At 40.8% G+C, this 131,309-nt stretch overlaps 2 protein-coding genes across 2 annotated transcripts; both read right to left on the bottom strand.

Annotated features, from left to right (window-relative positions):
• Positions 1 to 1,197: 1,197 nt before the first annotated feature.
• On the bottom strand, positions 1,198 to 5,216 carry LOC133931463 (muscarinic acetylcholine receptor M4-like). The gene is made up of 5 exons (XM_062378353.1): positions 5,114 to 5,216; positions 4,734 to 4,903; positions 3,230 to 3,525; positions 2,075 to 2,784; positions 1,198 to 1,794 (listed from the first exon to the last, which is right to left on the bottom strand). Exons 1-5 carry the CDS (start codon positions 5,214 to 5,216, stop codon positions 1,274 to 1,276), a joined length of 1,800 nt encoding a protein of 599 aa, XP_062234337.1. The 3' UTR covers positions 1,198 to 1,273.
• Positions 5,217 to 13,929: 8,713 nt separating this feature from the next.
• LOC133931767 (ryanodine receptor 2-like) lies at positions 13,930 to 123,853 on the bottom strand. The gene is made up of 115 exons (XM_062378721.1): positions 123,839 to 123,853; positions 122,916 to 123,035; positions 121,959 to 122,063; positions 118,508 to 118,522; positions 111,446 to 111,520; positions 111,056 to 111,134; positions 110,129 to 110,241; positions 108,840 to 108,939; positions 107,929 to 108,025; positions 106,059 to 106,133; positions 103,993 to 104,149; positions 103,570 to 103,734; positions 103,027 to 103,148; positions 100,051 to 100,234; positions 99,057 to 99,192; positions 98,731 to 98,826; positions 97,831 to 97,949; positions 97,220 to 97,353; positions 96,368 to 96,609; positions 95,933 to 96,125; positions 94,788 to 94,992; positions 94,425 to 94,529; positions 92,090 to 92,193; positions 91,846 to 91,929; positions 91,495 to 91,654; positions 91,031 to 91,178; positions 90,793 to 90,896; positions 89,857 to 89,961; positions 88,896 to 89,070; positions 87,265 to 87,473; positions 86,665 to 86,841; positions 86,105 to 86,250; positions 85,904 to 86,018; positions 85,530 to 85,690; positions 84,952 to 85,111; positions 83,717 to 83,803; positions 83,013 to 83,144; positions 82,127 to 82,221; positions 81,487 to 81,662; positions 78,696 to 79,339; positions 77,115 to 77,315; positions 76,724 to 76,829; positions 76,448 to 76,591; positions 75,834 to 75,961; positions 75,327 to 75,472; positions 74,803 to 74,917; positions 74,376 to 74,508; positions 73,400 to 73,503; positions 72,841 to 72,976; positions 72,501 to 72,687; positions 71,508 to 71,616; positions 71,294 to 71,414; positions 71,015 to 71,184; positions 70,302 to 70,522; positions 69,281 to 69,371; positions 68,825 to 68,965; positions 67,808 to 67,971; positions 67,614 to 67,692; positions 67,420 to 67,509; positions 66,483 to 66,620; positions 66,264 to 66,341; positions 66,004 to 66,079; positions 65,616 to 65,739; positions 64,507 to 64,622; positions 63,920 to 63,984; positions 62,902 to 63,023; positions 62,585 to 62,634; positions 60,398 to 60,458; positions 58,885 to 59,123; positions 58,568 to 58,649; positions 58,100 to 58,245; positions 57,252 to 57,364; positions 56,899 to 57,091; positions 56,147 to 56,229; positions 55,580 to 55,737; positions 55,390 to 55,477; positions 53,873 to 53,965; positions 52,944 to 53,114; positions 52,356 to 52,415; positions 51,943 to 52,077; positions 51,672 to 51,784; positions 51,437 to 51,533; positions 51,216 to 51,322; positions 50,647 to 50,698; positions 50,460 to 50,510; positions 50,263 to 50,362; positions 47,524 to 47,603; positions 47,188 to 47,264; positions 43,357 to 43,430; positions 35,969 to 36,049; positions 35,382 to 35,470; positions 34,859 to 34,987; positions 34,079 to 34,183; positions 32,836 to 32,917; positions 31,999 to 32,157; positions 31,407 to 31,561; positions 30,538 to 30,753; positions 30,153 to 30,425; positions 29,472 to 29,678; positions 29,101 to 29,394; positions 28,592 to 28,662; positions 28,232 to 28,382; positions 27,880 to 27,966; positions 27,083 to 27,352; positions 26,864 to 26,994; positions 26,586 to 26,628; positions 25,683 to 25,816; positions 25,102 to 25,162; positions 24,541 to 24,687; positions 23,781 to 23,915; positions 20,947 to 21,103; positions 20,678 to 20,742; positions 20,455 to 20,555; positions 19,773 to 19,824; positions 13,930 to 18,319 (listed from the first exon to the last, which is right to left on the bottom strand). Exons 1-115 carry the CDS (start codon positions 123,851 to 123,853, stop codon positions 18,224 to 18,226), a joined length of 14,853 nt encoding a protein of 4,950 aa, XP_062234705.1. The 3' UTR covers positions 13,930 to 18,223.
• Between the last annotated feature and the right edge of the window lie 7,456 nt (positions 123,854 to 131,309).

The raw sequence follows: 131,309 nt of genomic DNA, 5'->3' as shown, positions 1-131,309 counted from the left end.
TAACTACCACCTATTCAGTTCCATTTACATCAGTACTGGTTGGTTGAATAACACATTGCAGTTCAACAGAAGCATAAACTACTGCCTGCAACACAACTATAAAGATGCATCAACACATCTTGAAAATAGTTTCCACTAATTAGTTAGGTGTACCTAATAAACTGGCAACTCAGTCAATGCTATAGCCAACATCCTGGTTATGGTTTTTTCAGGGCTATATTTTGATATGAAATAAACCATAAGCCACAAATGATTGATTCTCTGTGTATTTTCTGTCCATGTTTTATAAGTAATCTTGAAAAACATTTGAGATAAACTGAGCTATTCTCTTTCATGTAGTTTTATAGAAATTTAAAACTATTTAATATATACAATGAAAACCAAACATATTAAGCTGAGCTCTAAATTGCCCTGGTAACATCGGTATTAAAAACAAATAACAGCCGGGCTGCTTTCATTTTGACAAATAATTCCACAAAGCTGTTAATCCAAAAGAGGAAGAAGACGAAATCCACTTCCTAAAACACATCAAACTTTCATTCCATTGTTCACAGCAGAGCAGGGAAAGAATTAAATACAACATTGTCGCAAAGCTAAAAACCCTGTTAAAATAAACAGCACAGGCCCAAGGTTACAAGTCCACCCTGTGTAGGGCTCAAGTCTGGAACATCTTTATCCTCCACATTTCAAGCTGAATATTAAGATTAAATATGGTGAAATCATGGGCCTAATGCTGACCCTTGCATTGAGCTCACCCAAGTGCCCTAAAATATAAATGTGTTATCCTTTGGGATGATGAAAATTCTCAGTAAATTTTTGAACCTGTCAGTCATATTTGATAGATTGGATAGCTGCTACACATTTTCAGATTTGATGTATACCCAATGTTACTTTTGGTCTTACTGCTCTACCAAAAATAAGGTGGGGGCCACCATGAGCCCTCTGGTTCACACTCTGAGGACCATGTATATTCACAACTTTAAAATCTACTGATTTGTTTTTGAAATGTGAAATTGTTTGTTGTCAGTGTCATAATTTTGAAGTGACGATGTTCTACCTTAAGATCAGCTGGTCACCAATATATTAGGAATGATCCTCTGAGGACATTAATATCCATTTCAAATTTGACCAGAAGCTGTCAAGATACAGTATCATGGACAGGACCTAACCATAACAAATTCAGCATCTTTTCCCTGAAAGACGAGACTGTATGCTGCTTGCAGCTCTGGAAATGATTCAAATACAGATCCAACTCATAATTTGCCAATGCACTTTACATTGGGTCTTTCTTTCGGAAAGCAACAGCATTCTTTTGTTGAAAATGAGACTTATTTTTCCTTTGATCCCACTTGCACATCAAAATATCCCTAAATGTTGTACGGAAAGTCTTGTTACAGAGGGCATAACACATGGGGTTGATGGTGCTGTTCACATAACACAACCAGTAGCCCAATGCCCAAAGAGTCCCAGGGATGCAGTCCTGACAGAAAGTGTTGACCAACACCATGATGTTATATGGTAGCCATGTCGTAATGAAGACAAACAGAATCGCACTGAGTGTCCGTGCTGCTTTTCTCTCGTTAGCCTTTTTTTCATTCTTACGCTTATTGATCTCCGTCTTGGCCTTAGAGGCAAAGCGTTTGGCCATGGCTGCATCTTTCATGGTGATGGCTGCAGGTGACTGGTCAGAAGCCGACGAGGTAACAGAGTTTGATTGGGACTTATTTTGACTTTTGATGGATGACGATGACTGTTTATCCTTGTTCATCTTCACCTTCCCAGCTTTCTTGCCATCTAGATAGATAGATAGATAGATAGATAGATAGATCATTGTATCACATGTCACTTTTATCCAAAGTGACAATTAGTGCATTAAACATCTATGAGGGGCCATTTAGGGGTTCAGTATCTTGCCCAAGGACACTTCGGCATGCAGATGAGGAAGACTGAGGATCGAATAGTCGACTTTCTGGTTGGAGGACGACCATTCTACACCTCAGCCACAGCCGTCCCTTCATATACTTGCGGTATTTACGTATCATGCAAATAATGTCTCAACAGGGATTAGTCAAACCTGATTGTTGTGCACCATCAGCTTCCTCCTCTGAACCTGACTGGTCACCTGCGACACCGACTTCATTGTTGTTAATACTATCACAGCTGCTATGCTCTGCCCCAGCCTCTGTATTTGCCTTGGTGTTGATGGACCTCTTGGATGCATGGCGACCTGGCAACAGTGATATTAACTGAAAAAAAAGCGCGCCACATCTCCCTCTGTGTCCGGTTACGCTGGCATTGTCCTTGTTGTTCTTCTCTGAAGCCAGCTGATTTAACTCATAGCTGCTAGAGCTTTGGGAGCTCATCTGGCGCAGCATGGCTGAGGAGATCTTCTTCTGGCTGTTAGTTGCACTTTCACCTCCACTTCCGCTCCCCTGATTCTGAGCCTGGCCTGGTTTGTTGCTTGGCCCAGACGCCTTGAGACCTTGCATATCTTTCTGTCGCTTTTCTGTCGTCTGATAGATCTTCCAAAACAGGAATGCCATAATAGTCACCGGCAAGTAGAATGCAGCAATAGCAGTGCAGAAAGTAATGATCGGCTCTGACAGGAACTGGATGTAACACTCGTTAGGCTGGACTGTCCGTTCACCCACAATGTACTGCCAGAACAAGATGGCTGGGGCCCACAGAATAAAAGAGACGGACCAGGCTAATGAAATCATGGTCATTGCCCGCTTAGTTGTGCGCTTGGCCCGGTAGGTCAAAGGTCTGGTCACAGAGAAATACCTGAGAAGACAGAAATGAAGTATGCAACTGAATACTTAGACAGTAATTGTCACAGTAGTGTGGATTACTTTCTACTAATGTCCACTGTCTAAAGGAGTGGAGATGTGTTACTCACATTACTGCAATTGTGATCTGATTGATTGATTACTTTAACAAAGTTATTATGTATGTAGATACTTTTTAGAATAAACATACTCTAACTTCATTTAAGCTCTAAACACATTTCCTTTGTGAGACCACACGGAAAAGCTTCTTTGAAGAAGATTTGGGTACTGTGATCTACTCAATAACCAATAACCCTTTGTTGGTAACTAATCCTCGAATAGATACCAGTGTCCATTGGTCGTGTTTTTTTGTATCATTATATCACTTTTTCACGAAGCTTTCCAGAAACAGGTTTATATGTAATAATTTAAAAAAAAATAAAGACATCACATCTTACTACCTGTCAAAGCTGATGACAAGCAGGTTCATGACTGAGGCGTTACTTGCCACGTAGTCAATTGCGAGCCACAAGTCACAAACCACTGGCCCCAGAGCCCACTGGTCCATAATGATGTAGGTGGTATACAGGTTCATTGACAGTGTACCAATGGTCAGGTCAGCAAATGCCAGGCTCAGGAGGTAGTAGTTGTTCACTGTCTTCAGTGCCTTATTGATCTTGAATGACACCATTACTAGGATGTTGCCAACCACAGTCATAAGAGAAAGTGATCCAGTGAGGAAGACAATTATGATGACCTACAGAAGAAGAGGTGAGAGGAAAGAGAACAAAGAAGGTAGTAGTTAAGTACATTGCAATGTGTAAAACTGTGGGGGATTTTGGTGGTTTCCATAATAGGAGCACCGTGTTATATTAACTGGAAATGCTATTGAGCAGTAAACACTGTTTTATTGGGATGGTGACAAATTTAATAACCTTAGACAAATCAAACTGAAATAATGAGGATTACAAGACAGCACTGAGATGAATTATACAAACATGCATTTCTACCCAATTAAGCAAAAGAATATGTACTGCAGACCTTTATTGAAGCAAAAAGAAAACCCCTTTATTATGAGAAACCCTCTAGTGAATGACAATAACCATGGACGTTTGTATTTCCTTTTTTTGTAAAGAGCAACACTGCAGCATTTTTTAAAACATCTTTGATATCTGAGCTTATCTTAAATAGCAGTAGTCTGAGGACAAGTATTCCATCTCCACCAGTGATCATTTAGACCTTACAAAGCCCCCTTTAGTTGTAAGGAATATTAATGTCTTAACTGCCCTTTTAAGTTCATGACGAATTCAAAGACTTTATAGGTACCTTTCAGGACAAGCAATAAGTCATTTTAAAAAAAAGTGCTGTTTAAGTCACTTTAGAGGTCCAACAAGGGTCAGTTGTGGGTCCTCTTCTGTTCACTGTTCATATGAATCATATAAAGCTGGGCATTTCTTCACAATTTTATGCAGATGATTCTTTCTTTTAATGCCATTGACTAATCTATGAAGATATCATAAATATATTACTTTACAAGCTTTCCATCGCTAAACATATTTTGTTTTAAATTCTAATTGATAGCAAAAGAAAGTATTATGGGAAAAGATTTTGATGAATGAGAAGCTTATCCTAGAGAGCCAACGATAAACAACTGTTTCAAATGAGCCATACATTCCTGCAGATTAGAGCAGCCATGTGAGGAGCCCAGATGAATGTTTGTGTAGTAGCAGGAATTCCCTGAAACTAAAGCCAGATCTTCACACATGAGACACAAAACTACCCTGTGCATGTTGTTATCGTGAAAAAATGTGAAAGTGAGCAATATGAGGAATAATTTAGACATTGTCATGTCTAATGCTAGTAATGGCTTGTTGATGTCTTCGTCATTAAAAAACTATTAGCTAAGTATTGATTTAAATTGATGCCGTAAGAAAAGCTTTACCAATAACTGTAGCTGATTGTTACCTCCAAGATCGTATGTCCTCCCAAAGGTTCAAATCTCTCTGCTGGTGGCATTAATGTCATGTTAAGTGACGAATCTGTGAAGTTTCCTCCTTGTATTGCACCATGACTGACATTATGCTGCCACTCTCCAACACTGTCAGATAACATGGTCAACTCCTGATAAGAGCCACCTGCAGAAGAGGAGAAACATACATTAAATACAAATTAATTTAATACTCAGAAATACCTTGTATAGGTTATTTTGGCTCATTTTTGCCCTAGCACATCAATTTGGATCTGTATTGACTGCTTTTAGAAAGATATTTAAGAGATATGCACACATCTGTATGATATCTGAATTACTCAGTTGTAATAGAGGTGCTAAGTGATGAAGACCATACCCAGGATGCCAGGCTTGAATATGTTGGTAACAGACTGGTCTCTCATACCAGGGGAACTGTTGGTAAGGAACTGGGCAGGGGTAGAGCTAGAGATCAGGTTCATGACGACCTTTGGACAACTGGAAGAAAGGGGGAAAAGTGATTATCAAATATAAAAAGAAAAATAATCGACTCATTAATGTGTTGTTTCATTTGGCATTTTCACAAAACATTTGAACCAAAAGCAGTAGAGTTATCAGAGTTTAAAACTATTTTTAACAGAGAAAACGAAGAACAGAGCACATGTTACCATTTCTTGCAAATTGTGTTAAATTAGAACACAGTAGCCACATACACATACACTGCACGAGTTGAATTACTAACTACCAGCAGCGTAAGGTTTGATACATTTATTATAGATTTATTATTAGCACCAAATTAAAATCCTCGGCGCAACAAATTTCATTACAAAATATGACACACAATTAAGTTGTCCAGTGATGTTTTTAAAATGCATTCCATCAGAGGGCCGTCACATGCCACCCTATTGGATCCTCACAAGAAATGTTGGTCCACCAAAGATTTAGAACTAGGAAATGAAAAATCAACTAAAAACACAAACACACACACTAAAAATGGTACTGCAATCTTAACCTTCTACCAATCTCTGCCATATAAATCCCACAGAGGCCCTTTCTACACCACAGATGTCTCCTTGTTATAACCTCATACATCTGCAACTTAGGGACAGAGAAAACATATTTCAGAACTAATGAGATGGAGAAAACCTGAGGCTTGACAAAGACAGACTCAGGAATAAAAAAATGAAGTGAAGAAAAATAAACAAATTAATTATTTAAATAGAGAGGACACAGATTCTGAGTATATATTAAGGGTTATGATGTAACGTCAGAGCAATAGTTTTACTTTCACTAACACCTTGCAGACCTTTACCAAGATGTACAAAACACCAATTGGATATACACTTGCCAGGGTTCAAGTTTTCAGTGTTCTGTGGGCTGTCCAATAGATGACTTTGGGACCCAGACATTGCGTGATTGTGTTATCCAAATTATTGTTTCCCGTCAACTTCAAAAACAAATGTGAACTTTGTGAACTCCCACAATCAGATTTAAGAGGTTAACACAGTACAAAGTGTATAATATGGACTATATAGGTCAATAATTCAGGTTTTGCTAACTTTCATTTTACTTGATGTCTGGGCTGCCCTTGATACTCTCTGCCACAGCTAACCACCCATGTGAATGGGTACCTTGGCCTCACTGGTACATTTCCAAGTTCCAAGCGTATCTTGCTGAGAGTAAGCAGTTTAGTAAACTGGGAAATCTAAATCGGAATAAGCCCCTGTAAACCAAGTGGTACCCCAAGGCTCAGTGCTCAGACCACTTTCCATCAACAACATTTTCCCTTAAAGTTAATTAATAAGACACAATAATCCTTGTTTTTACTGCTATGTTGATAGGACACAACTGTGCCTTCACACCAAACTGTCACTCACTTCCCTCTTCTGCCACATTACACATAAACTGGGTGACATTGAACATGGTAAAACTCATCACCGTCAAAAGACAACTCATACTTCAGGGGGTTGGTAGTTTGGTACCTCCCATCCATCTACCTGCAGTCATGTTCCATGGTTTAGAGTTTGAAGTTGTGTATACTGTAGCCATTGAACATTTTCGATATATTATCCAGCAAAACAGGTTCTGGTTGACTGATATTACATACAGTACATGCAACAGTATAGCTACAGTTAGTTTGTGTAGTTCAATAGAGATTGGTAATGTACGTTGATTTGATTGGAAACAGCATCACTTAATAAACTTAAGTTCTCTTAGAATCACTTAATGCACAAACCATTTCTGTCAATATAAAACTTTCCACAAACTTGACAGTTCTTCATAGGAACGTTTTTCTGTTCTAAGAATCATCACCCTTTCCGTATGACCAACGGGTACAAATCTATCCAACAAGCCAAACCTACAAGAACAAACATGTATGTATTCCTCCTTTCATTGATAAATGGACTCCATTTATATTGTACTTTTGTATATTAAACTATTTATATAGTCCTTTTTTACCAGCACTTTACTACAGTATCATTCAGGACATTTGGACAGACTGGAGGAGCCTGGGATCAAACCAACAACCATCTTATTAGTGGACGACCTGCTCCTGTATTGAAAAGCATACGTTTACTGTCCCAACAGCAGCACTGTCAGTAATACAATATTCTTGTGGAAAATTAGAAATACTGTCATCCTGTAACTTGGCTGCTAACTGTGAAATTGCACAATATAACATGCAAATTATGAATGTCATAATTTTTTGAAAGGATAGAAAAATATCCGGATGAGAATACAGCATAAAAGTAGCATCTCAGGATTTATTCTTTTGTCCACTAAAGACAACCGCCTTGTGCATCGCCTTTGCTTTTGAACAACTACAGGCAACTTAACACAAAAGCTGATGTCTTATGATGATTCAAAGTATTAGTCCGTCACTCTTCTGTTACATCAAGGCTTTTTTTTTTTTCTATTCCCGCTTCAGCAGAACAACCATTATTGTGTTTTCTTTCATAATGGTAATGAACCAAACAACATTGGCCCACGACAATCATCACTGACTCCAGACTATCTAGGGACTAGATAGTCTGGAGTCAGTGATGATTTTTGTCTGTCTGTACATGGTTTCATGCGCAGTCCAACCAAGACATCATGTCTAGATTGTAGAAATCAATCCTCAGCTCCCACTGCATTGCTGATTCTGGCATAGATTAGCATAGCCTGTAAAGAATTGATGACATTACTAATACAGGCTGTACTAATTAAAGCCAGAACCATCATATCTTCTCAGAAATGTCTTCTCTCTGGGGCAAGATGTTGGGGAACAAAAGGGTTTGACAGGTTAGTCTGTTATCTGAAGGGCTGCACTCCTACACATATCAGCAACACACTTTAAAATGCACTTTCAGTAAATTCAGTCAATCTCCTGAATATTCCAGCTATGCTAGCAGGTTAAATATTTGTTTTACTAATCCATATATTGGGAAAAATAAAAAAAACATTAGAACATTTTGAAATCAATGGATAAAGGAGTGAAAGAACAGAAAGGTGGAATAACCAATCACAACAAGTCGGAAGAATTCATTAGTCTTTACACAAACTAATAAAACTGACAGGAAACTACTGGTCCATTATTTAGCGTCACTTTTTTTTGTTTTAGAAGCTGTTCAAACAGCCTGTGAAGCTATTTCTTTGTAAGTAACAGGGGACAAAACAGGAATCCTTCAGAGTAAAGTCTTGTAAACTTCAGCCACAGTTAATATGAGGCTTTAACAATCTATGTTTGCAGGTGAGCAAGATAACAATCCACTGAAAAACTTAATCTAGGAGAAGTTCACAGTAATCTGTTCAACTGAAGGATATTCCCTCTGGGGGGAAGAAATGACCCCAAGGCCAGTGTGGAATGGAAAGGCAGGAGAATACAGCCAGCAATAAGACATTTGTATCCATCTGGGCAAGCAAGTATTATTTTAAGAAAATCTAGACCTTTCCAAATAAGGACATATCACTTTTCTGCTGTCAAATAGTTTGTAATTGTGTTTCTTTTGAGATGCATCAACCATTTCTGCATACATGTAAAATATATGAATACTAGCCTTTACTTATTATTATTATTATTATTATTATTTCATTCCAAGCTGCAAGATAAATGTTTAAACCTAGTATGATCTCCATAATGTCCGATCCGATGCCTTCAGTTGGTGGTTGTCAATAATTTGGCAGTTGGTTTTGACCAAAAAATAGGAACAACACAAGAAAAAAACTATACACAGGCCTCAATCAAATTATATTTAGAGAAATCTAAAATTGAACTTCAGGAGGTTAATGAATATAAAGTCTTTTCTTAATTGATCATGGATGGTAAAAACGTGAATATATTTTCTGAATCATGAAATATACTTACAGCTCTACCCTGGTTCCCAGTGTTGAGTATGATATCCTAATAGGAGGCTCGGCTCTGCTCAGGCAGCATGCTTCTCTCTGCTGTGGCTCACACTGCTCAGCTGATGAGTGACTGGAACCTCCAGCTCCGCCTTTGAGCACTGATTTGCTGGAGTCTGCAGTGAAGCTCTCTGATATATCTATGACAGAAGTGACTGTACGAGTTCATATGGGGGGAGAGGGGGTGGAGCATTAGGGTCAATGTCTCTATTTGGTTGAGTTCAAGATTAAATAAATTTCATTTGTGTACTGCTAAATCACAACATGCATTATTATTCAATATTTTAGAAACCTATTGAACCAGAGTGAACGTGGGCGGCTACCTGCCTCGACCAGTTGGGGTGAGCAGAGAAAAATGGGAAGAAAGGGAAGATGTGGGCCAGTGCCTGTCTAATAAAATGCTATTTAAAACGTTATAACATTTAATGTATATACTTGAAATATTGAGTAAATATGTAATTAAAGGGGATATATTATGAAAATTCCACCTTTGTAGTGGTTCTACACGTTAATTTTGGTATCTGGCATGTCTACCGTCAAAAAAACTCTGGGAATAAACAACTCCTGCGATTCATTGTGGTTCCTCTATTTCAGAAACGATACGCTAGAGTGGGTCGAATTGGATTACGACCGAAATAAACGTCATAGTCATCATCTCCCGACTCTCCTAGCTCCCTAGGGGCTCCCCGGCTAGCGTTAGCTCGCGAGCTAACCGGGCCGGTGGAGCCCGGCTAGCGTTAGCTCGCTGCTGCTACCCGTCAGACATTTAAGTGGCCGCATAAACAAGGGTAGCAGCTCTCTTTTATCTTGGATCAGGCCATCAACTAGTAATACAAGTAACCCTACCTGGTCAAGGGGAGCCATTATTTATTTATTCAGTACTATTATTTTTAATTTCACAAATAATTTTGCAGATGGGTGCCCTTTTTTTTGGTTTGAGCACCCGCCCCCCAAAATGTCTGTGCACGTGCCTGGTGAACACAGTGTACTTTGGAAACACAGGACCAGGTTTGCCACATGGATTATACAAAAGACTGAACCTAGCTGCTCTCGCCTCTCATGAGGGTCTGTGGACTGCTGATGGTGAATGTTTTTTACACAGTAAGTCTTATTTGTGTTTAGGACATGAAGCTTTTTTTAAACGCCCTGTACAGATGCTGTCTTTGAAGATAAAACACAACTACCTGTGACTTTCAAGAGCTGAGTGGTTCAGCCAGCGCAGCATAACACTGTTAATCTGAGCGTCCAGATACATACAGTATAATAGATGATGCGGCAGCTGTAGCTGAGGGAGCAGAGCAGTCACCCTCCAACCAGATGGTCAGCAGCTCAAATCCCAGCCCTTGTTGGAGTGTCTTTGGGCAAGATGCTGAACCCTCATAGATGTTGAATGCACTAATTAGAAGTCTTTTTGAATAAGTGTCAGCTAAAAGACATGTACTAGATCTTGTCACTGCCTTTGGCTTTGGTTGTGGCTAAGACTGTGAACAGATCACCTGAGATGCATCTTTATAACAGGTCTGTTGCTTTGTTTATATACACTACTCAATCAACTGAAGGGAACAGCATAACACCATGTCAGTTAAATTTCAGGGATATCAATCTGTCCATTTAGGAAGGACAAGTGACCGGGCGGCTGTGGATGAGGGGTAGAGTGGTCGACCTCCAACCTGAAGGTTGGAAGTTCAATCCTCATTCTGACCCATCTGCATGCCTTGGGCAAGATGCTGAACTCCGAATGCCCCCCCCCCCCCATAGAATAACTAATTGCTGTGAATAGATGCACTGTATGAATGTGTGTGTGTTTGGGTGAATGTAAAAACTGTACTGTAAGCGCTTTGAGTGGTCATCAAGACTAGAAAAGCGCTATATAAATAAAAAACCATTTACCATTTACTGTGAATCAGTTTCACCTGCTTTGGGGCAAATAAAAGTGCAATAGAGGCAAAAGCAGGACAGCCCCCCAAAAAGGGAACGGTTTTACATGTGGTGGCCACAGACAGTTGCTCCCTCCTCATCCTTCCTGACCGAACTCGGAAACAAGGCAAGATAAAACAAATTCAACAAGTGTAAAACAGTCTCATAAAAGTATGCTCCAATATATGTTTTTATTTGAAGGTTAGCTTCTCAAATATCGTTAATTCAGTGACTTGAACTATTCCTTTTGGAAATTTGAACGCATGATGATAAAAACTAGAGTTTTTACATGATATGATCAGTAGTGAGTCTTCTCCTTACCCACAAGCCTGTTTGCTTTTTAGGATGTGGATCGTAAGATCTCCCCTCAGCACTGACCTATTGTGTATGACTTCTCAGCTATAGAACTCTGCCTGAGCCTCATGTAAACTCACAGAATTCATTTACGATCCCTTTTCAAAGACTAACTGATGACTTTAAATTGACTAATGGTCATTTGTTGCAATCATTCTGATAGTAAATTCATCATTTGTATAGAGGACTTTGTAGTTTAAAAGTAGCAACACTTTTAAATTCATTTATCAGCTGCAGTTTCTCTGTGGACCATCGACTTCTGTCCCATTTTTCACCTTTCAACAGTACAGTCAAGTAATTTCACTACTGCACTAATGACCATGATTGGTGAAACCCACATTACCAGGATTGTGTGTTTTTATAATGCCCCCACTACATATTCCATTAATCATCTTAACTGTTTATTGGAGCTTCACTCTATTATACACAGCAAATAATTATCTAATAGTCAGCCCTGCCATTTGACCTTTTCTGTCATAATACATACTTCATCCGATTTGATAGCATACTGCACTGTACCGAGTTCTAATAAACACAAGAGGAAATGAACATGTAAAATTCTGGTGTCATATGTTCAAATGGGATCCAGCTCCTGTGTGGCTGTTTGCCATGCTCCTACCAGCCGTATTCATTGTGTGTCAGTTACACTGTTAGAAATAAGGATGCTTTATCTATTTTTTGGTTACTTCCTAGAATTCCTGCCTGTCCTACAGCTGCGTCCCAGTTCAGGGGCCACCTCCTTTGGCGGTCTTTGTGGGCTGCGTAGCCCATGAAGACAGAACCGAAATGAGATGGTCTGGTCTACAGTTTTTCTGTGATCAGCGTCAACACTAGGAAATACAAATGTAGTAACCTCAGATAGATCGCTCTCCAAGTGCAATAGATGATGTTTGTAGCTGACTTACAAAGTAAAAGTATATACAACAGCATGCAGACTGGAGCAGCTCAAATTAAACCGCTGACATTCTGGTTAGTGGTTCCATCACCTTGTCCAGAGCTTGCCCACTCTGACTGGCTCTGTCTTTTTGTTTGTTTGAAAAGTTCTTGTTAGCTGCCTGCCCCCCTGAAATCCAACAATTGTGTTATTTCTGTGTTCAGACGCATCAGTAAAACTCTCTGTGTGCCTCTAAGTCATCCACTGATTGTTCTGCTTTTGCATTTGGGTCATATTTTATCTTTGATAAAATTGATTCTTTGATGTAAAAAAGAGATTAAACAAAAAATCTCTCTGTTATCGAGTTTGTACAATCATTATTTTGCATTATTAATACTGATTAATAACATTATCAAATTTCAACAGATTTTGTTGTGCATCTGATGTTTCATACTTTTTTACCACATTTTTTTAATTTGAAACCCAGTGGTTCTTTGAATACTTTGCAGGAAATAATATGTTCATGTCAAGGACCATGTTCATAATGAATTGTCATCTTTTAAATCCCAGATATTATAGACAGGCTTCAAGTTAATCAGCTGCTCTGAACTCACCATGCCATGAACACCGCCTCGACCACCAGATCTCATGTTTTTGACCTCGTACTGACACTGACTGATTCAATATTGAAATTTGAAAAAATTTGATATATTAGAAGCATTTATATTGTTTTTATCTATTTCTTTGATTTTTGCTTTGATGTTTTCAAACTGCTCATGATTAAATATTTGACATATTCAACTTGCTCATTATTAATCGCTCATAAAACTAAAGAATAGAGGCGGTGGTCTAGTGGCAGAAACTTGGACTATGGACAGAGAAGGTTTCTGGTTCGTCTCTGGTTCCAATCCAAGAGTCTCCCTACCCTGTCTAGTGCCCCTGAGCAAGGCACCTTACTCCCCCAACATCTGCTCCCGGTGTGGAGCAGATGTTGGGGGACATCGTACATGGTCGCTCACTGCTCTGTGTGTCCTGCACCAGATGGGTCAAAAGCAGAGGTTAAATTTCCCTACCTGCATGAGTGTGCCTTTGCATGTCTGTGCATGTATTTGGGACTAATAAATGCATCTGCATCTTAATCAGAATATGATACTGAGACAGTTTCCACACCGGACGTTGACCTTCCATTGTAAAATGTGATTATCCAGATATTGTGATATATTAAAAAAATGAACTTTACAGATTTTCACTCAATGAAATATGCAATTTACTTTTAATAGAATTTTCCAGCCCATTGAATAACCAAAATAAGTCGATTTGCTAGCTTACAGTTTCCAATGTTTCCACTGATAAAAAGTAGGGGAATTTGATCATTTCTAAATCATGCAATTTAGTAAACAACCATTGGCTAAAATGTTGTGCGTTTGTAACAAACGTTAGATTTTTCACCCAAATTCTTATTAAAATAAACAGATAATTTCTCACATCTTTCAATAAAAGCTTATAGTGATGAGACCTAAATAATTGCATCATAAAGCTTTTAATGTGTTGAGACTGTGTCAGAGGTGAGTTATAGGTATATTGGTATATGTCACTGTCCACTATAGACAGCATGTTGTCTGTTCTCAATTAAAAGAGACCACAGTACAGAAATGTTGAAGTAACAATATTCTCCTCTTCACAAGTTAATAAAGTTTTATTTCAAAATCATGCAAATCCATTCATTTCTCATAGACTCTGTCCCTCTATACACATTAAGTCTCAAAAGGTCAACATGATGGCCAACTGTGTGGCAAACTAAACATGCCCCCTCTGTGGTAAATCTGGAAAATATTTATTTGTTTTTACATGAGCAAAATACCACTGATGGTATTATTCAGTCTGGTGAAGGCCAGCAATTAAAAAAGCATAGGTATGACATTGGCATTGTATAACGAGCGCAATGCTATATACATAACACCCATAGTTGAATATGACGAACATCCACTTTGTTATTATACGTATACGGTCATAGGTGCGACATGTAAAACACACGTGCATCCTCACCAAATGATAAAGGTGCAATCAGCTCAACCCCCTGTCTCTTTGAGTTCATTCGACTGTATAACGGGATTTCATTTACAATACGGACATAATGTCATGTAGGAACAGAGTGAGGTGAGATTTTACGTCACAGCGCCTCACAAATGATCCTTGTTAAGTTATTATTATGAGCCCAAATGTCCAGTGTTTAATAAAGACATTATGAAATACAGGTAAGACATAGATACAGACTTAATATATAAACAGGAAATTGTAAAATAATAATAAAAAAAAACTCAGCTCATTACAATGACAATCATTTATTGTGTCCCAGCATTTTGTACTTCAATCTATTTAATTTCACGAAGCCACAATGTCAAAGAGCAGAGCCACTTTTGCGATTGGCTGTAGCTACAGTCTGAAAGAGTGGGCAGCAGAACAGTGGCTTTGCCCCTGGCTGAAAAAACATTTCAAAAATAATAAGCTGAGTTTTTCCAAATGTAGTTATTATTACATATGATCAATTTTGTCTGCATTTATTCATTTAAATACTTAATTCACAATGTGTTACTGACTTTAACATTCAACACTTTGGGTTACTGTTTAAAGAAAAAGGACCTTACTGTGTACTATATGATTTTTCTCAGATTCTGAAGCTCAATTCCCCTTGTACACGCTTCACTGACGATCTCTTTAGAGAGTGAGAGTGTATGTTGAGGCCGAGAAGTGTCAACCGCTCTGCCTGTTTAAACGCTGACAGAAACGTGACGTACATGTAACGTTCAGGCAAAGCTGCATCTTGGTCGGGTTGGTTCTGTGCAAAGAGCCAGGAAAACCTGACCTAAGTACTGCACCTTTAAGATTAAGTGGTGGACTGACTTAACAGGACAACCTCAGTTTTATGTCCTTACCATTACATATGTAAATAAACGAAAAAATAATTGCTAATAAAAGAAAAAATACCTCTTTTTATTTCAAGCTTGTTTGCCTTTGTTTGCAGTCTTGTCCCGTACACTCCAAGGCAGCTTCAAACCAAAAGATACTTAAACCAAATATAGTATATTTAACCAGAGATGTTAACTGAGAGAAAAGCAAGAGCCACTCTCTTTTTTTTTTTTGTCAGAGGGATGCAGCAAATGGGTTGAAGAGTTACAGTAAAGCCCACAACACTTAAATACAACATCACAGAAATCTTAATTCATCTTAAATAATCCTATTAAACAATTTTTGGGTGACATCGATTTAGTGTCATTGTTATACTTGTTCATTAAACCCGCATAATAAACATGCAATGGCATTTTTTTTTCTGAGATAGTTTTTGGAGAATGTTCATACAAAAAGAGTAACTCTGTTTGCTGTATTGCATATGATCCTTAAAAAGAACAGAACAGGGAAGAAAACCAAAAAGAAAAGAACAGAATCGTCATTATAAAAAGTTCCTTGCACATCATTTGCCAGCTCTGCACATACATTCAATCCACAAACTTCCTCTATCTGAAATAGTTAAAACAAGAAGAAAGGAAATAAATCATTCCAATAATGATTTGGCTTTAAATAAATCATTTTCTGATATGATCCTCCATTTGTTCTTTATTTGTGCATTCTGACCCAAATCCTAGAAGGTCCAAACTTTGTAAGTTGTGAAATTTCTTCTGAAAGATTCGTGCCTTTCCTTCACTTTGATCAGTGCCCGTCGTTTTGCTGCTTTACAGTGAGGGTCTGACAGTTACAGTACAAAATAGAATTACGTGACCGTGCCATCTCATGTACTGAAATGGATGAAGGGATTTCTGTACCTTAATGTTGTCTGTCCTGCACTGCATGAGACAGAATGTATGGGTGTCCTTCAACAAAGCTAACAAGAAGGATTCGTCTAGAAAATGGAGGCATGGCAGCATCATGAACGATGAATACTGGACTCATGAAAACCAGATATGCTGTTGGAACAGTCACGTCACATACACGTAGCCTGTTCTTAGTCTGATCCTACAGCTCTGTAATATATATATATCCCCTTTGGTTGTTTATGGCCTATTTATCTATTTATTATTATTTCTAATATGGTCCACCACAGTCATATCACTGAAGGCAGACCCAACGTTAGAAATACCAGTAGCCAAAGCCAGTACTGAAGTTGTAACCGATTATAAACTAGTGGCACATGCCAATCGCCTGATAATCAATGACCCCATGTGTAGCTGAAATGGGACTTCAGTACAGTACAGTATAATCAAACATGAATTGAGTTATATAGAGTTGTACACGATTGTAACACTCCATTTGCAATTCATAAAGCTCTAAAGCACACACAACTGAAATATGAAATCACTTCAATTGTGGATATTTCGACTCGAGTTTGCACATGCCAACCATTTTCCTTTAGTCTTCTATAAGAGAGTCACGAGGACCTTTCTCTCTCCATCCTCCTTCCCTCTCTTGGGCTCCCACACGGCATCGCTCAACTTCCCGGCTTTATTCTGTATTTCTGTGAAGCTAGCCAGCATTACTCTCTCCTCCTCCAGCGTGCATAGCTCATTCCTGGCTTAGTAAGGCACTGTATCCCCCTGGCTCAACCTTCCCTCTTCTTCCCCCTGTTCACCTATCATCCATCTTCGGCTTGCCTTTGCTGTGCAGGAGTAAGTACAAACGTCATAATTCAGCTCTTAACAGATAAATCCCTTTTTTGCAGCTTTGGTATTGCTTTTCAGAAAACTACATCATTTGATTAACAAATATACTGAGCTAGCCCTAGTTAAGTAGCATTCATTAAAAAAGAGACAGTCTTCCACCAGTGGCACCAGGAGACCGTGGTGCCTTCTACACACCAAAACTCTAGCACTGAAGCGTTGGACAGAACAAAGCCAAGTTTGTCTGGACGGTGGTTTTAGTGCGTTGGACTGGGATGGACTGCGGTTCCCCAAGATGTTAATAATGGATTCAACCAATTTACAAGCAGAGTTTGGGGGACCTTTATTAATTTCTCTGACCTGTGAAACAGAAGGTGGAGGTAAATAGCGAGCTGATGGAGAAGAGTGATGCTGAGGTCCCAGGTCCCTCAGCTGGAACAAAATGGACTTGCTGATCATGTCGCGATCACTTACTTAAGAAGCCCTTCACACACAGTGTTGGCATGTACAGGCTGTGGACTCAGTATTAACATCTGTAATCTATTCCTCAACTCAGTCCAGTACAACAGCCCAATTTGTGAAGATGAGAGTGCTGATCAAACTCTGTGGTACCTGTGAATTCGAGTCCTATGAGAAGGAACTCTCAAATGTTCCAAAACCTCAACACTTTCCATAGAGTTGAATCAAACCATCATTTCATTGTCATAATCTCTGGCCATGGGAGCTTCTAAAAGGTCCTGTTTGTCGGAGAGCTGTTGTGTTGGATCACAGCAGGTTGTAGAGACGTGTGTCCAACGCCTGAGCCTACATGCAATGTGCATTGTACACATGAAACTTCGAAAACATCAACCTTCTTATGTCTGCTCTTTGTGTATCCATCACTGTCCTGGAAGTCTTTCAGGAAGTCGATATCTTTATCCTGCTTCGACTCTCCTCTGTCCATTTACGGGTCCCTCCTTTTTCCCTTGCGCCATGATTCCTCTGTATTTTTTTTCTTGTTACTGTGAAATAAGAACAGGATAAAGCAACAATGTCAAAAACTATTGTACAGCATACACTCGTATATTTTCTCTGTACAAAGTCCTTGAAGCATTCCAAACAAAGTGGTGGCAGAGCTGGCAGAGTTGACTGTCTGGATGAGGAGTCCCTCCTGTACTGGGAAATGGAGCAGAGCGCAGAACCTGTCCTCTGGTAGAACGTTGACTCCTCAGAGAGCAGTGTTAATGGTTTGAGGGTAATTAGAGGGAGGATAGAGAACCTCCAACAGGTGACAGTGTGAAAGGGAAGAGTCTGTTGCTCAAGCAACAGATCAGTTGAGCTGATCCTCATACTGTTTCCGGAAGCAGTCCCCAGCAGGGAAAAACTCCCAGCAACGCTCCTGGTACATCTTCCATACGTAAGACTCCTTGAAGACAGAAAGAAGAGGAAGGGTTCACATGTGGCAGTGGCTAGAGTGTAATCTTATGGGGCAACTGTGACAATCAATGAAATGTAAACGAAAACTAAATTTCTTTCACAATCTAGAGGTGTGATTCCAAATGTTTTTGGAAGTGCCATTCGTTAAGACACTCATATATTAAAATACAGGAATTTCTCTTCAAAGTGCTGACCCACAAATGACTTCAGTATACTTCAAACAATGACATTTTACAACATGTTGGTACTAAACCTGAAGGCAGGGCTAAACGCCTGCTGTTATGAGGTGAACGCAAGGCAGGGGATCAAATCGGGATTAGAGCTTAGACTCTTGGAACTGTCCACCCTTGAAGATCATAATTTCATACATCTTTTAAAGCGATGATACAACAGGTATGAGATCCAGTTGACCAACTGATCGGATCAAATTACTTTTAAATGAAGATGGATGATGTGTGTCCACTTCCTCTCACTGCACAAAACTGAAGCCCAAACATCTCTGATAGGAATGTTGCCATCTTGTACTGGTGACGTCATTTAGAGCAGAGGTCTGTGGAGTAGTGATCATAGTCACGCCGATATCCCTGCTAGATCAATTGTGAGTCTGTTTTTGTTGAGGTTGTGAATCAAAATGTGTCAGCATGTTATTGTAGCATCAAGTAACTAATTACAAATAGATTTAAGACATAAACTGCAGCCATTCACCAGGGGGCGATTTATACTTTTTGGCTTCTTATTTGGCAGCTTGCATATCGTCCATCTTTATATAGAGTTCAGTCATTTGTCAGATCTGATTACAATCTGTCTTTATTTTTTCTCAGCTATTTTTTAAATCAGCATCAGTTCTCATCTCATCCTCCTGTAGCTAGAAGAAAAATAACTTCTGCATGTCTGCACTTTTGCAAAATTAGCATGCAAGTTCTTCATATTTAGGAATTTTAACCTTAATACAATGCATGCTTGGAAGTACATGTAAAGAAGCTAAACAATCGATTGCATTTTCCTTCAACTGAATTTGTGATTTTCAGTTTTGAAATGGAAAATTCCGCAACCTTACATTGTAAGTGATACATTTATTAATTAGATTTAATTACACTAATAGTTAATTTACATGATTTTACATCACAAACGATAAAAAAAAAATTCTCACTTTCATTGAAAGACTAGCTTCATTTGTTAAAAGGAATTTCAATTTTTATTTGAAATGCCGTTGATACCTAACAGTCTATATTTGTGATTTACACATAAAAACTGTACATTTCAGTTTTTACAGGTCAGTGTCTGACACTTTCTGAAGCATTCTGAGGCTTTAACAACGTCCGCCACTGACAGCAAAGATAAGAAACTGAAAGAGGTTTAAAGTGGAGATGTACTTAACACATGACAAAATCACAGTGTTCACTGTTTATCTACTGAGGCTGAAGGGAAATGAGCTGCTTTACCTGGCCTGTGTGCTCTGTTTCATCTTTGTTGATGAGATACATCACAAAAAATCTGAAACACACAAACACACACACACACACACAAACGCATCAGAATAACATATCCCAAATTAGCACACAAACAGCAACATGCACAAACAGCATCTGGTGTTAAAATGAGCACTTCAATGCTATTATATTGACAAAGCAACTCAAAGATCTGAGCAAGAATTATACAAACTACCACTTAAAACCTTACTATAATTCTAAAAGGCAAAGCTCAAATGCTGAAGTACTTTAAATTAACTACTCACTTTCTTCTAAAATAGAGACATCAGGTGAATATGTGGCAAATATTTCGTGCTAAGAGAAGTTGTCAACTCTTGGGAGGTCACCGAAGGTCACTGAACGTCATTGAAGTTCACCCAACTCACTTGAATGTTCATGAACCAATATAAGTTGACTCAAGTGCAGCAATATCATACACTGGAAGATGTTAAACATTTGCCATTGAAAGAAGCACTAACAATCATGGTACTGAGATGATAGATGACCATCATTCTGATGTTTGATATTACGGCAGCTCCTGACCTTATATCTGCAGGTTTAATATATTAGTAATCAGAACTATGAATGTACAGTATAAAGGTGTGTGTACAGTATAAAGGTGTGTGTACAAAAACTCATGTACAGATGTACTCACAAGTAGTTGGCTAAGTTGTGCTCCTGTAACGTGTGCGTTTCAAAGCCGTGCGGCACTGTGTCAAAGTAGTCGTTACCTATTCCACAGATAAAACATTTGGTCTGGAAGAGAAACATGGAAATGTTGAGTTGCTTCATCAAACAAAACATTAAATGGGTTAACATTTTTTTTAGAATAAGTGATCCCCACTGAGCAATAATAGTGTGTGTGTGTGTGTGTTCACCTCCATGTCTTCTTTCACTTGTTCCTGCTGGTCCCTCAGCTCTCCAAATGCATCAATGATCAACCCTAGAATATCACAGAGCACAAATGTTGTTTGATTCAACATTCACCAACTAAGAAACAACTGGAGAAGCATTAGGTAAAATAGATGATCATTCGGTCTGTTGTATCACTAACTCTTGTACTATATGTTCATATTCTCCCTTCTTATATGTCTATCAGGTTCTTACAGGTAAGTGTGTGTGTATCAGTGTGTGTGGGAACTCTCACCCTGGATGATGGCCAGCAGGATTACAATGACAAAGAAGAAGAAGGTGATGTCAAAGATGATGCGATAGATCTCGTACTCATCACCTGCGGGGTCTTCAATCTGGTCACCGATCCCGCCACCTGCTCTCACACCGACGTACATGTGAAACATGTAGCACTGGGGAGGATACACACACAGATTTAAAAATGTAGGTCACATATGCAACTATTTTAAGAAAGGTATATGCTGCAGCGTGAGCACATTGTTTAGATTTGTGATGTTGAGTTACAAACTTATTAAGCAATACATACAAACATATGAAGAAAATAAATCAGGGACAAGAACTGTAAGCGTTAAAGAGCATACTGTGTGTAGAGGGACCAGGATGCAGAGAGGAGCCGAGTAAGAGACTGAAACGTGTGGGGGGCTGGGAAAAACCCCAGAAGAGGGAAATGCTAAGAGAGGAACATGTGAGATCAGCTCAGATCCTCTCATCGTTAGAATAAAAGCGAGGAGGAAAGAGCACATCTTCCACAATTAAAGTCAGGAATACTAGTCAGTATATAACTGGTGATAGTCCAAAAAGTACATATAAAATCTCAAGACAACAATTAAATTCTGCATAGTGTCCTCCGGGGGGGGGGGGGGGGTCATGTCAGATCATGATCAGAGTGAAGTAAACACATGTATGTGTCAGCGCTCACAGTGATGGTGGTCTCAGTGATGAAAGAGGCCCAGAGAATGCGGACATCTGGAAACATGCAGCTTAACTGGATGAGTTTAAGGAAAAATGCTCCTGGAGTTAACACTCCTCAGTTGAGTTTTCTGGATTGCCTCCCTGTAAAATTCAGAATAGAATCCCAAATCCTGCTTCTCACATACAAAGTCCTTAGGAACAGGATGTAGAGCCTTCAGCTACCAGGACTAAGCTTCCTTGCTTGATAAAGCTTATCTCTCTATAAATGTCATTTTTGTTATTTTGATTATAACAACCAGTCTGATAGAGCTTAAATACGATAAATACACAACTGTTTCTGGTCTCTGTCTCCATTTCTCTTCCCCCTCCACCTCCCTCTCTCTCTCTTCTCTCCCCTCTTTTACACCAACCTTTCCTCTTTTCCCCATTATTCTTCGCTCACCCCAGCCGGTCGAGCCTGATGGCCGCCCACTAACGTCTGTTTCTGCCAGAAGTTTCTTGTAGTTAATGAGGTAGTTGTTTCCTCTCCACAGTCGCCAAATTGCTTTTTAATTGCTGGACCTATTGGGTTTCTCCGCCTTACTATGTAAAGTACCTTGACATAATGTATGTTATGATTTTGTGCTAGGCTAATAACGTTGAATTTAATTGAATATGGGTCCAACAATTAACTTTCACAAGACCACATTCACATCAATAATACAGATGAAGGTTTTGTAATGAGCTGATCATTCACAATTATAACCTTGGACTTTATAAAGTCAGTAACCCCGTTGCTGCAGCGAAGCTTTTAAAGCCAGACAAGGTCAAACTGTTCCAAAGTGTCAGATTGTCTGGAAGGACTGTAGCAGGGCCGAGTAATCATCATCATCACCATCTTTACTATCTGACATCAGGCACCTCACCAAAGAGAGGCAGGTCCAGCCATCTAATCAGAAGTGTGATGTATTTGTTCAATAATTGATGGCATGGTGTGTGAAGGATGTAATAAAAAATGTAATGGTCCTTGAAAGGAACATGGTTCCCCACCGCTGCTGTAGACCAGGCAGAGCTGCCACCTCTGGCCCCTTAATAGGAAACAGAAGAACTCTACGGAATGCTATGGGTGGCTGACTATAGAGGATTAGAGTGTGTGTGTCCTGAAATTTCCGGGTGACAGAAGCCCCCCCTCCTCCCAGCCCCAGAAAACACAACATGGAGCCCTTATATAGTATTTGTTTCAGATGGCTTGGCAGCAGAGAACAGAATCATCACAGCTGCAATTCATTCTGTCCTTACCTGAGTCCTCACTCCATCACTGACAACATGTCCACTTATATGACACATGGTTACACTGCCTACCTGATCATACCTGTTGATGCAATACAACCCCTGTGCAATCGTAAAGGGATATAGCACCAAATTAAAAAAACTGCACTTTAAACCAGCATGAATCCCAACAGTATCTCATTCTATAGTTAACCTGTTGACCTCCCATTATCCCCTCATGAGGCCAGATACTTTACCTCAAAGAGAGCCATGTCACTACAAAAGGTTTGAAAGCATAAAAATCATCTTTGCTGTCATGTGGACTGTTGATATTCCTTTAAAGATAACAAATGCCTGAAAAAGACACAGACAAAAAAAAAGACCAAGTAATCTTAGAGCAGCTCAGCTGGACCGTAGACAAAGCCTGAGGGTGAACACTGTCAGACTCAAAGCTCTGACCCACGACTTTCGGTCCATAAATGGAGCTGGACCCTGTTTACTGACAGGCTCCACAGGATACCTCCTACTTTGACTGAGGCAGGGTTTACCAACATTATCAGCCAGAATAGAGCAATGAGACTGATTCGCTGAAAAGTTCTGCTCATGATCTTAATGTTAAATGGTCTAAGATGCTAAAGACAAAAATATATGTATTAAAATAAAATAAGGTACTCATTTAATGTTTAAAATCAGTTTCTTAAAGAGTTCATCGGACATGAAGATTTCTGAGGACAGGTCCCCATCACACCTGTGCCACGTCCACAGGACTGCTGATCGAGCTCCATACATCTCACAGAAGAAACATCCACCACCCTGGTGCTTCTCCTGCCTTTACCATAACATTATGCCCCACATACGACGAGAGTGTTTACATGCACAGTGCAGACCCAACACGCTTGTCATACTCACTGTCAGCATGTCGTCACACTTCATGTCTGGCAGTTCTCCGTCTTCGCTCTTGTTATAGAACTTCCTGAAGAAGTTGAAGGCCACTACTGTGTAAAGGTACACGACCACTGCTAACAGGCCAACTGTTAACACCAGCTGGAAGACAGGAGCAGAGGCAAAGTGGCCATGATACACAGCAAAATCAAATTATAATAGTAATCTAAAAAATTCTATCATTCTACTACTGCTTCTATCTTTAACTGCTATTTACTACATCCTGGGGACGTACCTTACATTAATTCCCATTAAGTGTTTTTGCGTGATTCCGGTGGCACGATTCCGGTTTGCGCCACTCTCATCCTATCCACTATGATTGGAGTACTTAATATGTTGCGTATTTATATGCTCTGTTTCTGTGTACTATCTACTCATATGTTTTCACCGGGAGAGAAACAGCATTTCAATCCAGTCTATGTCCTGTACATATGGCAGAATTTACAAGAGCCTTGACTTTGACTGTATTTTCTATTAGCACAATATTCGTTACTTTGATGGGAAAATCATATTAGATTTTTTTTCTATATAAAGCCTCTTTGCCCACTTTAAATTACACCGTGTGTCTTTCTAAACTATGCCCAGTTTGCTACACGTGAAGTTCTAGACTCTTCTGAAGGATATTTAAAGCAGGACGGAGTTTTTTTATCATAATTTAAAAATGTATTTAATTAAAAAGCTACAGCACAATAAAGTGACAGAGTCAGAATACTGTATAGTTGTTTACCTGTTTGCCATTGTGTGTGACTGAGGACAGGATGGTGCGCAGTGTCTTAAATCCCATGGCGATGTCGAGCAGATGGGCAGCAAAGAAGAAGTTGTTATAGTGACCCAGGATGGACATGGTCATATACCAGGCCAGGTACAGGGAGGACTGCAGGGAAGTTGGAAATTGCATATGTAATCCATTATATGTAATACTTGATTTTCAAATAAAACAATGAAAATATAATAATATATCAACTTTCTCAGTTTTCTTTGACCTCATGTGATCCCTGAGGTGATTTTGACAGACCAGTTCAATGTACAGAACCAAACGGTACACTTTGACAGAAATGTCAGTCTTTCAGTTGGTTTAAACATCACAGTTATTTATGAATAGGTGGAAAAGGATGATACGATTTAGCAATTGTAACTCTGCTATATGGAAAACTAATGGTGGAATTGGACGTTCAGAGTGTGACAAAAATACATCCATCATAGTATTGAAATTAAAATATATCAGTCAGCATTCTGCAGTGAATCCACAAATAGGAGTCAGACATGAGGTGTGTTACTGAATGCTTACATTGTCTGTGAACACAACCCCCAGCTTCCAGATCTGGTACTTGACATCAATAGAGTTCAGCCTGTGAACAGGGGCGAGAAAGAGAGGGAGAGGGCGAGGGAGAGGGAGAGGGAGAGGGAGAGGGAGAGGGAGAGGGAGAGGGAGAGGGAGAGGGTGGTATACAGAGGATGATCACGTGTGAGCAGGATTTCTTTCGTCTGAGTTTAGTATTTAATCAACTCTTAAATAGCTATATGACAGATTTGGACTTCCTGCATATGTACAATAGTTAATGTAGCATTTCCATGTGTCTGGATGACAACCAGTGACTGGCTGCTATCTGCTGATATGTACAGTAATAGTCAGAACAGCATTTCACAGGTCTGCATTGTTAGGTGAATCAAGTACATTTCAAAAACAGATGTGGATGTACTTTGACCTAAAACTGTAATCAGCCCATAACAGAAATTATACAAAAAGTTAAACATTTGATACATTGACACAATACAAATTAGGTATATTAATGACAGGAAATGTAACATGTGCACACAAACATACACACACACACACACACACACACACACACACACACATAGACTCACACAGCAGCCAGGGAGCTGTCTCTCCTTGGTTTCCTTTTTTTGTGAGCGTCACTGAAGTCCAGCGCAGCCTTGTCCATTCCCAGCAGCTCACTGATGCGGTCATGGCCGTAAAACTCCCCATATTTATCCATCACCTGAGAAAAAGAAGCATTATTTCACGAAACACTTTAAAGTGGAGAAACATTAAAAAAAGCTTTTCTAATTTTATTTATAATTTATATATATATATATAATTTCACTCGAGCTAACCAGGAACAGGTAACGACATTTTGCAATCCCACTGACATAATTTGATACAAGACGCTCACCAGCACATCCGTCTTACTCTCTCTCTCTTTCTCATCGAAGCCATCCCGAATTAACAGAGGCTGATTTGGCTGATTTATTTTCATCTAAATCCTCCTATAACTGAGTAAATGTAGCTCGGTTCACTACAACATAGAAAGGTTTAATAGATTCACAGATCACATTGGAATTTGATCCTGGATGGTTGTTTTCTAACATCATATTCTAACAGCTACTGAGAGTCACATCGCCAAATAGCACTCATTCATGAAGACAAGACAGAGACACAAGCTGGAAAGAGAGAGCGAGAGAGAGAGAGAGAGAGAGAGAGAGAGAAAGAGAGAGAGAGAGAGAGAGAGAGATTAAATACTGGGAGATGATATTAATGTGTTGGACAGCGCCCTCTGTCTGGAGTCTGAACGCCACACACAGCACACCAGGAAACTGTACAGCCACGTGTGACCGGACAGTTATTATGAAGTTGAATGTTACTGATTAGACCATTAGAGAACATTAATAACCTTATGATGCCTTAGTCGGTCTAGGATACATTTATTTTTTATATTATCATGAACAAATATAAGATGAATCTCCAGAAACAAAAACATTGACACCTACCTTCCTCTTCACAAACTTATCCCAGTAGTTGTTTGGGAAAGATCTGAAATCGCAGGACAAGAACTTCATGAGTTACATCCTCTCTAAAGGTGTATTACAACACAGAACACAATCAGCACCAACAGAGAGGGACAGCTTGTTTCACTGGAATGAGAGCGGAACCTCCACCAGGAGGCAAACACCCGTGCACCTCTGGCTCTGCACACATCTCTAAGTCAGTGCCACAAGTATGAGCTCATGCACAGACACTCTCCCAGAGACACAGAGGCTGCACTCACTGTGTGTTAATGACTAGTCGGTCCCACTGCCCCTTGATGTCATCTTCAGACGGTTGTTCCGTGATATAAAGGCCGTCAAATTCCAGCTTCCTGGCCACCTCCTTCTCTCGCTTAAAGATCACCAGTGGCACCTACATCACACACAAATGATGAATACTGGAAACAGACTCCAATATTGTTTACATTGTCCCTGCTATGTAGAAATTATAAATAGCCTGCCTTCAGACAGTAGTATCCAATAATACAGAAGAAAGAGATGACGGTGTGCAGGACGGCCAGGATCCGTAGCATGGGCTCCATGTACCCGCTGCTCTCCTCCAGGACAAAGTGGACTGCAACTGGCTTTCGGGGGTCACCAGTCGCATCCACCACCTCCTCCTTCACCTCCACTGTGTCTCCGCCCTGTGGATTCCAATGAACGCTACTGTCTGGTTGGCTGTTGGTGTATGTTACCTCTCTTTCCTCAACCACAGATGATGATGTGGACACCTAGTAGCAAGGAAAAAGCATTAGTACTAAAGTTAAGTTTGAAAGAAGAAAAAACAGGACAGTCAGCATGTTGGCAGGTTGTGATACAAGTAACACATGATCATAACTGTTGTTATGCAACCCCTGTAAAAACCTTGAATGTTGTGTCCCAAGCTTTAAAAAGTAATTATAAGAAGCCCCTTCTCCATATTTTTGTCCATATTTTTTTGTTTTATTTTGTATGTTTTGTGTATCAAAGTGCATTGTTTTAGACACCCATTTTTTGAAGGGCAACAAATTGTAGCTGTATGTTATTTATTATTATTACATTACATTTCATTTAGCTGCCGCTTTTATCCAAAACGAATTACAATAAGTGCATTCAACCATGAGGGTACAAACTCAGAACAATAAGAATCAAGCAAGTACAATCTTCTATAAGAAAGCCAAAGTTCAAGATGCTCTAGGTAGGTGCCATATAAGTGCTACCAAATATATATATTTTTTTTTTCATTCAAGGTGTAGTCGGGGGGGCTGTATACCATTACCTTATAGAATAGGAGGATAAAGTTGATTGCAAAGGCAACAAACAGAGCCAACATCCTCATGTTGTAGAAGTTCCGGGCAAAGTAGTTCTGCAGGGAGACAGAAAGAGGAGCTATTAATGTGGTTCTCAGGTAAGACAGAGGAATTTACTGTTACACTTCCAGCTCCTAATATAATGTGCTGTTCACATCAAATGCATCAACATCATAGCTCTCCTTTTCTCTTCCACTGCCTATGCCGTGGGTAACCAGTGCTTGATTAAATGCTTCAAGCCAAAGACTGGAAAATACTGAGTAGACAGAAGGTGCACTGCAGTGGAAAAAAGGACAGAGGAAGAAGAAGAGTATGGTTTACCAGCAGCTTCCTCTGGTAGGCGATGATCTTCTTCAAGAACGCAGACTCCTGCAGATCCGGCTCATCAGACCTTGACGTGTGATGCCTTCTTACTTTTGGCTTTATCTTCTCTTTTTTCTGTTGCTTCTCCTGCTCCTCTATATGTGCAGCCCTGAGGTCACAACACAACAGAGCTAACAGTACTGATACACTGCATCTTTACTCATATATTCCCACAAAAATTCACATGAACATATTTCTGACATATAGAAATATATCTAAAAAAATTATAAATCAACTTCAGCAAATGTTGTATTTATCTGTACTTTAAGGTTTACACATTGGCTTATAACTATCAGATTATATAACCATTGTACATACTCTGCCGTTTTATCAGGTTCGCATTCAGTGTCCGGTGTTGCCTCATTCTCGTCTGAAGAAGAGCCCTGCGACTGAAACAAAAAACTCCATTAACGACACTCTCTACTTCCTCAACTACAACCATATACCGCAGCTCCACTCCCGTATCATCACTCCACAGAGATTCTGTCTCGCTTCATTTTGTACAGTAGAAGGAAGTAAAGATGTGTCGTCCATCTTTATATACAATTTATGTGCTTGATCCTGAACTGTGATATGACCTCCTGACTTTTCCTATGGCACCATCATGTCGACATGAACAGCCGGATTTCTCAGAGCACAAACTGTAGACCATTAGCCGAGTTAATTTTTTTTTGTCCTCGATGACATGAAGCAAAATATTTGGGATCCTGAATTTTGAGATTTGTCAATTTTTTTAACAGAGTAGGTAAAAAGCCTGGCAAGAGAGGTGGCAAAAACGAAAAGAAAGAAAAATGTGATGTTTGCATATTTAAGTTTTTTCTTCTTACCGGATGCCTCCGTCTGAGCTCAGGTGGAGGTGGTGTGGGTGGGTTAGGAGAGGGAACCGGGGAGTTGAGCAGTTCAGTCAGACTGGCGTTGGGGTTATGGGGGGTGATCTTGTATTGGCCACCTTCCCTTCTTAAGTCCAGACCAAAAATGTCCGACAGCAGCTCGGTCTCACTGGTGTTGACTGCCAGATCAGCCAGGTCCTCTTTCGGGGAGGGTCTCTTCTCTCGGTCCTCCCCTTCGCCCCGCACTTCGTCCTGGGTGGGATCAGGCATGTTGGCCAGCAGCTCTGACACCTGTGGATGAAGGCAGTTTAGGAACAGCTCTTTTACTATTCAGTATGTTTAATGACTCTGCTCATAGGATCACGCACCTTTATGGTCTTGGCCCCTTCTACCAGATTGCCGCCCATGAAGGTGTTATGGAAGATTCTGAAAAATCCTCGGGCCACGCTGAACGCCACATGGAGAAGGCCCAGCAAAACTGACCAATACAAGGAGACCAGGGTGGTTACCATGTCCTTCAGAGTCATGTTCTTTATCCTCTTCATCTGCTTCTTCAAGCTCTTCATGGACAGCACCTGAAAACAGGATAAAAGTTGGAATGGAACATCAACAACCATGTTTCCTCCAACAGGCAGAAATCAAACAACAACACAGTGGATTCTTGGTACACCTCTTTGTGCAATGAACCCAACACAGAAAATCTTCCTCCACAACAACATGTAATGTAGACATTGGCCGCAAGGGATGTGTAATATGTCACCTCTTTGGGTATAGTTAATATAAAAAGGTTGTGCAATATGTCGTCATTGTCAGCAGATGTGTATGTGTAGATGTGAACTGTGGCATTTGTACAGGAAGTATTATAGAAACATTTTTAAGATATTTTATTTTATTTAATTTGAAACTGCAGGCTGGACGGTGCCCAAAGAATTTTCCCCTTGGAGACAAGCCATATATGTCCAAGCCATCCACCCAGCACTTATTGTTGTGTCTCAGACCAGATAATGAACACATACAAACACACACACACACAAAGCGCAGACTCTCACCTTTAACAGCAGCATGACGTTGTATCGCAGAGCCAACAGAGCCATGTACACTGTGGTAACAGAGAAGAAGCCCATCTCAGAATTCTCCTCATCCGGTTTCTCCCGCTCACTCTCCTCCTTCACCGCTGAGCGCTCACCAGCGTCAGACATCTGAGCAGCCAGCTGCATCTCAAAGATGGTGTCTTCGCAGAAATTCACAAACAGCTCCATCTTCTCCTTCTCCCCTCCCTCGTTCACCACATCAAAGATGAACTGACGCTTGGATTCTTTGACCTGGGCACAGGGTAAGTTAGTGAAGTTGGACCTGCGAGGAAATCTGTTGTAACCAATTCCTAACAAATCAAATGTTGTCTATTTGAAGTGACTAAAACCTCTAAATCTTTACCTGAGGTTTCTCCCACTGTGTTCGACTGGACTCGCTGATCTCAAAGTAGACCCGCTCGATGCGCTTGGCGCTGCCCATGATCTCGATCCGGCCCAGGTAGGGCTGGAAGTAGTTGAGGACGCTCTCTGCCAGCTCCAAGAAGGTCTGCAGCCGGGTGTCATGAGGCATGTGCTCCGACAGGTTGGTCAGCAAAACCGCCACATTGAAGCCAATGTCCTTTTGAATCACAGTTTAAAGTAATTTAAGTCACTACATAAATTTGAGACCAGGCAACCTCCATCCTGTGATGAAAGAGTAGGACACTTAATTTATCACAGGACGGATAAGTTAGGGAGTCTGGACCAATCATAAGGCTTTAGCACTTAAAATTACTTTCAGACACAATGCAAAACAGTTTCCAAGCATTGAGATGTGATTCAAATGAATTATAAAGCATGAAATCAAGTGCAGAATATGTTGCCTGTGGTTTTAGCTTATTCTTTTGCTTAGACTAATCTCAACTTAACCTAACTCAACAAAGCAGGGTCGCCTTAAAGCTCCTCCAAAGCAATAACACAAATTTATGAATGAATGTCTTGACTGATCTGGATGAGCCACACAGATCAGTCATAATTCCAACAAATGAGCTGTTCTACATTATTTATTACTCCTTTATCCAGCCGGACAAATGGAGAGGCAGAAGAACAAAAAAAAAAAGACACAATAACAACAAGAGGAATTTCCTATTAAACCCCTTATGAGATTGTAAAACAATTCTCTAAAAATATACTTTAATAACAGAATCTAATCATTCTGATGGGCTTACATTGGGACTTAACTTAAGACCCTTTTTAGACTTCTTAAAAATCTGAAAACATTTAGCCATTTACCTTGGCTGGCTCATGAAAGCGCTCCACAAATTCTTCATAGTCCAAGAGTTCGTTCTCATCAGTCTCAGCGCAGGAGAGCAGGAACTCTGTCTCAGACTGGGTGTAGTGTTTGTGGCTCTCCATGGCCTTATGGAAGTCCCTCTTGGAGATGACACCTGGAAAAGAATTTGTACGTCATAATTGTCTCTGGGCTCTCTTGTTGTGTCCTCCAGACATGCCGATACCTCCTGACCTGTCATTGACTACAATGTCATTGTGGCTTTTATTTCCTACGTTAGATTACCTGCATGCAAGCTTGCCATAGTATTAGACTAAACTGCCTACATGTTGTCACTGCTCTTATGATTTAACCACTTGTGCGCCAATCCTCCATGACTTCACATGTCATAACCATGAGCTCACAAGTTCAATATAGGGCAGCATGTAGCTACCTGCTCCCAGTCATTTTCTGTGTGTCCCAATGCTGTTCTTGTGGCTTTCTGCACTTTTGGCTCAGTTCCCTTTTGTTTGGCTCCTTTTACTGCCCAATGATCCACTCCGATTGTTCTTCAAAGACAAATGTGAAGAAAGAAAATGTTTTGGAGAGCCTTGCCTTTTCCGTCAGGGTCATACTCCTTGAAGGCATCCGAGGAGGTCAGGTCTTTCAGCTTGAGGAACATGTCAAAGAACTTGAGGATCATCTCCACATTGTTGGAGGACTCCACCAGCATGTCCACCATCTGCTTCCCAATAGTCCCATTCACCACATTACCTGGCGAAATAAAGAATCACGACTAACAGATTTTAGTTGTCATGCTCCAAGCCAGTGGAACTCTCCGCCAAAGGATATGAGAGCAGCCAAAATTTTTGATATTTTTAAACATAAACAAAAGCTACCTCTTCAGTCATGCTTTGGACTAAGAATGGTCTTTTAGCCATTTTCGTTATATTCATTTTTCATGAACAGTTCACTCTCTTTTATCAATATTAACTATATTAACTTATTCTCACTGTTTTTATATCTCTGGGTCAAATACCAGCCTGTTTGCTTATGACATGACTCAGTTTGTCTTAGTCACTAACAGCTGACTCAGCGAGTGGTGTGCTGTCACATTAATTGCTAGCTTTAGACAAAAGTTTTGGTTTGACATGTTTGCTAACGCTTCCGATGCTACTGTACATCTTGGGTAGTAAGCTACCAACTGAAAATCTCCAGATACACCCTGACATCTTCAGCTGCATAAATCCTCTTATAAATAAAGCTAAAGCAATTTCTCTCAAGCCAGTGTGGGGGTTGAGCAATGTTAAGATCTGCGCTACACTGATGATTCAAACATTTGGATTACATTTAGCAAAAAGTGCTAACTATTTCGATTCAATCAACACATTTCAGTAAAATTGTCGGAATAAGGTTTAACAGATGATTTAATGGTCATGAACATAAACTTACCCTCCAGCATAGACAGCAGCATGACCACCATGTCTTTCTGCAAGTCCATCAGTTCCTTAAGTAACTCAATCTGACTGGAGTCCTGAAGAAAATAATACTCAGACTTTAACCATACAGCAAACACTAGTTCATCATTGGAAGAGGGATCCCTCACTAGTGGCTCCCTGATGTTTTCAACCCTGCTAAAATGGATTTTTGTGGTAGTTTTATATTTTCTATACAGATAAATTTGATTGATGGCTTGATTTTCTTTGACCAGTGATCACAATAAAAGCTGGTTACCATCAATTCAAGGAGAATGTTTTTCATATCTAGACCGTGGAGTGGTTTCCGTGTCTAGTGGTTACAGGAGCTGAACAATACTCCCAGCTGATGCCTTGTTCACATAATTGACTGTATATAAAGATGGAAGACATGTCTCCACTGTCTACCATTGTACAACAATGAAACTTAGCTATCCTAGATATAGGTCCTGCCAACGTCTGCACAGTATCAAGGTCCGTACTCATGCTGTTTCTCAATGTTTTTATAGCATCAAATAACAAATTAAAACCAAATTTACTGGAGAATGGTCATCAGTTTGATAAGATCAACCTAAAACGACCGCATTCATCCTTCAGAAAGTTATATATAACGTCTACTTTTTAGTTTCGACTATATCCTATCCACTGACATGGATGAAGCAGTGCTTATGACCTATACTTCAGCCATCCAGCAGGTGGCGGTAAATATTGTTTTGCTTGACTTTATATACAGTTACATTACATTACATGTCATTTAGCTGACGCTTTTGTCCAAAGCGACTTACCTTACAAATACTTAGCATTTATGAGTGGCCATTTTAGGGGTTCAGTATCTTGCCAAGGAAACTTAGGCATGCAGATGGGAAAGAGTGGGATTCAAACTGGCAACCTTCTTGTTGCAGAACACCCGCTCTATCCCCTAGGACACGCTGTCCCCAGTTCATATGAACAAGGACAGTATCAGAGGAAGGAGCACAGGCAGCAAGATAAAGAACTTCAGGATTCTGACATTGCTGCTTCACAAGAGCCAGTATCTCTGCTGCTGTTCACTAGAAGCATTTCAGTCATGAATTTCTATGAAAGTATTTTAAGCAATTGATGTCTCCAGTTCAGGGAATTACAACTTGCAACAAAAAATGCCTGGTCAGCTGCAAACCAGACATTACCCTAACAGAACTTTCGTCATCCATATACCCCCCCCACATTCATTCTTAGCTCACCTGAGACAGTTTCATCTGCATATGAGCGAAGACGTGGAGAAAACCAACCACAGCATCCCACAAACGGCTATGGGCCAAACTCTGCTGGTTGCCAGTGCACGGACCCTTAAACGTCACAAGTGAAGAGTCACAATCGCAACAAGCACACTGATGTCCATTTTACTTAGCAGGAGTTTTAAATATATTAGAATACTACAGAGAATATTGCAGAACATCATGGAAATGTTGCTTTAAAGTTTTAATTTTCCCCGCTGTTTAAACTTCTTTTCAGAAATAAGGAATATCTTCACCCGGTTTCATTGAAACAATCATCTACTGACAAAATGTGGCTATTGTACACTGCTTTCACTTTTCAACCATTTCATTCATAATTAGAAATTTGTGATCTGGTATTTATTTAGTTGTATGCTCTACTGTTTCTGAAAACACGTCAATTCCCGCTCCATTGCTAAAGATCCTTCTGTCAGCCTCTGTCTTAAATGCTTGTTTTTAGCGACACCTCTGCTCTAGATTGGCCTGGTTTTGTTTAGAGGGCGTGGCAGATTAGCTGAATGTCCTGTGACATCACACCTGATGCTGGTGACATCACAAAGTATCGGCCAGACTACTGCCGAGGACTTTCATGACTTCGGGATTTTTGACTTGACAGAATTTTACACACAAAAAAACGATATATCGCCCTCTAGGAAAAAGCATATTCTGTCTCCTCTAAGCCATTTTAAAGGTAATATAAAGAAGGTGCTATAAGGTTCTACATAAAATTACAATAGTAATACCGACCTGGATGTACTCAGTGAGCGTATTGAAAACCTGCTTGGCCACATTAATTGCCTTTGAGAAATTCCTCTGGCCCTGCTCGTCAATAACATCTTTGCCGGAATAATACCAGTAGAAATCACTGATAGATTCCTGGAGGAGGGGAGAGGGGGATAAAGAAGGGGCCAGAGGCGGACATGAAAAGAAGAAGAGAATGAAACAGATTCACCATGAGGTAATAAACTGAAGAAGATTATTAGCAGAAGTAGTAAACACAGTCAAGAGGCAGTAGAATTCAAATAAATAATCAAGAAAAAGGAAACATCTGAGTAACACAACAACAAGCATAACAACTAAAGAGGAATGTGACTAAATGTCTGTTAAAACACTTGTATTATCTGGATTTTATTTGAATTCATTTTTTTAATCTGCATGCATGAAATATTTCAGAGCTTTCAGAACAGATGTATGATTTCTGATCTATTTAGGTTCAGTTTTGTACAATTCATCCTTCATGAGGCAGCAGCTGTTAATGACAGGAACTGACCTGGACTCTGAGGAGGTAGTCGACAGTAGAGATGATGATGTTGACAGTCGTGTTGTTCCCTGTTTGTGTCCTCAAGTAGTTCTGGAAGTCTGAAACAGGATATCACAAAAATCTGGCAATGTTCTGATTGTAAAAATGTGTGCAAATGAAAATGATTACATGGCTCTGACTCAGAAATATGAATGAAAATCGTAGGAAAAGCTTCTATCCATATAAAGGGGTAATATTCCTCACAATCTCCTCAGATAAACCAGCAGTGCAAATTTTCTGTAGTTGTATCAGCACATCATCATTCGTAAATGGGGGGAGCGTGGCCTAGGGGATAGAGCGGGTGCTCTGCAACAAGAAGGTTGCCGGTTCGAATCCCACTCTATCCCATCTGCATGCCTAAGTGTCCTTGGCAAGATACTGAACCCCTAGATGGCCCCTCATAAAATGATGAGTGTTCTAAAAATGTAAGTCGCTTTGGATAAAAGCGTCAGCTAAATGACATGTAATGTAATGTAAATATACATAAAACTTTAGATTCTCAGTCATATTCCTTGATTGAACCGTCACTAAACAACAACACACACAAGCTCACACACCTGAGTTGTGTCCTTCACAGAGCAGCTGCAGGAAGCGGAAAAGGTCACAGGTGAACTCATCATCCTGCATGACCTTCTCACCTGGCCAGAGAAGAAGAGACACACACGCACACACACGTGCACACAGCAAGACATACATGCAGACACACATGGGCACACACAAGAACATGAGCATGTGCAAACACAAACGCCAAAGCACACACACGCCAACGCACACACACGTTCATATGAAGAGACACACACATACACATAAAAAACAAGTCAGAAACAGAGAAGACAAAAGCAAACAACAAACAGGAACGAGGCAGAAAGACAAGAAGATGGAGAGTGAAGAACTGTTCAAAGATGGAGCTAATGTGATAAAATCCCCAGTATTTCTCTGTCAGTCAGTGAAACCAGTCTTATTTTACACAATCTCACACAAATACACACACTTGGATGAGCAGTGGACAGCCACGGCACTCTTTGGTGGACTGAAGGTCACTGGTCTTTAAACTGCAGCATTTTATAGTCAGGACTGGATTTGGGCTCCATTCATTGGAAATAAGATGCATTGGTTTGGGGATCTGCTTTGATTCTGCACAGATTACAAATACCTGGAGGAAGTCGAGGGCAGCTGCTCTGACTGTGTTAAAATGCTGCTTTGAACCATGAAAAAGTTCAGAGGAAGGCTGATGAGACACTACACAATAACTCAGTACAAGAACAACATGAACATTAACAGAACACATCCATAAAATATGATGACAACGTGGACAGGGCTAAAGGAGGAAAATCTGTCGATCTGAAACAAGACAGAGAGTGCACTTTTTCATCTTCAAGCTTTTCTTATCTTATCTTATCTTATCTACAGCTCACTCCACCACATGTGCCATGTTGAGATTCACTCATCCTGGCCCATAATGTGTGATCACTTTTGCTGATGTCAACCAAAAACTAATCTAACTGCATCTGCTGAAAGACTTCTGAATTTATTTGTTGTTATACACTGCTCAAAAATTGAAGGGAACAGTTAGACTGGAGAGGTAAAAGCAAGGCAAACCCCAAAAAGGGAACGGTTTTGCAGGTGGTTTCCACCGATAATTTCTCTCTCTAGATCTTCCTCAGTGAGTTTTCTCTTTTTGTATTTTGTTACTGCCATACTTACAATTGGTAGTTTAAGGCAAGACCTGAGGCCCATTTAGGTTGCACAGACAGTCCAGCTCCTGCAGGATGGCACATCTGTGCATGCCATCGCAAGAAGGTGTACTGTGTGTCCCAGTAGTCTCAATAGCATGGAGGAGATACCAGGAGACAGGCCATTAATAAGGAGAGCTGGGCACGGCCGTAAAAGGGCAACAACTCAGCAGCAGTACTGGTATCTGCTCATTTGTGCGAGGAAGAACATGGGAAGCCCTGCCAGAGCCCTACAAAATGACCTCCAGGAGGATACAAGTGTGCATGTGTCTCACCAAACGGTCAGAAACAAACTCCATGAGGGCCCGACAACCTCTAGTGGGACCTGTGCTCACAGCCCAGCACCGTGCAGCTCGTTTGGCATTCGCCAGATAACCCCAGAATTGGCAGGTCCACCACTGGCACCCTGCTCTCTTCAGAGATGAGAGCAGGTTCACACCCAGCACATATGACAGGTGTCAAAGAGTCTGGAGACACTTTGGTGAACGTTATGCTGCCTGTAACATCATCCAGCATTACCAGTTTTGGCGTTGGATCAGTGGTGGTCTGGGGAGGCATATCCTTGTAGGGTCGCACAGACCTCCATGTCACAGCCAATAGTACCCTGACTGCAATTCGGTGCCGGGATGAAATCCTAAGAGTGATTTCCAGACATTAAATTGGTGCAGTGGACCCTGGGTTCCTCTTGTTGCAGGACAACGCATGCCTTGACTAGACATTGTTGGGATTGCATACAGGCACATGGTGACCATACACACGACTGAGCAACCTTATGAGTTGTCGTGATAAAAATTAAAGTTGGATCAGCATGTAATTTCTAATTTTCAATAATCTGATAAGATTTTGAATCCAGCCCTCAAGGGTTTAATGATTTTGGTTGCCATTGAACATTCTTATGATATTTGGTTCTCAATTAATATTTTGTTCATTGAGCTCCTAAGTTTTCCTTTCATTTTTGGAGCAATGTACATTACTTTGTAGTAACAAATAGAGAATTATCGCTGTGTTATATATCAGCCCCTACAAAGACAGTAAATGACACAAGCATTGATAACAGTGGCCCAGCAGTGCAGTGTTAAGTAGTTATGCATTAAGGCCAGAACCTCGTGAGTTTCAATCCAGAAGCTGTGCAGGGAGCACCGAGCCTCTCACCCAGGGAGAGCTGGGAAGGTCTCCAGAGTAATTTAGAGTTTCATTCGGCATCAATAGATGAAGACTGGTCCCATTTCAGGCAGTAAAATAATTCATGATTATTTATTTTTTTCGCAAACGCCACAGGGGCCTGGTAAAACTGGGCTGTGATCTTAGCTGGCTAAATAAAGTAGCTCCCGCAATGTGTATTAGCAGCACATTTCTATGTTTTGGTTGCGTGATTTTTTATATTTTCTGGCTTTTCAATGACTAAGTTGAAAATACATGATTAAAGTAAATGCACTTTCAGGCGAGATAGCAGCAGGGTGATATACTGTTGATACACAATTTATCTCTTTATTAAAAACTAAGAAGGGAATCTGTATTATGTCTCTACAGGTTTCTTAAATTATTAAAAACTTGAAGGTCTGTAGGATGTGAGACATTAAAGTATAGAAAACTCCCTCTAGTCCCTCTAAAAACGTTTTTCTGGACAGATATACAGGATATATCACTTAATCTAAATCAATAATTTAAATGCTGTGCTAGGGGGAAAAGAGGCAAAAATACTAACTCATAGCCAAGGACAGGTTTTTCAAATAATGTTTTGTCATGAAGGACAAGTACACTGTGTACAGTACGCAGCTCAGGGAGGAGGGAGGGAGAAAAGAGGAACAAGCAGGGCTTGAATATCTTTCCAAGAGTTTCTTTTCTAATAAAACTCCACTACACTAACACTACATTATCCTTCAATCGATGTATTCATAAATACTGCATGTCCTAGTGTGTTATTTTGTCTTTTTGTTTATAATGTGAGATAAGTTGATTTAAAGGGACAGTATGGAGGTATAGTCTTTTTTTCGGTTGCTTTAATACAGCTGAAGACTTCACTTGTATTAAACTTGGCTGCAGCTCTGTTTACCCCTGAGACTCCAGAAGTGTTTTCTGGACTCATACACCTCACCCACCCTTACTCATAGTGGTGAATAGATAATGAGTGCATTTTCATATTTCTGTGAACTATCCCTTTAACTGATGTAATTAGTGACTTGTATGTGTGATAACTGAAGTTTAATTGATGTGATTAATAACTTATGTCAGTGTTTCGGTGAACTAATCCTTTGAGCATCATAAATACTTTTCTTGTTACTTCCTGCGAGTCATCTTAGTGTGTTCGGTCCTTACAAAGAAGCATGGTCTTCAACAATCCGTAAGTTAGCTAAGTTATTAGCTAACTAACATGCATTAACAAAATTGCACAAGTATGTTTGTTTACTGTCAAATGGATTATTGGTCATTTGTGTTACAAAACCTACAAATCCTCAGATTATATGCAATCAAAACTGAACTGTGTTTCTGACTATACTATCGATAATTTTAGTTTAGTTAAATTATTGTTGTCTGTCTGTCTGCTTTTTGCTGCTGAGCAGTTCGAGGATACTGGCTTTTTACAGGTGGCGCTTCTGCTGCTCCAGGTCGATGAGAAACTGAAACAAAGCGGTGACGCTGCTAAAACACTGCTGTGGGATCATTTGACATTTGACCCATTGTTATTCTGTAAACGATGACGATGCAGCCTTACTGGAGGCCAGTCTTCAGCTTGATCTACTTTTTGTTTGGTTTTCAGGCTTTGTATTCATTCAAGCCCTGAGATGGTGAGTCAGAAACAAGGCAGAGGTAGTGGCTGAGAACACAGATGAGACTGTACACTACACAACAGAAACATCCAACACACAATAACCATTTCCATTACTGAGACAAAACAACCACCTGAATTCAGGTGGACCACATGAATGAGAGGGTGTGGATGGAGGATGAGGATGGGGGAATGTAAATACTCATATTAGTAGTATTTAGAATGTGCCAGATACTGTGCAAATCCTGAGAGGGAGGCATAGATCTGTAAACAGCTCACAGCTACACTTGTACTTCTGTCGGTTCAGTGGTGTGTTCCAGAAAAAGTCATCATAATATCATCATCACTTTACTACTGTGACAAAGAATGGCATGAGAAATTTTATACCAAAACTCAGAAATGGGCTAAGACTTTAAACGTTGTTAAAAGACCAACTACAAATCCAACCAGGGAGGGACTTGTAACTGGTCTCCACTCAAAAAGAAAGCAACCAAGGAAGGAAAGACAAAAGAAAAAAGGGATTAGAATGGTGAGGGCAGAAAAGTAGCTACAAGCACAGTGGTGGTAAGACGAGGCTTGAAGGTCTACACTCAGGACCTGGACAGAACTGACACGACAACTAACCAGCCGTAGTGTAAGAGCAAGAGAGAGAGAGAGAGACCAACCAACACACAAGAAGATGGCAGAAGGCATAATTACCACGCTCATGAGTGATGACTGAGGGAGGGAGGAAAGTGCAGTAAACCAAAATGAGAAAGGAAAACAGGGGGAGGAAAAGAAGAAAGAAAGAAAAGAAGGAAGAAAGTAAGAAAGAAAGAGAGAAAGAAATTAAGAAACAAAGAAAACAATTACATATAGGGAAAAGAGACATCCGAATTAAGTTGTTTGGTCAACATGAAAAAAAAAAGGCCAAATAACAGAAAACCTGTCGAGCTTGTTTAAGGTCAGAGTAAAGAAGTGCCTGAAAATTGTTGGGGAAATTTCTTCTTTTGATTGTGGATGTGCATCTAACGTGAAACCTGTTTTGTTAATGGGGCTCATTCATACAATGAGGAAAGTATAAAAAAGAACAGCTGTTGATGACTGGTTGAGTTATCTCTATAATGGGTACAGCATGAGTAATACCCCATTGTGAGATTTAGTAATTAGTGGTTTATGAAGAATTGTTAGTTATTCAGTGTGGATGTAGGAGCCCGAAAAACTCAATGATAGAACTTGGCGACGCACACATATTTGAAAGCAGAGGATGCACCATGTTTGGAGCGGAGTGTATTTTGCTGTATTAAGCACTGAAACAGTTGATTTGTGTTTACTTAATGTAGTTGGGGTAGGTTAAATTTATAATGAGTTTTGCAGTGATTTATATTTGGATATTTAGGTTAAGTTTACTATTAACTGTTAACAGTTAATATGCTCAACTTTTGCTTCCAATTTGAAATATAAAAGCTGCTGTTATCTTCGACCGTTGTTTTGTGCATTTTGAACGAAAAAAATAATTATTTCTGGCTCCCTTAATGCAACGGTTCTAAAAGTAAAGATTTGATAACAGTATTGGCAGAAATCAAAACAATACTCAACCCTAATCATATGCATTTAAACATTACCAGTTACCTATAGTCTATAAACCAAGAAATAAAGTAACATTAAAGTAGTAATGTCACTACTGTTGGCAATATTCATGAAAGCAGTGCCCTTTCTGATGTGACGTCTCCATAACCAGTTTGTTTAAACACATCTATATTTTTCTAAGAAATTAATTTTTACATGGTTATCTATGATTCTTAATAAGTATCTAGGTTCATATCTTATGTGATAGTTCAATCATTTGGGTAAGATAATAATTAATTGAGTGTTTTACTTAATCCTCAAAGCCACAAAATGAAAAAAGTCTTTCCAAAACAGCTAATGTGACTGAAACATGAATGATCTCATGAGTGTTTGGGGATGTTTCACCTCAGCAATCAAACGTATTGGTTCAAGTTAAGAAGAGATAGTTGTTGTGGTTATGGTTTGGAAAAGATCATCCTCATGGTTAGAGGAAATTAACTTTAAGTCTTTGAAGGAGAACCACAGTCTTCTGGTATAACTTTCTACCCCCAAAGATTCACTGTGAGCTTGACTGATGACCTAACTCCACACCCACCTCTGCTCAGCCACATATATATTTATATTAATGTGTAAATGACATTGAAGTATGAGAGAATATACTGCGCCAGAATAAATTGCTATAAACCAGAAATTACTGAAATCAAATTGCTGCACCCAGTATAACTTGATAACAATTTAAGTACCAACAATAAGCTGTTTATAAAGTTAGACAATACAACAGCTTCTTAATGTGAAGCCAACACCTCTGGTTCGCCCCCTTGTGGCTGGCTAAAGTATAGATACACAATGCCCCTCCATGTTAAAGGAAGGGAAACGGACCAATTTAAGGACATGGATACTTTCTGTCATTTTAAGCAGCTCTTATCACACTGACGTATGCTCTATTGTTTCTGATGACTTTGGTTTTAATCAGTTTTGGATTCCTAAATAAACAGGCTGACCCATCATGATTGACAGCTGGGACTGACTGGTGATGGTTAAGTCTACACAGTAGTGATGGTGGCTCCACACTTTGACCACTCAGGCTCCATATGAGGTCACTTGCATAAGAAGGCAGCATTCATATCTCTGGGATATTTTGGCTTCAGTTTTCCACAATGAGAGGAGAGAGACATTTCGTCCATCTCTAAAAACAGTCTGAGGTACCAACTGTCATCTCATTGATGCATCCTAAAATCAACTTATAACTTTAAATTAATGTAGTGGTAATGTTGTAGGCTTTCTGCATGCAGGTAACTGGATCTAAAACATGACTGTGAACACTTTTGACAAATTCATACACAGAGAAGATGTAACAGGCAAATCATGGGCACATACACTTGTACAGCAGGAATCATACTTGATAGACAAAAAGGTAGTTGTCCATTGGTACCTGATTCAAATGAAAAAAAATCTGAACCAAAGGGATGACAGGGTAAACGGGACAAAGCAAAATAAAAAATGATAACCTTCATGTATTAAGAAAAATAACTACCGAGTATTTCTTCTATAATGGTCCCTTACAAAAGGATTGTCCATCCTGAAAAACACCCCCTGATGTTTTCTTGGGATACCATGAGTTCTTTACAATCTACCCCTCAGTGTTTCACTGTGAAATCAATGATCCCACCACCAATGGCCTTTGATTTTTATACAAAAGTTTAAAATGCACCTTCCTGAGATCAATTATAGACATTTAATAAATATACCTGCATCTGTTGTAGAAAAGCTGGCCTACCCTTCTTCTTGTTTAGTGATGTTTCAGAGCAACAACACTCCAACTCAGAAAAACAAATGTTTCAAAGATTCCTTCTGTTGGTATGAAACAAATCTACAATGTAAAAGTAATGAAGCTTACCTGAGCCCTCCTCTGTCACCATCCCCAGTCCTTCTGCTTTGTTCTGCCTCTCAAAAGCATTTAAATCGAGAACACTGAAACGCAGATGAGTGAAGAGTGATGGCAATCAGTACTTGACCTGTTATGGCTAAAAAACAATCAGACAACAGTAATTGGAAGTATCTCTCCTGAGATCAGTGGTTTACCTTGGCAGTACATTACATTTCATTTAGCTGACGCTTTTATCCAAAGCAACTTACAATAAGTGCATTCAACCCCGAGGGTACATACCAGGGATGACAAGAATCAAGAAAGTACAATTTCTTCAAAATAAAGCAAAACTACAAAGTGCTATAAGTAAGTGCCATTTAAGTGCTACTAAAGTGTTAGTTTCCAAAAGTTATTTTTTTTTTTTATTCAATGTATAGTCGGAAGAGGTATGTTTTTAGTTTTCGGCGGAAGATGTGTAAACTATCTCATGTCCGGATGTCAATGGGGAGCTCATTCCACCATTTAGGAGCCAGGACGGCAAACAGTCGTGTTTTTGATGAGTGCTTAGCTCGCAGTGAAGGAGCAATGAGCCGATTAGCCGAAGCAGAGCGGAGTGAACGTGCTGGGGTGTAACGTTTGACCATGTCCTGGATGTAGACTGGACCGGATCCGTTCAAAGCATGTTACACAACTACTAGGGTTTTGAACCGGATGCGAGCAGCCACTGGTAACCAGTGAAGGGAGCGGAGGAGAGGAGTAGTTTGAGTGAATTTAGGTTGGTTAAAAACCAGTCGAGCTGCTGCATTCTGGATGAGCTGCAAAGGGCGGATGGCAGTAGCAGGTAGACCTGCCAAGAGGGAGTTACAGTAATCTAGGCGTGAGATGACCAGAGCTTGGATCAGAACCTGCACCGCCTTCTGAGTGAGAAGGGGGCGTATTCTCCTGATGTTGTACAGCATAAATCTACAGGACCGTGCTGTTGCAGTAATGTTTGCAGTAAGGGAGAGTTGGCTATTGAGTGTCACGCCCAGGTTCCTAGCCGTCTGAGTGGGGGTTAACACGGAGTTGTCAAAGTTAATAGTCAGGTCGTGGATGGGAGAGTCTTTCCCTGGAAGGAAAAGTAGTTCAGTCTTGTCAAGGTTAATCTTCAGGTGGTGTTGAGTCATCCACTGAGAGATGTCGGTCAGACAGGCAGAGATTTGTGCTGCTAACTGTGTTTCCGATCGGGGAAAAGACAGGATTAGTTGGGTGTCATCGGCATAGCTATGGTAGGAAAAGCCATGTGAGTGAATGACAGAGCCGAGGGAGTTGGTGTACAAAGAGAAGAGGAGAGGACCAAGGACAGAACCTTGAGGGACCCCAGTAGTGAGAGGACAAGGTTCAGACAGAGATCCTCTCCAAGTTACCCTATAAGTGCGTTCATTGAGGTAGGAAGAGAGCAGGGAGAGAGCAGAGCCTGAGACACTGAGGTCCTGAAGGGAGGAAATGAGGATCTGGTGGTTCACTGTGTCAAATGCAGCAGAGAGGTCTAGAAGGATAAGGACAGAGGAGAGAGAGGCTGCTCTAGCAGCATGAAGCTGCTCAAAGACTGCAAGGAGGGCAGTCTCAGTTGAGTGACCTGCCTTGAAAGCAGACTGGTGAGAGTCAGGTAGCACTCTCAAGAGTTTTGGAAACAAAGGGAAGGAGAGAGACAGGTCTGTAGTTATTTACTTCAGACGGGTCGGGTTTCTTCAGGAGAGGATTTACTCTTGCCTCCTTCAGAGAATTAGGGAAACAGCCAGTTGACAGGGAAGTGTTGATTAGATGGATAAGAAAAGGAAGAAGGTCAGGAGCAATAGACTGGAGAATGTGAGAAGGGATGGGGTCAAGGGGGCAGGTGGTCGGGCGGGTGGAGGTTATCAAGGTCAGAACTTGATTGGGAGACAGGGGGGTGAAAAAGGAGAGCGAAGGGGATGAAGATGAAGTTGATGGAAGTGTGGTTATAGAAGTAGGATCAGAAAATGAAGAGCGTATGTCATCTATCTTTTTTGTAAAGTAGTTGACAAAGTGGCTTGGTAGAAGAGAGGAAGGAGGAGGGGGACTTGGAGGGTTGAGGAGGTTGGAAAAGATGGAGAAGAGTTTTTTGGGGTTAGAAAATGAGGCTTGAATTGCAGTTTGGTAATAAGTGCTTTTGGCTGTGGAAATAAAGGCAGATAAAGAGGAGAGAAGAGACTGATAAGCTAACAGGTCGTCCAGGTGTTTGGATTTCTGCCATTTCCTTTCTGATGCTCGCATAGTGGCTCTGTCGGCACGCACCGAGTCAGACAACCACGGAGCTGGGGAGGACTTGCGGACCCGTCGTGACGTAAGAGGACAGAGAGAGTCAAGAGAGGAGGACAGAGTAGAGAGGAGAATGTCTGTGGCAGAGTTAGGATGCATGAGTGAGAAAGAGTCAATGGAAGGGAGGGCTGATAATACAGAGGAGGCTAGAGAGGCAGGAGAGACGGAACGAATGTTGCGACGGACAGGTACAGACTCTGTGGATGTGGTACGGTTGTCGGTTTGAGATAGTGGGAGAGAGTAAGAGATAAAGAGGTGGTCGGAGACATGAAGTGGGGTTACAGTGAGGTTAGATGTTGAGCAGTTTCTGGTGAAAATATAGTCCAGGTGGTTACCGGCTTTGTGAGTAGGAGGGGAAGGACTGAGTGAGAGAGCAAAAGAAGAGAGTAAAAGTAAAAGATCAGAATATTGTAAGACAGTCCACTTACATGAATGTGGGGGTGAAGATTCTGTAGGACTTATGTCCTATGTGTTTTAAGAGGCAACATCTAAAGCAGACATGGGTAAAGTACAGCCCGTTGGGCTCTTTAATCCGGCCCGCCAAACTTTTTTTTTTTTTTTAAACTAACAATTTAGTAGCACTTGAATGGCACTTACTTGTAGCTCTTTGTAGTTTTGCTTTATTTTTTGAGAGAAATTGTACTTTTTTGCTTCTTGTGGTTCTGGGTTTGTACCCTCGGGGTTGAATGCACTTATTGTAAGACGCTTTAGATAAAAGCGTCCGCTAAATTAAAATTGACCAGGAGTATGGTGTATAGGGCTCGAAAGGGCACATGATCTCCCCTTTTCTTTTTCGCATTGCCCTGTAAGCCCATCTGTAAAATGAGCGGATCAAGGAAACGAAAAGTGGACATTAAGTGCAGAGTGTTTAACACGGAGTTGACAACAAAATACTTTGTCACTGAAATCCAATCGAAAGCTGTATGCCTGATATGCCGAGGTACTGTCGCAGTTTTCAAGGAGTACAACATCAGCCGTCACTTTGCTACGAAGCATGCTCACTACGATTTTTTCATGTCATTTATATTAGTTCACAAAAATACTCCATCCATCTGGTCCTGGCCAGGCCCCTCTGTCAAATTTTAGAACCCATTGTGGCCCGCGAGTCAAAAAGTTTGCCAACCCCTGATCTAAAGTATGCTCACAGACAACTTAAAGATGTGATGATTGTCAAGCAACTCATAAAAAAAAAAACTTGACCAATGATTTCTCGCTTCATGGATGTTTATACACAATGCACATCAAAGATGAATCTTCAGGGAATTATGTTGAATCCAAAATGAGAGGTCATTCTTCAGAGTTTGGATGAAACTGTGTGCCTAGGTGTTTTAGTCAGCTCCACCCTTGCTGCTGTAACTGTGTTGCTGAGCTGCTGCCTGCATCTGTCAGTCTCACCTGAAGCAGTATTGGTCTTCCCTCCACACCCTCACTGCAACTCTCTCACAGAATGATGTGAGTGTGTGTTCTGAAGTTATGTGGAAAATCACCAGATGACAAGACAGAGTTTCAGTAAAGTTTCTGTCGCTTGGCGTGTGGAGTTACCTGCACGACTGCATGAGACCAGCCAGACTCTGAAAAAAGCCCACATCCTTCTTATCTTTCAGGTAATCCAACATTTTCTGTCCGAGAGACAAAATGAGAGCTGAGTTATAGTTTACACTTTTACATGGACACAATGAACAAACATGCACATTTCACGTACTGGATTAGACTAAATATAATCCATGCAAATTCCTTTTGTTTTGTATCTTGTATGTGTTAGAATCTAGATTCATACAGACAAAATGCACTTGGAAATACTTACATCTATATTCAAAGTAAACACTTAACAATGAAAGTTTTTGCAACAGAAACCGAAGTGAGCGAACACTCTTATACCTGCTGCACTGTAGAGTTTCCTCCGTTGAGAATAGCAATGCCCAGCTTCAGAGTAGAGGCCACCATGAGACCCATCTCACCTGGTGCAGAGGAACGAGAGAGAGAAAAGAGCTGTGAATAGGTACAGTATAACAAACTAAGACTTGTTGAATGTCTCCAATTATCTGTAGAGCTCGCCTCACTGTTTTGCACAACCTGAAGAAAAAAAAATTCTATTGCACGTTGTTTCCAAAATGCTAAAAAACTATAAAAACACAAAAGTTCATAGTTATTTACAAACGGAGGATCAATATGCGTCATAACGTCTGCAACGTAAAGTAATGCAGAAAAACTGCAGCATCACCATCTCGATTGACAAAATAAAAAGAAGAAATTAGCGCATTCAACCAGGAGTCATTTGACTCTGTATGAATTAATTCCTATCGCAGACAAAGTCAGATGTAAGTGTTAGTGGAGTTTTTGACCAGTCAGTTGAAAGGGGGTTTTAGTGATGAGAATGACTATCTGGAGACACTTTCCTCCCTGTAGAGGAGAGCGGGGTAATTCGAGAAATCGGGTAACGTGAGACTGTATCTAGGCAACGGTACACATTTGTGGTCATGTGACCATTATTATATTTTCAAGCACCTCCCATTCCCTCCTTGCCATGAAGGAGAAGTTGGGGATGGTGCTGTGGTAAGTATGTTTTTTCACAAAAAATTGTTTTTAGCATGTCAAAGTAAATTTTCTTGCTTTGAACTTAATCAACTGTTGTTTCAAAACAAATTGAGTCATGTAGAAAAACTTACAACATATAAAACCATGTGATTGATGCTAGCTGAAGATTAGCCTGAAATGCTAAGAGATGTTTTTTCTAAAATGTTGGCTGTGAGGTAAAGTGAGACATGAAGCCCAAGTTAAGATTAGGGTTAAATATATTTTAGTCTTATATTACATTACATATGTTTTATTTTAATGTCATAAACATTGTAGAAAAAAAGCCATCATGCCAAGTAACTACACCAGGAAGACAACCTGGGGCCAAACACCCCTCGCAGAGATGGAGAGTGCAGCCGCTGAGGTCATGCAACGAAAGATGTCCTTAAGAAAAGCTGGAAGGGATAGAAATATTGATAAGACAACCCTCAAAAGATTCATAAAGAAAAAAGGGAAAGGGGAAGTAAAATCAGTAGCCCGGGTTGCTGTAGCTGAGGTAAAGAGTATATTCACAGATGAGATTGAGGAGGAGCTTGCCAAACACTTGAAACAACTAGCTGACCAGTTTCATGGCCTTGCTCCAGTTAAGTGCCGTGAACTGGCATTTGAATACGCAGAGAAAAGCAATATCCCTGTCCCTGCCAATTGGACAGAGAAACAATGTGCAGGTAAGCTAGGGTGTGCAAGAGATCACATGAATCATAATAATCATAAATATGCTTAATTGACCAATCCCAATGATTCTGTTACTAGACCGATATTAGTTTTGGAATGTGTGGTTGTCAATCCAGCTGTCAGGATTATAACTATTACAACATGTTGTTTTGCTAGTTTTAAAGTGGAAAAAGTAAGTGGATCACTTTACCCCAGGGGTGTCCAAACTACGGCCCGCAGGCGATCTGCTGCCCACCATCCATTTTAAATTGGCCCGCCTCAAAACAAGATTTATAAAAAAATATATATATTACAAATATATTATACTAACAATTTAGTAGCACTTAAATGACACTTTGTAGTTTTGAATTAATAGTTGAATGCACTGATTGTAAATCGCTTTGAATAAAAGCGTCAGCTAAATGAATTTTGATGTAATAGGCTATGGCCCACTGTATTGTACTCCTCAGTTTAAACACTAGGTGGCACCCAACTCACCCCTGACCTGCCAGCTGTCCCTCAGAACCCCGCCACGCCCCCGCCCTGAGCCGCGATTGAGCGGAACTGTCAACTGTCCACTTCAGGGCATGGGGGCATGGTGGCATGAGTAGCCCAGACCTTTGAATTTTTTTCTTTATGTGGCCCTCTGGATAAAAAGTTTGGACACCCCTGCTTTACCCCCTTGATTTCTCTGGTCTGTCTCACTTTACCCCTTAGCTGGGGTAAAGTGAGACACAAGACCACTTTTTAAAAAACAATCATATTTTCACTGCCCTTTGTCCTGAAGACATTCTGATAATTTCGATTGCTAGGAAACATCCTGAATTAATGGGAAATTTGTAAATTTTACTGATATATAATTTTTACTCGCCTAGAGGGGAGCAAATCTAAAAAATGTCTCACATTACCCCGCTCTCCCCTATTCCTCGTCAACACCTTCACAGGTCAAAGGAAAGTAAACAATCCAAACACTTCTCGAGTCATCATTCTCACCCGAAGAACCTCAGACATGCAATTCATCATGGTTGTAGCATTTAAATGAATGTGTTAAAATGGAGAAATAATATTCTGACTATTGACCTTATTTTGATTGAGACATTATTTTGGTTATGATATTAACATGAGTTGCTTATTATTATATGATTAGATCGTGTACATGGTCAGAATACTCCACACTAAATTTGAGCATTGCTTATTCTGAGTTTGATAGGGTAAACATAGTCCCTGTTGCAGGTGTAGTAACATCAGATTCCTATGAGCTTCAATTCACTGCTCTCTACAGAGTCATTGTCAAACTTTCTGAATGGTGCACCTGATTTTGGTTGTTTTGTAAAAATTGTCACTGTGGCCAAAACTATCTGAGAAGAATCACTGAGGAGTTGAACCAACCTTTGCTTGCACTGATGGTTTGCAGGACCATCTCAGCAGCTCCTCGGTCATGTAGACGAGCCTGCTGATACAACAGCTTTTGCTTCTCCATCTCCTTCTCCTATTCATAAAAGAAAAATCACTTTCCAGTCTGACAAACTGTCGCAAAAACAGTTGTGGCAGGAGACGACCACGAAGGCTGACGGACAAACACCTACCTCAAAACTCTTCACTTCCTCTCCATCCTCATCCTCTTCATCGTGGCAACTCTGAGGGCAGAAGAGAGATGGAAAGAAATGGGCAACAAGGGCTTTGTCACTATTATCACAGTCATTAGCATCTGGTCACTAAAATAAGTTACAGTTTCTGGCATAATGAGTTACAACAGCTTTGTTAGTCTGGTACCTTAGCCATGATGTCAGCGTAGGCCATGTAAAGAATATCCTCATCCAGTTTACTGCAGTAGGAAACACACACACACACACACACCAATTAGCAGAACTTGACAAACCCCACTATTGGCTGAATATGAAGCTTATTATTCTAGCATTTGTTTAAATGGTTACTGTGGAGCTTTGTCTTTGTCCCGATAACAATGAACCCAACTTTCAGCCACAAGTAGCTCATTGTTTGGATTCAAACATGTTGATGAATGGTGAACGGAGCTGATAAGTGAGTCTGATACATCCAGATAAACAGCAGATAGGTGACTACCCTTTTTTGCCATCAAGGCCAATCAGCTTTAGAGTGACCCGCCTGAGGAGAGAAGGCTTGGACATGCTCTGACTTCTTTTAAATCACTTCTTAAAACATAGTTTACAGACTTGCCTTCAAGTGAATTTACATTTTTTTTAATTATTTTTATTTGTATTTGCTGCTTTTAGGTGATGCCTGTCTTCAATGTTCTTACTATGATATTATCAAAACAGATCCTATAACTGAGACTTGTGTCAGTGTAACATGTGAGAACCTACCACTTCTCTGTGAGGGCTGTTCTGCTGAACAGCTGAATGAGTTGATGCAGAGGATCAATGTGCTTCACCCCTTCCTCCTCTTCAGAGGGCTCTTGTTCACCTGGTTTCTGACATGAGCACACATTCACAATCAGAGGAGACTCAGCGGTACACACTGTAAAAGAGTCACAAAGTTCTGCCGAGGGCGAATAACATATTCATAGTTCATAAAATGAACTAACAGCGAGGTCCTCGATGAGTTTATCTTCAAAGTAGTGTTCCTCTGCCTCGATCCAGGACTTCTCATAACCCTGCAGGAACAAGTTCACAGCCCGGTGCCTAGTTTGGGGAGATACAGGAAGAAGAAATCCCTTCATAATCATATATTCACTGCTTTATAAGATATAACAGATGTGCAGATCTAAATAATAATGTACGGTATGGGTGTGGTAATGTGTGTGTGCCTGTATAAGTTACCTGGGCAGGTTATAGAGCGGTGCCATCCTGAAGCAAGCGACCACTGCTCTCTTCCTCTGTTTGGACAGTAGTTTGTGCCACACTGCCTTCTTACTGCGCTGAGGGTGCTCCACCTAAACACACACACACTAAACTCAGTGGGTAGTGGGGTCACTGTCTCAAGACCATATCTACTACACTGGCTTCAAACGATAGCTTTTCCTTGAGAAGCAGTTCTTCTCCGGGAGGATCACAGATACACATCAAATCGATACAAATATGAGACACTCACCTGATCTAGGTGGAAGAGGACTTGAGCGATGTCCAGGACTCTCTCCACGGTCTTCTCGGGGTCAGACGTGTCCTCATAGTGATTAGGGAGGTCCCTGTACAGAGCCATCTGCCATCGGATTGCTGGGTCCTCCAGCTGTAAAAGACAAACATATACAATCAAAATCAAAAAATAAACAGATCTAAATATATATATATATATATATATATACGTGTTTTTTCTATAGGTTGTGAGACAAAGACTCAAACCGCCCTTTACAAAAACACAAGATTAAATTAATCATTATTCAGAACAACCGCTTTCAAATGTATCTTTACTACAACGCAAATATACAGTCTTAATTTTTACCACATATACTTACCTTACCTTGATCTTTTTATATTCCCAAACAAGGGACTTGACTGTGTTCTTACCTTTCCTTGTAGATGGAGATTGTTCCTGATGATCTCTCTGACTTCATCCTCTGTATCTTTCTGTTGACAGAGCAATAGTACAGTTTATGAGGAGATCAAGCTAAACCTGCAGATGGGGCTTACCACTTGGCTTTGGGGTTAAGAACAACAGTGTCTCTCTGTCGGCCAGTGTTGCATCTCTCTTTTCATCATTGCTGTCCACTATCTCTATCTAATAAAGGCATAAAATGGCATAGTAGTATTGAGAAGTTAACCCTTTAGATTGCAGGTCATGAATGATAATTTGTATTTCTAGTGACACCTGTTTCTGAAGAAACCAGTTAGACTACTGTCTCAACTTCCTGCATTTGATGCGAAAGTCTGAACTATCAGGCTACATTTTTGTGGAGATGAATTGTTTGCAATATGAGCAACACAACTTAAAATGTCAGTCAGTCAGCTGAGGTGTTCCTGTTCACACAGATCATTCAAATCCCAGACCTGTAACTTAAATTTGAACATGTTAGCATCTTGTTATACAGAAGGAATGGATCTGCCACATATTAAAGCAGACATCAAAGCTTAAAATATAAATATTATATTTGATACCTGGGTGAAGCGGTTCTTAGCCAGTGTGATGAGCTCTTGTTCTCCGGGGGCACAGATATTGAGCCCAACAGGCAGCAGACGCTTCAGAGTAGCAACGATCAGACTCGTCTGCATCGAGTATCGATCTCCCTTCCTCTTCATTTTCTTCCTCTCCTGGTCTGAAACTATCCCCTGTGGAGAATCCACCATCACAAGAAAAGGGATGAACACAGCCAGGTGTTTCATTCACATGACACAAATGTGAGGTCACTGTTGGTTATTGATTGTAATGTGCATAAATGTTCCTGCTGCATCATTTCGATGTTTGCTCAGGTGACATCATTTCATTACAAGATTAATAAACATGAATACTGCCAAGGACCAAGCCAGACTGCAGCACATCATTCGCTCCGCCGATAAGGTGATGTTCGGAACCTGCCCTCTCTCCAAGGACCTGCTCTATCTCCAGGACTCTGAATCGTGCAGGTAACATTGTGGCTGACCCCTCCCACCCTGGACATGGACTCTTAGAGCTACTTCCCTCTGGCAGGAGGCTGTAGGCCATCAGGCCACAAAAACAGTCTTTCTCCCCAGCTGCTGCTGGCCTCATCAACAAGGCCTGGGTCTCTATCACTGCACTCATGTCCGTGCCTGTGACTCTGACACTTCAACTTCCCGTGGCAAACAACAGACTAACTGTACTTTGCACAATCAAGTCTCTAGTGTTTACTTACTACATATTGCACAATCCCTCCCCTGGTGTTTAGAGAATTTTTTTTATATTTAATTTTGTTTCCCATTTTAACATTTTTTATATTTTCAAATTTTTTACAAATACACCACAGCAAATTCCTTGTATGTGTAAACCTGCTTGGCAATAAAACCGGATTCTGATAAATCCTGTGTTGATACAAACACACACATATTCACCAGCCTCCATGTGCCCTTACCTTTGACATCTTACACTTGGTGTCAGTGATCAGGAAGGACATGTTGTTGATTTCATTCTGGACCACAAAGTTCTGCTCCTCTCTCTTGAAGTTCTGCAGAAAAATTATATAAGGACCCCATTCATCATTCAGGTATATACTGTACCACTCATTACACATTAACAGAGACAAATGCATACAAATATATGGTAAAAATGGGAATGTTTGATTTGTATTGATGATGTAAAGTTGAACCAGGCATGTGATGGACTGGTAATGACTCTCACAGCAGACAGCCTCTAGTGTAACCTTCACAGCCTCTCATGGTCACTATACACCAGGACTTGATATATCAACTCTAAATCTTGGGGCTAGAGTTTTAAATACAAAAATTCCAGAGATCACAATCATGAGACACAGAGTAACATGGACATCTCATCACCATAAGCATGACCTTCAGCAATCCATCGTCTACCACAGGGCATAGCGATTATTCACACTCAGATTGATGGATTCAGCCTATGGATAATTAACGCTCGCCCAATCTACCTCCCCAATCATGTATTTGGACTGTGGAGGAACCCAGAGCACCTACTGAGAACCCATGCTGACATGGGGCCAACATGCAAACTCTACAGGTCCAAGCCGAGCTGGAATTCGAACTGGGAACCTTCTTGCTGTATGGACGGAAATGCTAAACACTGTGGAGACCTATTACAGGACCAATTCATTCAAATATTTTTCTGGTATGGTATTTTCCAACCATACGAGTCACGGGGGGGGGGGGGGGGGGGGGGACCGTCTTTGTACTCTGTCCAAAGTGCTTGTCAAAGTGCTCCTACCATCGGATTATGTGTGTCAGTGTCCAACCATCTTTAACACTTTCTCAAACCAGTGATGAGACATCCACACCCACTTCATGCTGTGGTTGGCCAGCTATGAGGCCGTTTAGATCAAGTATAAGCACATTGGATTTCTCCTGGGGTTTGGGTTACAAGCTTGTTCAGAGAGACTATAAAAACTGAGAGGACTACACTCTAGGGACAAGTTAACAAACACGTAGGGCTCAAGGCTGCTGAAAGTTCCATGAAGTGTGATCAGTGTGATGGAGTAATTCAATCAGGTACTAACGATCAAAATCATTAGTCCGTGGAGTTCTAAGAAAATGAATGTAAACAGTGTTCTCTTTATACACTCAGACAGTCCCACCATCAGAGCTGGATTGTGATTGTGATTGTATATCATGACTGTGATGGCAGATTGCCCTGACTGATTCCTTCATCTCATTTCACATGTTATTTTGTATAAATCTTGTTCATTTTGTTGATGTGCTCTGTTTGCTGCAATATCCATTGCACTTCTTTTCATCCTTACCCACGACTGAGGTTTCTACACTTTTTCTCCCTCGTTTTTGTTGTGCAGTTTTTTAAACTCTAGAATGTCAAATCTTGCTAAGCCCTATGAGACAAATTTTGATTAGTGAATATGGGCTATTCAAATACAATTTGAGTGATGATTGATTTTCAGTGATCTCTTACATGAGACTTTGCCCAGAAGATGAAAACCTCGGCTACCATGCGGAACAGCTCCTCTGCCTCTGGGTTGGACTCTTTCAGCCATCTGGCCCTGTCAGTGGTGAATAAAGGGAGTCAGTGAATCATTGCACTTCTGCAAAGATGGTTGTTGGAAACAGGAAAGTACAGGAAGTTGTCATTCGGAGCAGTATACCTGTTGTAGTCAACAAATCGGATGAGGAGCGGGTAGAAGGCATACAGGTCTCTGACCAGTATGGTAAACTGGTCCATGATGAGGAGCTCTGTCTCTGACATCTCACCCCTCCCCTCTGCTTTGCTGTGTTCCTCATCCATCAACACAACTGCTGCTTTCTGCAGATACAGGAAAGGATTGACATCTGTTTAATTACTGTAAATGCTGTTCCTAAATGCTGTGTTAAATTAACTTCTTGATGTGTCCTCTTACTCTTGTAGTTCCCGGTATTTGTGTGACATTGGCAGGTAAATGTACATTCATGTTAAACAGCAGTTCAATATCACATCATTATGCCTGAAGCTGCAGGAATATAAATGAGACATTTCAAATTTGAGTTGTCAGTACAACGTGGTAGATTTATCCAGTTTTCAGCCCAGATCCATTTCCTGCACACCGAGTCACATTTGTATTCTTGCTGTCAAGTCATTTAACCTGCTGCAGTTTTTAACCAGACACTGTTTTATGTAATTGTGTTGTAACACTAAAATAGGAATGTACAACTTATTATAAAATGACAAGACTCACCTTTTTGAGTTTCTCCATCAGAGGCAGGAAATGGGTCTTGAGCAGCTGAGCTTTGGCTTTACTGATGATCGGCTGAGAGAAAACTTAGGGGGCAGGGACAGAGATGAGGGAAGAGAGTTAAAAATACATACATAGGTGTGTGTTCGTGTTTTCGTTGCGTGTGTGTGGTCCAGGTATTACTGATTTTGTTGGGACCTAAAGTTGGTGAAACAGTCACATTATGGGGACTTGGGGACAAAAAAACATGTCCCATTACGATATTCATTAAATTCTAAGGTAAGGACATGTTTTAAGGTTAGGTTAAGGATAAAGTTAGATTTAGGTTAAGGTTAGGGTAAGAGTTAAGATTCAGCAAGTAGTTAGTATGGTTAAAGTTGGAGTAATCCTCCAGAAAATGTATTTAAGTCAGTGTAATGGCCGATGAAGTCACGGAGACAGTTTGCAGTTTGTTGTCTAATCTGACAATCCTGTTTGTGTTCAATTTCAAAGGTGTTGATCTGAAGGATGTAGCTTGTGCTGCGGTAGAACTGTTAATATAATTTCGCCTACACTCATTAATATACAATTATCCGCACTTCAGCAACAATCAGCACTTCTGAAACAATTTGAATAAAATCTGAACTTTAAAACATTCATTGAGGAGGATAAAATGCAGGACTCTTTCAGTTTTAGTAATATGTTCCTACTAAAACATATTATATTAAACATATATTAGTGTGTCTGTTACACACAAACTTATTGGTCATGTTTACCGGCCAGTCTCTTCATCCAGGCCCCCTCATCTATTCCCAGGTTATTGTAGATGATCTTGAGAATGTTTCCCAGCAGAGTGTTCATGTGGTCCGAGGTCACGGAGGTGCAGCAGCTGTTGCCTTTGTCCGAGTGGCTCTCTGGTCCATGTTCCCACCAGTGAGACATGTAGCTGCACAACATGGGCAACACCACCTGCAGAAAAAGAAAGAAAACATAGGGTTAAAGGTTTGAGGCCCCTTCCCCGTCCTGACACAGGGATTTGAGGATTGTTTCGTCGACAGATTGAATGCAAACCACACACATAGTTCTGCAATTCTGTTACATGCTTTTTTCATTTCTCTTTATTTCCTACCTCCATGACATGGGGCATCTGAGTGTATCTCATGCCAGACTCTGCCAACTCCATAATCTCTTCCAGGGACTTGTCCAAGTTAGGAATCACAGCACAAACCTCCCCGACATGACCTGCGTGACCTTGAACGGGGAGGAAGAAAGAGAAATGCACTTAGAATCTTTCTTACAATTACACCATGTTTTGGTAATATCAACCAGTGATTCCTGTTGTCCTTTCACCAAAATCCCCTTTGCTCAACCCAATAGAAGAGTTGTTCTTTGCATGCAATGTGGAAGGCCTGTGGTGAAATGGTGTGGAGCCGTGGCAAGGCTGGATCTAACAAATCCAAGACTTTTCTCCTGTTAGCTGTGGGGAGGTCCTCTGGCCTGACCCAACATGGAGATGTGATGCTGAGGCCTAATAATCACTATTCACTAGTCTTTGGACTTTCGTAGTATCTTCCGAACAATTGTGGAAAATGGAACCTGAATACAAAGCTTCATAACTACTTTGATACATTAATGCTACTAAGTTTGTCTTAGATAGCTGATACTTGTTATATACTGTATATTATATATCCGATGTGTCATCAGCAGCTCGTGCACACTGCTTGTGCCGACAGCTGTCTTTCTTTAGCGTCCCAGCTGTAGTGATTACAAATAACAGAAAGAGCTCGGCCCTCGGCACCATACTCCTATTTTAATCTCTCAGTACCGTATGGAGGACTGAGTTGTATATAAAACGAGAGTAAATCTCTGGCAATAGAATTACATCAATAATCGCATGTCTTGTACGTCTAAAATTATCCTTCCCCTAATCTATGTAGAAGACAAGCTCAGAGTGCAGCTAAACAGCCAAATGAAAACCACATTCTTCCGTACCGCCTCTGCCTTTAGTTCCTTTGCTGTTGTAGATGGAGAAACTGTTGAACTTGTTGATGTGTGGCTCAAGAAAAGCAACGGGGAAGGCTGCTGAGAAGGCAGCGAGACACTTTCCTAATGCTGGACGCTGTCTGGAGAGGAGAGGAGAGAGGACAGGACAGGAAAAGGACAAAAGAGGAGAGGGCAGAGGAAAGGACAGAAGAGTAGAGGAGAGGAGAGGACAGAGGAAAGGACAGAAAAGTAGAAAACAGGAGAGGAGAGGAGGGGACATGAGAGGACAGAAGAAGAGAGGAAAAAAGAGAAAAGTGTAGAAGAGGAGAGGTTAAAGATTTTCATTATTTTCATGATCTTTAATTTATTAAAATTATAAGCAAGGTGAAACAAGTTGAGACATTTAATAGTTAGGTAATAAGTTTTTCTGAAAGATATTTGTAAGGTATTCTCATACTGCACCTCTCTACATAGATGCTTTTGTTGGTTCCCAGAAAGTAGAGGCTGTTTAGGATTCTGTAGCATGAGACCTGGACATCATCCACTGGAGGAAGAGAGGCAAACAAAAACACTTTTTCAGTTTACATTTTAAAATAAAATAGAAATTCCTCTGTATTCGAATAAAACTAAATGACTTCTATATTGGAAATCTCACAATTCTGCATTGAAAAGGTTTTAACTGATATAAAATAAAAAAAATGTCAACTCTTCACTAGGAAATACATATTAACAAGCAGGATTTCACCCTGGATGCCTGAATAAAGTAAGTGGGTACTCACATATGAGGTCCTCTCCGAACATGTTCTGTCCGATGTGCTCGAACAGGGAGGACAGGACAGGCAGCAGGGCGAAGGTGGTGTAGTTGATGATCTGAGTGACACCTCGTGGCTGCTCTCTGCTGTGGGTGAACTGACCCAGCTTGAGGTTCTCTTGTGTCTTCTCCAGATCCTCTGCGGCGCTGTCAAAGTACGACCGCAGGGCCACCTTCACTGACTCCAGACCAGTCTTCATCACTGTCCTGATGTATGGGGAGAGTTAAGTTTTCAGCAATTATCTACACAAGGGATGGTTTATTCCACCAACTGATAGGACTGTAGAATCAGTCATGAAAATAATCAATTCAGTGAAACTTTCAGTGGTTTAACAGAGCTCCAAATGCCCAACTAAATTAAGACTGCGGGGTATATTTGCCTCATTATATCCAGCTTCTGGAACTGTAAGCTTGTAAGATTTCCTCACTGAAATCTGAGAGTAACCCTGGTCCTTTATGACTCCTTAGTCATGTGAAAGATCTTGATGACAGTGATTTTTTATTACACATCTCATGCTGTATGCCAACGCTGATGTGAAATGTAATATTGGTGGTTTCAGTGAAGCTTGAGAAAGAGCACAGACTTCTACAGATTCCGCGATGCTAATGGTGAAACATTCACTCCGTCTATCTTGGCAAAAGCCACATTTGGTACAGATGAATTCTATGATGGCCATGTGCAGCAGTTATAGGCTTAATGTCATCTACATGGGTTGTACAGTCAGGGCCGGTCTATCCTACAGGCGACATAGGCGGTTGCCTAGTGCGCCACTCAGAGGGGGGCGCCAAAAACTGCGCCGAGGAAAAAAATAAAAAATAAAATAAGACATAATATATATTTATTTTTTTTGCTGGGCAGAGTTTTTTGCGCCCCCTGGCCCAAGTAATTTAAGTAGTTTCATTAGAGAAATCAGTGAATGACCGCAGCACTCAAGTGGAACGTTTGGCACGGCATTCAGTTCCTCATCCAGACTGCACTGTCAGGTGCAGTCTGGATGAGGAACTGAATGCTCCATGTCTTTACTGCTGCTGCATTCACCCAGTTAGTAGTGGGTGAGAGTCACCTACGTTAGCTCCTAAAGCTTCGGTTGATCACCACGGGTGTAATTGAGACGTGTTGATGTTGTTTTGATTTTCTACTTAGACTGGTAATAACTTAGAAACTCGCGCATTAGGTGGGCGGGGCTACATTCGCCTGTATAGGTGTTTATTTTACCTGCGCCTTGCAGGCGGGTCGCGATAGTATATTGTTTACTTAACAGTGTGTCGTTCAGCTCCGACACACACAGACTCTGTAATTAAGTCATGTATTGTTATTGTGCCTTATAAAGACCAGGAGTGAAGCTTGCCTAGAGCGCCAAATTTGCTAGGGCCGGCCCTGTGTACAGTTGAGATTTAGTGGGCTAAACATACATATTGCACCTTTAAATGCAATCCCTGCTGTGATGACAAAACACGTGTCACAGTGATTCTGTCATTACCTGGCATCCAGGCTTTGTCCCAGTATCTGCAGACAGTTGACGATGGATGTGGCATTGTTACCTGGAGACCAGAGAGGATAACACGATACACAAACTGGTCAGAATTTGCGGCCCTTATCATTCAGGCCCAAAAGACACACAGACACACACATGCACGTCTCTCTATAGTTGTGAAGACACTGATTGACATAATGCATTACCTAGCCCAAAACCAAATGTTCGCCCTCAAACAGCCCGTTGAAGTGGTTAGGACCCGTCACACACAGACACAGACACACACAAACAAGACTGACGCTGCTTGTTGAAAAACCAACTTGAACTGCCTGAAAAAAAAAATCTGAGGAACCCCTTTATGATGATTGTCTTTTTAATGAAAAACACAGAGGAGCATCATTTTCAAAGAAAAGGATGTTCCATTTACATTGTTTAAATGTAATGCATAAGTGATTTTAAACTATACAATATATTTATTATTTACTTAAATTGTATACTACCATATGAGGTGGCGGAATTAACATATACAGTTTCACCATTGATCATATTTAAATAGCCTAATTAAACCAATAATCTATATTTAAATGTTAGATTTTAATAGTCCAAAGTATGTCTTTGTCTCCACTTGTATCAAGGTTGAATCTGCATTAGAAAACCTTTTAACATTGAAGAAAATGACAAATAGGAAGTGCAACAATTTACTTTATACAACAAGTTCCATCACCGACCACACAACACACAGGTGCTGTGCAGAGTATAGTGTGAACACACCCACAATATCATGCGTGCATGCACACACACACACACACACACACACACACACACACACACACACGCATGCACACACGACTATTAAGAGCCACATACTGTCAGATCATTTCTCAGGCTGTGCAGTTTGATGATTAAGGTATAAATCATATAGTCCCTGTTCAAATATGTGGCAGAAGTTGTGTAAACCCTCACAGGGCCTGTTCTTGACCTACTCAAACATATTAACATGGAGATGTTTTGAGGCAGCTTTGCTCTTCTAGACTTTGGCCAAAACCAAACATGTAAGTAACATTCATGTACTTCCTGTGCATCTTGCCTGTTTGTATATTGCCCTGGGAACCTCAGGGTGACTTTGAGCCTCCATCCTGATTTTTTCCCAAATTGAATAAATCCATGCCCACCAGTGGACCCTACAGTGTTCTGTGGAGAAGCAGCTGTTGCATATGGTGTGCCCAGTTTGCACTTTGCATGTGAATGTAGAGAATACCACAAGTGATTTATATCATGGGTTTGGCAGACTCTTGTCCTCTGTTTAGGGGATATCTACTCTATCAGAGCATCTAAATGGTCTGTCTCACATGTAGGCTTTTAAAAGGTGGATCTTCAATCATAGCTCATGCTCATAATGGACATGTGTCATTCACACACACATTAGTGTGAGAGGGGTTTGGTTGTTGTCAAGATAAGCTTGTCTGGCAAAATGGGAGTCTCCATATCCTGCAGTAAGACCGATATCCAATTAATAGGCAGAGGTTGATGACACAGACATCATGTTTGCAATGTTTCTTTAAATATGAAAAAAGGGTGTAATGGGTCAACTAAATAATATGCTTGGCCTTTATTTAGATTTGCAATAAAAATTATATATTTTATGGTCACCAGATATAAAAAGTGATATTTACCACATTTAGAAGAACCACCTGAAAGCAACAACAGAGAAATTGTCTGATCCAAATGGATTATGGGATACCGAGTGCTGAAGGATCACAATAGTTGAGTTCTTCATTTTTTCCTAAAATCAGGCATAAATGCAGGAAGCTTTAAAATGAGACTTTTAAAGGCTGTGTGAACCCACATTGAAAGTGTCACTCTGAGATTAGGACATGTAATATCTACATGAAGAGCTGCCATCACGTTAATGGGGGCGTTATGAGGATGGTGGGGGGAATGAATTTGGTTGGATATTATATTGACACCTAATTTTAATTCCTAATTGTGATGGCTTGTGTTCACTCATTAAAAAAAAAAAAAGTTTACTTTAGATTCAAAACAGTGAGTTTCCCTGAAAGGTGACAGGTTTTAACCCCGGCTTCGGTTGGCATGCCATGAGTCATGGGTCCACTCATACTGCACAATATCTAACACTCAGCACTTGTGTAATGTCTCACCAACCAAAAAGCATGACATACAAACCATCCTTACCAAACAAGGATATCCTATGTCTGACAAGAACTCCCAGTTTGCAGAAAAGACTGAAAAGATTCAATGGAAGGAGAGAGGAGGAGGTGGAGAGGGAAGCAGAGAAATAGATAAGAAATAATCAAATGAGACAGACCCAGGGGAAAAGTGCAGGAGGTATTGTATATAAAGTCTCATAACCTGGTTTTAAGAATTCCAACAGCTTGTTGACTGTCATAAACGTTTTGTGATTTCAAAATATTAGTTTTTTAAGAAAAATACAAAAGTTAAAGTGCTATACCCAACGAAACTGCCATCACTGGCTCCTTTGCCACACTCACCTGGTCACCATCTCCTTCTCCTTGTTGGAGGCATGGCCACCACTGCTGATTGGGTGAATGGCTGTGGACAGGAAGTACAGCCTATGGTTTTTAAAGTACTGATCCACCAATGGCAAGACAACCTGTGGGTTAAATAGCAGAAACACACAGTGTAATTAACACTGTCCTTTGAAACAGACAAAGTAAACAGTCCAACCCATGTCCTTAGAAATTATAAAAAAATTCTGCCTTCATCAAGGACAGAATGTTTAACAGCATGTAGAGGTGAAACCAAAACATCTAAATCACCCCCTGGTGGCTGGATGCAGTACAGGTCATAAACCCTGCCTCTTCCATGTTAGCAGATGGGACATGGACCAAGTTATTAAGTCAAAGTACATGCTGAATAAACTTTTGCAAAGATGGTTTCTGTCATTTAGGTATTTCCTATCCCACTGACAAACGGGCAACTGTTCAAGTTTCTGATAAGTTTGGTTTTAATGTTTTGAGATGTCATGATTGACAGCTGAGACTGACTTGTGACTGGTTGAGTGTGTGTCTTGGTGGGACCACTCCACAATCTGAGGAATGAACTGTGATGTGATTCCCTGACTTTTCCTCTGGCACCATAATCAGGTCACATTTGAATTTGTCCAATACTTGTTTGTTGCTAAGTAGCAAGTTAGTCAAAGGTTTGGACCAATATTTCTGATATATTAAGGATAATTTTTAAGAAGACATTTAATTTACTTGAATCTTCAGATCTAAATACTGCTGACACACTTATTCATCAAAAACAATGTTGTAAAGCACACTGTCAGTTTCAGTCGTTGCCTCAGGCTCTGCAACCCCACTTGAATGTTGAATACAGTGTTACATTTTAATTAGACAACATTTTGTACACAGGGAGAATTGTCAAGCACCAAACAGCCAGATGTACTTGAATGTTTTTCTTCTATAAGATTGAAAATACATGAAAAGACATACCCAATTTCCCAACTAACACTCATGAGATGAAAAACAGATGATGAGTTCTGACCTTTCCAAAGAACTTAATCTGCTGCTCATGGGGAATCGTCTCTCCCTTCACTCTTGTTCCCAGATCTAAATGAACAGGAGAGCAGAATCGCATGATAAAACCTGGATAGCACAACCTGGTGACATTCACATCAAGAGCACCGAGGGAAGCACACTTACTACTCAAAATAAACTGTTTATTTTCTAAGGCACCTGGGTACATTGTATTTGCTTTAGCAATTTATCGCATAAAACTCTTTACCATGAATATGGATTATAACAGATAAACAGCTATTGTGTGTGGCTACTATAAATCATAGAGGGATCTAAAATACTATTCCTGTGCAAGAGCTTATGATAGAAAACCCTTTATTCTTCTGAACTCGGGTCAATTGAAACAATTAGATTTTCACACAGACAGATAAATTGTGCTAATGATCAGGTAACCACCCACACATTTCACTCTGCACCAGCCATTGTGAATCTAATTTAAATAATATCAAGATTTAATATTCACCTACATAAATAAAACCTTGCATGCACATTCCATCGTATTAATGGATGAACTGTCATATGTTTATCTTTCATTCGACAGGAGATGATTCTCACCAAACTCCATCATGTGTTGATGGGCCTGGTCCACGTATGTGATGAGCTGCTGGAGGAAGGTGTAGGCAAATCGTTTCTCTATAGCTGGAGTGTCCAGCTCCTGGGACTTTACACCTCTGGGAACAAGACACATTACATCAAAATGATAGACTGATATTGTTTTGGAAAGACACTTATTTTTCAATTTTGCTACGTTAATTTAATCCAATTTGTATAGGGAAACGATATACATTATCAAAATACACTTTACATAGAAGGTAAATACCTTAACAATTATAGAGAAACCAACAGTTCCCGCAATGAACAAGCACTTTACATGAGAGAGTATATTTTCTCTCTGGACAAAGATAGGTCTGGAGGGTTTAGGTGTGGCACGGGTGTCATTCTCTCATTTAACAGTTTGAATATAAAAATGGACTATTATACATCATTATATATCACTCTGAGGGAATTTGTTACTTATGCTCACTCTAATACCTTTAAAATGATGTTATGCCTGACCTGAATTATGTTTCACAATTGTCGGACCTGAGAGGTCTAAAGCCTCTGCAGTCATTCTTTGGATTAAATGTTGTCTGTTTTGTGTTAGGAGTTGCCATCCTTTCCCTGTCGAACCTTGACAGTCTGTATCCCATGAGGATAATGTACATCTTGTCGGAACTTATAGTGACACAGACTCCTATCTGTTCCCTCCCTTTTGGTATTATACTGAAATGCTTTATTGTCCCTTAAGCTTTCTGGATTGACTTTCAGCAAATAATTGTCTCTGTATACAGATCCATATTGTAATAAACTCATATATTCAAGTACAGACAACCAAGGCTTACAAGTTACAAGTTCATGCTTTTATTCAGTACTGTGAACGTTATATATGAATTCAGCGTTTTTCCTCAGACATCTGTGCAGATGATCTGTCTTCATCAATCACTATATCTCTGTTAGTTTAGGTTCAACATGTCCTATGACTTTTGGAGCAAACACGCACTGATGAAGTTTATATTATGTGACATTGGGTCAGACTGCCATGCACATACAGCGGCACACCAGCATCATGAAAAGGATGTTGCACTTTTTCCATTTCTTGTGACGAGTGTTTTCCTATTTCCCACCTGGACACAGTGTAGCCGTTGATCTGAAGGAACTTGAGGATGTCTTGGGCTCTTTCTCTGTCTTTAGATTTCTCTTTGGCAGTCAGTGTATCATAAGGAACCAGAAGGGGATGGTTTCCTCCACCTGGACAGAACAACACCCCACGAGGATAAAAGACAAAAGAAAAACTGCTAATGTAAAGAGAACCCTTATATTTAAGTTTGTAAAACTAGCTTAAACCCAACTTTGTATATTCATATCCTGATTCAGACAAACTCCTGGAATTCTGACCCTTGCCTTTGTTCCAAGCTAAAGACATCAACATTAATAACTGACAAAAATGGCAGCAAAAGAAAAAAAAAAATATGGGGATTTAGGAAACACAGTGTGAGGATGTGTTAGATTTACCTTTGGCTTCCAGCTCCGTCTTCTTTTCCCTGGCCCAGATATTATGATAATTCTCTGCCAGCAGCTCTGCCATAGACTGGACAAACACAATATAAAACATATGTGACTCTGTTGCACTGCACATCTCCATTCATATCTTCATCCTCCATAGCTTATGGTCTAAGTGCCACAACAGCTCAGGGATCAAACACAGTGAATTTCCATTATTTTGATCATATGCAGTTTATCATTTTATTCTTCAGATGTATACAGTGGCCTACCTGCATGTCTCTGGACAGTGTTACATTACTCATATCAATGGGTCTCGGGCTGAAAGCTGCATTTCCCTCAAAAGATAGCTGTGGAAGAGAAACACACTGAATGCTACTGTCACCTTCTCATGAGGTTTTCTGTATGACTATAATTTCCAGCCAAATGTTTAACTCCTTTGCATGTGAGTGTAATTGTGTGTATGCTGGTGTGAATGTATCAGTGTGTACCTGGCTGGCTTGTGATATCCTCCGGGACTTGTTGTGGAGGCTGGCAGGGTCTCCCTCCCTGATCCTCTCGATGCTCCAGCCCCAAGACAGCATGGTCATCAGAGACTCTTTGACTGACCAGCAGTAGGATTCTTTATCCTACAAGAACACAACCTTATTGATCCATTACAAAGGGTCCGGTGTTCGCTTTGCAAAAGATAACTTCTCAGGATATTTCCAGTGTCATACAGCTGCTTACAGTGAATAATGACAGCATGCAAGTTGCTGCAAAGTAAGTCTATAAAAAGACTTCTACCAATCTATGCCATTAAAATTGTGAGGAAAACAGAATCATCACCTTGCAGCTTTACACAAATTGTGTGAAAAATCACAATCTGTCCTTCTGTTCTACTATGTGCCAAAAAACAGCCAGAAAAGTATATTTGCAGAACATTATGATGTTACAGTGAAGCTGACCTTAGAACATCTCCACTCTTTCATTGTGTCCAATCAGACATTTGTGCTAAATTTAGTCAGAAAAAGTCTATGAACTCTTGGGTTATGACTAATAATGTGATTTATGAGGTCAGAGCCAACTTGACCTTTAGCTTCTGACCACCAAATTTAAATCAGTTAATCCTTGAATCCAAATTAATGTCTGTGCCACAGAAGTGAGACTGACGGCAACCCAATGCATAATGTCTCCAATTCCAGCCGTTGCCAGTGCAGAGAAATAAAAAGAACCACGCAGCTCTTCTGAATCAAGGCTTCAGTTTTTAAACTTCCGGCAATCAATATGAAAATCAATTGACCAAATCAACTCAATCAAATTGGTTCAAACACGAAATCTGTATATTTGTAAAAGAGTGACAAAATGAGCCCTGCTGCACAGGTCCAGTGTTGACCTCAGATACACTTTAACACCTTTAGGTCTTCTTGCCTGTTGCATGCACACTACCTTCTCAGAGAGGCCTTTGTATGGTTTCAGTAAAGTGTGGCTCTTGCTGATTTCACAGAGCTGATCCCCGTACGACCAGCCGTTGGAAAACTGTGCAATACACAGGAAAGATTTGTCAAAAATTCCACTCGCGTGACGTCTTTAAAAAAAATCAGTAACAGGATGACCCCAGCGTTGGACTTGTCACTCCTTACCTTTTCTATACACCACTTTTCATGGCTGTGCTCTGCATATCTGCTGATGAAATAGTCCAGTTTCTCTGGGACAGTCACACTGATGATAACAGAAAAATTCACAGTCACATATGAGGTGTCTCTTGTTGCAGTTTATCAATTTTGCAGTTTATCAATTTTTTTAAGGAATCATTCATAAACGTCTGTTTGTTTACTTGGAAGTGTCTGCAGGCTGAGGAGTGAAGTTTCCCTCTGAGTCCATGGACGATTGTTTCTCCATCATGACCATGTAGTTAGACTCCATGTAATCTGGAGGGAGGGCGCCCGCCACAGCACTGAGACATGGCAGCGCCAGCTTAAACAGCTCCTGGTCATAGCGCTGGATCACAGAGACACAGACAGAGTGTGCAGCTTTACACATTAGACAGCACTGCTTTCCCTGCAGGTTCATCTATAGTGCTGTCAGTCACAGAAGTTTGAGGTGTTCACAGAATATAATGATAAATTCCATTACACGGAAACCATAACAGTCAGAGTGATGAAAAGTAGGTTGCACTACTAATGCCCCGATCTCAGATATGGCTCACCTGTACAACCAGAGGCGGCACAACAGGACTGGCTGTTAACTTTGCCACTTTGTGTTATATGTCACAGGATTCGCAGTGACAGCATGGGGCATTGGGAAAGGTCATAATACCCATATGAACAACTACAGACAGTATTAATGACCTCGAAAATATTTAAGCCTTAGCCGAACCGCACTGATGTCCCTACCTGTGACTTTGACACTCGACAATTTACAAATAACAATAGCTGTACAGCTTGCACAATCCCTCCCCGCTTATAGTATATTTTTAAGTTCTCTATAGTATTTTATATTTTATTTAGGTTTCAACTGTTTTATATTTTTCATATTTATTATTGCACAAACACACCACAGCAAATTCCATGTATGTGCAAACCTTCTTGGCAATAGACCAAATTCCAATTCTGAGACTAAAACGTAACTATAATAACCCTGAGTGACAAATTAGGGGTGTGGAGTTTAAAAGTTACCTGACACTGAATGTCTAAACTAAGAGGTGCCTTGTGGAAAATTAAGTACTCAGTGGTTATATTTTGGGCTTTGAGTCATACTTGGAGACTCAACATTAGGATATATCGGGATCTGCTGCAATCATTTTTGAAACTCGAAACCCCTTACCAATTCATATATTTCCAAAAAGCCTCACCTTGTATGACAGAGCGTCAAATATTCCCCAGAACAGTTTCCTGGAGAGGTGAAGTTCCTCATCTGATGCAGCTCCAAAGTTGCCCCAGCCTCCAACCAGGCAGTAATACTTCCAACAACGCTCGTAGTGATTGGTCAACAGCTTGGGAAGTGAAGAAGGGTTTATAAAACATTTTAACTAAGCTACAGCAAGAGCCACAGTTACAAAGCACTGTCTTTTGACTAAGGTCAAAATGTGTTTTTTTTTAGTGAATATGAGGTACAGTTGCAAAGGAAGTGCACTTGTACAAGTGCATTGTGTTGCTTTGAACTCTTGTCACCTTAACACATGATCACAATATCATGTTGGATCTAAAAACATATCATTAAAAATGTGTCGATTGCAAATGGTAGCATAAAATTATCATTCGTCTTAATATAAGTGCTTTGAACAAGACATAACTGATTTGTTTCTCACCTTCAGAGGCATTTTGGTGTGTTCATTAAGGAGGGGGACGTCAAACACCAGCCTCCTCAGCAGATGCTGCATCATGGAGGGTCTCAGCTTACTGCACATTAAGACAACACACATTGGTTGGCTAATTGAATTGGCATAGAAGAAGCAATGGGGCATAAGCAGTGTCAAAACGTAGTTGAAAAAATGATGAGCTCAACCTGAAAACAGTCACATTATAACACAGAGAAACTGCTGGACTAAAATGCATCGATGGAGGGAACAAGCATCCTGAATGGTTAACTAATGAAATGATTAGCAGCTTAGAGTCAAGTTGAATCCAAAGCAGTTCAGAGTATAAAAGCTATAGTGATGCCCACAAAACCGAGTCAAAATGACTAAAGTCAAATGCTGCAGTGTGCCTCACGCAGGGGAGAGCGTGGCCTAGGGGATAGAGCGGGGGCTCTGCAACAAGAAGGTTGCCGGTTCGAATCCCACTCTATCCCATCTGCATGCCTAAGTGTCCTTGGCAAGATACTGAACCCCTAAATGGCCCCTCATAAAATGCTGAGTGTTCTAAAAATGTAAGTCGCTTTGGATAAAAGCGTCGGATAAATGACATGTAATGTAATGTAATGTCCATGGATTCTCAGTGAATCCAAACTGCAGCTGTAATAAATGGAGTTCAACTACAATCGAAGAGTGCGTTTTACATGCTCCCATCTGATTCTGCCCTCTCCCTCATTTGACACCACTTGTTAAAGTCTATCATTGTTTTCTCAACATCACACACAAGTTTGGTGCGGATCTGTCTCAAGAAGTGGATCCAGGAATTAACATTAAAATGTTTAGGTTAAGGGGACTGGTATGACTGTGTGCAATTTGGTGCGACTCCAAATGAAAAACTGGATACTCTGAATTTAAATGTTGTTTCATGAGGGATCTGTTGGGCCTTGTCTCTAAGTGCCTAGTCCACACTGGGACTCTATTGATGCTCACATACAAATGTCTGAGGTACCACAGCCAATTTAAATTCCAGTCTTACCCACAAACAGCCAGCAGACAGTCCTCTATGGCGTCCCTCTGGGCCTTGGTGAGGCAGCAGCCTTTGGACAGGCGGTAAACCGTGTGAAGAAGGGAGTCAATCAGCGAGGCAAACGGCTCTGTCCCCGCAAACAGTGGCGCGCATTTAGTCAGGAGAGGCAACACGGCTGTACACAGATACCTGTTGAGGGCCAGTGCCATGTCTGTGGCACTGAGAGCAACCTGACACAAATACAGAGACAGTGGAAGAGTTGATGGCAAAAATGAATCTGGTCAGGACACTGTGACTAAAGAGGAGCCAGTTGTGTTTGTGGTTGAGTCTACAAGTTCAAAGTGCTGCTACAATATGAGATTGAACAATATGACAACCCACACACGACTTGGACTAAACATGTTGAGTTTGTCATCATCTGCAGTGGTGCATGAACATGCTCAGGAGATTTTCATGTCTTTTTACCTTTTAGATACTCAGCTATTCCTGGTAAATACGAGGTAGATTGAAAGTGTGGCCTCAAATCAATAAATCAATTGAACCATTGTTGATGTGTTAAAATAATTACTGGTTTACCTTCAAGGAAATGGCAAAGGGCAAACAGCTGATTTAGCTGAAAGAAGTCACAGCTACACACACGCCTAAACGCATGCACGAAAACATGAACATACACACACACACACTTGCATGCACACAAGCGCACAGACACACACAGTGCTCACAGTGTCCAAAGAGGCAGCAGCTCTCAGGTCTGGTAAGAAACCGACTTCCAGCAGGTGGAGTAGAAAATTCTGGTCTTCTATACCATAGACCCGGTCCAGGAACAGCACCATGGCTGCTTTATGGTCTGGACAAAAACCAGCCGACATGTCTGGCTCCACCACCATCCCATCTGTAAATGCACAGGCACAAACACACACATGCACACACAAGGTTACAGAATCTAGATTTTAAATGTTTCATGCACATCGGTTGTGGTTGTTATTGGTGGTATTGTTTACCTTTAGCCAGGTTGGGCATTGAGAATGGGATGTTGATGACACCCACCAGGTCTTCGATGGGAATGAGAGACCTCAGAATGGCCCTGATACGGATCGCTTCCCCTTTACCAGCATGGATCAACTGATGTAGAAGATGGTATTTTAGTGTGACCATTTATGTGTGTGTGTGTGTGTGTGTTTGTGTGTATGTGCGAGCGAGTGTGGTGTCACTCACATGCATCTCAGGAGCGCAGCGACCTAGTAGGTCAATGAGAGCAGCATAGAAGGTCATGATGGCATTCCCCATGTGGATGGTGTCATCTTCCTCTTCTTCCAGCATGCCACTGCTACACACACATCCACACACATAAACAATAAAGTCCCTCACACATTATCTTTTCCCTTCAATCTTGATGATACCATCTGTGTAGTTTGTTGTTAATGGGTCTGGTAGTTAGCAGGGTTACGCAACAACTACACGAGGGATTACAACTAGAAGAGTGCAGTATTGGTCAGATAGGACTCCAGTAAATTGAAGCAGCTTGATTGGACTTAAGGGGCATGTTAGTCTTTGGCAGATGTAAGGACTCTTCTGAATCTTCTAGTTATTGTTGTTTTTCTGATTATTCATATCATGTTATTATTAGTCTGTTGACATTGATATTTAAATCCTTTACTGAATGTATTGTCTAATTTTGTGGAATTCCATTTCAATATACAGTCCTCAAGAAAGCCTCTCTGCCTCCCAGTGCACCATATATTATTTATTATCTGGGCATTTTTTTATGTTTTATTTGATTGTGCTAATAAATAAAGGCGGTGGTAAGCGCTTCTCTTTACATATTTTCACACAAAGCTTCATTCTTTCTCCCTGGGCTGACATAAGACAATTATTAAGGAAATTCACACTAGCATGCTCATGAAGGTGATGAAAGGAGGCATTGAAAGACTTCAGCACACCACAGTTGGTATTATCGATACAGCAAAACCTGGTTTATGAGAGAAGGCTGCTCTCCCACAATTCCTCAGCAAAGCAACATATGACTTACAGTGTTTCTGTCCTTTCTCATGAACATGAATGGACATGCACTTAGCTACTGAGCAGTAATGAGGTCCTCATAAATGTAGACCACGATAAATACAATAGACTGTATAACTGTGAATACTCTGATAACTCATTATCACCGTAACACTGTAAGAGCAAATATAGAGGCGAGAGATGTCTTACAGCGATTTGCTGCTCTCAGAAGTGGGAGAAGGACCATCCCTTGAGGAATCCTGGGAGATCTTAATGGCTTCCTCCATCACTGACAACAATCCATCACCACCCTCACCCCGAAGAGCAGGGCCAAAGCATTCTGGTCGGCGAATCAGAAGCCTCACCACTACGTTGGCGTTCTCCTCCACGCTTTCGCCTGGAAAGGAGAGCGGTAGAGGTGTTTATGACACCATGCTGATTCCAGACACATGCTTCTCTCACAAACAGTCTTCAGTAGGAAATAATTTGAGCGATTATGTCACTTGTGAAAAAATGGAATTGTGAATTGAAAGTGATTCCGTGTTTTCACCGTTGCAGAAAACAGCAAATCGCAGAAAGTCGAGGTAGCGCTCCCCCTCCACAGGGTTCCAGCCGATGTCAGGGTATCCTTTACGCACCAGCATCACACAGCTTTGCAGCCCACAGCCGGCCAGGTACTGCACCACCTGCAGACAAGTGAAAAGTAGAGGTAGTTTTTATCATCAATACCATCTGGACAGTTATGAGAAAAATCTCTGCACAGCTCAAAGGTGTGGCAAGGAAACTTCTCATGAACCCATGGAGTTAGGACAGTTGATTATATTCAGTATTATCAATAGTTATTTGGATAGCCCTTATTTACAAATCACTGTTAATGCCTCATAGGGCTTAACAAGGTGTGACCTTCTCTGCCCTTAACCGTCAGGAAGATTAAGGAGAAACTACCAAAAATACCCCATTAACAGGGAAAATAACATAGAGACCTCAGAGAGAGCCACACGTTAGGGGATCCCTCTCCCAGGATGAAACTTCACTGGTTTATAAAGTCCTCGCAACCAACCAGTGGTAATTCTGGTGTTTAGTGTTTGTGTAAATGTTTGTCACCTCACCTTCTCCAGGTCTGGTTCTCTCAAAGCCAGGGCCAACTCGTTATTATCCATTACGGATGCTGCAGCCACATCGAGAGGAGTAGAGCCTCGCATGGATGGAGATGCTGAGGAGAGGAGAAGACAGGAGAGGAGGAAGAGAGAAGAGGACAGGAGGGAGACAGGAGAGGACAGGAGGAGGGGAGGAGAGGAATTATATAAATATATATAAATAAACAAGGAAGCCAGAATCAGATCAATATAGTGTCCTACAACTGACAACCTTTAAAAGCAGCCAGGACGTGAGAAAGGGTCTTAATCTTCAATTATCTTGTGATCATATTATTATTTGTGTTTGTCACATTATGTTTCCATTGATACTTTCGAATCCAGGACCTATTGTTGCTTCTTGACTTTATTTATGACTCTATCTATTGTTCCATCCAGTATCTTGCCCGTTTGTCCTTTGGATGGGCTACAGCCAATTGAAATATTATAGTGTACCAAAATATTTAATTATTCTATTATTTTTTACACCCCATTTATATTAGTGAGAGAAGGCTGAATACCAGAATTACCTCACTGTATAAAGTTATACACTTCAACAGGACCTCATACTACATCCTATTAAATAATCAATCAAAAACTGAACAGGATTTATTCCAGGGCTGCATTACTTTTAGCTATGTGCACCTAATAAACTGCTAAACGGTGTATATATCATACATCAGTTTTCTAAAAGCAAAGTGGATGCAGGGGACTGAGGAACAACCAGACACCAAGGGAGCAATGCTCCACTTCCCCAGGAAGAGTGCACAGAGCCAGGGCTAGGACCCGGGGCACAGACCCAGGGACATTGGTGGTTCCACTGCCTCAGCCTGAGTCTGCCATCAGGGACAATTTTGGGTTCAGTGTCTTCCGAGGGGGGGGGGGAAACAGAAGCAGCACATACAAGTTACAGCACACACACACACACACACACACACACACACACAATTACCGAGTCCGACGCTGCTGTTCTCCAGCAGGTAGCTGAGATGATCAAACATGGCCTTCTGGTTCTGACGACTGATTCGACAGAAATAACAGAGGAACCGACAACAGTTTGCCACCATTTTAGGAAAAGTTATTTCCTGCAATAAAACACAAACAAGATGTAAAGAGTTATTGCACAAGAATCCCACACACAAGTTGTCCATATGTATTAAACTTTAGTTTAAAAAAAGAGATACAAGTTTGAAAATGCCTGTTTTATACACATTGTGGGGACTGATTGGTGACAGAAGACAAATCTCTTCACAGTTTTGTTGTTGCTCGGGTGCACTGCACTGCACCGATTACAGCTGTTCATCATCCTGGTTTCATTGAAACTATGATCCAGCTTTAGTATGTTAAAACCTTTTTTCCAGCATAAACATTATTCATACCTTTGATTCTCCTCCACTGAGCACGTTGACCATGACCTCCATGACCGTCTCGTGCATCCCCAGAGCTCTCATCAGGTTAGGATGCTGGTAGAACACCTTGTTGTTCATGATATCACTACACAGGAAGAATAACAGGTTGAAAAGTCATTGATACTCTCATCAGGTTTATAACAACTGCCTGACAACTCAGTAAAAATAAAACCACAGCAAGTTATGCTTAAAACCTCTGTGAAGTTAGATTAACAATAACAAGTCATTTGATGACCCTTATCACCCATAAAATAAGGTAACTGTCTTTGAGCCAAATACTAAATAAAAACAGTAACATGTAAGTATACATGGATATATTGAGATTAAGACATAAGTACAGTTTTAGTATATTATTGCATATAGTCATGAGATTACCAGTCAAATGGGCAGTTATTGATTAAGAAGAAAGAAGGAGCAAGGCGCAAAGGAGTAAATCCCCTGAGAATATAAAGCAAAATACAAATATAGTCTGACCGACATGTGTATGTCCTCACCCCAGCCCTCGGATCATTAGTTTCTCCTCCTCTCTTCCCATACGGACGCTCAGCAGAGATCGGATCTGACCCAGGGCAGCCAACAGGTTGATGGTGTCCTCGATGGACACTGAATTTATAGTGTAGGTCTTAGGAAGAGCCCGCACCTTCACAGACAGAGACAAACACTGACTGCAAACTGAACAGGACACTTGCTCATCACTTACTCTAACTTCCATGTTAGGATTTTGGGATCACCAGATCGGTTGCATTGTTTTGGAAAAATTCTCACAATAAAATTGCACACAACCATTCAACATTATTTGATATTTTAGTCATAATAAAGTTACTTATTTTCCTTTTGAATAACAAGCTCAGTTTTACAATGGTAGAGAGCTAAACATCTGGTTTGTATGACACTTGTAAGAGTAAGTATAGTACAGAAGTAGTTGTTAAATATGTGATGACCCTCGATTTGAATGCACACAGAAAACAGCCACACTCACACAAACACAGACACACACCAACCTGTCCTCCAATGCCATCATACTGACGGTGCAGCAAAACAAACATGGCTCTGACCAGCTCTGGATCCTCAATAACTGACTCCTGGGCCCAGCGGACCATCGTATTCGAAATCAACTGCTGCAGCGTACCTGCAGAGACAGAGGGAGACCGAGAGGAAACGAGAGGAAGGGGGATTTAACGCTTTCTCCACTTTCACCTCCCATTTACTTTTAAAACAGCTGTTACAAATAATAAAGTGCAACAAGTTGGTTTTAAACTCAATGATGATATATTCTTACAAACCACAAGTAAGGGCATTAACTGAGACATACTAAAATATGTGGTAGTTCAATGAGAAACACCTCTGAAAAAGTGATTCAACTTTCATATCTACTGTCCATCTGACCACAAGGCCGTAGGTGCATTAGGTAGCAAACACACACACAAGAAGGAGAAAGAGAGAGCAAGAGAGAGACACAGAGGGAGAGAGAGAGAGAGAGAGAGCGAGAGAGAGAGAGAGAGAGAGAGAGAGAGAGAGAGAGACCATATGATGTGTGTTATCTCAGAGAAGGTCCTTGACTTTGCATGCCAACAAAAATGTATAGTTTATGGATAAGATGGTGCGCAGGACTTACTGGGCTTCCTGTCTTGTTTCTCCTTTGGCAGGTTGGCCATCCTCTTCTTCAGATAGGCCACTTTCTCCACCAGTGACAGGAGTCGACCTCGAATGGTGAAGTCACTGTCAGTGTGAATGTCTCTGTCCTCATCTAACTCTATACCTGACAGCATGGAGAAATCAGGGCACAGTGTTTTACTGTGGATACTGTTTTTTTTTTCTTTTCATTTTTTCATAATCATAGACTGCAGTATATAGATGTGTTTGATTAGGGGTTCGGCTTAGGGCCGTTTACCACAGTGTCTCATCAGGTCTTCATGGAAGTCGAGCAGCTGCTCTCGGATGTATTCAGGACAGGGACACTCCTGCTTCTCGTCCTTAAAGTTCAGCAGCATGTTGATCTGCAGGAGCACATGCAGGTGTGACTGTTCACCACCTGATTGGCTGATTTGCAAAGATGCTAAAGATGCTATGCATTAAAATTACAAATGTCTCCATGAGCAGTAGAAGCTAAAGCAGCACAACAAGTAACATTAAATGGGCGAAAACTGGAACTAATATCATCATTTAATGTGAATATGTAGAATATGATCTAGATCTTTATTCAATGTGCGTCCACATGTGTCTTTCTCGGCTGTTCGTCTGTCCTCCTGCCCAGTCTAACTTTACTTCTGCGCTCTTCCTACCTGCTCCTGTGGAGGTGATCTGAACTCTTTGGTCTTCTTGGCGGTGAGAGCTGCGGACATGTTGAGCGCCAGCATCACCTCGTTGTAGCGAAACCGCTGGTTGTCTTGGAGACAGGCCACAAAGTCATCAGAGAAGGCCACCACTGCCTCGATACGGTGACGCACCTGACAGTCACACAGGTACTGCAGCACGTGGCACATCTGCACACAGATGATAGATACATTCAAACTCATAAGATGTTAGGTCAAATACACATTAAGTTGAAAATCTCAAATAGAGAATATAAAGGTATGAAATGTAGGGCAAAGTAAGTCCCTCTGTCATTGAGGTTTAGTGTCTCTGTCATTGAAAAGTAATGAAAAACTTTTACAACTTTTCAAGTTTTTAATTGCTAAAACCGGCCAAGGTATGGAACACCTAAAGCAAAGGTTATGGTGGCCTCATGTTATTGTCAAGGCAATACGTAAGGAATGCCAGGAGGAACTGAAACTGCACTTGTCGTCGGAGGCACACAACCACAGGGCGGTAATTCTAGTATTTTTTGTAAGAGATCAATTTAGCACTGCTTGATTGTAATATTTCTCTGTGACAGGAATTGAATAGTTAAATAGCAATATGACCAGGAATATTTCTTTGGTTTTGCAATAGTTTGTACTTCGTGTTAACTCAAGAATCTAAAATAGATTACGTAAAAGGAAGTGATCATTATGAAACCCATTATAAAAACAATGAATGTCATTTTCATCTCTGTCTCTTTTACAACAGTGGCAGTTCACATACAATCAAATAAATAGATTTCCATCATGCACCTCCAATACATAAGAAGCTCTACAGTAATTTTAGATATTTTCTAACACAATTGCTCAACATAATTCAACATTCAAACCACTACTTCCTCAGGTCTTAGTTGTTCTGCCAATGAGAATGTGTACAGTTGGAACAGTAGATTTAAAGACATGGACTTCATCAACCTTTGTTATTGATGAGGACATTCTGCTTAGAGGGAACAGATTTAACTGCATGGCCAGTAACAGCATGAGAGGACCCATGTGACACAGTACTCTCCTGCTTCCTCTATTTGATTGAGCTAAGGCATTTTTTTTATGACCATAAATCTACAGAAAGTGCTGCTGGCTAAGCTTGTGTTTTATTTATTTTGCCAGAAGTCAGCTGGGTAAGTTATCATCTTATTTACCCAGAAGACCTGTAAATTCATCAATGAAACAACGTTGAATTTATGAAATAGTCCATTTAGATTTTGTGAGAGGTCGCAACCTCTGTTGCATCCTGTTATTTATCCATCCATCCATCTATCCATCCTTCTGTTTACTTAAATTAATTTCATGAAGGTAGAGTGGTGACACTTTCCTCAGAGAAACATGACAAGGGGATGGGCAGGAATTCTTTCTGAATGTTTGTTTGTTTGTTTCTTCAATGTAATTTGGTGAAGATTTATTCAATGTTCTGTTGGGCCTTGACGGAGGTAAACACTCTACTTATTGAAATGCTAAAAATATGTTCAGCTACTTGATTAATCTGCAATAAACTAAATTTATAACTTATGACCTGAGATACTTTACCTGGAGTTTTACAGGCTCTGGCAGCTTCATCTGTAACAGTCCTTCTTTTGGCATGTTCCTCCCTCCATCCTCCCCTCCTTCATTCTCCACCTCCCTCATCTTGTCCATGCGAGTCTCCTCCTGCCCCTCTCGTCTTTCAGAGAACACAGATGGTTCGATCAGGTGGAGGATGTTCTTCAGATCGCCATTTTTGAAAACTCCCATGATGAGCATGGTGTAGAAGAGCTTGATGAGGGGGACAAAGAGGAACTCCGTGCTGCCCCCTATTGGATCCCGCACATGCATGCTTCCCTCCCGCACCGCCTCTGTCAGCATCTCAATGGTTTTAATTTTCAGTATATCTAAGGGGAATTCAGGGCTGTACTGGAAACAGTCTCCTGAGCCACTGCTGCCGTTGTTAAGATACAATGAGCTGGTCCCGCAGACAAAACTCGGAGATGAGAAGTGCATTCTGGGTCTCAAGGAGGTGCTGAGGCCGATTCCTGGCAGGCCATGTTTCTTCTCCTCATCGGGGAACAGGGTAATGCTCTTTGTTTCGTCCGTCATAGGAACAATGTACTCATTGTTCATCATGAGGCGAGCAGTGGCGTAGCTGCACAGGTGGATGTCAATGAGGATGTCGTAGTAGCCCGTACGAAGTAAGCCTGTGGGGCATAGACAGACAGAAAGATCAATGCTAGATATGGGCATCATGGTTCTTTTCAGAGTACTGAATCACTTGGATCAGTACAATAAAAAGACAATCACGTTAAGTGCTTGGCTGCAGCTCAGACTGCAGAGTCCCACTCACTGACCTAAAACGCAGATCAACACTCTGCAGCTCGTTAACTGAAGATGAATAGAGAACTGAATGTCCCACTCAACTCAAATGTCATTTTATTTTATTCATCTACTTTTTTATCTACTTTTCTTTTAAAGTTCAATTTAAAATGATTTATTTTTCTTAAAATCTGTTCTGTTCTTATTTGTATAACATTATAACATGTTTTTTATTGAATCTGGCTGCATTAAAAGCTGCACTTTGAGCTGCATTTGTTGTATGGAAGGTGCCATACAAGTAAACTTTATTATTATTGTAGATGAAGAGAGGACATGAGTGGAGGAATATTAACTTCCACAATCACTCAGGACCCACATTCACTCAGTGACTCAGTCAGTGATTGTACTGACTACACAATCCCACTGATCAACTAGTGACCTGAGAACGATTGTTCATGGACTATATGCAAGTGAGCTCTGAGCTGAAGACTTTGATTAATATTTGCTAACTTAAACAATACCCTATTGTGTAGAACATGTTTATTTTTGGTTTTACTTCCTACATGAGGGCAAGAGAGAGGCAGGCTTGCGTGACTCAGCGACTGAAAGCTGTGGAGTATATGACTGGGTCAATATCAATTAGAGATCCAAGGCATTCTTTCATATTGCAGGGCAGATTCCATCAGGCATTGTAAACTACTACTATGCTGCCTTCATTCTATCCTTAACGTTCTCTACTTTTCCAAACAGTAACGCCGTGTGTGGCTGACTGACTAAAGCTCAACCGAATGGATTAATGACCAGATCGTTTCAGGAAGTGATTCAGTGTAGGGCAGGCATATATAATAATCTTGCTTCTGCTTTGCCTTTCCAGTCACCTTATAGATACATGGTTGACTATGAGTATAGTCATAGAGAAACTGCTACTATTCGTCTACAACAACAACATAACTGTGTACTGTTCGTTTTACACTTTATTTGCCTTCTGAATATGTTGGGATATGTATGGATGGGTCTGGTGAAGCACTACATTTTTCTTCTCGTCAACAAGTCCCATGTGCAGAGCCATACAAACATTGAGTGTCTCCTCCTAACAGGTGTAGTGTTTGTATAAAAAGCCTGATAGATCTGATTCCTCCGAACCTCAGAGCTCCAGCACGTCAGTGAGTCATACTGTTGCACAGGGTGACATGTTCCCTCATCACCATGAATTCACACACGGTAGAATATTTAGACTCAGTCCCACACACAGAGCATCAAATGAAGGTTAATCCACCACTGAACACTTTGGAAAATACTGAGCCGTTTTTTTAATGAATAGCTCTGTGTTGCATCAAAGAAACTGGCAGCCGAAGGTTGACCTGAGGGGATTTATCGTCAACTCCCGGAGTCCATTACCTTGACCACACTTGGGCCAGAAATGCTGTCAGAGCCATGGAGACAGGTGGCCACGCTGCAGCTCACAGCTCCGTGGGAAGAACAGATGGACGAGGCCACAGAGAGGAATCGAGCCAAGTATGAAGACGTGGTGGAGGATTGCTTAAATTGAGGGTGGAATGCACAATGCCAAACCATAGAAGTGGGCAGCAGAAGGTTCACTGGTCAGCCCCTCGGTGAGATATAGACTCTCAGGTGTTCAAAGAAAGGTCATCTTGGTGGAGAAGGCCTTGAGCAGGTCAAGCGATTCAATCCAAGTCTCCCCCAGCCTGCGTGCCGAAGTGGGCTTCGCGGCCGGACGGCTGTTTCATTTGAGAGCGTAGGAATGTGCGATAGAGAAAGTGCTACACATAGATGCACTGCACAAATGTGTGTCGGTGAATTGGTGAATGGCAAACCTGTACTGTAGAGCTCTTTTACCTTGGCAAGACCCAAACCATCCTTTGACCTCAGGGTTAATCACTGATGATGTGTCTGAGTGCATCAGGAGATGTACAATAGATCAAGGGCAAGCTCTGATTATTTTCTGGCTTCAAGTATTTTTTCTAGGTCAGGCTCGATAAGTGATAGTCTTCCTCTGTGCTGGGTGTATTACCTGGCATGTACTTATTCTCTATAGCCTGCAGGAGCTGTGCTTCGTCCACATGAGAGCAGAGGGCATGTGCCACCCGGTTGTTTCCCAGAGCACAGATTGCAGAGTACAGTCTGAGGGTATGGTAGTGAAACTTTAATAAGTCCCTCTGCTCGGACAGCTCCAGGATATCCATCGATCTGTACAACAGGAAAGAGGGGGGGGGGGAGAGAAATGAGTAAGCAGGAGGAAGAAAGTGTGTGTCTCTGGTCGCACTTGTACAGATATCTTTGTGAGAATCATTTTAAGCCTAGACAGAGGGAGGACATTTTGGGAAAGTGAGGTGTTTTTGGCCCGTCCTCACTTTCTGACCCATTTTAAAGAGCGGTTACAGCTGTTGCTGTTGTGTTAGTTGTGATGGTTGAGGTTAGGGTAAGGGACTAAATGCATTAAGCCTCACTACAGCTGATGAAAATCGATGCCATACACACAGAGGACACCAACGAAGATGTAAAGAGAGCTACTAGTGATAAGGGCTGACGCCGGTGTTGATGTGCTGTAAATTAAAACAGTATCTCCTGTTGCGTTGTTCATGTCCAGACATCTTCCGGAGGTCAAGTCTGTTCAAGGTTTTGTGTGTTTGTGTGATCTGTGGGTACTCCACCTGTTCTCCTCGGGTATGTGCAGTGACATGAACTGCATTGGTTCTTTACACTGGACCAACCAGCCATGTCGGTCGTTCACTCTGGATGCTGACACCTGGAGAGATTAACTGTTAGCACTTCACAGGCAGCATCCGTAACATTTTCTTCAAGTTCTTCTGGCCAGCACTGTTTGTCTCAGGATAACCCCAATCCGAGACACGACAGACCCCATGCATACTGTATGTGACAGGCGGGAGATTTCTTTAGTTTTTCTAATTATGCCCAAATCCTTCACATCTCTAACCCAAAATATAGATAAATATTATATATATAAATTATAATAAAGGTAATATAATTACCGTTGTGGCTGTTATAGTGTTAAGTTGTCAAACAGCGCCTTCACAACAAGGGCAATGACAACTGATTCTCCAGTTCAGTTTTCAGCGTAATGAGCTTCACTGAACATTGAATGAACACGTGAAAAGTTGTTTGTGGAGCTGTGTTGTGTTGTTTCAGGGTTTGGTGCATTGAGTCCCGCAGCCAGTCTTTACTTGCTGCTGCTCAATAACTGCTGGTAACTTGTGAATTTTGAGAAAGAAAGCTGAAACGTGCATAACTACAGACAAAGCAAACAACCCATTTCATACAGGCATGTTTACAAAAGACACTGCACTAGTTGTGAGATGAGGCATTTAGTTTCCTGTTGTGCTTTGTATTTGAAGTGAGCTTTTAGAGCTTGAGTAAATACCCTAAATACATTTTCACATGTGCTGGTATTTGCAACTGAATCTCCCTGAGGATACAAGTCTCAGCTTGTTTTGCTTCACCACCTAGTGTGTTGTTGTGAGGATAGAAAGCATATGAAAAGCATCATCAGACTCAAAACAGGAAAAAGCCGGTTATTACCTTGAGGAAGTGGTTGGGAACACGACTCCAAAAAACAGGGGTGAGAAACTGGACATGAAGCCGAGGAGGACACTGAGGGACTGCGTTCTTCTTCTCACTCTTGAACAGACCCGCTGACAGAGGCATCACATTCTGACAGGAAACACACACACGTTATGGAAACACAGAGGATGAGGCTCGGAATCCATTCTGGATCTTCTCTGTGAAACACCATTAAAAATTCCATCATGGTTTAGATTCATATTCCAGAGGAGTATCCCTTCTTCTAGGCAGTGGGTTGACCTGTGATGTCATGGTCCTCCTTATGTCTGAACACTCTAATCCCTGATGTATTTGGGTTTGATTCCTGTGTGTGTCCCTTTGTTGACCTAAATGAATTGAAACTAAGCTCAGTGCTGGATTGCTGACAGGAGAAGGGGCCTAGTGAGAAAAGTGGTCTCTCTACTAGTGTGTCACTGGCAGGCTTTTTTTTACGAATCAGCATCAGCACAGGCAGGGTTCCTTTGTCACTGAGGTCAGCAGACTCCCTTCTCAGCAAGAAACCGGGAGTTTTTGGTAGATCAACGGTACCGCAGTGTGAAAAGAAGTTAGACATCTCTACTGAGTGTGCATCTCAACCTCTGTCAGCTTTAGAGGACAGTTACAACAATACACCAGTTTATTTTGATGATGCAAGAGTATGTGTGTGTGTGTGTCCTCCTTACCTTTATTCGCCCCAGTTCAAACTGGAAGACATTGGGGCTGGTGGCCTTGGCAAAGACTGCAGGGAACAGCTTAGTGCTGGGCTCCACCTGCGGAGACATTGCTTAGTTGACATATGACGCCTTTTCGGTTGTTTCTTTCTCCATATGTTTTTTGTGGATGTAAAAGATCTGCTATGTCTGTGGTAGAGGGAGTTACACTCCCCCAAAGAAAACAATGCTCCTGAAAAGCCTCATTACTTTTCCAGTCAATACGTCTGTGGGGTGTTGTGATATAATGTGACAGGCCAGGGGCAGACACCCAGGGAGCCAGGCACAGCTCCACTAAGTCTGCTTTCATTTGGGTCTTTTCATGGACGGTAAAAAAGTTATTTTCAACAGTTTGTAACGGCTCTGCTCCTCTCTATGTGTCTCTATCATTCACGCTGTGCACTACCAACAGCATTGAGTTAAACTGAGCGCACCCCGCCATATCCTCTGGCTCTCCATACACGTCTATGTTTCTTAAATCTTTGGTTTTTACCCAGTCTGAGTTTACACATGTCACTGTGTGTGTGTGTGTGAGTGTAAGTGTTTGTGTGAGTGAGTGAGTGAGTGTCAGCGCGAGATACAAGCTGAATTATGAATGAACCTTCAGCTATGAAGAAAGATTAGACTCGTTTGAGAAAGGTATTGATCATTATGTGATGATGAGTGTTGATATTGTGGCGTAATTTCAAACATATCAACTTTAAACTGTGGCGGGTCAGAGACGTCAGCTAAGTCTGTTAGAGAGAGAGCCTCGAGTTCTGGGACTAATACACAATAGCTACAGAATTAGAATATAGTAATTTACAGTTTCTAATTCTAGAACAGTGTAAACCACTTATAGTGATCACGTTTGTCCCTTTCATCAGTATAAGTTGCTTCCAATGTACTATAATTAGAATTAGAGGCGGAGACGTCACAAACTTTGACAGAAAACCCCTGCAGAGACTGAAAAGAGGAGCTGTACAATGTTTTATTCTTTCTTTAACATTTTCTGCAGAATAGAACAAAGTGGTATTAAAATAGCCGGTACCAGATAGTTATAGTGTGAGAATCTGAGAATGGGAGCAGATAAAATACATAAAAACAAAGAGAAAGAGGAGGCAGGGAGGAAGGAGGTTAAAGGAGATACAGATGGTTGGATGAACAAAATCTAAGAAAGAAGAAAATAAATAAATCAAAAAACAAGCAACAGTGGAAAAACTATTTACCTGATAATAAGTGGTGAGTTCTTTGCCGTTGGCAGTGAAGGTCAGGAGACCAATTGTTGTGTCAACTAGACAGCCAATCTCTAAGCCGTTGTTGTTCCTCCCCTGGCCAGGACTGCTGCTCTCTCCGGCCCAGACCATGTAACAGTTACTGCGCTTTATACTGGACAACACATAACCACACCATGTAATATTGTAACATGGTAAATGGTCACAGTAGCTCTCAGGATTTCACACAGCAGCATTTGCTTCATAAGGAATTTCAAGACTGCAACACAAAGTGCTGATCTTTCTTATTTTTAATTGGGAAGGGAAGGGAGGCGGTGATGTAAAGGATTAATGAGCTCTAGTAATTTAACGTCTGCATCAACAGCAAAAATGGAAAGATATTAAAATGACTTGTGGCTCAAATAACTGCTTCTGCACGGTCTGGCAGGACAATTCCAGTAAACATGAGATATGATGGTGATGTTTTATATGTTGCCAGATAAATACCAGAGGATCCTACAGATTGTAATGGTCTAAAGATGAGCTAGTGATCACAAGACATTGAGCTGTGGATTGACTGGAACTGGACTAACCTCTCATGAACCTTGCCTTTCTCGTCTCCCAGTGTAACAGTGACAGTTCGGACCTTGTGCAGCTCAAACCCTGGGTCGTACTGATGGAAGTCGGAGGTGACCCAGCCTACCCACACACTGCTGGGCTCTTGACCAGGGAAGATCCGTACTGAGTAGTAGTACTGCACAGAGAGAGGTGAATTACATTTAATCGCACCACCCTCAAGTCACTTTCATGAAGTAAAACATAACATTAAGAAACTGTTTTAAACATTACAAATGGAAATAAAACCTATGGAAACCTTTCTAATTCTACCTCTTGGAGTTGGGAGCTGGTGGAGCATGTACTGTATGTGTGTGTTCAATGAATTTATTTTGTTTGTGTCTGGACCTACAGTGGAAGCTTGCGTGAGGAACTCGTAGTCATCTCGGTAATCGGCCATCACTTCCTCTGACAGCCGAGCAGATGACGGGCAGCTGTTGTCTGGTTTGTTCCTCTTCATCATGAACCTAATGAAGAGCAGATTATCTGGTCTCAGTTCAAAAACAGTGATCAGACTACAATGACAGACGAGTAAACATCCCAGGGAGTTCACCGTTGTTTGAGCTTGGATGGTTTCTCCTGGTTAAAGTCCTTGTGGTTGTTGAATTCGTCTCTCTCGGGTCCGTTAGGACCATTGTGACCATGAGACGACTTCATCAGAACCTCAAAGTCTGATACGGTTTCAAAGTCCTCCAGCTCCTGCAGAACAGACAGTGAACACACCGCACATGCTCTTCATCACATACCCAACCCTGTTCTTAGCATTAGTGTGAGGAAAGGGGTTGTAGCTTGAGCACAGGAGATCTGAGTTCAAGCACACAGTTTGGGCACAAACAGAGCAAATCCAAACACAAGCAAGAGCTATCTGAGTGTGAGTGCTGGGTTTTGAGTGAGAGCATTAAGAATCTGAATGTGAAACCAATAACTCCTGCTCTCAAACTGACTGCTATTAACAAATACCTCGATCACAACTGTTTTGACACGGCATCACACGTTACAATGGATCATTTGATACACATCAGTAGCAGCACTGATAGATGGACTTCAATTGAGTGTCTATGCATGTGTATATGTGTGTGTGTGTATGTGTGTGTTACACACAGAATCTGTTACCGTCTTGGGTGAGAAGAGGCTGCCATTACTCCTGGATCTGGAGAAGGACTCTGCACACTCTATGGGCATACTCAGTCTGTAGAAAGTGATGTCAGTGTAACTGTTCTGTGAGCCAAATGACCTCTGGGTGACCTTTAGGCATGGACAAATCTCCACTGTTCCATCTATCCTCGCCACCTGGAGAGAAAAAGAAAGGTTCATGTTTTCTGTCTCAATTAGTTCTGTCTTTGCCGAACCTAAGAGTTTGTTTGTATTCTGAGCCGTCTTTTGTTGCTTAAAGACTAAAGTAGTCAGTCCTGCTTTGACCAACTGAGACAGCTAGAGACTGTCTGAGATTCTCCATTAGGGCTCTAACTGATCCAAGAGGGGGACTTTTTACTAGAAGTGAACCGGCTTTTGCTGTTCAGGCCCTTCAGCTGTTGAACTCCATGCCTGTTACGGAATTCTTTACTATTGGTTTGGTGTGTAATATTTATGTTGTTTTACTTGCATCATCTGTTTAATTGTAAAGCATTTTGTAACTTTGTTTTAAAAGGTGTGGAGAAACAAAGTTATTATTATTATTATTATACTTTTAAGATTCCAGACGACCGTCCTCACCTCTATGTGCTGGTGGTTGGTAGGAACGGGTACAAATTGAGGAAGCCTCTTGCTAAGCCACATTGTCACATCTCTGTTCATGTTGACAGCAAAAGGCTCGTAGCCTTCCTGCAGGCCGCAGATGGTGAAGTACTTCAGAGTGCTGACGTCTTTACCGAAGTTCATCATCCCCACCTGACACACACCCAGACTGCACACAGGGATAAAACCTGCGAAACAGACAGAGGAAATCAAATTCTGGATTACTTGTGAAAGTCAAAATGCACCTGGCCATCTGCGCACTATATTTAATAAACCACTGTGTTCAGAAAAAGAGAAATGCATATTCAATCGGTGCATCAATTCAGAACCGTGTCAATTTATATATATTTGTGTAAGAGATAAACCCAAATAATCCATTTGAACCCAAAATGGATTAACTCGCAACGGCGAACTGTTGATTATAAAACTGAACAGAGATTTTCTGAAGTGTTATGAAGCTCTGATTAACATGTTGCACAGCATTATGAGGACAGAGCTGAGACCCTTCATCTTCAGGAGTGTTCAAGTCGTACAGCAAAGGATTAGAAGGACAGAGATGAGGCTGAGGGGTTTGTGAGCCGCAGTGAACCACCTGAGCTTCAGTGTTAATGACACGCATCAGAGAGGCGATGAATACTCTACGTACTCTGTAAATACCCCACTAAGAATATTCAAACTTTTTTATATTGTAATGATGCCGTTTCATAATGATGTCAACACGACATCTTATATGAGGATGATTGATCAATCTAAATAAACTGTTTTGTCAATGTAAATATTGTTAGTCGGAAGAGTTAATGTATATCTGGACTTTATGAAATCATTTTCCATGATGATATGGTTCCTTCCATATAATCATACATTATTTCTGGATGTAAATAAACTATAGGTTTTGCCTATAAGAAAAATTGATTTTGAAATATGCATGATGTAATTTCATGCACGGAAGCCCTGACGCACGCATTAACGCGGAGACAAGAGTTTGTCCATCGGCAGACGCGCCAGACTCATGTGGGGGGGCCTGATGGGAGGCGCCCCTTGCTGTGAAGGAAGGAGTGGAAGTGTGAGGAGGCGGGAGGAACGAAGACCTCTGTTCAATTGGCTCAGGCACCGAAATGAAGCACCGAAATCTGCGCTTCATTTCGGTCCGGGTAGGTACCGGTTGTATTGGAACCGGTGCCATATTCTAGACAGATCTAGACAGATCAGTGTGTTTGAAAGAGAGAAAGAGAGAGAGCGAGAGAGAGAGAGAGAGAGAGAGAGAGAGAGAGAGAGAGAGAGAGAGAGAGAGAGAGAGAGAGAGATAAAGCTGTGAATAGTGCTGCAAAAAACTTCTTAAAGATCTTTTATGTTATTATTAGAAGTGGACCGTCACAGGCTAGGGAATTGAATACAGCACAAAACTTCAAATGCAGCAGAAGAGTGATGCTGCCTGCAGTGAAATCTAACGTTATGGATATCACTCAGCAAAAGCTGTACAGACAATGAGCAGACACACGTGCTTCCTTGTAAAATGTCTGGTTTGATCGGTAACATGTCACAAATCTATTCCCCAAGGGAAAATCTCCCTAATTCAAACATTTCTATGATGTAATGGACACTGCCCTGACCTTCAACAGCTTCAAAGTCCTTGAATGCTAGTTCAGAGCCGGAATCATCCAACAGCACTTCTCCATTCAGTGTGAATATCATAGTGTGTTCGTTCAGATCCACCATGCATCCCACCACGTCTCCCGTCTGCCACGCACGCCCAAAGTGCTCGTTGCCCTGGTGCCAGCGCTGGACCTGCGGAAATATTAAATAGAATTTACTGTCTTGTTTTTTTCACGTCTGTCTAGAAACATATAAGATGTGTAGTGAAGACTTTACTGGAATTTGAGAAAAGGTATTAAGTGTATTGTGTCATAATAGGCGTATGAATTCTTGAATTATAGCCCGAAAAAAGAGGTGTTTGAGGCCACCGTCATCCAAATCTGATCACTTCATCTTTGAGTGTAAGTGAAGGTTTGTGCCAAGTTTGAGGAAATTCCCTGAGATAAATCTTGAGTTATCAAGTTCAGAGTGTGGGACACACCATTAACATATAACCTGTGGGTACGGCTGCTGCCAGCATCCAGGCTTAGAAATCCTTCCCCATCTATAACCACTGATTTTGAACGTTAACTTGAGCGGCACTGATTTAATCATGTGATATGCCTCACTCTCCACAACCATCTATAATACATTCCCTCCCAATTTGGTGGTCTATTTAAGCTGCAACGATTTCCCATCACTCTCTTTGCTTGTCAATGCTTCTGCTGCCCTGTATCAATATTGCTGCCTGTCTCCTGTCAAAGCCCCTTAACCACCTCAGCACCGAGGGGGAGTGAAAGTTATTGCTCATCACTCGCCATTATACTAATGTAATCTTATCGGGAGGAGTGATGAAGTCAGAGCCTAGACACCGAACTCTAACTGTGTTCCGCTGCTCTAATAAACATTTCACACGTGAGTTTATGATGAGCTCAATGACAAGCAAAGAAGCCACGGGGTGTGATGTATGACTGCATGAGCAAAGAAAAAAACGTCCACCTTGAAGCCGTCAAAGACAAAGGCCTGGTCATCGGATCCCAGCTCCTGGTCTGGGAGGCATCCTGGCCTGGCCCAGCCCACCCTCATCTCTCCTGCTGTCAGTACCTGGAGAAAACGTAGGGACAGGTTCACATCCAGCAAACTAGAGTCTGGTCATTTTTTTTCTTTCAGTAAACAAACAAAGTCTTTTTGGTGTATCAGTAAGTATGCTTTGTAAATAGGTAACAACATTTAGTAAAATGTTTTCTTCACCCCAGCACACCACAGCTCAGACTAGACCATTGTGATGGGTGTTAAGCTTTAAAGGGGACATAATATGAAAATTCCACTTTTGTAGTGCTTCTACACGTTAATTTGGGTAACTGGCATGTCTACCGTCCCAAAAACTCTGGGAAAAAAGCACTCCCGCGATTTGTTGTGGCTCCTCTATGTCAGAAACGATACGCTAGAGTGCGTCGAATGGGATTACGACCGAAATAAACATCATAGTCACACCATGCCCATGTAGGGAGTCTCGCTACATGGCCTTTGACGAACGAGCTAACGCTAGCTGGGCTCCACCAGGCTTGCGTTAGCTCGCTGCTGCTACCCTTCAGACGTTTAAGTGGCAGCATAAACAAGGGACCCCTGTGCCACCTCTAAACGTTGACTCAACAGTGTGGACGGATGCTGCTGCTGCGCCAGCTCAAGCTCCCACTGCGTGGCTGCGCTGGGGAGCTGGGCTCTCGCAGCCAGGCTCACCGGGAGTGAGAGTGAAGACCCCAAGGAACCATATCAACTGTGGTAAAATTGGCATAATATGTCCCCTTTAAGTCTTTTGGGAATGAACCTCAACACTGGTTAAAATTGTACATTCATGTTTTACTATTAGAAAATTTTTAAAACTTGATGAAAAAATTCATCAACAGTTGATTTATTTCACACATATCTTCTGACCTCCATCTCAAAGTACCACTTCCCAGCATTGACACAGTAGGTTTTCTCTGCTCTGAAGATGCGGAACCTCTCAGCAGACATGTTGTTCATGTCAGACTGAGCTGCTAAATGGGGGGAGGCAGGTAGGGACAGAAAGAAAAGACAAGTTATGAAAAAACATCTTATATTTTGTACTTGTATGTAAATGAGGGGGCCATTTTTGCAAATGCAATGATACAATGAAAGGCAGGCATGGTACCATGGTCCTGGTCAGGAGCTTCCAGGTTGTATCCATATCCAAGCAGAGTCCTGACAGCCTCTCTCAGGCTGTCCTTATTGGACTTCTTGGTTCTCTCGTCCAGCAGCATGTAGGGGACCAGACGGGGATTTCTACGACTCTTCACATCCTGACAAGCAGCAGATGACAGAGGAACACAGGAAATGATCAGTTATACTATACAAAAATGAAGCCAACATCCTGAATACAGACACTGTCATCTTGCGCTGGTGATTTGGAGCCAGTCTGTGTAGTGGTGATTGTGTTGAGTGAGTAGTCGTTCCATGTACCATTTGCAAAATATGGAGGGGGCGGGGTTTATGACCTATATTGCAGCCAGACACCAGGGGATGATCCAGATGTTTTGGCTTACCTTTTGAGAGCTGTCGTGTCAACAATCTTTATATACAGTCAATGCACATATTTAACATTATGTAGTCTCCTACCTGCTGGATGCCATAGGTCCAGCCCTGCTGGATGCGGTCTCTTGCCCAGACATTGTGTGCATTCTCAGCCAGTTTGTCCACCATGGCTTCCTGGGTGGAGGTCAGTTTGATGTGACCCATGTCCAGAGGAGCAGGTTTATAACCACCGGACAACTCATAGCTGCACAGATAAGAGTCGAGGCACTGAATCGTTATTTGCTGCTCACAAACACACAGAGCTGATGTCTACATCCCTGTTGCTTTAGTCACAGTAATAACCATTTTTGTTGAGTCCTTTTAATCATCTCATGAAATCAAATCATTACATTGTCATCATTGTCCTGCATCCCGCCCGTGGTTGAGGTGACTTACGTTGGTGACAGTTTCATGCTCTTGACTTTCTCTACAGCATGTTCATCTGCTAGGCCAACATGGCAACCCAAAGCCAGGAGGGTTCTATGACACACACACACACACACACACAACCACACACACAAACACGTTACTGTATTATACTATTACATACACTATTACAGTATGAACACTCCATCTGCCCTAATGGTGTAACTGATAAAAAGTTGATTTAAATGTGGTCTCTTATGTATTGATGCTTTACTTGAGTGTCTCCAGAGACATCTGTAGATTGTAACTTCGTTCCTGTTCGGGAAGCTTGGAGAACTCCACCAGACAGGGGTGTTGCCGCTTGTTATCATCTCGCACCTGAAACACACGTAAAAAAAGCCAAGATTTTGAAAATTTAACTCCTGGGATTGTTTACAAAGCACAGCTCCTGAAAGTGAGGTCGCTCCTGGGGCCATCGCTGTGCTGAAGTCAAAGTACAACACACAGCAGCCTGAGTCAGACTGGGCTTGTAAACTGAATTTTTTTTTACTATTTTCTTTTTATTCAACAACTACACAAATACAAGTCATCAACCAGAAACAAAAAAAGAAAAAGAAATAAATAACAAACTGCTGCCATGTCAAGTCTGAGTCAACTGCCATAGGGTCCACTTCCTCCATTTACTGTCCATCTGTGATCCTGTCAATCTTAGCCTGTGTGTCAGTCTTTCCATAATATTTATTTCCCGCACTGTGTCTACCCAATGGGTCTGAGTGGGTAGATCTTCCGTCCCCCATTTCCTTGTGATGGCCTTTTTACCTGCAACCATGAGTATCTTGAATAGATACAAGTCCCCATCCTGAACATCATTCTCCATGTACATACTTAGATACATCAGCTCATGATTCATTTGAAATTTGTATCCCAGAATATCTTGTGTTATCCTATGGACCATTCCCCAAAACCCTATTATTTTGGGACAGTTCCAGAATACATGTGCATGGTTGGCCTCAGATGACCCACAATTCCTCCAACATGACTTTCTTGTTTCAGAATAGTTATTTGAAATTTTAGGTGTGATAAAGAACCGTATCAGATTTTTCCAGGAAAACTCCCTCCAGGCTCGCGAACAAGTTGTTGTCTTATGCTTATCCCACATCTTATCCCATTCATTGTCAGATACTTTCATGTCAAATTCTCTTTCCCATTTTTCTTTTATATACCCTGTTGTGTTTTTGTCATCCATCAATGCCTTATATAATGTAGTTATAGTCCTGACCCGGTTCCCTTTATATGTATCAATCATTACTTGTACCACATTGTTCACCCCTAGAGGGAGCTCCTTTCCAATCCGCCTCTTATAATAATCCCGTATCTGCGGTAAATTTTGTGATCGAATCCATTTGATTTCTAACCTTCTTAAATGTTTCCCTATCTCCTATAATACTCTGTATGGGAAACAGTTCAAATTATCTTTCCATTTCTTTCCATTTTGCTTCATAATCCAGTTTAGTAAACTGAATTTAAAGGAAGATTTAAGGACCTTGAGTTGGAAGACTGGGCTGTGTTGTATTCAGCCGGAACTTAGTTCAGAGGTGCCCTTGAACATCTGAATGTGCCGAAGATGTCACACAACCAAACTGCATCCCAGAGATAACTGTGGCAGTTCCAAAGAGTCCCTTTACCATAATGTGATTATAATGTGTATGCATGTATGTAATTGATCTATCTAGAGAACCATTCGACTGATTTACTCCAAGGAAGTGTGGTGAAGACATTTTGTACAATTTGTACAAGCAAATGGTAAATGGTCTGTATTTATACAGCACTTTTCTTCTCTTGATGTCCACTCAAAGTGCTTCACGGTATGGATTTGCCCTTTAGAAATTGACACACACACATTCATACCTGTCTCTATCACACATCACTTATATGCTGCGGGCACAGCTGTCAGGAACAATTTGTCCATGGTCTTGCCCAAGGACACTTTGTCACGCAGAATGGAGGTGCCGGGGATCGATCCACAACCATCTGGTTAGTACCTGTTCTACCTCTTCAGCCACAACAAGGTGAATAATGATGACGTCGGAGTAAGCGAGGGATGAGCACTCTGGAGCCGCTCTGTAGCATTGGGGCTCATCATCGTAAGTGACGATAGTAAATCATGCGAAAGGCACGTTCGATTCCTGTGGAGAAGAAGCTAGAAAACTAAGAAACCTGACAGTTGATCATCTAAGGTGTGGGAGTATTTTAAACAGACATCCACCAATGAGTTCCTCTGTAAGCGCTGCATATTGGAGATGCTTTATCATGGCACCATATATCATGATTTTTCACAGGGATAATATGTCTCTGTCAGTTTTAGTCACTAACATTGATTATATACGTGTTTTTCCATCAGCATAATGATTAATGCGTTGCGCTGTTATGGTAATGTAACACTTAACCCAGCATCGACAATCTTTGTTATAACCAGTTTTTTATTTTTCGTTTAGTTTAATGACAATGTATGCCGAGAAGTGTGAAGAAAGGTTGCAGAGTCACAGGCTGTCCGGTTCTGCATAATCGGTGTTTCATGAACAATGCTGAGAGGTTGGCCTGATACTCACAGCACCATAGGTCCAACCCAGGTCTATCTTGTTCATCACCCACAGTTCATGGATGTTTTCTGCAAGCTTCTCTCTGATCCTGTCCAGGTGAGGAGGCAGCACAATCTGTAGTCACGCACAAAAATAAACATATCAATCATCATGCTTCTGTTGCCTTTCCTGTTTGTCCTCATTGACAAAGACAGAAGAGAAGGTAGAAAGAGAATCATAATAATGAGCTGAGCTTTAGAAACATATTGGATTATTTCACAACTCAAGGGTATGCCAGATAATTAGTCTGTTATTATGCATATGATCGTCTTTTTGATAAAAACAGATTTGAGCATGTTGGGTCTCTTTAACCACCCTCACTGTACTCTGTACCTGGCTGGTGTCCACAGGTGTCGGGGTGAATGCTGCCTGGCTCAATGTGACGGTGGGTCCCAGGAGGTCTCTGGCTGCAGTCTGGTCCTGACTGGCCTCCAGCTTCAGTTTGTCCCTTGGCAACACTGCCTCATAGCAAGGAGCATAGCCCGGAGGGGGGAGAAACTTAAACTCCCCATGACGACCCCCGAGGAGAAAACGCACCCTGCAGTGTGACATATGACAGAGGAGGAATATGGAAGATAAAAGAATAAGATTAGAAAATGGATTTCTCTCAAGTCAAAGGAAACATTAAGCACAACCACCAAACACAGATATTCTGCTAGTTTGTTAGCTAGTAGTTACCAGTGATATAAAATATACTGAATGTTTGCAGCCAGACATCACATTGACTTTCTGTATGTGTACTATTTCATGTACTTTGAAACTTAATCACCCAAACACAAAATGTAGCTAGTAGGGTTCTCTTTCAAACTTATCACACTCACTGATGCATCTGTTGACATGACTTAGATCTGTGGTGATGTATTTAACAGATTCATTTTGAAATATTCTGATCATTTCAAATACACAATTAATAAATTGATTAATAAAAAGAAAAGGGCAAATGTGTCATATCATCACATTTTGATTTCTTAAGTCTTTATTTTAGTCAGTTGTATACCTAACACTTGTGTTAACTGCTATAAAGTAGCACTGAATTTTAAACCTACACTAGTAAAGTGCAAGGGAATATGAAATCTACTGTGGAAACCAAAGGGTAATTCCAAAGCTTTCCAGTTAGTTGAGTAGTTATTAACTGGACTGAGTAAGTAAGTGGACTTTGGTACAGCATAATCAAATGTATTTTTAAAATATTATTATTATTACTATTATTATGACAGTGGTTTCACAATAAATCCAACTTTTACAAAGATAAAAAATATACATATTTGAATAACATAAGTTAAGACGAATGGAGGGTTGTCTGGCAGTGTAGTTATATATGCACTATATGTAGTCTGTGGAGATGGAAAATATTGTGCAGCTATTTGTTAGGTTATCACACTATATATACTGAAGGGTGCTGTATTCCCTTTAACAAGATTGCAGTGGATAATAGGTGAGCTTTCATTAGTGTTGAGTGTTCGCTGTAAGGGACTGACTTGACACCAGCAGAGAAGCTGGCTACAGGGAAGAAGAGGCCGTCAGAGTTGAAGTTCTCAAACATGCCCTGAACCGGCTGACCGTTGATCCTGAAGGAGATGCTGGGCACACTGAGGTCCAGGCAGCAGCTCACCACATCCTCTGACCTCAGCACATGTTGGTTGGGAGAGGTGACTGTGCGCGCAATACAGCCTGCACAGGTTTTATCGAGGAACAGTGAAGAAGGAAGGGTTTGTGTTTAACGTCTGCAATTCCAATCAGCAACTGGAACAGTATGTTTCAGAATTTATAATCTGTCTGAGTTCATCATGCATTATGTTTTCTGATTATTGTAAAACATTGAGACTAGCTTAACTTAACTTATTGCTTTATAATATTGAGTTTCATCCATACATAGTTACACCATCATCTGTCCCTCGATACACGCAGCTCACCTGACCAGAGGTGAAGTCCATCAAAGCCGTAGGAGTAGAGGTCATCACCCACCCCGTTGCCTCCCCATCCCTCCCCTCCACTGGGGTAGGGTGCATAGCCACTGGTGCTGGCCCAGCCCACCCTGAGGTGAGTGGCCTCTGCTGTGACAAATGGCAGCGCCTGATCCACGATCAGCTCATAGTACCACTTCCTGTACTGAGCGGAGCCATCACTGACCCCCAGAAAGATGTTTGGACGCATGCTGCAGGGTGGAGAAAAAAGATGATATAAATGTTAACCGTCTCAAAGGCAACCAGATTAAAATTGAAGGTAAAACTATGTATAATACCAAACTATGTACAGCTTGTATCGTTAGTTTTGTTACTCAATGGTTTGGTCAAACAGAATAAAATAAAAGTCAGAGTGAAGTACAGTGAACACCACTAAACTTCTGTGTATGATGACAACCACGAGTAGGCTACTGTATGTAAGAAATTATCTTATATGCAAGTGTGTGTATGTTCCTTTTTTAAACCACCCCTTACAACCTCTCTCCACACAACTAAGTGCCATGACCCAGCACATGTGTTGTGTTTGTCATGCAACCCAACCCATACAAATGTTACTTCTGAGCTATGCTGTGAATGTCAGTACAGTTATATTTACTTGTAAATTGCTCAACCTAAGACGGACATTTAAGAATTCCCAATAGAAATTTATATTAAAGGTTACATTGAGTACATAAACCTTTCTCTGATGACAGCAGATGTTTTCATTTTATTGTCCAGTGTTGTTGGTGTGTGTGTGTGTGTGTGTGTGTGTGTGTCTGTGATTGTGTCTGTGTGGGTGTGTGTGTTTGTGTGCGTGTGTACCTGCTCACGTGGTTGATCAGGCGGGTCTGTAGTAGTAGATCTCTTCCTGGCAGCAGGTTGTCACAGATTAGGTGCTGGTTGGAGCGAACTGCTACACCGTGACACACACATAGCGAACACAACACATCCAGAACCTAACCAGCACGCACAGACACACAGAGAACATGTCATTGTTGTAATGTATCATTGCTCCAGTGCAAACACATGTCTGCAGGCACTGACTGGCCTGAGCTGCACAGACTGACTGACGGGATCTGGACAGGCTGCAGCTATTTGTCTCAAAGTTTGTTTTTCTAGAGAAATCTTTCTTGATTAAAGATCCTGAACAAAGTAATACAGAGAAAAAGAAAATAGAGGCAGTGGGTAATGTCACTGCAAGTAAATACACAACCACGCACCTTAAGTGGGTCATATGTGTCTTTATCCAGCAAATTATAACTGTAAATCATTACTTCAAACAGCACTGAAGCCTCTTCTGCCCCCCCTGCCCAGATCCTTCCCACAAAGCCATACAATCCTGTTCACACCATGTAGGTTATTTGCCTATAAATTTGAGTTTCAAATGGTCTGTATTTATATAGCGCTTTTCTACTGTAATTAAGTGCCCAAACCTTGTGGTTGCGTCCATGCTTGTCAAGTAGAGATATAATAGATTTGATGTGTCCCTCTTTGATTATGTTCAGTGCCTCAGGACTTTCCACGAGCACACAGTGAAGTACCTCAAGTATACCTAGAAAAACAGAGATGCATACATACAATACAGTGAAAATGAATAATAGGTAGAGTCAGCTTTTAAACTATCCTTGGGCTAAAAGTAGCGCCTGGCTATAACAGGATGAGTAGAGGAGAAACCTGAAATATATAACAGTCCTTACTCCTACATTTCTGGTGTGAAAAGAAGACGTTACAGGTAGCTGAGCTTAATCACTCACTACTACTGTATGCACACATTGGTGAGGTGTCTGCCCTTATTCTGAATAGGACAATATTCCTATTAAGCTTTTTAAATAGCTAATAATTACTCCACTACACTAACATTCCTGTATCCATGAAGCTGTACATACTTTGATTAAGTGATAAAGTCATGATGGATTGCCCACGCAAGAAAACAGGTTGATATCCAAGTCTGTTGTCTTGTTTGAATGTATGTGTTTGTTTACTTGTCTTTCTTTTCTTCAGGCCATGCCTGGCACGGGATGCAAGATTTGTGAACAATGCACTGAGCTCGGCACAAACAGGCAACAGGCTGTTCATCACAAACTGCTGTAAAAGTCCTACATATATTCGGAATCTGCTGTATATACTTCCACAGAGTGTACCTAAATCCTTACAATACAAGTGTTCCAAATAATCACCTGAATGAACCAGGCTGCTGACATATGCTGCAGTGTTTTGAGAGAACTGACACTGGATCTTGTGATTTCAACATCATCATCATTTTATGATGGTCCAGTGGTGATGAGTCATTGATCAGAATAGTGTGAGTATCTCACAGAGTCAGGGTGACCTACCAGAAGAGGCTTCCAGTCGCTCCAGTCTGCTAATCAGCCAGTCCAGAGAACCAGAAAACTGGGCACAGTTCTTCCTGTTTCCTCTGATCAGTGCAGCTGGGAGGAAGAAGGGGGGCAGGGGAAGTAGGACAGAGTGCAGAGGGCAGAGGAAAGAGTACAGAGGAAGAAATGAGCAAACAGTCTTGCTTACTATTGTGACATCAGTGTTTATCCCATTTCATTAGTTTTTAATTTCAACCTGATCTTTGTTGTGTACGAATGATCATCTCTTTTTGTGAAGATTAAAATGTAAAGCCCAGGACAGAGGCAAAACAAATTGTGTATACCCAGGAGCTGGTAGAGGGAGTTGAGGATGGAGCTCCAGGCCTCTCCTGCCTCCCTTCCTACGGCCTCAGCAAAATGAGCTGCACTGCTGTAGACGTGAAGTCGATCAATACACTCCAGCACCAGGCTGATCATCCCCTAGAGACACAGAGGTTGGTGGTTTCACTGGTTCATTCAGCTGCATTCAGAAAACGCTGTTAATTATAATCAAATGAAGTGGACGGGAGAGGGAAACAGTCACTGTGAAGACAGTGCAGAGAGCTGCAGTGGAAACCTCAAAGACAAGCTCTGGTCCAGTGTCACACTGTTGCAGTCCTGTCAACACTTCTCCTAAATGTTTATAGAGTGCTGCAGTATGGAGGAGAGGAGAGGAGAGGAGAGGAGGGTATATTTCTATTTTTAAGTATTTTCTATGACCTTTGCTTGTGTTTCTAGGCTTTAGATATTTACCTGACTCGTGACAGTTTTTTGGACTGACTTCTTGTGTAAGAACTTTTGCAATGTGAGTAAAGACAACACCTATTTAAGCTGAATCTCTGGACTCTAAAGTCTTCTCTGATGTGTTAATCTACTGTAAAGGTAAAAAAAGAAACAAAACACTTCTCTTAATCAATTCTCGTGCACTGATTTACCTTGCATGAAAATGATCAAGCCACACAAAATGTAACTTGTCTCACAGTGAACAGCAGTGGTGTCACACAGAAACACACTGTAATAGGATCATTATTGGAGATGTAAAAATCTACTAATTATATGGTAATTTTATTGTAACCTAACATCAGAAAAACTAATTCTGAACAGGACTACACAAACACATTAACACATGCACGCGCACATATACACACACACAAACACACACACACACACACACACACACACACAAACACACACACACACACACACACACACACACACACACACAATCACACACAAACACACACATACACACACATTCATGCATACACATGATTGCACACACACAAAGACACTGCCCACCTCTTCCTGAAAGAGGTTCTGTCGGTTCTTCAGAGCTCTCAGCCGGTTCTGCTTGTCTTCGTGTTCCAGGTGATCTCCAGGTGGTTGGAAGTAGCCAATCAGATCCTGCAGACTCAGGCTGACTGAATCTATTGGTAAATCTAAAGTAGAACTCCTCCCCTTTCTCCTCAGTGTGTCCAGACCCCTGGATGGAGGGTGTAGAGGACAACACATCTGTCACCGTGTGTGCAATGACAGATTCTCACTGTTGCTGTAATGTTGGTTTTGACTTCCTGTTATGAGATGCGTTGACTGATATAAACATGCAGGTGCATTAGGATATGCTCTTTTGCTGCAAGCTGATTAACATTAGGCACCTCCCAAGTGCAGACCGATGTTTGATAGAATGGAACAGATGTAATGGGCTTCATGTTTAAGATCCAGCTCCATCCAGATTCACATTATCAACAGTGCATTGTATAGTTTAGTTTTCAGTGAGTAATAACTGCCACAGTGAGTCTCTAATGTTTACTTTACAGTCTCAACTCAACAGGACCAGTCCTCCAGTGAGCAAGGAGGAGTATCTCTCCTCTTTCCTTTCTATTATAGCAAAACACACAAACCCATCTGTGAGGTGGCAGCTAATGTGGCTCTAGAGTCTACATTTTATTTCACAGAAATGTGAGGTCGCCCTTTTTAATTTATGGTTTGGAGCTTTTTTTTATTTCCTACTACAATATCACTACATAAAATACAAATAAAAAGGAATAGTCCAAAGTTATTTTGCCATGACTATCTATGCATACGTTCTTATGCTTATGGTATTTAACCTCTGCGGGTACAGACCCACAAAGGTTAAATACCTGAACTAAAAAAGCGTCTTGGATGACAGGTGAAACATCTTCAAGAAATATTGTATTTGGAAAAAAACATCAAAGTTTCACCAAACTTAGCTTATAATGTCACTAAGACCTCCACACAGTTTGTTATTTGGGTTTTCACTAGTTGCTGAGATATCATAACTTATCTGCAGTAACGTCACATGCTCAAGAGCAAACGTGCACTAAGGGGGCATCCCCGCCATACTAAGACAAAAAGGAGGTAGCATTTCACCATAACTAATTACAAAGGCTATAGGTTTTGCATAAAGCAAAGCAGTCCGGCTAATAAGGTTTGCTCCAAAGCCAAGTGCAGGTCTAACAAGAGTGGTGATAGCTCCTCTCCTTATATGACTATGGTTTACTATTGATTTCCACTGCTAAGATCTTCTAAACATGGGGGAGTTTCCATTGGATCCACCTGTTTTTGTGGATGAGTAAGGGGAGACAGTTTTTTTTATATATTGTGAGTCTTGTGTCTGTCTGCACTCTGTAGATCTGTCTATTTCTCTCTAAAGACTTATCTGTTACCTATATAATTGTTCTGAGTGATTAACTGGTCCAAACTGAAATTTAGGTCCTCGCGGTCCGTAAAGTATAAGATAACCAAAGAGAGCTTTAATGGTCTCCCTGATAAGGAAAGTCTTCGCACTTTAAGATTTAGGTTAAAGTGCTGCCAATTTTCACTTTATGTTTCAATATGATGATTCAAAAGCAATACTTTGGTAAAATTGCATTTGAACACAGATGGGGTGACAGCGGCATGGCCAGGCTGTCCCATGTTTAAGGCTGCTTGAAACGTGGCAGAGAAATGTGTCCGTCCATTGCCGAGCAATAAATGATCCAATGCTTGGATCCTTTTTGGACCAAGTAATCACAGCATTCCTAGCGCCAGTGAATAAGCTAACAAGCTAGTTACTCGGGCGGTTGAGCTGCAGTAAGGACAACGCTGCAATGACCTGCTAGGGTGTCATTTCGGTTCGCCTATCCCGGACTGAATTTAACTTTTGAAGCACTATTCCTGTCTTATCAGTCACTCAAAGTTACATTTACCAATTCACAAACTCATGTCCACAGGGCTTTTGTGCGCAGAACTTTTCTATCACACATTCAGAAACTGCCAAGCAATGTACGAGTCCAGCATCTTGCCCAAGGATACCTTGGCATGGACACTGGAAGAGCTTAAGAACAATTACTGACCTTGAATAAATAGTGGACAACCCGCTCTGCCTGATCACAGCCGCCCAGCTGTCTGTGGCCTACATAGACCTAGTATCCATAAATGTGCAGTATGTGCAACAACAAGATACTACTGCATTAAAAGATGGATGACTTGAGTTGCACTGATCAGCATCTTGATGATTAGGTCTATTGCTGTGTATTGACATATAAATCTGATAATACCACAGGGCCTCTACTTATAAATTATTCACCAGTCATAATGAATGGTGCTACTCATCGCTCAGTAATTTATATTTGATATCTTGACCATTACGATGATAGCTCTCATATTTGCAGCTGACTGCATTGGTATGAGTGCTGAATCTCTACAGAGGATTGAAGAGCTCGCCGAGTGACCTTAAAAGGTTGTAACTGCTACATGCTTGAAGGCAGCAGTGTGTTTGCTGCACACACACTTCTGAACAGATAGAGGCTGCAGAGAATTAAAATTGAATTACAGCTTCCTGTTGCTTTACATGAATAAGGCACACACAATGATTCCCTTGTACCAAGCTTCTTTTTCTGACACATGTTCACTCATGGTTCTCTCCTCAGTTCGAAGGACATAACAGCTGAATGCAGCATACCTGGTGTCTCACATACACTTTAAATGCATGTTAACCAAATTACTATCAATAATGTGCCTCCACCTGTTTCAAACCCTGCTGCACTATATGGCGTTGTATAACAGTTTGTTGCAAGAAATATCTGTCAGTCACAGGGTGTCACATTTTTATCGAAGTACATAAAATACGCACTGCAGCCTCCTCCCCTGCTAGTGTCTTTATCACTATACATGCTATTTTGTCTTTGAATTCTTGGTTAAAGATGCATGTGTGTGTGTGTGTGTGTGTGTGTGTGTGTGTGTGTGTGTGTGTGTGTGTGTGTAATAAAACACCTGATGAAGAGATTGAACAGAAAGACAGTACTACGGATGACTCTGGCAGTGCGACTCTCCTCATGTTGCGACCGAGATAGCGTCAGCCCGTCGTCCATGTGACCTTCATGGTGCATGATGGCCTGAAATTTTAAACAAAGCTTTGTCAACCTGGAAGAAGAAACCATTGTTCCAAACAAAAAAATATAAAAATTAAAATATCATAATTCATTTTCTGCTTGTGCCTTTCATTTTTTATGAGAGTGGCTATATTTTGTAACATGAGGACAAATGTCATCAGTAAAGAAGGTTTTTACTGTCGCTGTTGTTTCTTTACAAATAAGTTGTTTGCAGAAAGATGTCTTGCAAGCATGTGTGCACCTATTGTTTTCTCTAATGTTACATAAAGGTTACAAGCTCTGGTATTGACATCTTAATCTGCTGCTGCTCCTCACATCTTCCACTTTGGTTAACAGCAACCCCAACATGGACACTTACAAGACACAGGTGTTAGAGAGAGGTGATGAAAATTCATAAAAGGTTCAGTATGGTGCAGAAAGATACCTTTCTCTGAACTCCACCCATGCGTGCACACTTGGCATCAACAGTCTGGTAGGTGAGCCACAGGAAGGTGTCAACATGTTGGACGTAACACACAGAGTCTCCATATTTGATGTCAGGAACACCCATCCCATCCACCTCCTTCCTCACACCGGGGTCCAACTTTTCCTGAATTAAAAAGAAAGAGAGAAATTTCTAAATAACTGTTTTCATACTAAATAAATGGAAAACCTCCTCTATGTTGGACGCGATAACTATAAAGGTCTGTCTGATGAACTCATGAGATCACTGCAGATCTCGGCTGCTTCTCTTCTGTTGTCCTTTAAATGTCTAATCAATGTTCAACCTTCCCTGAGTACCGGTGATTTATTTTTGACACCGGTCAATATTCTGGCTTTCACATAAAAGTGTCGTAAAACGTTGTACCTTGGACGATCTGAAGCAGAAGGCTGTAGACTTGACATCAGCCTGCTCCTTGTCCATCAGCAGCAGAGACTTGTCTTCTATCAGACTCAGATACTTTCCTGTCGTCACATGTCTCAGTCTGAAGGGCTGGCCCCAGCGGATGTGACTCCCACTCCACCTGGAAACAAACACAGTCAGATACATGAATACTAAAGGCATCGAGAAGCTTAGAGAGACAGTTTGGAGACCAGCTGGGGAACATCGTGGAGCTTATAAAACTTGCCGTGGTTCGGTCCAAAGTTTTACAATACACTTACAATACCAACACAGCTAAAATTAAATAATTATGATATCATGTATCACTGAACTGAGCTAATCAGTTGAACGTGAGCAGCGTCCCCTGCAGTTTTAGTCATCATTGTATAGGCCATTATGTGAAATACCAGGAGCGTGAGAAAAAATGTAACTGACAATCTCCTGTAAGACACAAGGAAGTTCCTCACAGTCTCACCACAACTCGACTTGTTCCATTACCTCCAGCCCCTGTTTCCCTCTCACTCTGCTAACCACTGACTTTTATATACCTGGCATCTGCTCACTGTCCATTGTTGTCATGATTTTCTCAACATTTGTGATATGTTCCTAACTTGCCTTCCTGTAAATTCACACTACTAAATCCCTTGAACGTCCTACCTGACTCCACAATGTTTTTCATCTGTGTTTGTTTGTGTGACAGCAGAATTACGCAGAAACTAGTTAACTGGTTTCCATGACATTTTGTGAAAGAGTGGGGCATGACATATAGAAGAACCAGTACAAATATTTTTTCATATTCTTTAGCATTGTAAGAAAACTCAAGCATGTTAAGGAGACTAATATTTGAATGAATGTGTGTAATTTGAGGCAGATCCAAGTTAAATCTGAATCAACTCAAGTGAATTTAAATGTGTTTTTTCTAAATGGATTTATTTCTGAAAACTAGGCTTCATACATATAATAAAATATAAATCTAAAATGGGAAAGTAGAAATAGAAGCTTGCTCCCTGATTCTTTCTACCCTTGGGAAGAAACAATTCTCAAATAGTTCAATTCAATAAAATTCTATTTTATTTGCATATGCCTTGAAATTATAATGATCTCAAGGCATTTAATAAGGTCGAGACTACCTAACATGTTGAGAGAGTTTGGTTTGTGTTTTTATTTTAATTATTATTTGCTGAGCTGTCCTGTTATGCAGCTACATTATTCAACTCTCAAACATAGATAGTAGTAAAATGAATTGATTTTGTCAGTGTGTGACATAAAATCAAGATATGTTACAAAATGTACATTATAGTATTTCTGACATCACCCCCACTACTGAATATAAAGCACAGCTATAAAAGAGCATGTTCACTCTGAAATCTGCAAAAACTGTAGAAATATGGCAACAATTCACTCAGCTGGAAACAACCAAGAGCTGTGGCCTTGTTATCAATCAAGAAACATTTTCTAAAAGTTACTGCCAGGTCCCGATGCTGCTGTTACTTAGCAAATACTGGAATCTTTTAAAGGCTGTTAATGCACAATGTGGGGAGAAGTTGTGATACACAGCATAGCAAGTGCTTTCAAGCCAAGCTAGACTCTGTACACTGTGAGAAATCCCCAGCAGTGACTGCAACAGCTCGACAGACGACAAGAAAACACAGTAACATGTCTAATCAAACAACAGGTGCATATGTTTGTGTGTGTGTGTGTGTGTGTGTGCGTGTGTGTGTGTGTGTATGTGTGGGTGTGTGTGTTACTGGAGAAGGATTTTTAATAATACAATCACTTAATTTGTGTTACATTTTGATGTACTCAGTCACAAAGTGCTTTAACAAAAGATATGAGGTGGTAAAAATATTAAAAGGTAAACAATTAAAAAAGACATACATAGCAATATTTACCTGAAAGAATATAATCATGTAAATCTTATTAAACCACCTCTCATATTTAGTGCCAGAACATTCAATGCTTATCTGAATGATTTTAGTGACTGAGTGCTGTGTACGTTGGTGAATATTCTTGCTTGTTGTATGTGTGTACAGTGTGTATATTGTACTTACACAACCCGCAGAGTCTCCAGCCTCCATAGGGACCTGGCATGACTGGACACTGCTCCCCCCTCATAGTGCACTGTCCTGGGGGTACAAATGAAACTGTTACATTATATATTTTATAATTTTAAAACTTACTGGCTAGTACCGTATTATGAATTGTGTATTATGACTAAGACACCTGTTGCACAGCAATTCCTGATGCCTTAGATTTAGTGTATATTGATATGCTACTACCCAGAGAATACACTGTCCAGACACTACTTGGGACTAGGCTAGTTTCATGAAGATATTGTCGGTTCGAATGTATTTATCAAACTGCTTAAAGTCAGTTTTTCAAGATTAAAGTAAAAATCCTTCACTCTCATACTTAATAATAATGAATAATAAAAACAACTGATCAAACATTTAATTTCAAAAGTCTCTCAACCCTCAGGAAGCTGCAGTGGTCTTGAGGTTAATAGCTCCATGATTACTGCAGCACAGACACATTTGAGCATTCATCTGTTTTCAGTGATAATTAATAATAATGAACAATCAACAATGATAGTCACGTCAGTATAATTAGGAACATATTCGTTTTGTTATCATATTTGCATTTGCCGTTTGCTAGGATGATACACCACTTTTTCTGGTCTGGCATTTATCAGGCTGCTCCAAACAATAATAACACTATAAATCACTGATTTGAATGACAGTCCTGCAGAACTAAATTCTCTTAAAACTCATCTACCAACTGGTAAATGTCTATAACCATACATTACATAGTTATAATTTATATACTCTTATTCGATTTTCCTCTCTGATCATACATGTGATCAATCATGTGACAGTTGCTCTTAAGAGTGAAGTTAACTCTTGGTTGGAGAGAGTTACTCAACACAAGTGTCTTATTCAAAGATATAAAGAAGGACGATTCATCTCCTCGTCCTCCTGTTGTACAAAAACAGAGCTGAAATATCCTGGATGCCATCTTGCTGCTTTGATGTAATTTAGAGCCAGAGTCTGTGCGCCAGAGTACTCTTTGATATGGATGATTACACTGTAATTGAGGACGGTCTTTAAAGCCAAACTCTTTTGGATCATTCACCCGTAATACAGATAGATATGTTTTATAATGAGAGTGAAGAGCTGAGCTGGTCTGACAACATGTGTATGGATCTGAAAGTTATTACTGGGTTAGGGTTAGGGTTAACCCAGTCTGTTCAAGTTAAACACGGGGCCTGCATACAATTTATACGTCTTTGAAAATGTGACCAACCAACCGAGGCACATAAAGCAGACTACATATTGTTTCCCTTCAATTCATTTTACCAGTCCCTTGACTATAGTCAACCTTATTGACTTAATACTAGTGTTATTTCATGAGTATAAAACTTCAGTTGAACGTACCATACAGCCTGGATCAACTGTGGCTGAAGCAAGGCAAAAACTGACTTGGACCCCCCACTGAAAAACACTGTTTCTCTTTTCATAAGCCTGTCATTAACTCCAGTCAAAGTTCTTTTGGAGGAAAATATTAACAAACAGCACTTAAACAGAAGTTTTTCATCAATGAGCTCACCCTGGTATACAAGGTGATATCTACTATGTGGACACTTTAGTTTATTTATATTTCCTCTGCACATATATGATGATGAAACAAATGAGGGATAGCTCTCAATCCTTTAAACAGAGACAGTAGCTGCAGTCCCTGTTCGGGTTTGTCAAATTTTAAACCTGACATTTGTAGGATTTACCTGGTTTAGCTTTATATTTAACAATTGTCCCTTTGTAAATAGAATCAGTGTTGGTGAACCACATAAAACCAAAGTAACACTGTTAATTAAATAACAGTCTCAATCTCATAAATACATTTTTAATTATCAGCACAAATTACCTCCTCTGCTCATCTCCGTGTTCCCCAGATGGAACTGTGAGACATTCGTCCATGTGACCGTGAAGGAGGCGTAAGACATCCCCTCCTATCAGGAAACCTGCAGACAGAGGACAGAGAAGAAAGGGAACAATGCCAACGGAGGAAAAAAGAAAAAGAAGGATAGAGGGATATGAATGAAGGAGAGAGTGGGGACGAAGGTAGAGGAGAGGATGGGAGAAAGACCCATGAATTATACCTCAGAGAAACAGTCTTGTTTGCTTAGTTCCCATGATACCTATCTAACACTTTGCTAATTTTGGAACTCTTGAGTATTCTGATGAACATGACTGGATGTGGGAGGAGGAGGGCAGCTGGGTAATTATCGTAACATGACGATGTGCACTTATATAAAGACCAGAAGACCTGACCGTCCTAAAGAAGGACACCTGGGGGAACTGACGTCCCTAACAGACTACGGCAGCCAGTGTCAACAAACAGATGCAAGAAAACCTCAGCATGCACATGTGCTGGTGATATACTGTCATGTAATGTCCCACAATGCATTGCAGAAAGGGAATTCAGACGCTGTTCACATTTGCAAAGCATTTAAATGATCAATGCTGGTGAAACAGTTCCAGAATATTAGAAGTATACACTGTAAATTTTATGTAATGTTAATCAGATCTGGGAGATTTCACAGTAGGCTACTTATCACTGAACACTACTACTGTAGATCAACTGTTGCCGTCTGAATATTATAACACGTGTGCTGTTCATATCAATTCAATTAAACTTTGCACATTTGTAAACACTTCGGAGGCAACAAATTAGAGACTGTGTAAAAGTAAGAATGTAAAATAACAAAAATCACAATTTAAGCAAATGGGAAAAAACAAATAGAAAATGGAGACACAAAGGAAAGACAGGTGTACCTTGTGCTACTTCACTGCCAGAACAGATGGGAGCCACACTCCACAGAGTCTGCTGGAAGGCTGCGTCTACATGGAGACTGCCATTACCATAGGACAGATGCTGCAGGAAGAGACACATGACAATTTACTAACACCCCGCCTGACACACACACTCACGCACGCAAGCACACCAACACCGACACACACACACACATACATACTGAGGATGTTTAAGCCCTGTTCGTAGCAGTGGAGAAAGGACTACATTGACCAATGTGTAGTAAGGATTTGGTTAAACTGCTGTTTAAAAATTAAGATTAAGATGCATTTATTAGTCCCAAACAAATGCACAGATATGCAAATGCAGTTAAAATTTAACCTCTGCTTTTGACCCATCTGGTGCAGGACACACAGAGCAGTGAGCAGCAATTTACAGCGCCCGGGGAGCAGAAGTTGGGGGAGTACCCCTGAGCCCCTTGCTCAGGGGCACTAGACAGGGTAGAGTGTATCCTCTTGGATTTTTGGGCAGATCAATCTAGGTTCATCTTTTGTTGTCTCTCCGTGGAGTCGAACCAGTGACGAACCAGAGACCTTTACTGACCATAGTCCAAGTTTCTGCCACTAGACCACCGCCTCTCCCCATGTGACTACATCTCCTGATTATGTTATTATATCAGTCCCCATGCCATTTTGTCATCCCATTATGACATTGAAATTGATCAATGAGTCTCAGAAGACACAAGGACAGAAGACCTGGAGTAGCTGAGGTGATAATGTTAAAGATTAAATTAATACAATTGCAAAGTTCCTTTGTCATTTTCCTTCGGTGTTAAATCTGAATTATGCCTTTTCATGTGCAACTGTGTGCACATGAAAAGGTACTAGTACAGTAGAAGCTCTAATATGGCATATAGAGAGCACTTTAGTGCATACTGTACATACAGTGGAAGTAAAATGTCTCGTAAAAGATTTAAGTTTGTTATGTATTAGGTCCCAATAAAGGTGGAAAGGGTTCTGAAATTTCTGATTTTTGCATTTTAACATGTGCGCTGACTATTTATATCCACTCTATGTATGTATATTTTGTCAGTTTATACGTAAAGTATGTGTATGGACAGTCTGACCAAAGAATGAATATCAAGCAGCAAACCAAAGCAGTAAGAAGGAGAGAAGAATGAGTGAAATAAATACTAAGTGGGAAAGAGGGAAGGAATTAGGAAACAAAGAAATAAAAGAAGACAGAGTGAAGTGATCAGGGGATCTGATGCACCCTCTCCTCACACGTGCTCCCACACACAGCTGCTACTGACCAGATATCTTTCAGAAGAGATGCTGACGAGGATGAGATCATCTCCCACTCTGACCTTCTCTCCCTCTGAGCGCTGCTTTGATGCTGGATGGATGGTCCACCAGCAAGCCTCGCCTACACTCACATACAAAAAGAATAAATACAGACACAACCAGAACAGCTCAGAAAACGTGTACATGATGCACAGGTTCTCAAAGCAACAGTAACTCCTGTCACCTCAGCTTGTGCGTACTGATTCAGTTGCCTAGATTTTGCAGTTGTTCTCTTGTACTATAATTTGGATCATTTTTAGCAAAGCAGGTCAAGAACAAGAAGAGAGGAGAGGTGCACTTTGCAGTAGTGTACAGGTTTGACTTTGTTCAAAGGTAAAACCACTGTGGAGAAGCAGCAGGAGTAGGGTCTTACTCAGAGCCTGACAGAGTAATAGCAGTGTGGAGCATAGTTGGAGTTAATGGAAACAGGCCAACCCTAATCGGAACCCTAGTCTGATTCAGATTAATTTGGCTGATGAAGGTCTGATATGATCGGGATTCTGCAGAATATTAAAGAAACCGTTGCTTCTTTTGAAAACTTTATTCACTGGTGCACATATTAGTTATGATAATGTTCAGTTATATTTTCCCTTTAAGAAATATTCCAGATTCCAGAAGAGTTTTGAATCAAAAGCCAAATTGGTTGGTTTCCATGTTTACCTAGATTTGCTGCAGTGGAACTACAATACAGTGCTGCAGGTATGATGTATTGTTGTTGGCCAAGCCTGAAGTAAGCATCACCCTGGTTCACTCATCAATCTGAAGGTTTTTGAATACTTTTTGTGGCTTAATGGGTATATTAACAGTTATTAAGGTTTAAGGGCTTAATATCAACATAATTCAGATTTTGTGATTGAAGAAGTCCAAAGAGGTATCAAAATCTGTCTGACTCCTACCTGTGGTATCTTCCTGAAGTCCCACATCAAAAGCCAGTTTGTCTGTGGATGAGCGGGAGGTTGACAGACAGCATAGGTACTAAACAGAAAATCACAATAAATCAGACTCAGTTAATCTCTCACGTCAACTAGAATGTCTTTTAAATACAATTCATCAAAGAAGACTTGTATTACTACTCTTTACAACATGCTCTCTAGTTGTTTACAAGGTGTTTATCATTGTGTACTTGGGCAGTCCCACAGATGAACTCTAACATCAACAACTCTTGCTTCTTCATCTTTATCAATTCGGCTCAGATGCAGAAGATAGTTTAATAGGAACACCATACTGAGAGTAGTAGTAGTAATATAAATACATTATACAGTATATAGGTGTGTGTGTTCACGCACCATTCCACTGTAGGAGTGTCGCAACAGGACAGCGTGTCCATACAGTAAGGTGCGATGGCCGCCCCCCTGGGCCGTCTGAAAGACACACAAAGAGACGCTGACAACATGAAGGGAAAAACAGAGCAGAAATGCAGAAGACAGAAAATCACTGAGATATTTAAAAAAAATGCAAGTATACTAAACTGCACTGCTGTTGATTATTGTCAACTAGTATTTTTTAAAGCTGCTCTATGAAAAAGATGAAACATCAATATATTACACTTATTTATTAACTTTCTGAGTTGCTGGTGTAATTTTGTTATAATTTCTAGTATTATCATATTTAAACAAGGCTGCAAAGGTAATGTAAAAAAAAATCATTTTGATTTAGTTCCATGTTTAGGTATGTGATTAAGTTGACATCTGTTGCAGGTAACTAGGTTTGTACACGTTACATCTGATATGATTTAGATTCATTAGTCAGGTTTATTAAGTTAACTGTGTAGTTCAAAAAGCACTTTTTTTTTAATGTACATTTTCTGATATCAATGTTAAAGAATGAAATACAAATAATTTTTTTATAGAAGAAGGTATAACACACCGGTACACAATGCTTCACAGAACAAGATGAAGTCAAACATACAGTCAAGATAAAAACAGATAAAAAAAAATGGACCATGAGACCTGATAGAAATGTAAGTAATGAGGGATAGGAATAAAAAAAATAACATAATAACTACAATAATGTGTACCAATGAGCGATTGAAAGAATCACTCTCCTGAATCTTCTTCCATCAGGAGTTAACTAGCTCAAAAAAGTGTTGTCTGAAGGTACAGTTGTGTATCAGCAGCATAGCAATGGTAACATAGTTCATTATGTCTGATAAGAGGACCATTAATAAATATTTTGTCGATGAAAGAAAGTGGTCCGCGCACTGAGCCTTGGGGAACCCCTTGGTAACAGAAGCAGGTTTGGCTTTAGACAGTTGTTTTGTCACTTTGTTTAAGACACTTTCTGTACTGTTGAAGGAGCAATTAGGTTTAGTAATTACCAAATTATCTTAGCAGACCAGTGCGTGACAGTAGTGCAAAGTTCATCCTGCGGTTTCAAAGGCAGGAGTAGTGTAAATGAGATAGGCATTTGAAAGCAATGAGCCTACAAGGACCTGGCTAGGACCTAGGGTGTAGCATTTACTGACAAACAGTCTAAGCTACACACAGATCACAGTATCAGATCACTGCTAATTTTTACCACTCTCCTCCATATATAAAGACACATCTCCTATTCCTCCAACGCTCCAGAAATTAAGAGGAAATATCCCAGATACAAATGCCGCCATCCTGCCACCAATCACTAATTTGTAGTCAAAGTCTTTGCTGTAGGAATTGGGGGATGGAGATGGGGCTGTGGTATCGAGGTCCCACCGATACTCACGCCCGGCTTAACCAAGCACGAGTCTCAGTTGTCAATCTTGACTTTTCAAAAAAAAATTATAGGCCTGCCAGAAAAATGTACATATAATAGTGTGATGAGAACGACCTAAAATGATGAATGTTTATATGGTAGTGGGGCGTTATTAGCGTCGGCTGCAGGAGGGAGGGAGTGGGATGGGGATTTGGGAATTTACTGCAGATCACAGAGAAATGCTAAATCAGTGTAATTGGCTTGTTTATCTATTACTGCTGTCTCTTAACGCTTGGCAAGAGAAGACTGTTGGGGTAATTTTCTAAAGTATTTGTAAAATAATGTGAGCAAGATTCCCGAACTCAGAACAGTCAAGGGTGGCTTGACAAGCACAAACATATGTTGCTAGCAACAGTTAGTGTCCTGTTAGAGATCCCAGGTTTGATCCTTAGTGTGCAAAAGTCATAAACCCATCTGCTGTTTTGTATGACATGTCCCAGTCCCTCAGTGGATGGTAGTCAAGCAGCCTGCTGCTTATACAAGAAAGCAGTTAATGTGAACTGACAAGATCAGGTACTTTATGGGACAGAAGACTGTTTATGTTGTTTGTAAATTAAGTTTGTATCTTTAGCAGGTCAGGCACTGTCTGAGTTGTCGTGACAGCATGGCACTGATTGTACATTTGAAGCTGGAATTAATCCAGTATTTTGTAAAATAATGGGTCAGAAATGATTCAGATCATCAGGGTCCAGTCATCTTGAGAGAGAGTGGAGGGAACAGTGTCAGATCTGATGGAAGTCCTAACAACAATGAAGATCAGTGGACACGGAGACTAGCCTCAAGAGAGGCTGTGGGCACTGGATATAGAGAGCAAGTGGAGGCGTCAAAGTGTGTGGCCAGCTCCATGGTGTCTGACGCATCGACTGTGGCAAGGAAAAGGAGCCCTCTGTCTGACAGGCAGATGTAGTTGTCAGTGAAGGACGTGATGAGGGGGCAGAGCCCTTGTGAGTGTGTATAGACTGCAACACTATTGGCTTGTGAACATTAAAGGAACTTAGAGCAGAGGTCAGGATCACCAGAGAGGAGATAGCAAGATGATCAGCTAATTTGCACTTACTGTGAGAAGCCGGCCAAAGTGTGTCAAAACATGGTATCCCAACACACTTTATGCTTCATTCTGGTGTGCTATGCAGTTGTGTTCTATTTGAAGTCCTTTTCTTAGCATTATCTCAGACAAGTAAGCAATAACTTACCTTAGCGTGTGTGTGTGTGTGTGTGTGTGTCACACACACACACCTTGTCCCCTCACTACTGGGGTCCCTCAAGGTTCTGTCCTAGGTCCTCTCCTCTTCTCTTTGTACACCAACTCCCTCGGCTCTGTCATTCACTCGCACGGCTTTTCCTACCATAGCTATGCCGATGAAACCCAACTAATCCTGTCTTTTCCCCGATCAGAAACACAGGTAGCAGCACGAATCACTGCCTGTCTGACCGACATCTCTCAGTGGAAGTCTCAACACCACCTGAAGATTAACCTTGACAAAACTGAACTTCTTTTCCTTCCAGGGAAAGACTCTCCCATCCACGACCTGACTATTAACTTTGACAACTCTGTGTTAACCCCCACTCAAGACGGCTAGGAACCTGGGCGTAACACTCAACAGCCAACTCTCCCTTACTGCCAACATTTCTGCATCAACACGGTCCTGTAGATTCATGCTGTACAACATCAGGAGAATACGCCCCCTTCTCACTCAGAAGGCGGTGCAGGTTCTGGTCCAGGCTCTGGTCATCTCACGTCTAGATTACTGTACCTCGCTCCTGGCAGGTCTACCTGCTACTGCCATCCGACCTTTGCAGCTCATCCAGAATGCAGCAGCTCGACTGGTTTTTAACCAACCTAAATTCACTCACACTACTCCTCTCCTCCGCTCCCTTCACTGGTTACCAGTGGCTGCTCGCATCCGGTTCAAAACACTAGTACTTGCGTACCATGCTGTGAACGGATCCGGTCCAGTCTACATCCAGGACATGGTCAAACGTTAAACCCCACCCCGTTCACTCCGCTCTGCTTCGGCCAATCAGCTCGTTGCTCCCTCACTGCGAGCTAAACACTCATCAAAAACACGACTGTTTTCCGCCCTGGCTCCTAAATGGTGGAATGAGCTCCCCATAGACATCCGGACATCAGAAAGTCTACACATCTTCCGCCGAAAACTAAAAACATACCTCTTCCGACTAATAGAATAGAGGCAGGTCTCGTTTACATTACAAGGAGGGGACGGACACCAGGAATTTGTCAGCCAAGCTGGAGTCATGTGGATATGTAGTATTTCAATTCCATCATGGCACCAGCTACTGATAATAAACAGAGGACCCAAGGGATCTACTTGAAGTCCAAGTCTTAAGTTGAACAAAGACAATGGAAAACAACCAGATAAACAGATGGAAAAAAGCCAATATTCACAGTCAGTGAATTGTTTATGAGTTGTATAAAAAATATACAACTCATCAGTCTTTTTGAGTGCACATGAACTTTCCATAGGAATGCTACACATAGTTTCATAAATGAGGCCACAGCCCAACTTCTGAGTGTGAGCATTTGGACAGCTATTGACAGCTGATCGTTAATGTTGCTCAAAAATACATATTTTAATCCACACACAAGGTCCATTATAATTATGTTACAAATAAGAATAGCACTCAGAAGAGTGCATAACTCCTCCAATGCCCAGCTGTCCACTTATGACACCACATGACTTAATTGATCTGTGTATTTTATTTGGATCTGCACCACATTGCATGCACACATTAGTATAAATATCAGCCCCCTAAACAGATTTTAGTCGTTAACATCATTAATTATTCTCTGGGTCGCAACAAAAATGTTGAAAAACACTAACAATGTAAATGAAGAAAACTAAAATTCTCCCTGCATGATCTGGATCCACACCAAATTTTGATGGGCTCTTCGCTGACCCAAGTTTCATGGTAATCTGTCCAGTGTTTTTTTTTTTTTTTGTGCATAGTCCTTCTATTTAACACGTTTTGTGACACTTTCAGATTTACCAGGGAAAAATTCATGGATCTTGATGGAAGAAAAAGGGCCATATTTACGGGAAATGATATCTTCGAACTATGAGTGTTCTCTTCCACATGGTGTGAGCACTGACACTGTTAAACAACTGAGAACAAATTTTCTGTATTTCCCGGTGAGCAGCTCAGTGTAGCTCAACGGGCACTGCTCCACATTAAAAAGGCCTGAGGAGACAACTAATTACGTGAAACGTTGAGGAATTGATGTCAGTGCAGCGGTCTAAACTGCAGACAATGGAGCCTCAACACACCCTAAGAAATGGAGGTTCTCTCTGCTTTGTTGTGTTTCAAGGTTCCTGTACGTGTTGCTCTCCTGGACTGAAACATGCAGCTGGAGTTTGTTGAAGTTGATCGGTTTGTCTGATGGCCGAATTCCCAGTGGCTGCTATAGTTCTGTCAGTGTTTCTCCCCGAAACAGAACCTGCTTGGGAGAGCGGCTCCATTTTTGGCCATCGACAACTGGAACCCTTCCTGCTTAGGAATCTTCTGTTGATATAATCTCATTGGTTCTGACCTCACGGCAGAATGATGAGGCCATGGATCCTTTTAAAGCAGGACTCTCTCTATGTGTGTGTGTGTGTGTGTGTGTGTGAGAGAGAGAGAGATTGACTGTATAAGCTTTGTGCTAAGAGGTGTGGATATGACATTGATTCTGTCTTTTCAATAATATATATGGGGCAACTCTGCGTCTGCTCATACTGTTCATGCTCATGACAGTGACTGTACTTGCCAACACAAGGACGATAACAACGATGAAAAACACAGACAGCAAGTGGAGGCACACCTACCCATATTTCCACATCTACATGCTGTGTGGACATGAGAGAGAGGAGGAGAAAGTAAGTTGTCAAAGTAATTTTTACAAATGACACATCAAAACACACAGCTGTCCAACATATGAGACTGTTGGATGAGGAGGTTATGACAGATACGTGAATACATTTATTTGTGCTTAAATAACATTTGGCTCGGTTGGGTAATGTGCTTTCTCAGAGATGAGACAACAGATTCCACTCTCACTTATTTTTGTTGGCAACTGATGTGAAGCTTAGCATTAAGACTGCAAACAGCTGGCCTGGCTCTCTAAAGCTGCTTTCAAACATGCACTGAACTTCGGAGACTCCAAATGTCAGAGTGAGAGCCTCCGGTTTATCTGCAGATTTTCTCTACCTGGCTCCCTTAGTATAAAGTCCTGGTTCGTGATTATAACTACACTACGGGTCATGCATTCTTTCCACATTGGTGGGCAGACACAGACAAAGTAATCAATTGCAAGACCCTGTAGACCCAGAGGAAGTAGGTTCAGTTCTAGATGAACCTTGATGTCGTTCTCTGTATAACTTTGTATCTAGTTTCTGTAATTTTCCCCTAAGATGTTGGTGTGAGTAATGCACTTCAGTTTATATTTCCTGTTTTCTTTTTATTGTTTATTTTATTTAGTCATGGTCATAGTTCGGAGATGACAAACAGGAAATCCTGTAGTTAACAAGTTACATATTGTCAGAGTGCAGCTCCAGCTACCTTTTATTCCTATCTCTCATTTGTGTCTAGGAAATGTATAGTTCACATTTAAGTATGATAACACACAAATGTTTGTTGTGGTACCTTCAAATATTTATATTATATATATATAGAATATGGCATCACTGAAATGTTATTGATTATCAAACATTATTTGTCAATCAATCAATCAAATCTATTTGTACAGCACATAATCTCAAATCACAATTTGTCTCAAAGGGCTTAACAAGGCTCCCTCTGTCCTCCCTCAACAAGAGTAAGGAAAACCTTCGAAAAATACAAACTATACACAGGGGGAAAACATGACTTTATATTATTGTAAAGCAGAATAGAACATTTGCATAATATAAGCTGAAATAGGTCTAACTGAAGGGAAATAAGATTAAATGCAATTGTCCTTGTCCTACAAGTAATACTGGCTTTTCCTTTTGTAATAGTCATTAGATAGCTTTCTGATGCATTTAAATCAGTATTGTTTCTATAAACTGGTGAACCTAATGTACATAATTTACAATTGATGTACAGCTGTTAACACATCACTTGAATGTGGCTTGTATATTGTAACTGTTGTGTACATACTTTAGGGTATTTGCAAATATAAACTTCTATTTGATGCAAATACCGGCCTTCTGTAGCAAGTGGGTGTGCTTTGCATAATGGTATATCAAAGAGGACAGTCAGTGTAGCAGTCAGGTTACCACCAGCTCCAGGGCCTTCTTTCTTTCCCTGTATTTAGTTTGTGCTCCTTCTCCAGACACATTTGAATAATAAATGCAGTTCACACATTTTGTTGTGATGCATTTAGATTTGCGAGGACTTGTCCTTTTGCAAAAAGACTGGGAACCACGTCTAGAAACTCAGAAACAGTTTCAGACTAGAGCAAAAGAAATTGGGTGAGAAAACACCATCAGATTGGAGACACATCTCTTGTCAGTCTCAGGAAGAAAGCAAATAGGAATATTTTCCCTATTAAAAAAATATATATAACTGCTCGGCACACCAACAAAGCACCTGACCAAACCTCATTTTAAGACCAACACACCAATGTGTCCTTAGATGACCTTAAGTGAATTTTTCTATTTAAAGGTGTGGTCTCTAAAAAATACAAAACTGCATCGGTCTAAAACTAGTAAAATGCTTTTTGCTTTGTAACATCATGTGCTGATGCTAAACTAGACTCAACACATGATGGACCTGCATGCATAATTACATATTATTCTGAAATGAGTCTCGTCTGACTACCAGCTTCTCCAAATCTCTAAATATTCCATTCACTCAGCTCCAAATCCCTGATGAACCAGTTTTTGAATTCACTTGCAGATGAGACATATTCACTGATGTTTCATCATTACCTAAGACATATGTTTCTTACAGCTGAAAATACAGTTTCACCTACACTAGCTGTGTATATATTTATACTACTAAGTCAATTTCCCTTACAATTTAAAAGTAACTAGTGTGTGGCAGGGAATGATCATGCACCAAACTGCATTGTCTATGAACATTATATAACCCACTGCAGTACTGGAGCACTTAAGGATCCAGTTGATGCCGAGAATCACTGATGCAGAATAGTTGCATGAGATGCAAAAAGCCAGCAGCTGGGAGCTACAAAGGACCCTGTCTGTCGAAACCATGTCAGCTTTAGTCTGGGAAATAGTATTTATCTCTCTTTTGTTACACACATTACAAAGTCATCCAGCAGTACAGTGGCAAATGAAAGTCAAGGTGGACTATTTAGAAGACATTCTTCTATATTATTGAGCTAATGTGTTGTTTACTTTGATGAAATTCAAAATTACCTCTACTGTGGTAACTTAAATAAAATATTGTGTCTTCATGTTTGAACTGGAAATCTGAACGAAACCACAACTGAACCTATATACAGGACTTGGGAAGATGTGCTCAAACAAGCGGTCTGACGGAACCAGCAGTATACATTTTGTCATCTTTCCTCCGGGTCAACAGGAGGGTGACCATGTAACCTGTCGTCTGGACCTTTGATTGTGTGCACAGCATCCACTGACAAGACGTAACAAGTGACTCTGACTGACCAGCAGTAGCTTGACGGAGGGGATACATGTGTTTTGAACATACTGACTTCTAGCCTGGTAACTATTGTGGCTGTTACTATAATCTTTTACATTGACCAATACAATTTTCCATTTATCACACACAGATTGGTCAGCATCCTCTGATGATAGACTGTAAAATAATGCCATCAGTGTCAGGTCTGTTCACAGCAGTGAGAAAGTGAAACCATGGAGAATTTCTAATATAACTGAGTCAAATGTGAATAGATCCAACATGAAACCAAAAAGATGAATTTAGACGCAATTGCTTAGACACCCTCCCCCCCATGTCAGTCGAGGTAATTCTGAGTTGTTATTTTTTAATACAACAATAACACAGAAGGTGTAACACAGTGTATTTTCGTGGTGCTCATCTGATCCCTGATTAATACATTCACTGAATAAGCAGTGTGGATAAGAGAGCACGGATGTGCATGGTCGAGGGAGCAGCGCGAGAGAACAGAACGACAACAAATTGTATTTGAGTCATGAAGAAATTTCTCATCTCATTATTAGATCCTCCTTCACCACAACATTACAACTTCACTGCAGGTTATCTTAAGCTGCTCATCCGAGTTCCAGTTTTCAGGTGTTAAAATTGAACAACCATCGGGCTGAAAAAGATTTGTATCCCTCAATGGGAAACAAAAGGCAAAGCTATAAACCACAGGTGGGGAACCGTGTTCCTATCAGGAGCACTTCAAACATCATTCCAGTGCCAAACTACATTATCAAACAGGTATCACAGCGCTCTGATGAGATGGCTGGAAGTGTTGTCTTTGGCAAAGTGTGTGAAGCCTGATGCCAGAGAGAAAGACCGGACAGTTCCTGCATTAACCTTCAGTGTTTTTTTCCACATTGTTCCATCTCATTTACCTGTGACTGTTTTTCAAGAAAAACTGACACTTTGGAACAAGTTGACCTTGTCTGGTTCTAGCAGCTTTACAGCAGCAGCAAGGTTCACTCATTCACCTATTCAATGAGGGTTCAGTTTCTTAACTATAAGCTCACTCACCACAGGAAAAGCCTGTGTAACAGTGTCTATTTCAGAATGTGGTGTTGTGGAGGGTTGTCTCCTGTGTCTCCTTAAACTCATTCAGTTTAGCTGCATGTTCCAAAAGTAATGATGATGAGATTGGTATTTTTCATAACTGGGACCACGTCCCCGCAAATTGGACACTTTTACAAAATAAAAATCAATTTCTTAATTTCTATTTAAAAGCATAAGATTTTGCATCTACTTTTCCTGACAATCACCATGATGCTTGTTATTGATCACACATAACAACCACGTATGTGTCTCCTTAACCCTGACTGTGACCTGAAAGGCATACACCAGACACACTGTTTTACAGTTGTATGTTATTATACACTGAAAATGGAGTTGTTGGGAAAGTTTTTTGTGTCTGAGTTGCTTTTTCTGCATTCATGGATTGTCTTGCAAGTCATATATGGCCAAAAACCAGATCTCTCCAAAGTTCTAGGTGTTTGACACAGTAAGCTGCTGCAATAACACCCATAAACAACTACATTTTGTTAGTTAAATCTCTGCTATATAATTGGAAAATGTGGCTCTTACAGAACAAATTTTATGGGGTGAATGGATTGTCATTGCAGTGTGGATACTGATGGTTAGAAACAAGTAATAACTTCCCTGTACTGCAGCAAAGTTGAGGGAAAGTTGATTTTCAATGCCTCCAAAATTACCATGATCAATAGTCCAAATTTGTTTGTCTATTTTTATTTTCTGAAATTGACAATGAGTTTTTTAGCATTTTGTTTTGAAGGTTTGGTAATGCCACCATTCCATCACAGTAGCTATTTCAAGTAGCATAAAGCAGCATTAGTAGTAGCAAGTAACATAAGATATATTTCTAATTGATAAAATACAGTTAATTCAGAAATAAAAGAAACACATGAACCTTGAAAACAATGAACAAATACAACTGTGATTCTAAAGTGAAAATGCTTAAATCTAATTAAATAACTGAAAGCACAGAGTATAATGCCTGTCTTCTTGATCGGGATGATGACTGATGACAGTCAAACAAATGTTGGTGGTCAAGTGTTTTGTAAAGGAGAGCAGCTGCACAAACAGGATCACACCAGTTCTCTAATATAACTGTTGAGGAACTGTTTGGAAACACAGTGTTTGATACAGTGTAATGACAACAGCCGCCTGATGGACATTGATCAGTGCCAGTGAGGAACCATGTGACATGAGGAAGAGTGGGGATGATTCTGTCCAGGATGAACAGAGAGCGACAGACTCACTGTCACTGTGTCCACCACCTCCTCTGTGCTGGTGTCTCACAGCCGACTGGTCATCTCCCAGTCTGTGTGTTTTTGTGTGTGTGTGTGTGTGTGTGCGCGTGTGCGTGTGCGTGTGTGCGTGTGTGTCTGTATGTGTGTTTGTGTGCGTGTGTGTCTTCACGCTCACCCCGTCAGCCTTCTCCTCCGTGTTGGCCAGCATCTCCTGCAGGGCTCGTACTGACAGTGACTGCTCCAGGACAAAGGTGCAGATGGACAGATCTGGAGGCACATTCTATGACAACAGGAAACAACACACATGTTTCATTACTCATTGTTGAATTAATCTTTACATGTTTGACACACGTTTTACACAGGACAGTAACTTCTTCTGCAGAATTTCTTCATCTGGTGATGAACAGTGTAGAAATACTTCATGGATACTTAAATGTGTTTGGTTAGATGTCTTTTTTATATTTAAAAAAACTTTGCCTCCAGCTCAATTCCATTCTGTGACGGTGCAGGGGCGAATAAAACATTCACTTCTTCTGGTATAGTACATCTACAGCATGTGGAGTTCAACCTTTGTGAACAGTGACTTGCGATTTCACAGCCAAAACTAATTGCATCGAAGTTTGTGTGGTTGACCACACTTGGCTCTCATTGAGGCCACATCCTGCACTGCCCACATTCAGCAAGTGATGATATATTTGACTGGCCAGGTGATGTTATTCGCCTGCATTTGCATATGTGTCATCATCATGATTCAAATACCACAGTCACATCTACTCGCACCCTTGTATTGACATTGTATGTCAATTCTTCAAGTGAAAAATTTGCTTTGCATTGGTGTGGTGGCAGCATTAGAAAGGGATAGGGACAGATAGGGTACTTTATTAGGAGAGAAATAATAAAAAATAAAAATAAACTGAATGAAATACTAAGCCTTGTGTCCCTGGTAGAAATCCTGTGTCCATTCGTCCATCATTTCCAGTTCAGTACACTTTGTCACTCTTTATACAAACTCACCCAAATGAGGAAAGCGTAATGTTACACACCTTACTTACACACATTCTGTGCATGTCATATGTGCAGTATTCTATTATTCATCTAATATATAGGAGATAATAAAAGCTTGTATCAGTACCTTGGAGTTTGAGATGGATTCAAGGAAGCAGAGTCTGTTTCCGAAGCCTTCAGCAGCCAGACAGAGTTTCAGTTGCTCCTTGTGGATTGTAGCTGAGCACTGTAGGACCACCTCATCATCCTAGATACACACACACACACAGAGACAGACAAAGAGGATAGAAGTTAGAGGTCAATGCATTTTTTAACCCAGAATCACAAGTGACATTTTGCGTCACTTGTTGTAGCTGCTAATAAATACAGAGCGTTCTCATCATCTTCATCAACATTCGTTGACTCCAAAGGAAGAAGTTGAATCCAATTGGCAATACTGCAAGTATCTCTCAGTAGAGTCAACATGCCAGGTATCCAACAATCCTGAAACTGAGTCTGAAGCCATGTCACACCTTTCCACTGCCACCACGTCCGGTGCAGCCTGCTCTTTGCTCATCAATTCATTAATGTAACAAAACTTGTTTTTTATTTCACTATCAACAGTTTGGTATTTCACAACTGGATGTCTAACCACACTCTGAACCAGGCTTCTAGTCTTTGTTTACATTACGTACTTGATTACATTGATACATTGTTTGGTTTGTAGGCAGGCATGCAGCTGACATTGGCATGTTGTCTTTTATTTGAATAGAGAAAATGAATAAACCAGTTCACTATGTTAATTTTGTCGCCACTGTAATATCATAATTATTCCAAGGAATGTGATAATAACTTCTTCACTGATCACATAGTTCCTGATTTTAACTGAGTTTTCATTAAAGAAAATATTATAAATATATGCTAGATTTATGTCTTTTGGTTTGATGCCTCAATTAAACAGTTGCAGTTTACATCCATTACAGAGCGCAGCATTACAACAGACAAACAATATTTGCTTTGCCACACACAGACACACGCACACACACACACAGTGGCACAGTGTGTACTCACAGTGTGTACTATCATGTTGCTATGATAAGCTGCTTATCAGTCAGTCACAGTATCGGCATAACAGCATGTCCCACATCAGAGTGTTACAATCAATTAAAACTATGTCTGCTCACATCCCAAGCAGCTTAATCTAATCAGCATACATCTGTTTGTATGCCCATCAACACTGTGAGTGTTTAACGATGCCAAGTGACTGTCTAAAGGACAAAATCTGAAGCAATGGACAACTGTAAGCTGGACGAAGAAGGTGATCTCCAGAGGTGAAGTCACAAACCTTATGTATTCCCATGCATCACCACATTACCTTACAACCCCAGTCTTAAATAGGAACAGGATATCATTTATAAAGGGTGCAGAGGAACCATAATATTATATTTATGATTACACATCTCATATTTAATATCTAATATCCTCCTCCTCTTCATCAGATTATTAATAGCATGACTTCCTCATCCTGACTGTGATGATGGACCGTAGATCATGATTGAGGATGGCAATCATGGATTATGATTACAACTAGATTATGATTACAACTAGATTGCTTGATATACAATAAAACCTCCACACATATTCTACCATTGTTGACAACGCCTCTATAATTACAACTGTGGCCTTCACAATTAATTGTAATTACCTTTCTGTCAAATGATAAATCAGTTCATTGACCAAATGCTGAAGCTCAGGACAGAGTAGCCTACACTAGAAAATTCCTCCTGCCGAGAAATTTCGAATGGGTGCCTTCGAGTTGAAAAGAGACTTTTCAAGTAGGCGGTGCTATCACTAACACTGCATACACATTCATAGATCTCTTCAGGTCAGGGCTCTTATCATTTGACAGAATTTTGGAGTTGATTGCTCAAACTTAATTTTCACACTGACCTATCTGTTCTAATATATCTGTTCAGGTCAGGAATCTGATGAAGTGTGTGCAATTTGGGACCGATTGCTCAAACTTAATTTTCACACCGGCCACTAGGTGGCGCTATCACTATAATGTTTTCGTGAAATGAAAACATCGTGAGAATTACTTGGACGAACAAGTACATATCTATATTATTGTTTAGAGCCAAGAAATGTGACCGTTTGAGCAGTTTAGAAACGTAGTTCTCATTTCATAATTCTCCTCCAAACAAATACTTGTTACTATAAGTCCTATCTGGAAAATGAACACATTGACTTTAGATATCATTGACAGTTGATTATTTAAAGAATTCAACAGTTCCCCCCTGAAAGAAGAAGAAAAAATTCAATCTTTGTGTCTTACCCACACTGGGAACACACCATTTTGAGTTACTGTTCCTCTGCTCTACTGAATGCACTACCTGCGGTGTTGATTAACACCTGTGAAGTCTATAAATAGATCTGACTGTCCCCCCTCCCTCTGCCTGTGTGAGTCACTGATTACGCCAGGTGCGACGTGAGAGGGAGACAGCAGAACATCCCGAACAAAATGCTATAATTCAAAATCTATATCTGCTGTCCGTGAAATGAAAACACTGTGAGAATCAGAAGGTTTAGCCGAACAAGTACATATCTATATTTTTGTTTAGAGCCAAAAAATGAGGCTGTACAAGCAGTTTAGAAACTTACTTCTCATTTCAGAATTCTCCTCCGAGAAGCTACATTGACTTTATTGGAGCAGATTTATTTCCACACTCTAGCTCTCTGCTCAAACAAATACTTGTTACTCACATCTGGAATTTATTCTTGAGAGCTAAGAAATGGAGCCGAGGGAGCGATTTACGTTTTATCTTTCAGTTTTAAGCTTTTCAGAAAAATCTTCAGAATTAACATGGGGCTCCAATGAGAGGAGGATCCGGAAATAATTCCTTGATTTTTCGATGCGGATATAAGATTAAGATATGTTTATTTATACCAAACACATGCACAGACATGCACTACACACTCATGCAATGGTAGGTAAATTTAACCTCTGCATTTAACCCATCTGTGTGCAGGACACACAGAGCAGTGAGCGACCATGTACGGCGCTCGGGGAGCAGATGTTGGGGGAGTAAGGTGCCTTGCTCAGGGGCACTAGACAGGGTAGGAAGACTCTTGGATTTTTGGACAGATCAATCCAGGTTCGTCTTTTGTTGTCTCTCCATGGAGTCGAACCCCGAGACGAACCAGAGACCTTCTCTGCCCATAGTCCAAGTTTCTCCCACTAGACCACCGCCTCTCCCAGGTCCGAGAGATTTGAGAGTGACATGTCTGCGAAGGAAACATGGTGTTGCGCCATGCAAAGCATTGTGCCGCCTAGTGGCTGGCACCTCTAGGCAACGCTTTGCAGGGCTCTGTTGCCTAGAGGTGCCAGCCACTAGGGGGCACCCATAATAATGTCTGCAGTGCAGTAGGACAAAGGCAGGTAGGTGCAGTGAAGAGTATTTCATAGACAGGCTAACAGTCAGCAGCAGGCATGTAGTCATGCAAACACAGTCCATATGCTCAAAGAACACAAAGGGAAAACCGCAGGAACAAAACAGTAGCATGAAGGGGGAGATGGACAGAACAGTCGACAAAGAGGACCTGGAGCACAAAGACTGGATACACAGAGAGGCAGGGATAACTGAGGACAGGTGAATCACCTGAGGATAACTCAAACAACAACAACAAAACAAAGAGAGGAAGTTAAAGGGGAAATATTATGCCCATTTCACCATAGTTGATATGGCTCCTTAATGAAATTTCTGTAACATTTTTTGGTCAAAATACCACAAGGAACATTTAAAACAGGACCCTTTTTACCCTGTCTAAAACAGCCGTCCTCAGATTGAACTGTTTTGCTAGCCCTCTCAGCCAAGTTTCATTGCTGCATCACTCTATTTGCTAGTACACCCTTGTTAGAACCAGTAGCTGAGCAAAATCGCTTTTCAACTCCTTCTTTTAAATTTTTGTATTAAAGCTCTTTTTGAAACTCTATTCAGTTGTAGTGTTTCCCCATCAGACTCCAACCACTTATCCACCCTACCAACGCCTCTTATGTTGAGATACCCAAATAAAGCTTACTGTGCCGCTTCCACCCACAGTCTGCATTTCATGCTCTCTCTATTTAATATATAATGCACTGGTCTATGTTTACCATCTGCCATGTCAGCATTTTGAGCAAAAAATTTACCCAGAATCTAGTGCCCTGAGAAATTCCAAGAATTGATCAATGGCATGTTTGCTTTTGCTAACAATCCCACAATACAAGACTCTGTAGGATAATCAGTTTCATGAACCATGTCAAATAAAGAAAGAAACTGCAATCCCAGGATAGTCTCCGGAGGGGCTGTATGTGTAAACACAAAGGTCCAAGTTAGAGCCTCGGAATATCCACCGGGGATTTCTCTGGCAAGTCTGCTAGAAGAAATTCCACAGAATGTCTGGAGGAGCTGATGTGAGAACACCGCAGGAGATCCTCTGCAGGAGGATTCTTGAGAGCTCTCTCAACAAGAACTGTGAACAGACCCAATGTGGTTAGAAAATGGCAACAAAGTAGGAGGTAACTCCCAGGGGACAGTTCTGGTGAACAGTCTCCTGAAAGTCTGATGAGGTTGTTGAAGCAGAAAGTGTTTTCGTAGGTAAAACTGAAAATTACCCGGTGTTATATGGTTCCAATTAGGGAACACTTGTCGTAAGCTGCATCGGGAATTCAATTTTCACTGTGGTTCTGATTCAGACATGTGAGGTGTGGGAAAACGATGATACACAGATACGCAGATCCATGAAAGGTTTCCCTAGAAACTTATAATGTCTGGCACATTCACCCTCTCCTGCCCACACACATGCACACATAACAAATGGTCAGCTTCTGAACTATCTACTATGGCTATCGTTACCAAGAAACATGCCTCAGTGACATTTATTATGGCTCACACACAAACATACACAGATGGAAACAAACTGCTCCCTGCATGAAGACGTCTGGTGTCTGTCAGCAGCGGGTTTGCATTCCAGCCTTCTATGGAGAGAGAGAGAGAAAATGATAAAGAGAATCAATGGGAAAGAGATAGACACAGACGGAGTGACAGAACCACAGCAGCAGTTGTCAGTCACATGAAGTAATCGTAGATGTGTAGTACGAGAGTGTAACTTTCATCTAGACATTAAAGTGGAAACCATAATTGTTGAGGGTTGAAGCTGCATGTCTTCTTATGACCACTACAGGCTGACTCAGAGACAGACCAGACTGCATTCAATAATACGTCCTGCAAACTAGTTTACAATCTCTAATTGGTTGTTTGTGGTTTAGATTACAAACAACAACTTGATTAAAGGGAAAATGCAGGTTTTTGATTTTTTTAACTTTGGTTTCCTTTTCCCCATATCATTGAAACCCTGATCATATGTTCTATCAGTACAGGAAACGCTGAGACGGTAACATTTTGATAAAAATCCATTGAATGATGTAACAGACACACACTGTATGACACTCCAAGCTTGTGATGGGATGACACTGGATCAGCAATCATTCCAATTTAGTTGCAGGTTAAACTTTATTGAATCTCCCTGAAATGTTAATAATCATCCAATACACAGGGAACACATGTGCTCACCTGTGGCTGTTGCAGACTGGAAACATATTTGACTGACCTGTGGCCTTGTTTCTAGCTAGTGTGATGGTCTGACTTTTTGTGGTGTTAAATCTCAATTATCAAAAATCAAGCTAATTTCATTGCGTTTTGACCCTCACACTAGATTCAACGCTCCCTTCTAATGGTGACATCAATCAGCCAACATAGAGAGTACACACACATACGTGGGGGTTTTAAAGTCTCATGCAGCTCAAAAATCTGTAACACGATCAACACAACATTCAACTTTATCCGTCACTACACATTACACTGGTCAGCTATTAACCATGTCCTTTTCTCAAATCCCTCCCAACACCCTCTATTCTGTGTGAAGGGAGGGTACGGAACATTAAAGGTTCAGTGTGTTGAAGTAAGTTACATTTAGTGGTGAAGTTGCATATTGCAGCTGAATACCCTTCACCTCACCCTCCCCTTATAAACATAAAAGAGAATCTGTGGAAGCCTCAGTTGTCATTCAAACTCAAAAGGGCTTTAGTTTGTCCAGTCTGGACAACTTTAAAAAAACATGCTGGCCTCCGTAGAGAGGATCTAAATATAAAGTATTTATATATAAAGGGCCCATGCTAGGGTAAAGAAAAACAAAAATTCTTACAATATAGATTAAACACACTAGTGAAAACACTAAGATTATTTTATATTCAAATTCGGTACAATAGATCCCTTCACCTAAATCTTATATGCTGAAGTGACACCTAACCCATGTGTTGTGTTTGCCATGAAACGCTCTCCATACAGATGTTATATCTGAGCGACAATCAATCCAAACATTTACTTAGAATGTGCTCAAACTAAGACAGACGTTTATTATTGTAGACATTAACAATGTAAAGGTTACACTTTACATTGTTACACTATTTACGATCATATAAATCCTTCTCTGGTGTTTTCATTCGATTATAAAAAAGTGTTGTGTAAATTGAGGTACTGTTACAAAAACCAAGCAGGTTAAAAATATCAGATAAAAAGGAAAAATTACAACAAATGAGCTTTGGAGGTGAGTTTAATTTGTAAGTAATCGTTATTAGGAGAGGTTCCTCAAATACAGACAGAAACTTGTCCCTGCCACTGTATTTATACCTTACAGTTTAAAAAGGAGCTGTATTCAGCTGAGTGTGACTGCAGAGAGGGAGTCGGGTGTGTCTGATTTAAGAAAGGCCCCTTGTGAGCGTCTGCTGAGAATGTCTTCTCTCAATCATTCTTTGCCCATAAAGTTTGTACAATAATCAATGGCAGGTTTCTGGACTGTTAATTTCATTGTGCAGCTCCCTCGTATTTAATAATGTCATAATTTCCATGACCGCCATAGGTCTTCTAAGAAAGTTGCTGTGTGGCTAAAATGGACATTTTTATAGCAACATACCATATTACAATATAATGATGGAAGTGATAAAACTGCAAAGAGCTATCAGCTGAATCAGTAGCTTCCCTCAGCTTTATAGTGAGTCTCAGCTCGTCTGTTCTGCTTCACATCAGAGAAACAACTGTTAAAAAAACGCTGTCATATACCTGCTCAGTAAACACATAGACACAGCCACAAGCAGCTGGTGAACATAGTGGAACATTTAGATATTTCCCAGTAGGTTGGGGAGACCAAACACAGAGCTACAAGAGAGGGAGAACCGTGAAGTGCACACAAAACATCACCCATATGATGGATGTGGAAATAAAGAGCTGTTTGCTAACAAATAACCATATTGAATGAAAAGGTGATGAGATGAGTTCACACATTGCTTCCACTCCTCCCAAGTATCCATAGCAAAGATCGCTATCTAAAGGCTTCGACCATGAAGCAGCTGTGTTAGAGGTGTTGCTTTTAGCAACGGACTGACATTGCAAAGGAGGAAAGGACTATAGCAGTACATCAGAGGGTAAGAGAACTAGAATTACAGAGAGTCACACAACCAGTGGATGAAAAGAGCCCATGCTGTTCTGTAAGAAAATAGACTTAAAAAAGATGTGGTGTCCATTTACAACAACTGTATGAGCTTAAATATATGTCTAAATACAGTTAGTATGCAGTGTGTGTGTGATATTGTATACTATAAAAGAGTGTCTGGGGAAGAGGAAGCAATTATTTTCAGGCACACGCACACACAGACACGCAAGCCGACACACACACACAGGTACTTATATTTTTGTGAGAACACTAATTGACATAATGCATTCTACAGCCTCTCCAGCACTCTCCCCCTGTGCCCCTCCAAGCTACATCTCAACACAAACCTACCCCTAACCATTACAACTAAATATTTAACCCTATGTTTGAACCTAAACAAAGCAAAATGTCCACACTTGTCCAAAATGTCCTTCCTCCATAAGGTCTATAACTCAAATAGGCTCTTACAAACATGGAAGTACACACAATTCTACACAAGTATTTCCACAAGCATTAAAGCAACCGGGGAAAAAACAACTATAATGTGCGCACACTCACAAAAGGCACATTGAAGTGCAGGGTCAGTGCTCATCAGAACGACACTCCACAGAAGCACAGGGCTGAATACACAACATCTTGCACAACAGCTTATTCAACAGTAGCAGTCAGACGAGACATTAAATATGACCTACCTGAAACACAGAGGGGAGAGGGGCGGAGGAGACAAACAGCCAGACAGACAAAGAGAAATGGACAGATGGAAAGACAGATAAACCGCAAGACAAAGACTAATGGACAGTCAGATGAACAGACAAACAGAAAAAATCAAATGGACAGGCGGATATACAGACATACAGAGACAGACAAAGAGAGAATGAAAAAAACTAAATATTTAAAGAATAATTCAAGGCATTTGAAAAGTGTGATTCTTTATTTCTGTGAGATGATTTAAAGTTTGCTTTAAAGCATAAAACAGTGTCTCATTAAGTCAAAGTTCAGGAATGTCCTTTACCGG

Source organism: Platichthys flesus, chromosome 20, assembly GCF_949316205.1.
Source record: "Platichthys flesus chromosome 20, fPlaFle2.1, whole genome shotgun sequence".
Taxonomy (NCBI): Eukaryota; Metazoa; Chordata; class Actinopteri; order Pleuronectiformes; family Pleuronectidae; genus Platichthys; species Platichthys flesus.
Note: the sequence above shows the minus strand (reverse complement) of the source record. Positions and strands in the feature narration are given on the sequence as shown.

What these genes read in the sequence shown, in the direction of transcription:
- LOC133931463 (XM_062378353.1), bottom strand. Translation starts at nt 5,216, where the DNA reads ATGAACCTGATCTCTAGCTCTACCCCTGCCCAGTTCCTTACCAACAGT. An exon ending in GAGGACATACGATCTTGGAG is followed by an intron (nt 3,526 to 4,733) that starts GTAACAATCAGC and finishes CTTCTTCTGTAG; the next exon opens with GTCATCATAATTGTCTTCCT. An exon ending in TGATGGTGCACAACAATCAG is followed by an intron (nt 1,795 to 2,074) that starts GTTTGACTAATC and finishes CTATCTATCTAG; the next exon opens with ATGGCAAGAAAGCTGGGAAG.
- LOC133931767 (XM_062378721.1), bottom strand. An exon ending in AATCCATCTCAAACTCCAAG is followed by an intron (nt 122,064 to 122,915) that starts GTACTGATACAA and finishes CTGTTGTCATAG; the next exon opens with AATGTGCCTCCAGATCTGTC. An exon ending in AGATGCCCCATGTCATGGAG is followed by an intron (nt 57,092 to 57,251) that starts GTAGGAAATAAA and finishes CTTTTTCTGCAG; the next exon opens with GTGGTGTTGCCCATGTTGTG.